Below are 144,179 nucleotides of genomic sequence, written 5' to 3' on the forward strand. Positions count from 1 at the left end.
CACCATGTACAGTGGGGTCCATCAGTATTATGCTACATTTTATTCGACGAAATACGAGCTTCAAAATTAAAAGCGGCTTCTAAATCAGCATTATTTCTTACAATATTCATAGTATAGTGCAACGCAATAATAATACCATTACTTTTGTGTGTACACACCGCTCTATTTATTATTCGGACAAGACTCACACATTTTACTCTATTTACAATACATACCAGCAATATTTGTTTTCATTTTAAGAACACCATGTACAGTGGGCTCCATAAGTATTTTGCTGTATTTTCTTCGACGAAATAAGAGCTTCAAAATTCAGAAAACTTACACATTTTAATCAATTTACAATACACACTACCCATATTTGTTCTCATTTTAAGAACACCATGTACAGGACGCTCTATAAGTATTATGCTGTATTTTATTCGACGAAATAAGAGTTTCAAAATTCAGAAAAAACTTACACATTTTACTCAATTTACAATATATACTACCAATATTTGTTTTCATTTTAAGAACACCATGTACAGCGGACTCCGTCAGTATTATGCTACATTTTATTCGACGAAATAAGAACTCCAAAAGCGGCTTCGCGTTTTAATTCTTACATTTCGATTATAGAACAAAAACGGTTTTTTTTTTTCGAAAAATTCGCGTTCAATGCTAATACTCTTTTCAAACTCATTTTCTCCCCAAAGCAAACCAGAGATGATCTTGAAGAAAATGTTGAATTATTATGCTTTTCAGAGACTGAAAAGCGTTTTAATTCTTACATTTTGACTATAGGACGAAAACTGGGTTTTTCGAAACATTCGCGTTCAATGCCAATACTCTTTTGAAACTCATTTTCTCCCCAAAGCAAACCAGAGATGATCTTCAGGAAAATGTTGAATTATTATGCTTTTCAGAGCCTGAAAGGCGTTTTAATTCTTACATTTTGACTACAGGACGAAAACTGGGGAATTTCCCAGAATGACTCATCAACGCCATCTCTCCTCAAACACCGGATACACGTACCCAATTCTGAGAATTTCAGACTCATCAACGCCATCTGTTTTCAAACACCGGAGACTCGTACTCCAATTTATATATGACATCACACGACAAAATAGCGTAACAAAAACAAAATGGCGTCACAGAAATTAAAACATTTCATAATAATAATAATAATAATAATAATAATCCGAGAATTTCAGACTCATCAACGTCATCTGTTTTCAAACACCGGAAACACGTACTCCAATTTATATATGACGTCACACACCAAAATAACATAACAAAAACAAAATGGCGTCACAGAAATTAAAACAATTCATAATATTAATAATAATAATAATAATCCGAGAATTTCAGACTCATGAACGCCATCTGTTTTCAAACACCGGAAACACGTACTCCAATTTATATATGACGTCACACACCGAAATAACATAACAAAACCAAAATGGCGTCACAGAAATTAAAACAATTCATAATAATAATAATAATAATACTATTTAAATTAATAATAATTTAATAATATAATCTGGTCACGTGACTTCCATTTTGTGACGTCACAAACAGTCACGTGACTCCCACAAAAACACATATTCTGACTCATCAACGCCATCTGTTTTCAGACACCGGAAACACGTACTCCAATTACCAGAAAACCAACCGTCACCGCGTCGCCTACTTTTCCTCCTCCCCAACCCAGACTTTCTGACTCATCAACGCCATCTGTTTTCCGACGCCGGAAACTCCCGACGTCACGGGAAAAACCCGAATTCCCTCCTCCAACCAATCAAAACGCTCCTCACAAAATTAAACCCTGCCCATTTATCACGTCACAACCAATCAAATTCATCCTTACAAAATAAGCCCCCGCCCATTTTTTGACGTCAAAAAAAAGAACAATAGCGCTACGTCATCAATTGATCTTTGATCGATCTTTTCCAATCAATTGATTTATCGACTTCAAAAGGGGTGCATTACTACTGTTGTTCTAGTCATAATGTTCCTGCAATATATGAATATAATTTAAAATATGAAGTTTCCACTAATATCACGTTCAATGGATTGTCGGAACTCAAGACACTTTGAGTTGTGGTATTGGACCTATTACTGGAACACAAAAGTATGACCCCCCCCCCAGACTGATTTTGACTACACTTAAAACTATGTCAAGATGCTTATATAAGCTTATTGCCTACAGTGTGCTACTCTGTCGAATCCAAGAATTTAGTAAAAAAGCCCTTGGGGATTTCCCGTGAAGAGTATGACCCCCCTCAGATAGATTTGGCTACACGTACAAAAGCTGCATCTGTCAGAATGTTGTCCATAGGATCGTAACAAATATGGCCCTCTTGGCATTGTTTTGGCTACACTTAAAACTAAGCCAAGATGCTCATATGAGCTTATTGCCTTTAGTGTAATACTCTCTAAAGTGTAATCTTATTAGCTACATACACACACACACACTCACACACACAGAGAGAGAGAGATAATATATATATATACATACATACATAGAAAAGAAAGGGATGCACAATGTCAAGAAAGCATTACACAGATGATCATATTTTTTTTCTAAGTGAAAGATTCACAAATAACTGTTGCATGATTGGTAAATATTCAATTGAGTGTATTTGGAGGTTACTGCAGATGTTTGCGAATAATATCAATGCGAATTTACATACACCAAATTCCCAAAATTCTGTGTGAGCATGTTCTTTATGCTGTTTTTGATAATAATTCATAAAAAAGAAATACGCACAAACAAAATAAATACACACAAACCATAATTTACAATAACAATGGTTAGCTAGATATGTATTTTTTGTAGGACTTAGCCGATACCACTTTGAACCGATTCCCACCGATACTTGAAAATTTCAATAATTAAAATTTGTCCAAAATTTTGATTAATATTGGTGTGTAAATATTCTTGTCCAATTATGTGCATCAATTTACCAAAGAATTTGCTTTAGAATATTCAAGAATTGCATCAGAATATTCAAATAGCTATTATGTAATCACAAAATGCAGTTTTTCGTGAAAGATTGGTACAAAATATTAAGAAAGTTTGAATTTTGCATACTTTCCAGGATACTTAGACTCCGTGAAAGACCAAAATGCGGGGAAGTATCGGCTGGTATCGGTAGATGAATTCCGACCGATACTTTCCGATACCAATACCACTGGTATCGGTATCGGCTCAGCCCTAATTTTTTGAAGCTCGTATCTGAATATGTCTACTTGATCAGGAAGTGAATTTTATCTCTCGTGCTATACGATACCCTTACTGTGCATAAAGTGGACTTAAAACATCAAATCAATCAATCAATCAATCTTACTATACGATTCATTGACATATATTAAGTAACCTTTATTGTTGGAACTGAATGAAGTGCTGAGCAGAGGCTTGCTTCAGGTATCATAATTTGGTACTTGGAATGATAAATTTATCAAAATTTCTGGCGAAACTATTATGCCAAATTATGCAAGGGAAGCTGTCAAGGGAATATGTCACCAAGTCCTCGTCTTTATACAACCTGCAGTAAACATAATTTCACTCATACATCAACATTCATAGAGGGACACCCACAATTGGTTTGTCCTGCCTTTAATCCGCTTTTAAATACATCTAAATCAGGCAAGGGACATCACAGGTGCGAGAGGTGATGTTCAAGTGAATTACCCTCCAATACCCCCACATTTGAAGAACATCTACTAAAAACGACCTATCACCTACAACTTTTATTCAAAACTATTTCCTGTCAAATAATTTGTTCAATAGTCACAAAGGAAAAACTTTAGATAGTACTAGAAAGAAATAACTTTTTAGAGATTATTTTTTAAATTACGGCAAAACTACTTACATTATCGAAATATTAAACAGAACCTTTTTTGTATCTCATCTAATGAGGATTAAGACTAAAAAAAGACTACCTGTCTACATCCATTGGTTACGGAGAAATAGATCATGCAGTGAGAGTCTGCGAAATTGATGTTTGTGGGACGCGGGGGGAGGGAGAACCGTGAGGAGGGGCGGGGACTTTTGGGATTTTGCACTACTGCTACAGTACTTGCTATACAGTTTCAAGTTGGATCCGAACCACTGTGCCTCCATCATGTATCGAACACGGGACCAGATTTTCGCGAAGTGTTATCACTTGGTGGATGTGCCTAGCGTCAAACCCACTCTGTAAAAATTGCGGTTCACTGCAAAGGCCAGTAAAATCCGACCCATGCAAAAATTACACATAAATAATACTTTTAGTTTCAAGACACGGATCCATGTGGTCCTCTTTAAGAATAAGTTGTTATTGGCAAGTTGTTGTTAATCCTAATGTTGAGGGATTTCACCCCTATCGAAATACCAGCAAAAACTACTATTGTTTCCAGTACATTACATTAGATTCAAATTTATATAATTAATCTAAATTTTAATTAATTATTACATTCTAAACAAAGAAATTTTGAAACACTACGCTAATTTCTTATAGAGGAAAATAACCAAACCCGGACCCCACTCCCTAAGCCCCTTCCTGTTTCCGTAAGTAGGTGCTGCCGCGTGGTGGCAATGGGCGAAACACGTCAAGAATAACGAAAGGATTGTGTAGGGAAAGTATCAGCAGTAACGTGCAAGTATCAGGTGCTGTAGTCCGCCATGACTTGTTTTTGTGTGAATGAAAGTTCGTACATCGGTGCACATCAGTGGAAGTTTTGTTAATTAAGAGAGAGGTAAGTAGCAATCTTGTTAGAATTTAGACACTAGTAAGTATTGTACTTTGAAATGATGGTAATTGTTTGTTTGAAGATACGTGTGGTTTCATTATTGTATGAACTAGGGTGATCAGATACTTGTTGACCGAAAAGAGTATAGTATAAAGGTTGAATGTGCGCATGCACAAAACATAAAAGGAAAACGAAAATAAGGGTGGCTATTTGTTATTGCTTCTATTATAGCTCCTATAAAATAGGCCTACACTCTACAGATTCAAATTACTTATGGGTCTAATGTAATTAGCTAATTACAAATACTTACTCACCAATGGGCACCATTATTCATACTTCTGGGATGATTTTGCTTTTTTGGGTATGTTTAAGTCGTCCTTTATTGCCAGTCTAAACTCTTGACATGTGATGTCCACATTGAATTTCATTTTCATTACTTGTTCGAGTGTTGACACCAGTAGTGTACTTTTTCCCTCTCTCCAATAAGTTTTACTAAAACCGAAGAGTCTTTCACAATGAACATTTGTACCAGGGAGAGTAAACAAGAATTTTATAAGAGGCACAATCACTTTTAAATTTGACCCAGCCTGTACTAAATCTTTGTACAATGACCTCCAGTTACACATCATTGTTTCTTTTCTTTCCCCACAATCTTCAAGATGTTTTTCGACGGCTTTTGAAATTGCACAGTAACTGTCAAAAATATCATTATCATTAAATTCCAATGAATTTGAAATATGTTTTGCTTGTTGATGGAAATATGAAAATGACACTTGAAATTGTTCATAGGAAATTCTTGAGTCAAGGAGCAAATACCTCAGTTTGTTGACATCTTCAAGAAAAACGAAGTGACCATGTTTCTAAGTATTTTACCACTTCACAGTAAAACCTATCTGAAACAGAGTATGCACATTCCTCCTTCATACTCCCTTCTTTTACAAGTTTCCTAAGTAAATTTTTTGCTGACAATGGGAAATAGTTGGTTCTATTCTGTTCCTGTATTTTTGTAGGAGTTGAAAATATTGAACAGAAACTCCAATTGCTGTTATATCACCCTTTTCAATTTTTAAAATAGTATCATTAAACAGGAGTAGCTGTGCATGCAGGAAATATAACCACAGTTCACTTGAATCCTCTTGAAAAAATTGACTATAGCAATTGGGGAATTTTCCTCACTCAAAAAATAGGCCTTTATCGTTTCATACTGACGTATAATTTTTTCTGCACAGTGAAGTAAAGAGAGGAATCTTGTCTTTGAGTGGTATAAAATACCCTCATAATGAAACACAATAAATTCACAGGGACTTTTCAAATTTTCTGTTCTCACAGTGAAAATACTAAATGATTGTATATTTTGAAAGCTGAATGATGATGTCGATGCCTTTCGTGTTGATATCATGAGCGCGGGGGTAGTGTAACGGAGGGGGGAGGTTGGGGCAGAGAGCAGCGATGCCAAATCTTCCAGATTTTTTCCCGATTGGCGTCTTACACACAGATTACACAGAGCAACTGCTTCGATTCATGAAACATGCACTTACTGTTTAGCCACTACATCAAATACTAGGTTGACCATACGTCCAGTTTCAGAGGTGTGTTAAAAAGCCAGCCACTATTTGTCCCGTTTTATAAAAGTCAAGGAGTGATCTTGAAAAGCAAGCATTTCCTGATAAAAAAATATGTATTGTATTGTGTGTGTTCCGTTATTTGTACAATAAGTATGCAGTTTCTCTACGGAATTGCCACAGGAATTTAAAGTTGCTGCGTCTTAACACAAAGTCAAAACCCTGCTCCCCTGTGGTTGCGCCACTGGTTATTGACAAAATCAGCGTTATTTTTCTGTTGAGTGTTAATGCCATGAAGTCTGTAACAATGAAATCTGCTCTACACACCTGCAGCAAAAATGTTGTCGTGTGGGTATTCTCGACGTGGCTCTTCCGAGCTGATAGCGTACTACCCGGGGGTACGAGTACCACAGTTTTAGAACCAATGCTCTAGCATGTAACCTGTTGCTCAAGAATCCTGCATGGTCCGGTACATTGTTGTGCAGGAGCTATTCCCATGGCCATACAGCAACCGAAACGCCAACTTGAAACTCATTCGATTCCACGGATGTTCCCGTTAGCTCTCTGCGTATTTCAAACGATGATGTCACGCCACTATGACGTCACCAGCTTGATTTTAATATTAATAAAACGCTGGCGTGTTGCGCGGGAAACGGAAAGGTGCCACTGTTTGTTTTGGCAAGTGTTGCAGGCACAGTGTTTCCAGCTCTGTATGAAGAAAAATGAAAGCTCACTACCATCAACCCTCCAGTACTCGCGCGGGTGACCATTGTCACCCAGCCCCTTTGTTTTCCTTACCGCCAAGCAGTGTGTTGGAGGGGAGTGCTAGGGGCTTCAGTACCTTCCGCCTACATTTCCAGATACCTGACTAGTGTGCGTTTGTACGTTGTAGTGAGGAGTGGCCCGTGTTATTGCTCTTGAAAGTCAGTTGGGTGACACTTGTCCCCCGCGCGATTAACGGCGTTATGAATGCACCAAAGCGTCCACGACTCTGTAATAACTCTCTTATTTTGGACGTATTGCTTGGTGAGAGTTCCGATGAGGACGATGTTGTGGAGAATGATAGTGACGATGGTGGATATGACCATTTAGATGTCCAGGACGATCTCTTTTACACCGAAGAAGCAGATGAGCCACAAAAGGACCAAGTGAAAAATGCCGAAAAATGACCTGCCGCCAAATGCGGAAGAAGAATCCAGTGATGAAGAGGACATCCCATTTGTAAATTTATACATGGTAAGAGACCAGTTTAAAAATGTAATGAAGTGAAAAACTATCCCCTCAGCCCAAAAATGTACGAACCAGAGCTGACAACATTATTTTGCGACTTCCAGGACCAACTGGACAGGGTAGGGAAGCAAGCAGTGTACTTGATTGCTTTGAACTTTTTAACGTTATTGGAACTATAGATACATCAACCAACATTTATATTGACCATATAAAGGAGCATTTTAGCCGAGACAGGGACGCCAAACACACGAATGTTGTTGAAATTCGTGCTTTCATAGGCATTTTGCTACTAACCGACTGTTTTGGCAGCAACAGGAAAAAACTAAGCAGGTGCGGGACAACTCTGCAGGGACTGGTGTGGAAGTCTGTTATCTTGCCATGAGTAAGAATATATTTCATTTTCTCATGCGGTGTCTTCGTTTTGATTACATCAGAGATCGTCAGCAGCGAAGATAAATTGATCGGCTTGGGTCTATCAGAGAAGTCCTAGAACTTGTGGGGCAAAACGTGTGGTCAAGGCCTCAATCATTTACAAGTTCAACAATGCTGCAGCTAAACCACATGCAAGACGAGAATTCCTGAAAAGTTTGGTGTTGGAACTCATAAAACCTCTGATTGAGAGTCTAATCCAGCTTCCTTTCATCCCTGTACATCTGAAGAGAAGAGAAAAGGCCCTTCTTGTAATCGAAGAAACTCTTCAGCCTTAGCGCAGACAACAAGGTAGAGGTCGCTGCTATCTATGTGGGAGGGCGAGAGACAATACAACCAGAAAACATTTTGAAAAATGTGGACGTCATATCTGTAGTGATTATTCATTAATTGTTTGTACTGAATGCTTGGAATGGGGACTAAAGTAATACAACCATTGCAACTGTAAAATATTGCTGACTTCTTACTATTCTTATGTACAAATGTATTTCTGTAGTTTAACATCCATTTCAATCTTGATATCCAAAATGTGAGACAAAATAAGGACATTATAGGCCTAGTTATTACATTGAAATTTTCAACTTACAATATGCGCAAAAAATCATTACGAGTAATAAACATTGTTGTGACTATACTCTTTCTATATGTAAAATGCAGGGTACGCTTTAAAGATTTCTTTTGCCTTGTAATAAAGGCAAAAATATGTTAATATATATTTTTATGGATTCTCAATAAAGCTGTCTTTCAGATGAGCAAGGAGTTTTACAATGTTACCCTGAATTAAAAAAAAGTTATGGTAGCCTAAAGTTTAAGATATTTTTCCCATGCAAAATTTTGTTAAAGAACGAATTGGTATTTTTTTCTTTACAACACCTGTTTGATACAAAAATAATTCAAACAATACTTTAAGTGTCACTAGAATAGATTGTAAAATAACAAAACAAAAACATCCACCATACTATAATTAGTCTTTTCGAAATAAATAAAATACCTTATGCGTGACAACTGTCACCCGCGCGAGTATCCGTGTTACGGGATGCCGCGCGAGTACTCGAGGGTTAATAGATATTTTGCGAAACAAATCTTGGGAAACCCAGTCTACTGTACTGCTTTACGACAGCACGATGGTAATAATTCTTCAGTTATAATTTCTTTAATCGAAATCGATTATGGTAGCAAGAACCACAAATAAGCTGCCTTCGTGGCCGATTGCGTAGAGGGTTGGTTGGACTCACATTCTCGCCATGAAAGTTTCTGAGCTCAAATCCCATCTTGATCACTTATGCTTCTTTGTTAGTGTCCCTTCATCAATTTCATCCTCATCGTCGCGATTAACCAAAAGTAGCAAAAGTGACTTAATATAAGAAAAATAAAACAGTTTACAAACCTGATAACAATATTAAAATGTTTCATTTTATAATAATTATTAACATAAATTTGAGTGCACACAAGAACAGCGGATATATAGGTCACTTATTGTCAGACCAACAAAATTTCCATCCTTTTTGGACATTAGAATTTCAATTTTTAAATGATAATATCGCAAAGAGTAATAAAAAGATGAAGAAAAATATGGAATATATCTCAAGTTTCCACTTTCGAATTTTTAGCACACGTAGAACATACATACTTAAAAAAAATTCAAGGCTTTTTCTAATTGTATTTTTTATTTTTTCAAAAGTAAAACAAAGTGCTCCCTGTGCTATGCTCCACGCCAGGAAGGCGTATAGGGGGTGTGGCGTTAGGGCTCCACACTTTCTTGATCACGGCCGAAGGTGATCACCACAATCCCTTTACCCCCGAGAGTTTCCTCTAGTTTACGTACCAATTTTATACGACTGGGTGGGCGCCGGAGCAGCTTGAACAGATCGAAAAAATCCCTGTTCTGCCCCGCCGGGTACGAACTAGGGTCTCTCGCATGATAGTCAGACGTCCTTATGACATTTTTGTTTTAAAAAGAATATTTTATCAACATGTATAATACAAAAACAGGTATGGTTACTTACATAATTTCTGTTGGAATTATTGTATATATTAAGAGTCCAATTTTCGCTACCTTACACAAGGTTTTTGGCGTAAACATACATTGTACATGTAATATAGATATGCATCTCTTCATATATTAATGACCTCTTCACACTACGACTGAGCTACCGGCGCTGAAAAATGCAAAGTTTATTAACACTATTGTTTTATTGTTACCGATATGAAACAGTAACTTATATCAAGGACTTTAAAATTACACCAGTGTCTGGATGTTCAGCAGGTTCAAATTGAAGGCGTTTTATTTTTCCCACAATACTAGTATGTTAATTTTTCAGTGATTAGAAATGAAACTATTCGCGCTATATAAATTCAGAAACTTACAGTTTATCTTCACTTCATAGGTAATTTCAAATCAGAAATTAACATTAAAATATGAGACCAAAAGGTCCAAAGAAATGGCTGATTTCACATGGTTTACGATTGCTATAGTTTAGATAGGGCTGGTATCGATACAAGACATCTTGTCTCGTTTCGTGCGTGAAATCGCCTGAATCGTTCTCGTCTGGAGTTGCAAATGGAAGTCACCTTCTCGGCCTGGTCTCGATAAACACAAGCCACATTTTCGGTCTTGAGGTCCAAGAGCAAGTGATGTTGAGGTTTAAATTTAGTGATCGTCTCACTTGAGGACTAAAATCAAGAGATCGCCCTCTTCGATGTCTAAAATCATGGGATCACATTACTTGATGTGATGTGTAAAATCAAGTGACGTTCCTGTCTCATGCTTAAAATTATGTGGATCACCATAACGGATATCTAAAATTGACTAAGCACCCCCTTTGAACCTCTAAAGCGAACAAAACTCGTAAATTAGTGAAAAAGGAAACTGTTAGTTGTGTCCACATAAGTAAGAACTAAGAGACAGAAAAACTCAAAAGCCTCATGGCGTCTAAAGTTTGGCGATTCCTAAAATTAAATGATTGCCTCCTTGATGCCTGGAATTAAGTGATAGTGTCCCAGAAAGTTAAAGCTAACATCAAACTAAAGAGTGAAAAGCTATGCATGCCTACAACGTCTAAAATTAAGCGATCACCCTAGACACGACGTCTAAAACAGCAATAAATTTTCAATAAACCTATTGAACTACAGTAAATCCGTATTATTGATTCCGTGTATGCTGTAATAATAGTTCTAAGCGAACTTCATTGTAAAACAACAGCTTGCACGTTACCTGATAAAACAGTTGGAAATTTCCGGGGTCCACTTCCACAGGATGTCAGGACGCAGGCCCAAACCCAGGGGAGGGGACAGGGGGCCATGCCCCCCTCGAACCATGAAATCTTCTAATATGAACATGTAAAAAGCTACGAAAAATAACAATGTGATAAAAAAAATAGAATAGATTGTCACTAGAATAGATTGTAAAATAACAAAACAAAAACATCCACCATACTATAGTTAGTCTTTTCGAAATAAATAAAATACCTTATGCGTGACAACTGTCACCCGCGCGAGTATCCGTGTTACGGGATGCCGCGCGAGTACTCGAGGGTTAATAGATATTTTGCGAAACAAATCTTGGGAAACCCAGTCTACTGTACTGCTTTACGACAGCACGATGGTAATAATTCTTCAGTTATAATTTCTTTAATCGAAATCGATTATGGTAGCAAGAACCACAAATAAGCTGCCTTCGTGGCCGATTGCGTAGAGGGTTGGTTGGACTCACATTCTCGCCATGAAAGTTTCTGAGCTCAAATCCCATCTTGATCACTTATGCTTCTTTGTTAGTGTCCCTTCATCAATTTCATCCTCATCGTCGCGATTAACCAAAAGTAGCAAAAGTGACTTAATATAAGAAAAATAAAACAGTTTACAAACCTGATAACAATATTAAAATGTTTCATTTTATAATAATTATTAACATAAATTTGAGTGCACACAAGAACAGCGGATATATAGGTCACTTATTGTCAGACCAACAAAATTTCCATCCTTTTTGGACATTAGAATTTCAATTTTTAAATGATAATATCGCAAAGAGTAATAAAAAGATGAAGAAAAATATGGAATATATCTCAAGTTTCCACTTTCGAATTTTTAGCACACGTAGAACATACATACTTAAAAAAAATTCAAGGCTTTTTCTAATTGTATTTTTTATTTTTTCAAAAGTAAAACAAAGTGCTCCCTGTGCTATGCTCCACGCCAGGAAGGCGTATAGGGGGTGTGGCGTTAGGGCTCCACACTTTCTTGATCACGGCCGAAGGTGATCACCACAATCCCTTTACCCCCGAGAGTTTCCTCTAGTTTACGTACCAATTTTATACGACTGGGTGGGCGCCGGAGCAGCTTGAACAGATCGAAAAAATCCCTGTTCTGCCCCGCCGGGTACGAACTAGGGTCTCTCGCATGATAGTCAGACGTCCTTATGACATTTTTGTTTTAAAAAGAATATTTTATCAACATGTATAATACAAAAACAGGTATGGTTACTTACATAATTTCTGTTGGAATTATTGTATATATTAAGAGTCCAATTTTCGCTACCTTACACAAGGTTTTTGGCGTAAACATACATTGTACATGTAATATAGATATGCATCTCTTCATATATTAATGACCTCTTCACACTACGACTGAGCTACCGGCGCTGAAAAATGCAAAGTTTATTAACACTATTGTTTTATTGTTACCGATATGAAACAGTAACTTATATCAAGGACTTTAAAATTACACCAGTGTCTGGATGTTCAGCAGGTTCAAATTGAAGGCGTTTTATTTTTCCCACAATACTAGTATGTTAATTTTTCAGTGATTAGAAATGAAACTATTCGCGCTATATAAATTCAGAAACTTACAGTTTATCTTCACTTCATAGGTAATTTCAAATCAGAAATTAACATTAAAATATGAGACCAAAAGGTCCAAAGAAATGGCTGATTTCACATGGTTTACGATTGCTATAGTTTAGATAGGGGTGGTATCGATACAAGACATCTTGTCTCGTTTCGCGAGTGAAATCGCCTGAATCGTTCTCGTCTGGAGTTGCAAATGGAAGTCACCTTCTCGGCCTGGTCTCGATAAACACAAGCCACATTTTGGGTCTTGAGGTCGAAGAGCAAGTGATGTTGAGGTTTAAATTTAGTGATCGTCTCACTTGAGGTCTAAAATCAAGAGATCGCCCTCTTCGATGTCTAAAATCATGGGATCACATTACTTGATGTGTAAAATCAAGTGACCTTCCTTTCTCATGCTTAAAATTATGTGGATCACCATAATGGATATCTAAAATTGACTAAGCACCCCCTTTAAACCTCTAAAGCGAACAAAACTCGTAAATTAGTGAAGAAGGAAACGGTTAGTTGTGTCCACATAAGTAAGAACTAAGAGAAAGAAAAACTCAAAACTCAAAAGCCTCATGGCGTCTAAAGTTTGGCGATTCCTAAAATTAAATGATTGCCTCCTTGATGCCTGGAATTAAGTGATAGTGTCCCAGAAAGTTAAAGCTAACAACAAACTAAAGAGTGAAAAGCTATGCATGCCTCCAACGTCTAAAATTAAGCGATCACCCTAGACACGACGTCTAACACAGCAATAAATTTTCAACAAACCTATTGAACGACAGTAAATCCGTATTATTGATTCCGTGTATGCTGTAATAATAGTTCTAAGCGAACTTCATTGTAAAACAACACCTTGCACGTTACCTGATAAAACAGTTGGAAATTTCTGGGGACCACTTCCACAGGATGCCAGGACGCAGGCCCGAACCCAGGGGAGGGAACAGGGGGCCATGCCCCCCCTCGAACCATGAAATATTTTAATATGAACATGTAAAAAGCTACGAAAAATAACAATTTGATAACAATTGCATAAATGAATGTGCTTGTTGTGTGGAGAGGTAGTCTCCAGAAGTCTGCAGCGTGCAATGTTGGGTAGTTTTAGTTTTATTGCAATTGGTGCAACGCTACCAGCAATAGTGGCGAATCGGGGGCATATGAGGCAGTTTCTCCACTTTCCCCTTTCACTATGGCCTCTTAATGCTAAGCCTTCTGGGTCCGCATCTCAGCCCGGGCATAGGTGCTCTTTGTGAGTGTCTTCCTTCACCAATCCTCAACGTCGCGATTAGACAAACTTCGAAGAAGAGTTACGAAAAATATTCTAATTCAATCGACCTCACAGGAGTTCTGATATTTTCGCTCTTCCACATTTTCGGATCTACCCCCTCTCCTTTAAAAAAATCCTGGGCAGTGGCCTTAGCAACGTATACAAAATAAAGATCAAATACGAATGTAAGACACACATAAATATGAAATCTTAATGATCATTATTAATAGAAAGCAAGAATTAATTAAAATGTAAGACTTAATAAAAATATTACAACTATTTTGTATTCTCTTTACATTATATATATACACACACACACACACATATTTATATATATGAATGGCTTATTGCAGAAAGGGACCTGAGTCACTTTTGCACAATTCTGAGGAAAACAAGAAAAATCGTATAATATTGAGAGTGTAAGAAAGAAATCTGCTGTTGTTGGCTCAAATTTTCACCATAATGAATAGTTAATTTTGCAACCCTCAATGCGCCCCCCTGCAGTATGCTGCTAGAGACAGTGGAGATGAAAAAGTACCATTAACTCGGATACCTCAAAAATGTGACTCAGGTCCCTTTCTGCAATAAGCCATTCATATATATTTATATCAGTGGCGAAGCGTGACATTTTTACGTAGTCATCGCAAGATTTGCCAAACGTAAGGCTCGATCTTTCAACGGAGGGGCACAATATTTCTCTGCGATAAATGCCAAAGTCATTGGCAATTAAATTTAAAAGCTCATACAACAGACCTTACGACTACAAAAGACACATAATTCTATCCCATACGACGAGAATTATTAAATATGATGGAAACTGAAATGCAAAAACCTCAATTGTCGCGTTTAAAGGTAAGAAGAATCAGCTTTTTAAGCCATTTTTTCGTTTTCTTTCATACCGAACGCGACAGGAGCGCGACGACGCTTACTTCAGCTTGAAGCTATTGTTGTATTGATAATGAAAAGCAGATTTCATATCCTTCAATGTGTGCCCAGGATTTTCGAAGGGGAAGGGGTTACGTGTACTTTTTACTAGTCATTCCTGAATTTGCCGCCTTTTCCTGCCTTTTCTTCTTCTTCCTCTTTTTAAAGGATATTGAGCCTAAGCAGGCATTATGACCCTCACCAATCCCTCCTTGAGCACGCCACTGGACACTCGGAAGAATCTTGATGACTCCAGACAAACCCTGCCGTGGCTGTAAATATGGGGACGGAGGCTGAAAAAAAGGGACTGTTATGACCTAGACCTTCAACAGTAGGGGAAAGTACATGTCATTGGACCTTGTAGGGGTGTCTGCCTGTTCGGAAGCTTTCGGCTTTTCTCGGCTCCGGCAGAGACCAGAGAGATTCGCAACATTTCTGCGATGAGCTGAGCCGTCTAACACCATTGCCTCCAATAGGAAACTTAACTAGAGGGTTCGGCGCGAGTAGTAGCTAGTACTGGGCCCTCATTTCGATGCTCTAGGATTAGCGAATATTTTGCGTATTTCGAGCTGTTTCATGCTGTCGCTTGGCTTATTTCGCACAAATATGCGAGTATCTGACTTATTTGTTTCACTGTTTCTCTAAAATATATAAAGTACAATATTTTTATTATTTTGCTTGGTCATCGCCGCATCTCCCGATGACCGGGATATATATATATATATATATATATATATATTGGTTGGATATAGTATACACATTTATGGATCTAGACCCTCCCTCAAAAAAATCCTGAGTACGGGATTTCCTCTTTTGCTTGTTCGTCGACAGTTTTGCCTTAGTGCCCCTATTGCGAACAGTCCTAATTGGGAACAATGTCTAAGTTTTCCTAATTGCGAACACACAAAAGTGAAAAAAAATCCATGTCCTAATTGAGAACACATGGAACTGAGAAACCTAGTTTCAAAAACAAATAAGGGGTGATCCTTGCATGTAGGACACCCAATTGTCAACCCAACCTCACTTCCACGTAGTACACCCTCGAATGCATTTTGCAGACTAACGAGGCTCTGGTGTCTGTGTTTTTCCTTACGTCTGCTGAGTGACCCTTTGCAGCCTCAGCTTTTAACCGAAGTCAGAATGTTTTAATATTTTAGTTAATGACATTACAGTTATTTTAGGGCTGGACCCCGTATAACGTGACGGGTGCCAAATAGCCTTTAAGTGCTAACGCACCCAAAAATTCAATTTCAAAATCATATCAAATCAAAAACATATAAGGGTAGAGATCCAGAGAGGAAGCCGGTTTGACTTACCCTATCCCTGCATCTCTGGAGCAGGGTCGCGCATAGAAACAGAGAAGAGGGGGAATCGAGTGCGCAGTGCGAAGCAGTACACGCTTCGAAGTAGAAGGCTGGTAACTGCAATCTCTCCCCCTCCACGCAATCCAATTCCCTCTCACGTGTTCATTGGTGGAACTGTCTCACGTTACTACTTGCTCAGATACTTGTATCTGTATATAGATACTGAAAACAAATTGATTGATAATACCTTCGTTCGTTTTAAGCGTCATTCGATCTCAATTAACTCTTGCGTTCTTAATACTTTGCCCAAGGACATACCCACTTTAGATGAATTCACTTCCTCTTCATTGTTTTTTTGGAAATTTAACAATGAAAACATCATTAACATCTTCTGGACATTGACCTTGGCTAACAATGTCTTTTGGAGACAAAAATTAGAAGAGAAGATATTTGGGATTTTCCAATAACCTACACGATAAAGCAAATACTTAACATTATCAATGACGAATCTTGTTATGTCATTAAAATTTTATATAAATATTCCTTGTGATGAACACTGACAGTAGATCTTGAAGTGTTATTCGAAAATGAAGAGCTTAATATTGATTGCTTTGTTGTTTGGAGCGGCTCAGGTAAGGAATGTTAGACAGCTTTATTGGTAGTTGGAGGACTACAGGCTCCTCTAGAAAAAACTGTATATTTCGTACAGTTGAATTTGATTAAATGAATAGGGTAGGGGAGTAATAATTACAAGCAAATTGGTTCAGTCCTTCAGCTTTAGTGGGAGAGGGGTGGGTGGCAGTATCATTAAAAAAATCCTTACAATGCGTTACCATTGGGAAACGCCCTGTGTAAATCATGACTAACGTAATATTATAAGAATAATTCCAGACATTAGACGGACGTTCATGAATGAATTAACACAGCAGGCCTTTAGCTAGAACTGATCTTCAGGGGAGGGGGCTCACAAGTTATCTGGGGGCTTTGTAAACCAAGTCTATTTTTCAAAAGTTTAACAGTATTAAATGAAGGTAAGTTGTGTGTGTGGGGAGAGGGGCAGTAACTTAATATAAAACTTAGTTAGAAATATCATTCAAATACTACAGTTTTTTTCTATGTCTTCTAAAGTGAAGTGTTAATTGATTCCTACTGACATAATTTCTTAGTACACACTTAATACTACTTTTGATGATACAGATATTTATACCACACACAAAAAAGGCACAATATTCATTCACAGTGACTATCGTACATTCCACCCCCGGCCGAAGCAATAAAGTTTGCAAAGCTTGGGAGCTGTTGGCCTTTGATGCAGATGTGGAAGGAATGTGGATTATAACGTCAGTCACAGATTTCTGTTTAAAGGGGAGGCCACAACAGGGACAGAGAAGGTACAGATAAAGAAGCTCACCTATGGAAGAACCTTCTAAAGTCTAGAGAATCTTTGAAATACTTGCAGCTACTTAGACTACGGCTCGTAAACAAGATGAACGAATGTAATAGCTGCTGTTCATGTTCTGTGAATTTATCTTTCAATCTGCTGTCTACATTTTCACTGCAAATAAACTATACAAAATAATTTTACCTTGGGTTGACGGCAGTGCCAGGGAGGGGGAGGCTCAGTTCCCTCTGGCCCTTGCCTGGCTACGGGCCAGTAACACAAGATGGTAAGATGAAGCATGGCAACCTATTCTGTAATAAACCTTTTGAGTATATTGGTGTGTAATTGTTTTATATGCATGTTAAATGGTGAACACACTGATTTATAATATTTATTTTCCATAGGCAGTACCTCGCAGGGATAGCTTGGCATCCTTAACCATCGGTAAGTATTTTCAGAGTTTTCGCACTCTTCTTTATAAATTGAATTGATATAATAGAAAAACTTAATGTGATTGCACTGTATTAAGGAGAAAAATTGGCAATCAAGGAAGGAAAAAGTGATGTAGCTTAGTTTCATTCAATAATTTGAGTCTGCAACAATTTGAAGAATCTTTACCATCAAATTGATGGTAAAAACAAATATAAATAAAAGGAATAATTAATTCAATGTTATTTGAGATTGTTGAGGTAATTTCTAGAAAGTGTTTTACTTCTATTTCCAGTAAATTTTCATGAGCCATATGTTGCATGAAATATATTTTACAAAACTGGACATGAATTTTACTTAATTTTAATATTGCACATGGACACCCGCAGGGATAATCAAAGCAAAGAGAACACTGCCTGTTCATGGAATAAAAGGAAAATGACTGTTATTCATCTCTTCTTATTTCTTCCATATTCTTTTCGACTTTCGATCATCTTATCTAAGTTTTTATCCCCTTGTTCATGTCTACTTCCTTTCTACCAGGTCACCCCTTTCACCATCTTTCGTCCCGTTTTCTGTCTCGTTTTTTTCTCGCTTTCTCACTGTGTGCAATTCCATATTTATTTACCTTCCTTTCTCTCACTCTTTCTAATTCGGCTCGTTATTCTTCTTTCCGTTTATTTCGCATCTTTATTACTCTTTCTTCTCTTTCTTCTCTCTCTTCCTCTCTCCCTAACTCTGTTCGTTTTTCTTCTCTCCGTCTATCTCATTTCTTTATTTCTCTTTCATTTACTTATCTCTCTCTCTCTCTATCTCTAATCCGGCACGTTTCTTTCCTTTTATCTCGTTTCATTATTTCTTTTTCCTTTCTTTCTCTCTGTCGATTCATTCTTTAATTTTTCTTTCTGTTACTGCTTTATTCATTTTCTCATTCCTTCTTTCAATTTACTATTTCTATTAGTCCTTTCTATTTATTTTTTCTCTCATTTATCTCTCTATTTAACAGCATTGGTTTATGTCTGGTTTCTCACGTTTTCTGTCATTCTCTTACGCTCTATTGCCGGATCCCGTGGCGGAGTGGCTAGCGCATGGCGTTACGACGCCAAGGGTCCCAAGTTCGAATCCCGGCCTATGCGTGGATGTTTGTGAGTGTATAATCATCAATTTCAACATGTTTCAAGTCCACTTTATGCACAGTAAGGCTAATCGGGACTGGACCTACAGTTTTAAGTGGGATCCGAACCACTATGTGCCTACCACGCTACCACTGCGCCATCGGAGAGGCCAATCAATTTCACCATGTCATCACTCCTCTCTATCTTCGCAAATTAGCCAAAAGGGCACAAAAAGCGAAGTAAAATAAACCAAGTCATTAAGTCCTACGCTCTATTTCTTCTTTCAGGTTTCGTTTTTTTTATCTCTATTCACTATATACTTTGTTCTTCGTTCAATATATTCTACTTTTCGATGTTAATCTCTATCCGCTCGGAAAATTATGTTAGACTATACACGTAGGCAATTTCGGCACTCCCTGCACTATGGCTTCTTAATGCTGTTATGTCTACCAAGAGAAAACAAACTTTCCTTGCTCGCCTCAGTTTTGGCATCCAATCGCCGCCTTTGCATGTAAACAACAGTGAAGATCCACAATAGTATGGCGCTCTTACAAAACAACACGAAAATTAGGATAAGTCTCTGTTGAAGTGTTAATGATATTTTTATTTGGTTAAGCAAAATTACGCACATTCTCACCTGAGCTGTAGCCCAATTCAGTATTTGTGACCCGGCAGTGGTGTATTCCGAAAATTTGACCTTGTTTACAGCAACAAGCCTTACTTATTGCATGCATTTATTATCCGCGCACTAATTGATTGATTTGAAGTTCTAAGTCCACTTTATGCACAGTAAGGCTAATCGGGACTGGACCTACAGTTTAAAGTGGGATCCGAACCACTATGTGCCTCCACCCGGTATCGAACCCGGGATCCCTTGATTACATATCCGCCCACTGAGATTGACTGGATATAATAGAAATAAAACACAGTAATTTTAAGACCACTGTTTGTCATATACGCTAATCGGCTGGACCTACGAGTTAAAGAGAGTTTTGAACCACTGTGCAATATGCTTCCACTGGGGATCGAAACCGGGACACCTTGATTTCGTGTATTATTATAAATTGCACAACGTTAGTCTATGATATGTAAAACCTACCTTATTTATCTTATTTTTCCACTGTATTCTTGATGTGTAGGAGAGGAATCACTATTATACGAAAAGGTTTTTTTTATAACAAAGATTAAATGAGGTTTTCCAGTTATATGTCGATCCGATCTGATCAATGCATCTCGATAAGCTTGTGTGCTCGATGTTGCTGCGCTAGCTGCTTTAATTATGTATGGCCCGGGACTTTATGTCCTATAGAACTGTCAGTTATGTATGTAATTATGTCATAAAAAGTTTAAAAAAATATGTGATAAAAATTAAAAATATATAAGAAAAATGCAGAAATATTCCTAGTAAAGCCAAAAATATTCACAAGAGTACTTTCGAATTTCTCATTATATGAGAAGTGAATATATTCCAGGGAAGAACGACTAGGGTGATAGAGGTAAGTAAAGTGCTCCCCTGTGCTTAGCACGACGCCATGAAGGTGTATAGGGGGTGTGGGTATAACGCCTCACACGTTCTTGATCCGGTAGTGAGTGGTGTGATCAGCATCACGTCCCTGACCGCCTTCACCTTCCAGGGTTTCCCCCAAGAACCCATGTCCTTCGACGCTGGGTGGGCGCCGGGGCCGCTTCCATCCTTAGAAAAGTTCCTGGATTTGAACCGGCCGGGGATCGAACTCGGAACCTTGAGAATGGTAGTCAGACGCGTTACCGACTGAGCCACCGCGGATACTTTTGGCTAGTCGGCTAGGCTTACTACCGATTTCCTTTAATGAAATGTTCCTCCCTTGTTAAACCGGGGAGGATAAAGAAAAGATGAAAACAAGAGGATGGATCAGGATCTGTAAAAGCTTGTCCCTTGCTCGGCATACTTCCTTTTGTTTGAAACAAGTCCGCTAGAGAAGTACAAACATGATCTGGAGATTTTCTTAAAAATATATATTTCCTCAAAATATCTTCATTACAATTCAATTTCTCTGTTTCCCAGGGACGCCCGTTTTTGAGATGATGCTGGATTTTCCCTTTATGCCAAACACAGAGTGCTAGGTGCCAACGAAGTTCAAATTTTGCTAGGTTTAGAACCATTATGCTAGAGTTTGCATCGTCGTCGAGGAACCCACGGATCCTTCTTCGCGGACCGTATAACTGGGCAACGCCCCGCGCACCCCAGCGTACCTCCGCCCTCCCTTGCACTGTCCCTCACCCATCTGCCTTGACGATAAAGGTTCCTCAGCAGCAGGCAAAGACGGTCGGTCGTCTTTGGGCAACAGATCTGGAACAGGGTTTCGGAGCGGAGTGCGGAGCGTACTAAAGGAGCGCTCCAGAGCGACTTCAAAGCGTCAGTTCTACTACGCTCCTCGCTCCGAGCGGAGCGTGGTACGACAGCACTCCGATCCGGAGCGGAGTGGTTCCACTTCTTGAGAGACACGCTCCGTTCCGGAGCGGAGTGCTTCGACTTTCTCAGTCGTACGCTCCGATCCGGAGCGGAGCGTGATATAACAGCACTCCGCTCCGGAGCGGAGTGGTTCAGCTTTTTGAGACGTATGCTCCGATCCGGAGCGGAGCGTGATACAACAGCACTCCGCTCCGGAGCGGAGTGGTTCGGCTTTCTGAGACACACGCTCCGATCCGGAGCGGAGCGTGATACAGCAGTACTCCGCTCCGGAGCGGAGTGGTTCAGATTTTTTAGACGCACGTTCCGATCCGGAGCGGAGCGTGAGACAACAGCACTCCGCTCCGGAGCGTGGTGCTTTTGACAGCATGCACCGATCCGGTTAGGAGTTTGTTTTACAATAATGCTGTAATGCAACTATGAATAATGGGAACGTGCACATTAAAGCCGACTTCCGTGACGGAATGGTTATAGTAGAACCACATGAAAAAGAGCCTGCAGTCCTGTTTCCACGTACTCTAGTTGTTTGTCTGTATGATCGCCCCCGCTTGGAGGGAAGGGACAGAGTGGATCATGCTTCCTTATGGCCCTAGTCGAACGGGTGAAGGGGGAAGTGCGCGGGGACTTTTGGCCGAAGCTTTTATGTTTGTGGTCGCTCTACAGCACAGCACCGTATGACATCAGGGATCCGTGGGGTGGTTCAAATCCCGGCATGGGCTTGTACAGGGTCAACGAAGTTAGTAATAAGTTTGTTTTATACACTTGTATGTTGAATTTTATCTTGTGCAAATATGCTGTATAAAGAAACAAACTGCCGGACTACGAAGTGAGGCGACTGTACAATCTTTGTGTGTATCGTTCATCAATTTAATCATAACATCGATCATTCCTATCTTCGCGATTAGCCAAAAGCGACAAAAAAAGAAGTAAAATGAACTAAATAAATCAATCAATCATGCACATTAAACATTGGTAAAACAATACAAGAATGTTGTTTTGGCTCAATAGCGAGAGAGAGAGAGAGAGAGAGAGACAGAGAGAGAGAGAGAGAAAGGGAGAGTTATAGTACGTAAATTGTTCATTTGATCTAAGTTGAAATATGAATTAAGTTACGTAAATAGTATTTCTGTATTGAGATGTACTATTTTGTATTGTGACTCTTAGATATAAGAGTTTGAATGTTATGTGTTGAACAGGTTACGAAAAATTTCAAGCAATTAGTTTTCCTGCTTTGCGGATTTGTCCGACCACCTCCCCCATACAACAGACAGCTTCGTTTTGTGCCGTGTTCCTTGCAGGTGACTCAGTGCAATCGGCTAGCGCATTGGTCTTGTGCCCGTTTCAAGAGGGGAGGAGGGTGAAACTGCTACATAGCTTGTTTGTGTGTGCTTTCGGGGTTGAGAACTTCGTTCGCTTCGCTGTACGTTGCGTTCGACTTATCCGTACATGGTAGATACATCGCCTTTGCCAGACAGATCCAGTGTTGCCAGTTGTGTTAGAATTATGCTACACCCATTCTGGCTAGATTGTTCTCCTTTAAAAGTATTACTTGCGCGTGCTGTTCTTCTCTTCGCTGTCATAAAATGAAACCTTTAAAAGCTGTGTTCTCTTGTATCATTACATGCTTATTATGTGTGCTTGTCAACGGTGGTGTATGGACATTTAATGAAATTTTTAACGCTGCTGATACATGGACGTCTTCAGGATTTTTTCCAGGAACGGACAAGCAAGGTATTTTTCCAAGGGAGGAGGGCAGAATGAGGCAGAATTTCCCAAAGGTATTACTCCCTTTAAAAGAAATTCGACAGTTTGAAGTTATCATGTTCGTGCAACGCCCTTGCAATAATTAACATATATTCCTGTGACTGAAATAAAATTATATGCGTGAAATATGTACTTCTTGATTGAATTTCATTTCCGGGCGGCGTGCCCCCCCCCCCTTCCGGACGTCCATGCGAATGGAGAAATCATTCCAACCAGTCTCGGTTAATGGAATTATAAGCTGACTAGATTTGTTAAATCAATATATAAGAACAACAAAGAGAAATCCGTAATTGTTAATTCTATGCATCATAAGCCACGAGAATCATGGAAGATCTATACTGTAATAATGAATTGAAGGAAACCATGCCGAGTTTTTATTTATGGCTTACCTGTTCAAGTAGGAATGGAAAGGTGCACAAAAAGAATTACAAAAAAATGTATGTAGAAGAAAACCAAGTATTTTGATCAAGTTATTGCTATAATTGTAATCAACAATGACCAATTGTCCTTTCAACTAAGTATAAGTTTCAATTTGTCTTTTCCGGACTATTACCTTTGCCTTGCCTTTAATCGTATATCTCTCATGATCCATAATTTTAAACAAATTCTAGATAAGTTGGCAAAAAAATAGGACACCGAAACTATTGGAAAATAAATATACTGTGATAGAGAAACAAACACAAAGGAAACACCAATGACATTAACACGGGTCAAACCAACACCATTTGTCGTTGAGAGCTGAACTCATATCCACGAACTCGCAGAAATATTCCCATGGAATTTGTTATTCGTCTGATATTGAATACCCAATGATGCTTTCTGTTATGTAATAGGCACTTATGAAGTGAATACATTATTAGGACTTTGCCAGATTTCAGAAAACACACACACATACCCATACGTAAAAGATATGAATAAGAGGTTGTTCGTTTGGAAATTAATTTCCAAGTTGTATTTTTATGCTCTTGTGAATAGATGTAAAGGAAAGTGAAGTCTCTTATTGTTAAACAGAATTACAAATGAATATTTGCTTAAGGATTAATTTATCACAATATACATTGCAAGTATACATTCAACATACGTTGAAACAATGCCTTATGTTATGGACTTTTGGTGGATTTAAGGGAGAATTCACACCGAAGAAACACGCAACAAGCAACATGCAACATGCAACATGCAACATGCGACATGCGCCATGCAACACGCGACACGAGTGTTTCACACCGAAGAGACAAAATGCCCGCGGCAAGTGACACTTGGTTTCTTTGCCCAGTTTGAATGATGGTACCGACATAATTGCATTAATCAGTTTATTAGTCACTCGAATATAACGTAACAAGAGACATTGTTACATGGAAACTGCGTTGTAAAATTTGTGCAAATTATGGAGAGAGGCATGTTGTGCACGAGAAAACTGAGAAATAATATGCACTGAAATCAAACTGTATGCGCTAGACTTTTCAGCCTGAATAAAGCGAATACCTAACCACTAGAGAAATGGTTCTCAACCTTCTTGAAACCATGTCACGGTATTCTTTTTAAGTCAATGCCCTTAGCCGAAGAATTTTCGTCGTAAATCTTTACAGTATTGAAGATTTTATGCATGAATTAACATGTACCTATGAAATTAAATATTGATAAATAAATTCTAGCATAATCATAAGAGTAATAATAGTCTGATTACGTGTGTATATTTGTTGACAAATATAAAAATATGGAAGACAAAGTGGTAACGTCGTCTCCTTGTAATTAAGTGATCCCGGGTTCGATAACCGGGGAGGCACCGGGCAGATCCAGTTCCGATTAGTCTATTTGTGCATAAAATGGACTTAAAAAACAAAAACTCGCAACTCAAATATGATATTGGGATGATGATAAGTAGTATAAAATATGATATTATAAACTCGATAAATGAAGAGCCCCCCCTCTGGCAGATTTGGCTACACTTAAAACTAGCTCAACATGCCCATATGAGCTTATTGCTCAAGTGTGGAACCCTGTCTAATCCAAGATTTTTGTAAAAATGCCCTCGGGAATTTCCTGTGAAATGAAGAGCCCCCTCAGATTGATTTGCCCACACTTACAAAAGTTGCATCAGCCAGATTGTTGTCCATAAGCTTGTTAAAAATATGCCCCTTTTGATATTGTTTTTGATACGCTTCAAATTAAGCCAAAATCCTCATAAAACCCACACCCACCCACACCCACACATACACACACACACACACACACACACACACACACACACACACACACACATGTTTACTTCTTGTTTATTTCTATTGCATCATGCTGTGCAACAAATTATAAGGCAAGAGCTCTTGCATCATGCTGTGCAACAAATTATTATGCAATAAATTATTAGGCATGTGTTGTTTTCTGTTTGGTTAATTATGACATAATGTGATGATGTGTTATATTCTGATTGCTTATTGTTTCAGATGTTTTAATCTATGCTTAGGGTATATAAAGAGATTTTGCATTACATATCAGCCAGTATTGTGAGAGTGGCTGAGGAGTACAGATGTGTTGTTACAATGCTTCTCATACTACAGGCCTGTTTGGTTTAATATATAACATTTCTTATTATTCAATTTCTGCTATATTGAACAAAAGGGCTTATATTTTGCATAAAAAATCTGATATTTGTTACATCCAGCTTGTTTGTTGTAATCCACTCATATTTAGAGTCAGGCTTATATCTGTCCCAGCCTGTTATACAAAAATCAATACATAACACAGTGTAAGGTTATTGCTTTTCTAGGACATGCATGTCTGTGCAGGCATTTGTGGAAGGTCAGTGTAGATCAATATTTATTCTCTTTTTTCCACTTGTAGGCCATTAGCTTTACAACATGTCATAGTAAGCATAGAGTTTTGATTAAAACCCAAGAAATTTTATATAATAAACCGAGGATAAAAATTAATAATAATATTAATAATAATTAATAATATTAACATTAAGTATATACACTAAATATATAAAGCACATTGCTGAACCCAACTTATATTTTTTATTCAGTATAAAGTTTTGAATTGAACCCCAGGAAATCTTATATAATAAACAACAACAAAAATGCCAAATCAAAAAGATTGTAATCAATGCAATAAAAATATATTTAGCTCTAATTGGGCTAGACACCAAAAAAATTGTGATCCGGGCAAATATAGAACTCCTACTAAAATTTGCCCAAAATGTTATAAAAGATATAGTCTGGAAGATTTCTTATATAAACATAAAAATAATTGCTCTGCACAGTCATCAACATTGCCTCCACAACCATCTACATCTGGTCTGAAAAGAAAGCATGAAGCACCTGTTAATGCTAGAACAGCAAAGCAGCCACGCTATGCACCACCTATCCATAGCAGTTTTAATGGCCAACTTAGGGATCACCGGTTGGTATCAGAGCCAAGATGTGACATTAAGAATTTTTTGAACAGTGTAAATCCTGATGTGCAGGCAATTCTAAATGCACAAAATGGCTCTTATAAGCTGTCCCTCAAATTGTTTACACAATATAAGAAACCAAATGGCACAAAATTTACACAGCCCCACATAACAGAAACTGTACCGGTATATTCAAATATAAATTTAGACAAAATAATAAGCAGTTTGATAGATCAATTGAATATTAAAGATTCTGAATTTGCTGGAAAAGAGTCAGGATGGAGCCTATGCGGATCTCCACACAAGCTCTATGTTAATATTTCTGAATTCAGCCCATTACAAGGATCTACATATTTGCCATTACCTGCCAATATTAAAAACAAAAGAGCCGTGGTTAAAATAGAAAATAATGATGAGAAATGCTTTTTGTGGTGTATTTTATCTGCTTTGTTTCCAGTTTCAAGGAATCCTCAGAGAATAAGTTATTATAAACAATATGAACACAATTTTGATGAAGCAATGGAGGGTTTAGAATATCCAATGTCTGTTCAGAATATTGATAAATTTGAAAAAAAGGCCCGGGATATCAATGGTAAACAATTATCTATTAATGTATTTATTTGTTCTACTGGCCGTGACAATTGCTTGATAGCACCTCTCAGAATCAGTACATTTGATGATGATTCTGCTGTTCCGATTGATCTGCTCTTAATTGAAGGGGATGGCACACACCATTACACTCTGATACATAATCTTGAAGCTTTAGTCAGAACACAACTAGACAAATCTAATAGAATATTTAGGTTGTGCAGAAGATGTTTAACTGTATTTGATGGTCAAAAAATAATAAATGGTGTTTGTGAATGTAACACAGAAATTGCTAAAAACAAGTTAATTGAACATTTAAAATACTGTGGCAACCCTCTGAAGTGACTTCATCTAATGAGCAAAAATTGATCAGGACTGTTTATTATCCTAGATACCAGCCAATAACAAGAAAAGCCAAATACAAGGTGGGTGATCAAGTAAGAATCAGCAAATATAAGCACTTATTCAAAAGAGGCTTTACAAGAAACTGGAGCACTGAATTATTTACAGTGGTTCAAGTTAAACCTGGGATCCTTAACACATATATAATAAAAGATCACCGAGGAGAAATTCTCAAAGGCAGGTTCTATGAAGAAGAGCTCAACAAAACTAAACAGCCTGACACATATCTCATAGAAAAAATCATCCGCAGAAAAGGCAACAAGTTACTTGTCAAATGGCTAGGACTCCCAGAACACAGCTGGATCGATGCAGACAAAGTGATAATATGAACACCTGGGATGTTATAAAGAGGCTGCCAGAACCTGAACAGCAGATTAAGAGAAATGGAAAGTTGCTACCTGATAATATTAGATGTCTTATTGTTGGGCCATCGGCTTGTGGTAAAACTACACTAATGATTGATAATTTTTTATTGGCACCCAACTGGTTAGACTGGAAAAATAGGCACTTGTATGTGTTCTCTAAGAGCTTGGAACAATTAAAATATCAACAGCTGATGAAGCTATATGATGGATTGGATATAGCCACTTTTGAACCAGATGTTAAGCCACTCCATGAATGTCTTGATAACTCTGTTGTTGTGTTTGATGACATTATACTGGATAATCAAAACAAGGTTAGAAATTTCTTTACACAGGGCCGACACAAAAACATTGATTGCTTCTACCTGGCACAGACTTTTTCTAAAATACCGAAGCAGCTGATCCGAGACAACAGCAATTTTATATGTGTGTTTCATCAAGACCATACCAACCTCAAACACATACATGATGAATATGTAGGTGGGGACTTGAGCTACAATGATTTTTCCAAGTTTTGCAGTGGGTGCTGGAACCAGGACAGTTATGGGTTTGTCACAATTGATATGACAAGAAAACCCAATAGTGGCAAATACAGAAATAAAATCAACAATTTTCTAGACATTGAAACATATATAAATAAACATGAAAAGGCCAATTATTGATGATCTTAAATTAAAAGATTACCTTGTAAAAAGATTTAAGGGATGGAAATCAGAGAACCGAGGTTTTTATGAGCAACACAAGCGCACAGAACAGCCTATTATTGATGCTATTAGTGAATTAGGTAAAAATATTAAAATTGTTACAGAGCAAAATCAAAATTTGATCACAGAGCTTGTACCTGTAGCTGCTAGGAACATATTAGATTATCCATTCACCCCACTTTCTAGTATTCATACACCTAGTCCTGTTGGTCCTCGAAGAATTGAAGCTACTCAGGATCCTATTGAATTGGGTCTTCTTGCTCAAAAATATTTAAGCACACCTAAAGACAACAAAGATGAGGTCTTTGGCTTATATGCTGACACAGAGCGTGATGGTAGCATCATACATAGAATTGGCAATTTCAGAGTAACATTTATGGGAGATGATATAATTGTATATTCAGAATCTCATCTTGGAGAAAAAGGTGCTTTTGTTAAGTATCCTGGAACACCTGGATTGTGGGAACTGATGACTAGGAAGAGACCTGGCAGCTATACTGATCAAGATTATGAGCATTACAAAGAAATATTAATAAAATCAGATGCTCTATACCAGAACAATGATCCCACATAAAAAAGAGTCAAGTCTAGCAGTGGAGCAAAATACAACAATTTAATCAAGCCCATATGGTCACAGATCAAGACTGGCAGTGGAATCAAACAATACAACACCCTGCCTACAGAATTTGTGTGGGTTGATGATGTCAGGAAACTTGTAGATAGGTTGCTGGTGATAGCTGGGGAGGAAAATGCTGGCAACCACAATTTTTACAATGAAAAGGTTGGAATTATGGACATGATAAGCACCAAATTGTCTAATTTTATAGTGAATGACACTAAGGGGATTGGATATCTTATAAAAATTATTAATACTCTACCACCCAAATTTTGGAATATTTCTGAGGGTCGGGGGTTGGTTAATGACATTATAAACAAGCTGCCATTTGAACTACACATTCCAGGCTATCAATATTGTCGTCCCGGTACAAAATTGGACCATAGATTAAACAGAGGTGATCCTGGTGTTAATCCCCTAGATGCTGCTTGTAGAGACCATGACGTAGCATACAACACAGATTCTGATCTTGACAAGAGACATGTTGCAGACAAGAAATTAGAAGAGGCTGCATTTGGTAGTGTAACGCTATTGCATGGGGTTTCTAATAACTAAGAACTTACTACTAACTCTTCAACTAAAAAGGCATTGTTTCGTGTCATGACATATGTTTATTATCTTAGACCTACACTATAGAACCAAATTACTATTTGCTAGCTTCATGGCCATATCCTGATTATAGCTAATAGGCAAGTTCTAAGTGGAAAGACCACTTAGTAAAAATGGGTCTTACCCTCTAAGATAGCAGCGGCGTCAGGCAGGGCGGCCTCTCGTCGTCACCCAAGTTGGCAGGACACAGACCCCGAACCTCGTTTTGCAAGAAGTATATATTCACCATACGACCTTGTCTTCGTCTTCAACCCAGCTCTTAGTGCTCCCAACCTTGTGGTTATTTTCGTAATCTGTCCATTTGGCCTTGCTGGCCCTGACGGAGGTTTTCTTGTGGTTAGGATGCCTTGAGGCCTGTCGTCAGGGCCAAGGTCTTGGCCTTGTTTATTTTTACTAAACCACCTCAACTTCCTGTTGGTCGCCTTTACGGTAACCTTGCCCTTGACTAAGAAGAAGGGGGGGAGGAAGGGCCTTGTCTTTATCACACGCGTCAAGGATGAGAAAAGTGTATGTGACGTAAGTCCTTACTTCCTGCTTGAGTTCTGTTTTTTTTTGTTTTTTACACTTCCTTAGAGGCAACGCCCTTTTATGCAGCACAATGAGCTGTACGTTACATAACGCCCCTCCTTATCTTAGATGGCCCCCATCTAAGCTAAGTATTGACATGCCCTGTATATAATGTATGTGGCGGTCAAAGCTAAAATTAAAATTGAAAATATATATATATATATGGATATCATGGACATGGCCTTTGAAGTACTAGCTATATTTGATATAATTACAATAATATATTGGCCTTTTGTCTGGCTAGTAATGTGTCCTTTAGATAGGTATCACTTTTCACTTCACTTATGGTAGTTCTTGCGCGAAGATCTCTTGGATGCAGTGCTCAGGTCATTGTTGATGTTCTCAGCCGAAGGGAAGAATGTGGTGCTCCGTAGTTGAGTCCATCAAGTTGAAGATTCTTATAGAGTCAGGGAAGTCCTCTCAGGGATGACTTGTCCCGGGCCCTGGTCATCTTGGAGAATAAAGATGTCCATACTCTGAAACTTATGTGTCATTAGAAAAGTGAAATTTATTCTAGAATACTTTCATAAATGGGACATTTCGGTGCTTCATAAGATGGAGCTCTCATGGTATTTGTTTTCATGCCCATCGGAACGGAGGTAGGTTTCAATGGCTTTGATTTTCTGCAATGGACCTTGTATAGGATCCATGCTATGATAAGGAAGACTATACCAGTTATAGTGCTCAACCAGGCATGAGTAGGGACTAGTGATATTGGGTCTCCATTCAAGTGTTGTATCTGATGACTGACCATGGTGCATGCGGGTTTGTCAATTAATTCGGTTGTACATTCATAGTTAGTGATGTTTGTGGATTGATAATTTATCCAGTGGATAGGAATAAAATTAGAGATTTGGGCTTTTGACTGATTGGGTAAAATGCAAGGAAATTGTGCTTGATAACACCTAGAAAAGACACAGAGTGTACATTGACAACCCAGTTGTACAACTAATGTGCCATAGGGAGAGTTCCTCTTGAAGCTAAATAAGATGCTTTCACATTTCACGCTGATCTCTTCATCCATTGGTGATAGTACTAAATAAGTGGAAACATTTAGTAATACAGGTAGATTAACCATCGAGTCAGTGTGACAGTGTAGGGGACAGTTTCGTACGACAGAAGGTACATTCTCGCTAATAATTGATCTAACACATTGGTGTTCTGTAGTAACTACATTCCTAATCGGAGAGATGAAGCATAACGTGTCTGTGGTTAAAATACATAAATGATCGTAATAGGTTTGATCGATTTCATTGAAAATAGCTGTATCCTTTACTATTTGCACTTGACATATTTGATCGTTATGCTGGAAGGGCAGGGGTTTTAGATCAAATATCCTAATTCTGGAACGTCGTTGGATTAGCTGTATTTTCAATGCAATGAGGGCATATGTGGGCCCAATAGTGCATTCGAGTATAGGTGTGTTGTAATACTGTCCGAGGTTATCAGAAGGTATGGCTAGAGTATAGTTATAATTCCGTAATTTACTGGTGAGAGCTTGAATATGTTGTAACAGAATGTGAAATGGTAACAGAGCAGGATGAATCTTCCTATTCTGACAAGCGGAAATTAACATAGTTAGCATTTGGGGATGAATGTTTAGTGCAAGTTCCTTAATATCTATCCAGTCACCGGCAGGGAATTGCCGTATTCTGCTTTGGATTCTGTTGATATCTGGATCTTTCAGGAAAAGTGAGCGAATGTGAGTTTTGGAAGCTAAGAAATAACTCCATCCTTGTAATGCGGGATCAGTAGCAATCGTGGTATTTCCTAAAGAAAAGGGTAAGTTTTCCCAATCAACAATTTCAGTAAAGGCTGCATTGTACTGTAAACGGTACAGCAGAGGAACAGAAGTTGTATATAAGATAGGGGGATCTATTTCTGTCATATAAATTCCCGGGGTGACAAAGGTTTTCATTGATAAGCCATTAATTGGTATAAATGAATGTACTAAGATTGTCAGCACGGCTAGTCATGCTGTCATGCTCTTGTGTATCGGGTTATGCGCTGGTGTGAACGTACGTGGTAGAGGTCGTGGTGTTTTGGGGGGTTTGGGTGTCAGTTGCACCTTGTCATTATGAAATAGTACACTTGTAGAAGCAGTTGGGGCTTTCTGATTAGGTTTGTGTTGGCAACAACTTTCCTTATATCTCTTGATTATCCAAATAAAAAACACAAAAACTAATATTAAAATCATTATAACTATTGAGTAATCAATGATTGTATGGAATACTTCCTGTGAGGGTTCCAGTGCTTCTGAGGGTTGGACTTGTTTAAGAGCAATTAACTGTGCGCCCAATAAGCGATATTTGTATATCAACCATGCTGTGATTAGAGTGAGTGCTACATTCCAAATTAGACTGAACGAAATTTTGGAAAGGTTTCCCTTATAGATGTCGGTGTCTAAATCGTCTAAATCGTCAATTAATTCATTATTTTCCTCAGGCGGTTCTGTTTGAGTTGTTATCTTCAGGAATGGTATTTTTGTGGGCCACTTTGCGTCTAGGCAGTCGTTGAAATGGTTAAACTCGGCTGCCTTACTACCAGAAAATAATACATCTATTTTCATCGTCGGTATTTTGCCCCACGAGGCTGGCAGAATATGATAACTATGCAGTTCGTCGCTCGTTTCACTAGAGCAGGGAAAAGTTCTAGGAATATGAGTTTCGTCTGTAATTGACAATGAGCAATTACATGGCAGAGTGACTTCCAAAGCTCCGGGTTCAGTTTTGTAAGTGTCGATTATGATGTCATTGCCGTTGCATTCTCCTTTAATCTTGGGCGGTGGGTTGGTGATTACGTAATGATCCTGCGATACTTCCGTCACGATTACGTTACTTCCTTCGTAACATTGATACATGCAATGGCCAGCTAACTCACTAATAGTCGCTCCTTGGCGGATCTTTTGTGCACAAGAAGAACCTAAAGTGGCATCGTGACCGAATCGAGGTAAGTAACACATTGGCGAATTGTGTGGGTCGCAGGTGGCCAAAAAGGTCCCTGACAGGAGTCGAACCGAAGTTGGACTCGTTGCCGAGTATAATGGCGGATGGATAACGTTGCAAGTGCTATTTAGCCAACGAAATGGAACCGTAAGAAACTCTTCTAGGATAGGGTTTTCACCTATTTTCGTGATCGGAATTTTTAATGTGACTACTACTTGTTTAGGTGAAAACAAGCAATGAGCTAATGGCACTGTATAGTATTTCATTAGATTAGTAGTAGGTATAGCTAACTGATATCCCTTTACTGCTAAGGTGAATTTTAGTTGTTTCAGGTCTCGTTTTAATGTTTGAGGTCTGATTAGATATAACGGAATTTTGTTTGCGAAACATGACGTTCTTAGTTCTCGTATCTCGGAATTAATCATAGAGCTTAACAAGAGCTGATGCAATAATAGAGATCTTAAAGCCATTATATTCAAGTTTTGAGACGTCCTATTGGTGATTTTGGCCAATTCTGTTAATTTATTTCCAAAACTAGTTTTTAGTAAATTTACTTGAGTTTCAACAGTAATCAGCGTGTCGTTTGTCTGTTGAATTAACTCACGAATTTGCGTTTTTAATAAGTGTACTTTCTGATGTTCATTTTTGAGACTAGACGTGACCTTATGTATTTCAGCGTTAAGAGTGTGTTCATTCACCAAAAGTTCATGGAATTGGTTCTCACTCAAAATACCGCAGCACCAGTTAGCAAAGTTTCCAATGAAATTTAGTCCAAGTCCACGTTTAGCTCTGGAATACTCCTCCGGAGGTGGAGGAAATTCAACATATGTATTATTCAAATGAACACTAAATAAGTGTTGAAATTCACTTACCATTTTGTCCAAGGAATGAAATATTTCTACCTCGTGGTTCGTTTCCACGTAATTTACCTTATCCTTTTTAGCGAAGTTCATCATAGAATAGTCAACAATATCTTGGTCGGGTAGAGACTCCATGTAGGTAAGGGGGACGCTTCCTTCATAGAGGATGACCTTGGGTAGTTGGCGCCAGTAAGCTCCAGGCATGAGCCTAATGGTTGGGATGGTCCAAACATCGTCCAAAAATAAAATTAGGTATACCAAAAGCATCTTGAATATCTGAAACTAGAGAAAGCATAAGTGCCCATACTATACACTTATATATCTCCCCTGGGAATTATTGCTTCGACCCGAAGCAATTAAAACACGTAACATAAGTTGTGACCTAGACAATAGCCAGACATTGTAGGGTTGAAGGAAAGCATGTTAAAATTGCTATGGGTTGTAAATGAACGCGAAACGACACTCGGTTGCAAAACTAAACAACAATAACTAATAGTATTATTAATAATAATAAAAATAATAATAATAATAATACTCAGAAGAATATATGATAATATTGGTGCGAGACATTATAACAGTGGCAAAGGTTGAACACCTACAGTAATAACTTTGCCAATAATAATAACAATATATTAAAAAATAATAATAATAAAATTAATAAAAAATATATACAGGTAGATATAATATGATACTTCAGCCAGGTCGAATAAGACCGCAAACATAACTAGTTGTACAAATACTCATATGTATATACACAATAAATGAACTACGGTTCGTATAAGCCTACCCTAGCTTCAAGGTAGACAGGCCAGTAATGCAATGACCCATTTGTAGTATCGAGGCAGGTATGAAGAGTCCATAGATCTCCTGCTACCTGAACAACGGACCTAATGTAATTCCGTAGCTCGATAGCTCTCTCTTCGAGCCAGGTTGTCCGTGACTCGGAAGTCACCAGTCTACGTAGACCCTCACGTAGGAATGTAATAATGTCATGGATAACATAAAGAAAAGCCGCAGAGTCCCGTGGTAGGACTGCGGGCAGGATATCAATGCCCTCATCTATGTGCACATTTTCCACTGTTACAAAGGCCTGTACGAAATCGATATGCATAAAGGTAAAAATTAATAATTCGATTTCCTCATCATGGCCTATTGGCATAAAAGCGTCTTGAATATCCATCATGGTTGGTGAATACAAATGTAAAGGTAAATTGGGAACTTCTGGAAGTATGCCCCGGGCAAATTCATCGTCATTCTCAAGAATTGATATATTATCCATGGAGTCATCCGAGATGGACATGTCATCAGGAAAAGCATGAACAAGGACAGTCGAAAGGCTAGAAATAGAATCTTGACTGCTCTCGTCAATGTGATTGGGAACGGTATCAGAACTCATGTTAGTAAGCATATAAATCCAAAGTTTGGAAGGAAACGTTGAACTCACAATCAAAATGGAATTCCAAGTGATAGAGCTGGTAACATCTAAAAATGAACGTTTGAATACATAATAGGGAATCCTCAATAAAGGCGTTCTTTCTCTCAACTGTAACTGCGCAAGCGTTGACAAACTTTACAAATAACAATAGCTCCGAAAAAACTACTTGCTCACACACGGAGTCTCTAATATTTCCAACACTTGGAATTTCGAAAATTTCTGTGCCCAATCGAAATAACCAATGGTCAACATTAATTGCCATACTGCATCATTAAGACCAAGTTAAATTAAAACGTGATAAAACTTGTGTACCCCCTAAAAGAAATGTTGTTTATCTACAGGTAAGAATATAATATAGAGATAGGCCTACTAACAATACAACTGGACGTAGACAACGTTTTCTTTGTTGACGCAATAAAACTATTACATATCTATAATCTGTGTTAAGATTGCCTTTCACATTTTTACTTCATGAATGCTTAGGTAAGTTCCGAGAGCAGAAGTTACTCCAAGGGGGAACGTTTTTTTGGCGCCTCTGTAGCTAAGAGGGTATCCAACTGTTGCAAAAGTTGCAATACTTCCGTGTTACTTTTATCGCCGATGCTAATCGGAAAATTCCTATAAATACCAGCTTTCATATGAATGCGTATAAAATTACGGACAATTTCAGTGCAATCCGTAAAGAATTTGTCGGCCGACTGAGTTTTAAATAACACTGAAAGATATTTGTTAATTGTTTCTACTTTAACTGGTTCAAGAACTCTCGATGGAGAAACGTTTAGCTGCGAAGCTATTCCTTGAGTGATGGATTGAAATTGGGGCCCAGCAGGAGTAATTACTAATTCCAATCCTTCTATTACAATTTTTCCCAGGTAACCGTTAGACATAGATAAATATATATTAAAAGAGTTAAAATAATAGTAACAATAATGGGTAGATAGAAAGAGAAAAAAAAATTGCGAAAACAGCGTAAGCGCGATGATTAGCCAAATGGCGTGCTTTCGTGTCTTATGAAGGCGAAGCGTATACGCGTAGCGTAAGGCACAAAAATAGAACTGTTTTCCTACCTTCCTAAGAAAGTCTTTTAATTATGGCAACTGAAAAAAAAAAAAAATTTGTGACTATAATGCATATGGCATTTTATAGTAGATATGTATATCTGTAATTTGGGCTACTATAACCGAATAAAACAAGTTTAAGAAACAATCGTGTGCTATTTTATTCTGGAAGTTTAATAAGAGAATTAGATAGGGAAGTCGACTTGTTTAGGTCTTTCTTGTAGAGATAAGATAAGAAACAGACCGCAACTCTGTTGATAGATAACACGCGGAGCCTCGGATAAGAGCCTATCGCCACGGCACGAGGAAGTTTTCAGGAAGCGAGTTGCATGCATATGTTGTTTGTCTAGACAGTTGAGATCGCTCATTCCTTCTTTCTTCCCTGTGTGGTGATAGCCATAGAAATATCCACTATAAACAGAGGAGGAAAAATAATTGAAAACCAGATACTGCTGTTGTTTCTACTAAGCGAAATAGCAAATATATATGTATTGCCCTTTGAAATGAATTTCTCCTGAATGCGATGAAAAGTAGCAACTACTTGCCTGGTAATCAAAAGATCCATGTTCGAAACTAACCCTTTTTATATAATAGATACGTCTACTATATTTAAATACGTTTTTAATCGGCGTCCCGATTAACCTTGGTGCATAAAATAACTTGCTTTACTGTGAAAGACCTGATCGTGGCCAGTATTGCTTTAAGCGAGAAATGTTCACACGTAGTGTTTTCTTTCCCTTCACTCGTTCCACATCATAAACATTCTTTCCTCTGACATTTGTAATTGAAAATGGACCATCATATTTACGTCGTAACTTGTCGGAAAGTCCTTTTTGTTTTGCAGGCATGTAAACCATAACAAGGTCACCTACAACAAATGATGGTTCTTGACGGTTATTGTCGTACCGATGTTTTGAGTTCTGGTGCCGTTTACTGTGAAGTTCTTTAGCTATATCACGAATGGTTCGTGCATGTTTCCGAAAATTTTCAGAGAATGAGTCTACAGGATTTGAATTCAATCCTATTTCTAATGGAAAATTTGGTTTACGACCATACATGATTTCGTAGAGAGATAAACCTGATAATCCTTCCAAGGGACTACAGTTGTAAGCATATACTGCAAGATTCAGATAAGACGCCCAGTCTTTCTGATGTTTAGCGGTATATTTACTGAGCATATTAGCAATGCTCCTATTTACGCGTTCTGCTTTTCCATTACACTGAGGGTGATAGCCGCTGGTATTCAGATGTTTTATTTTAAATTCGTTCAAGATATTTTCTACCAAGGCAGCTTGGTAAACAGAACCGCGGTCTGTAAGAATAGTGGACACTGGACCATATACTGTAAAAATTTTCTGGACAAAGAAGGTAGTGATTTTCTTTGCAGATAAGCTTCTGAGAGGTTGAGCAACCACCCAAGATGAGAGTGAATCTACAGCAAACAAAATATACTTGTAACCATTGGATGGCGTTATTGGTCCGAATACATCTGAACTCCAAGATTCACAAATATTTCCCATCGGAAGAGGGTGAAGATAACCCTGTTTCATTCCTGATGGTGCGTTTTTCTCTTGACATATCTGGCACGAGCGTACGTAATGTATTACGTCATTTCGCGATGTTCTCCAGTAATATCTTTCATTTACCTTCTGAAAACATTTAGTTTGACCTAAGTGTCCTCCGGTGTACGGTGAGTCATGCACCTCTGTTAGCACATCATGTATCATGTTATCGGGAATTACCAGAAGCTTTTTGCCTGTATTGCGCCTATATAGCACTCCGTTATCTAGTTCGTAATAACGAACAGAAAGATGGGATGGGTCGCGTTCTTTTAATTCTATTAGTGCCTTGACTTCTGGATCCTGCATCTGGCGATTTCGTATCATGGTAGCGCGGTCAGTTGACCCAAGATCAACCTGTTGATCGATAGTCTCGACTATATCCCCATGATCAATGAAATCACGTTCCTCGTCTGTTAAAAGAGCTGATGCAGTGCGAGATAGACAGTCCGGCACGCAATTAAGACGTCCTGGACGGTGTCTAATTGAGAACTTAAATTCAGAAAGCCGTATGCTCCAGCGAGCCAAGCGATTGGTGAGATCCTTAGCTGTTCGTAACCAACAAGCTCCTGCACTATCTACTACTGCTGTGAAGAAAGTGTCTGTCAAGTGTCTGTCTTGACGAAAGTGAAGCACAGAGAATACAAGACAGTATACTTCTTTTTCGCAATTACTATAATTAACCTGTGGTCCCGTAAATAATCGTGAACAAAATGAAACTGGCTGGGTTATAGTTTTCTTTTCATTATTTGGATCTCGTGTCACGTGACAGAGCATTGAACCGAAGCCCATTGTTGAAGAATCACAATGTAATTCGATTGGCAATTTGGGATCAAAATGTCGTAGCACAGGGGCGGACGACAAACGTTCTTTCAGTTTGTTAAAAGCTTCGATTTGATGTTCACCCATAAGAAATGGTACACCTTTCTTTGTAAGATCGGTAAGAGGTTTGGCAATTAATGAAAAGTCCTCTATAAACCGACGAAAAAATTTGCACAACCAAGAAACGATCTAACCTGTTTTAGGTTCGTTGGAACTGGAATTTTCTTAATAGCTGCTACCTTTTTCGGGTCGGTTGCGACTCCGTTTCTTCCTATTACATGTCCTAATATTTCTGTTTCCGCGTAGGCAAAGTGACATTTACTAGGCTTAGCTTTTAAGTTAGCTCGGTCCAGAGCGAGAAACATTTTTTCCAGTCTCTCCAAATGTTGTTCCCAAGTTTCGTTAAATACTATTATGTCATCCAGGAAGACACATAAACTGTTCCATTTAAGACCTGCAAAAACTTTATCTACACACCTTTGAAATGCTGCTGGGGCGTTCGCCAACCCAAAAGGAAGCCGAGTATACTCATATGTTCCAAGAGGGGTCACTAGGGCTGTTTTATGCCTATCTTTCTCTGCAATTTTTAACTGATGGTACGCTGAAAAGAGGTCTAACGTAGATATGTGTTTTACTCCACTTAGATAGTGAATGATATCTGATATAACTGGTAAACAATAGTTTGGAACCTTCATTTTCGAGTTAATCACGCGAAAATCTACTACCATGCGACAAGAACCGTCTTTTTTCGCTACAAGGATAATAGGTGCTCCATATTCAGACTCAGATTCCTGGATAATACCTAAGGAAAGCATTTTCTTCAATTCCGACTCGATAAAATCACGTTGTTTAGGAGAAACCCTGTATGGAGTGCGTCTAACTGGAATATCATCAGTGAGTGGAATTGTAACTTCATAGGCGTTTGTGACACCAAGTTGTTCCGGCGAGGATGCAAAACAGTGCTTATATTTCTCCAAAATAGTCAGTAATTCGCGTTTTTGTTCGTCCGTGATATCAGATGAAATATCTAAGTCGGTCTCAACGTTGAATTCTTTGTCTTCAAATTTGAAAGAACTTTTCAGGTTTTCATCCTTTATTACATTCACGTGATGATGTATTTCATCCTGACGAGGGGAAGAAGGGGTCGGAAAGATTAATTCTGGCTTGCATAAAATACCAATTACATAATTCTGTGGAAAAGTGACCGGAAAATGATTCATGTTAATGATAGGGATATGAGTCGTTGTGTACGAATTTATTAACAAGCGAGGGACTAAGCAACGATACTGGTCATAGAGACCATTATTCGTTTCAAGGATAAAATCCTCATTGTTGGGAACAGCTGTAGCAAAAGTTATAGTTAATTCCGAATATTCGTATGGCTCCAATACCACCGAATGCGAAGATAAGACTTTTAGCTTGGTTGTGGCGGACGAACATTTCCTGTTTTCCTCCTTGTTCATGTGCGGAAGTTCCTCAAATAGAGTCTTATCTGCTACGTCACTGGAATATGTCATAGCAGTGCTCTTCCTACCCGAAGGGAGGTTATCGTTAATCGCGCTCGGCGCTTCTTCCGTTGTCTTTTCCTTTTGTGTTCTGGAAACGACAGTATGCAAGTTTCGGTCGTGATTAGTCTCGGAAACAAATGCGACGAATTTCTTAGGAGGCATGAAAGTGCTTGGAACCTTTATTGATGCCGTGTTTATACGTTTAGAGTCTTTTTCGGGTGACGATCGTCTAATCGTGCTTCTGCTTTGGTCGTCTTTCCGTACTAGGGTTCGGATCTCGTTATTCACCATAGGTGTGTACCTTTCCCGAATATAAGGTAAAAAGGAAGGTTGTGGTTTGCGTAACACTACTCCGGACGAGTTCAAATATCTAACAAAGCAATTAAAGAAGTCTGCGCCTAAAATGATGCGGTCTCGCAACGAAGGATTAGCACAAACCGCTAATGGCATATAAAACTTATGTGGTCCAACCCAAAAATAAAAGTTATATACTGGAGTGTTCCGTGATGCAACTCCTGATAACGTAGACAATGTCACTGAACCTGTTTTCCTAGCAGAAATTTTAAGATGGCGCGGTAACATACCGAAGTGTAATAGGCTACAAGTACTACCAGTGTCTATAAGTACTGGAATCTTTTTCCTAAAAATATTGACATGTATCATCGGTCTTTTGTTGTAATTCTCGTCACCTAATGAGAAAGAAGAACAATTTTCTGCACGACACGATCGCCCTCTAAGGGGTTTTTGCTTATTTGGGCGAAGGCGACCCCTGTGGCGCATTCCCGTTATGCGTTTGGGTTTCCCGAGTTTCTTGGAAAAGGGGAAGGGGTTCGGGGCCCTCTGTTAGGATTTCGTTCGAAATTCCTATGATTATTTCCTCTAGAATCACGGCCTTGCATTGAAAAGGATCCACGTCCTCTATTGGTGGAATATCTTTCATTTGAAGGATATGAACCCCTATTTGGACAAAAACGCGCATAGTGAAATTTTGATCCACATGAGTAGCAAGCTCGATCATTGTTCCTACTGTTATTGCCGTTATTAGCTCTACCTCGGAAGGAATTAGAAAAACCTCTACCTCTATTGGAACCTCTGTGTGTGTTTGAAACTGGGGGGTTGTTTCGTCTCTCACGGTCAGCGTTTCGAGATTCTTCCATCGTGTGTACATATCTCGTTTCACTTCCCGATCTTCCGTTAAATTCTTTCTGCATGTAATTTATACCTTTGACAACCTGTGCGTAAGATCGCGAAGCGATGTCTGCTTGCCGTTTTGCGCGTTCCAAAAGTCGCAAATTAGCCAACAATTCCTCTAGTGTTTGTGCTTTCATTGTTACTAACCTTTCTGCGTATTGTGCTGGCAAGCCATTACAAACAAAATTTATTGTCCCGTCATCATTCATATTGGGATCTGCTCGCTTGCACATTTTTAGCACATCGTAAAAATAATTCTCTATCGACTCGTTTGTTTGTTTCTTCCTTGCAGCTAAATCTAGATAAGCTTGTCCGACCGGTAAAAGTGGTTGAAAAGCCTTAGTCAATGCTTCTTCGACCTGTGGAAACCCTTCTAGACCTTCTAACGTGGCGCGATTCAAATCCCAGTAAGCCAACGCGCTTTTCTTTAAATACGCAGGCAGAAATGTGACCTTTTGCGCATCGGTCCAACCTAAAATGGAAGAAACTCTCTTATATGTGTTGAAAAAGTCTGTTATACTTTCTCCAGGGTCAGCGTTAAAAATATCCGGTTGGATCGACGGAACCCTAGCGTAAGAACACATAGCGGAGTTTGACGTAGGATCTGGCATTTCGAATATATCACTTTCGGTAGGTAGCGGTGTATGTATTGCTTCCTCCGAACAAGCAGGGAGAGGACACGTAACGGTGGCAGTAAGCAGGGGTTTGCGTTCACCAGTCGTCTGTTGTCGTGTGAGAACCATTAAACCTACATAATTCTGGACAATGAGCAAAGCGGACACCTCAAGACAAACCAAATGGAACCAATACGACAGAAAGCGACAAAAAGAGGAATAACACTTTTGAACCAAAGACCGCCAACAAACCACAAGAGACAACACGGAACCTAGAATCAAAGTATCTAGACAACCAATTTTGGGGTTGGGGGGGTAAAATTTTTGTTAACTGGGATCGGCCCTCCGCTGGATAAAGCAGAGATCGCACCTCCACCAAATGTAACGCTATTGCATGGGGTTTCTAATAACTAAGAACTTACTACTAACTCTTCAACTAAAAAGGCATTGTTTCGTGTCATGACATATGTTTATTATCTTAGACCTACACTATAGAACCTAATTACTATTTGCTAGCTTCATGGCCATATCCTGATTATAGCTAATAGGCAAGTTCTAAGTGGAAAGACCACTTAGTAAAAATGGGTCTTACCCTCTAAGATAGCAGCGGCGTCAGGCAGGGCGGCCTCTCGTCGTCACCCAAGTTGGCAGGACACAGACCCCGAACCTCGTTTTGCAAGAAGTATATATTCACCATACGACCTTGTCTTCGTCTTCAACCCAGCTCTTAGTGCTCCCAACCTTATGGTTATTTTCGTAATCTGTCCATTTGGCCTTGCTGGCCCTGACGGAGGTTTTCTTGTGGTTAGGATGCCTTGAGGCCTGTCGTCAGGGCCAAGGTCTTGGCCTTGTTTATTTTTACTAAACCACCTCAACTTCCTGTTGGTCTCCTTTACGGTAACCTTGCCCTTGACTAAGAAGAAGGGGGAGGAAGGGCCTTGTCTTTATCACACGCGTCAAGGATGAGACAAGTGTATGTGACGTAAGTCCTTACTCCCTGCTTGAGTTCTGTTTTTTTTTGTTTTTTACACTTCCTTAGAGGCAACGCCCTTTTATGCAGCACAATGAGCTGTACGTTACAGTAGATTTGTAAGCAAAGATGCTTCTTTAAGTGAAAGAATAGCAGCATTGGGGACCACCATAGCTATGAACACCAAACAAAAACTGGGGTGGGGGTTGTGAATATGTATATAATAAACCTAGGATGAAGGCCAAGGGTGTTATGTATCAGATACCTTATGCAGGTCTCAAATCTCTTAAAACTATTGATAGTCTTTTAACCAAAAAGCAGCGCAAGAAAAAAAGCTCTTGTCTTGCCAAGGGCCATGGTATGAAATTGTTACTTAGTACCCCCCAATTAAAAAAATTACAGCAATCAAGAAAAAAATCACATGTGGGGGGATTTATATTTACTATCCCGGCCATCTTAGCTGCTCTCGGGGCTGTTGGGAGCTTGGCCGGGGGATCAGCTGCCATAGCAAAAACAGTAATAGATGCCAAAAAGAATAAGGCAGAATTAGATGAGCAGAGGCGCCATAACCTGGATAAGTACAAAAATCAGTGCACTCACTGGATCTGTTATCTTAAATATTTAAAAGATGAGGCATTTGTGTTTGATTCATTTGGAGGTGTTCCACCTGAAAATTTAGTAAAATATCTAAAATCAGCTAATCTTTATTACAATAATGCCCGTGTTCAAAATTTCAAAGATGTTAATTGTGGACATTTGTGTTTATCTGTTCTTAGATATAAGCTCAAATAAATAAACCATCAATTGAAAATTTTCAAAAAGCCCTGTGGTATTTAAAACATCATGGGGGTATTCCATCTCACCAGTCAAAATTCAATATTGAAACTCAAATTACATGATGACATAGTGTATCCCAAAACAATAGCTCTCAGAGCATTTTATGGCATGTACTTGATCCCTAATATTACACACCACAACAACAAAATTGCAGTTGGGGATCAAAAAATTTTCATCACTCCAGGGCAATATAATCTGTCCACTTTAAATGCTCAATTACCCAGAGGTATAGTATTAACTCAAAATTCTGTCACTCACACAGTAGAGATTGTATCTGCTACAGAGACAGTGGATCTGGGTACTTTAGGAGAGCTGTTAGCCTTTGAGAACAACACAAAACTTGAACCAGCCATCAAACACACTGCTGTTAATATACCTAAATTCTTAGCCATAGAGACTCTGAATATTCACTGTAATGTGGCCGAGGGTATGATCACCAAATCAAATGGTATAGGCACTCACAAACAAACTGGCACCATTGCAACATTCAAACCTAATTCTGAATTTATGGAGCCAATCATCTACACTCCATCACCAACATTATATTTTCCTGTGTGCCATAACAGAATAGATTATATTGAATTGATGGTCACTATTGAAAAAGAAGAATTAGTTGATTTTGCTGGAGCCACAACAACTGCAATCATAGAGATTAATATTTAAATAAAAATACCTACAAAAAAAATGGAAAATATTGAGAGTTATGAGCTACAATCATTCCCCCCAAACAGGAGGACCTTTGCAAATTTAAATCAACCCAACACAGAGATTGAGGTTGATCTTGATGTAGGGGATGGCTTTATACACCCCCACAGAGCAGATCTATACATCAAATTTGATGTTGTAAAGCTCGATGGTACAGATTATCCGGCAAATTCAAATATAAGATTGGTAGACAATTTTGTGCCACATCTGTTCTCTGAAATTGAGATCAGAAAACATGGTGTTGTTATAAACAGAGTGGATTACCCCGGCATTACCTCCACAGCTTTGGCCACACTAAAATTATCCAAAACCGAGGCTTCTTACTACAAAATAGGTGGATTTGAAGCTGGTTATAAAATATTATCCAAAAGCCACACAGTGCTGTTCCCCATGCGCCTGTTGCCAGGATTCTTTTCAGATTACAAAGATATTATGTGGAAGGGTGGTTTAAGAATCACATTTAGAAGAGCTGCCAATGATAATAATGCTTTGATGAGGTACAGTACATTAAACTCTACCGGGGAAGCTCTGCCTAATAGCCTACCTGATGAGGGCAAATGCATTATTCAAACTATGGAGCTAAGAATGCCAGTTGTTGAATATGAAGCCAGTTATGCTCTTAAATACAAAGCTGATATTCTAAAAAATCCACAGATTCCTTTACAATTTTATACATATCAATGTGTACAGAAGCCTGCCACTGGTACCTATTATGAGTTTGATGCTACAAATTCATTCTCCAGTATACAATATGACATGCCAGATTTTGTGGTGGTACTGTTTCAGACTGGAAGACACAATAATCAGGAAAAAAATTCAAGTAAATTTGATAGCTGCAACATCAAGAACATATATCTTAAAAATGGCAGAAATGAGGTGTTCCCCAGAGAAAATTATAATTTAGACATGTCCAAGGATGATTTCCTTAAATTATATGAGGCATTTACAGCATACAAAAGGGTCACTACTGGCAATACTGACATGTATTACACACCAGATGAATTCAAAGCACAGAGACCCATGTTTGTCATCAATACTTCAAAAAGGAAACAAGTTGTGGTTAATGACAGGACAAACATTAAAATTATCTGTGAATTCCACGATACACTCCCTGATGACACCATATGTAGTGTTATTCTCATAGGTGAAAAATCATATGTTTATGATGTAAGAAATGAGAGAGTCACAGAGCAATTCTAGAAGATTTCTGCATATTACATTGTTTTAATATTAGATAAACAAATTGAACCTGGTATCCAATTGAACTTAAACCGGAAGTAAATATGTGTGTGTGTGTGTGTGTATGTGTGGGTGTGGGTGGGTGTGGGTTTTATGAGGATTTTGGCTTAATTTGAAGCGTATCAAAAACAATATCAAAAGGGGCATATTTTTAACAAGCTTATGGACAACAATCTGGCTGATGCATCTTTTGTAAGTGTGTGCAAATCAATCTGAGGGTGCTCTTCATTTCACAGGAAATTCCCGAGGGCATTTTTACAAAAATCTTGGATTAGACAGGGTTCCACACTTGAGCAATAAGCTCATATGGGCATGTTGAGCTAGTTTTAAGTGTAGCCAAATCTGCCAGAGGGGGGCTCTTCATTTATCGAGTTTATAATATCATATTTTATACTACTATGATAGTTGTCAACCAGTTTCAGCAGAACATTTCACAGCTCAGTATAGTTGATACGAGGGCACGGTATAGGGTCGTGGCCCGTGGTTGAAAAACAATGCACTATGTTGACTAATATAGTTTGGACTAAAGTGCCTCCATAAGCTGACTTTTTCAAATAAAAGCAGTCAGGTAAATGGCCAAAACACGGCCTCTTTTCACGGTGTTGAAGGCAAATTACAGCCGATAGATAACTGCATCAAAAAACTTGATAAAGCGAAATGAACGGTGTGTTTAAATCTTAAAACATTGTACATATCAATACTTTATTATATCAACAAATTAGAGGATCAAACATAATGCCGGGTGGGCTCTCTTCTAGAGTCTAAATACAGCTCGTTGGAATGAAGCATTCGCTGCGCATGCGCGAACAACAAACTGAAGCAACACGATGCACGGTATTGAGGAAACGGCACAGTCCGAGAAGCACGTAAGTGAGACGCGATACGTGCATCTTGTCGTGTCTCTTCGGTTCGAGAGTTTGCATTGATTACTGAGTGTTGGCTTCCAAGCGACACGTGTTTCGTGTTGCATGTTGTGTGCCGCGTGTTTCTTCGGTGTGAATTCTCCCTAAGACTCAACAATACGCTATCGAGAATAGACCTACAGTTTAAATCCTACCTAAAGTGGGATTCGAGCCACTATGTCCCTCCACCGGGTATCGATCCCAGTGCCCCTTCATTACAAGGCGACGTTGTCACCACTATGTTATCGGGGTACAGCGCGCAACTTTTTTTTTTCAGTACACATTTATCAATTCTCTCATTATCATCGTCGCGATTAACCAAAAATTCAAAGCTAAGTAACAAAAATCAAATCAAATGCCATCAGTGAGGAAGGCACGTATTGCTCGCAGCCCTGTTTTCCAAAGTGAAACCATAAAATTTAGGACATGCCCCTATCCAAGTGGATAATATTACATTTTGTGTTTATCACGGTTATTAAGGTTTATACATCTTGTTTCGACTTATCTGCTGACTACACATTGTTCATTACTGACAACTTCCTTTCGGTTTGCTGTGTACAACGTACTTAATACAAAAAATATTAATTTTATACGTATACGTTTTCTGGCTTTCTAGACTCAGAAAGCGCCCGACCCTGTGGCCGAGTGGTTAGCACACCGCGCTGCGACGCCAAGGGTGTTTGTGAATGTCCATTCATCAATTTCATCATTTCATCACTCATCCCCATCTTCGCAAATTAGCCAAGAGGCACAAAACGCGAAGTAAAATAAACTAACTCAAATCAAATCAAGTAGACTCAGAAAGTAAAATATAGCAACATTCCATTCGTCGTTCTTCCAAATTTTTGCAATTTTCTTATAACCACCATGCCTATTTCCAGGTTACTGCTTGCAAACTTGAAATGTTACATATGGCAACCAGACATTTGGTAATTTTTGCAGTAGTATACGTATGTAACCATTAAATACCTATTTCAACTTCCTGCCTTTAAAATTGGGAAAAATAATCTATACTATTTAAATTCCCCTGTTCGGCTGTATACAAACAGCATTCCGATTTTCGACTTTATACCTTCATAAAATTAAACCAAATGTGGCAACTTACATTTTTGGTTAAGCCGGTTTTCAACTTTCTAGTGTCAGGGTAAAAAGTCAGATATGAAAACTCAGTATTTCAAATTAAAACGTTTCCTGATTGGCCGTGTTTACGGTAACATTAATAAGCATGATTCCGATTTTCAACTTCATACATTCAAAAATCGAAAAATTAATATTAGCAACCTGAATTTCCAATTACTTTAAACTTTTCCCTTTCGCTACGTTCAAAGTATCATACATAACCAGCGTAAAAGAAAGTTAGATATGGCAATCGTGCACCAGCCAGTGTTTTGCATGAACACCTGTCTGCCTTTTATCTTCCTCCGTACACTTTGCATTGCCTTCCTCTGAGCGCTCTTGGCCTTTAGAACAGAAGGTCGAATGGATTCTCTCCAGTAGTTTCGCTAGTATTACTCGAACCAATAATCCGGAATAACTCACTTCTCCCGCGGCGTGGACTGTAATGCCTGATATGGACTGATATGCCGAAGTGCTTAGCCCGAACCAGAAGTTGAACCGAAATGGGTTTCAGTCGCAATCCCTGGTGGCAGGAAATGAGAGAGTGGTTCCAATCTCTCAACTTATGAAATCACAGGTGGCACACCTCCTATTGAAATATATTGTCCCCAGAAGTAGTAGTAGAGTAGTAAAAGTGATACTGAAAATAGTAATAATAATAATAATATCGCTCTCTTCACGAAAACAGTCCAGTGAAGATCGAAGCTTCCCCTTGCCTCCTCCACACCCCCTGGCCCTCCAGGTTTGCCACACTTCTTGTACGCTCCACAGTTGACACATTGCGCGTTGTACGTATGCGGTTGATTGTGCCTTCCCTGGTGTATTGTGTAAGGATTATTCCTTACTTATTGGCAACACTGTAGGTGAGTGACGTAATCTTGTCTGGACTGTTTCCGTGGCGTTAGCTTTAGTAATAATCAATTTTATAACAACAATAACGGGCGATGTTCAAATGCCGTACAAATTCCACAAACAAAATTACTAATGTACTCGGAACCTTTGATCGTTAGTTTTCTGTATACACTCGTATTATCCAACCTCGGAGCGCTCCGGAGCGGAGTGGGCAAATTCTTTGAATATCGCTCCTCGCTCCGGAGCGGAGTGTCACAAGGTATCGCTCCGCTCCGGAGCGGAGTGAACCGTTCCCTAGAATTTCGCTCCTCGCTCCGGAGCGGAGCGAGAAATTTTTCAACTTCCTCTGCTCCGATTCGGAGCGGAGCGTATCAAGTTAGCGCTCCGCTCCGGAGCGGAGTGAATCATTTTCTAAAATTTCGCTCCTCGTTCCAGAGCGGAGCGAGAAATTCTCCGATTCCCGCTGCTCCGCTCCGGAGCGGAGCGGGCTAAGACATCGCTCCGCTTCGGAGCGGAGTGAACCATTTCTTAGAATCTCGCTCCTCGCTGCTCCGGAGCGTGGGCAACAGCCGGAGCGTTGATCCGCTCCGCTCCAAAACCCTGATCTGGAACGACCACGTGATAGCGAGCACATTGACTCTTGACAGTCGAGTAGCGAACCTTGATTGCGCTCAAAATCTTATAACGCTCATTAAACTCTTAAAAAGGTAGAAAACTGGAAATATGTGTAAATGAAACTGTAGGAAGTTCCTCACTTCCTAGGAAGTTCCTCACTTCCTACATGGAGGAATCGCCAATGTCTCACCCAGTATTCGATCCATTGCCAAATAAAAAATATATATATTAAAACGTAATATCCCGGGTCCCAGTGATAATAATCCATTAAGCGAAACGGGTAGTAATATAAGGGAATTGCTATTTGCATTGAAACAATCTCAAAAGTGAAATATTTGGTTTGAATCTGTTGTAGTTTTGTTGTGGTAGCCGTGATGATTTCAAGTAACACAGAACACTACTCTTTACAGTGAAAGGACCTCCAAAGCCGAATGTCTGGATCGGAGATAGGATAGCAGGAGGGCAGCTTGCCTCCCGTGGCCAGTTCCCCTTCATGGGTCGCCTGTGGCACAACCTAGGCACCGGCTACTGGGCTCTTTGCGGAGGGAGCCTTCTCAACGAAGAGTGGTTCCTTACAGCTGGTCACTGCGTGGACGGGTAAGCGGTATTTATTTATTTATTCTTTGCACTTCTACAGGGAAATACACCTCCAATTACGGAGGCGTAGACTGCGTTTAGTTAATAGGGCACAAATTACGTGGGAATACACAAACACATATTCAAACACGCACAGCACATCTACATACATTTAGGCAAGAAGTTTATAAGAAATTCATAAGTATTGCGCAATGTAAATGGTAACATTTATATTAAATTATAAAATTCCATCAGAGTTTCGTTTTCTCTAGTACTAGTACTGAGTTTATTATTCTTTTATATCTGTCAAATGGAAGTGAAAAATCTACACATGGGTGGTTTGCAACAAGGATATTGTAACTGACACCTTCTATTCATTGGTGAGATTTTATACGTATTAATGAATTTTTGAAATCTTGGAAGTCAGAATTTTTCTATTGCACAGATTATTTTTCTTGCATTAAATTGTATTTGGCCGAGAAAGGAGCTGTCGTCTAAGACACCATTAATTGTTTTATACAAGCACACATGTTCTAATATTTTCCTCCTATTACTAAGACCCTTAAACCCAAATATGTCAAGCAGATTATTATAATTCACGTTACTTTGTCGTGGGGATCTTTTGTAAAACACATACCTTAGAAACCTTTTCTGAATTCTTTCCGTGATTCACAGACACACATCTCTCTCTTTGTGTGTGTGTGTGTGTGTGTGTGTGTGTGTGTGTGTGAGAGAGAGAGAGAGAGAGAGAGAGAGAGAGAGAGAGAGAGAGAGAGAGAGAGAGAGAGAGAGAGAGAGAGTGTGAGTGAGTGAGTGAGTGAGTGAGTGAGTGAGTGAGCGAATGAGAGAGAGAGAAACATACACAAAATACAGAAAAACTGATTTCCTATCTCGCAAGACACACAATTCCTCTGAAACGTAAGTGAAAAAGTTCTCGTGGACATGACCCCGACGTGATTTGAACACGCAACCTTCTGATCTGGAGTCAGACGCGCTACCGTTGCGCCACGAGGTCTGTGCCTATCTTTCCTCTCACAGTTACTTTTGTGCTGCAGATAGAAACTTGCTTTATCTCGTGTTGCTGATTACATTGTTGAAACGATAACTAACTTTCTTCATTCCTCAGGAACTGATATTGGTGATATATAAGAGAGTAAGTAAGAATGAAAAATTGCTATCAAAACTCTCTATCACCACAGGATTACAAGATGTATCAGAAGTTTTTAAATAAAGGTTCTTTCCACTTTTATACATATGTTTACAGTGCGAACTCGTGTACAAAAAAACTTTGCCATTTCCATGAAGAATTCTAACTTATAAAATATAAAGTAATGATCAATTCGTTTGACAAGGGCCTAGCGAATAGTGATTTACGTCACTGTAGGAAGTTTTATAGGGACGGGCCAGGTTCTACAAACTTCAATACTAGAAATAATAGAATTTACAAATAAATAAATAAATAATAATAAGACGAATAAAAATAAACCAATTTTATTCCATTTTTTTTTATATCCTCTGGGAGACTTTTCTACTCAATCTAACAGATGAGTGAATATTTAGCACAACTATTATTTTAGTGTTTGTCATTTCATGCAGTTGGTGGACTGAGATTGACAGTTATTCAATTTTATTATTAACGTGTACACACATGGTTCAACAAAGAGCCTTAAAAGTTAGACGGAAGATTTACTCTTATAATTTATGTTCTGTGACCTCTCAAATAAAACACTAATTTTTGGAATTTTGAAAAACTGTGGAACCATATATTTTTTGGATTAAATGGTAGAATATGAAAACATAATCTTGTTCAGATATTTTAGACTGAATTTTTTGACACACGCAGTTGTTACCTGTGTTATTCTGTTCGACTCGTAAGTAACTGAACTTTATTTCTGTTATTAAACTTGAAATGAACGATGCAAATTTTCGGGATGGGAGGGACCGATTTGACCTCTTCTCTCGACGCTTATGGGCTGCAACTACCAAAATGCATGAGAAAGAATGACATTTTAAGGGAAAATATAAATATCTGCGACACCACCAAACTTGTTAAAATCAATTTTATATTGTTATGAACAAAAAACGGCATAAAAGCTGTTAGGCTCCAAATATAGGAATGAATGAATAAAATCAATTTTCAACTGATACGTAGCTGTGACAAACCCATAATGTTTACTAATTAACCCACATCAGGCTAAGTGTTCTGCAATAACCGCATGTGTAACGTTGTTAATCTTACACTGCCACACTATGCAGACGAGACGTGACACTGAAAGGGTTCCTTATTCTGAACATTATATTACAATACCAGAGAGCACAAGGTACGGTCGCGTAAGTACAGCCCCTCTCCCACCACCCATCATCAGACGGAAAAGTTTGGTAATTAAACATGCTTTTGTCTCCAAATATCTGTAAATTCTAAGAATATAAAATGTGGCTCCTCTGCCAAATTAAAATGAAGAAAGATGAGTTTCCGTCATGTAGAAAGGAAGTAAGCCTTGCATCGTGTTGAGAAACCCCACTAAATTTGATGACCAAAACAGTATTTATTGCAAATACGTAGACACTATAATCGCAACGTTTCCACCCTCTAACATGGTCTTCTTCAGACAAAGATTCAAACTAAAATCTTTGTCTGAAGAAGACTCTGTTAGAGGGTGGAAACCTTATATTTTATATTGTGTTATTTTACAATAAACACTGCCTTGGTCAGCATTTCTATTGTTTTCTTACGTAGAAAGGTGGGTCTTCTGCACGCACTAAATTAAATGCATCAGCTGAAACAAAAGATTGCTCAGACTAAATGTTTAAGTACATTACTGAGAAAGATTCAGGTAAATGCATCAATAAAGCATCATTTAATGGATTGAAGTGCAGTCAGAGAAATAAATACTCACTTGTATTATTTGAAACACTTTAGCTTTACCTTTAGAAACGATATCCAAAGAATTGGATCAAACTGTCTTAAGAAAGTGTCACCTCTTACACCTAGACACTTTTCGTGACAGTTTGATGACAGGGCGTTCGTTATCCAATCGCATAGCAGAATACTCAACCATCTTCCTAGTAAGCTTTCAGTTTAGATAGGGTTCTGAAATTAAAGTATTATTAGTTTATTATGATACATTATGTATCACATTATTTATGATACATCATTATATACCTTTATAATCATAGTGCATGTATGTACATGTATGTACATATAATCATGTAATCAGAGAGTCATGTATCAGTTGAAGTGCTCGGATGTAAAACATGGTGATATTTTGGTCATTTTTGAGTTACAAAGTAACAATTTTCGAATGAAATTGTCATGTCATACAATTTGCATTGACTCAGTGAAGCCTTCAGAAATTGGTAAACACAACACGAAAACAATTTATCTACGGTAGTATAGCTTCTAATTTCTTAATTAACTCGGAAATGAGCAAAATGTAACTTACCATGTTATACAACCGAGCCCTACAATTATATGTTTATGTGTCAATTATCATAACATGTACAACACTATAAATGGGCTTTTGCCTGTAATGTGAAGTTTTCATAAATAAATAGTTTTCTCAGTAGCTAAAAAAATATCTGATCAGATTATTTTTCCACTTTACATCTGCCATAATCTTAAGATAAGGCCTCCCCGATGGCGCAGTGGTAGCGTCGTTGCCTTGTAATCAAGGAGTTCCGGGTTCGATACCCGGTGGAGGCACACAGTGATTCGGATCACACTTTAAATTGTAGGTCCAGTCCCGATTAGCCTTACTGTGCATAAAGTGGACTTAAAACACCAACTCAACTTAACATAATCTTACGATATATTAAACCTTAGCGTTACAGACTATTTAATATATGAAACACTCGTATCATTTTTCTCAAAGAGGTGTTCAAGAATTCATCATTTACTTCGGTGCCCTGAATCCCGACGACGATGGGGATCCCGAAAGAGTGGACGCCCATTCCAGCCAAGGAATCGTCCATCCTGACTTCGACGGCACCTACTTCTTCAATGACATCGCCGTGGTGAAGCTCGAGTCGCCAGTGCAGTTCTCAGGTACCTAAAGGTGGCCTCGGTCACATATGATCTTCGAGTGATGTATTATCTGTCCGCTCTAAGAACGAAGTCAGTGTAAACAATAACACGTGGCTTGTCAGAGATCCTATTGGTTATTGCAATGACCGTTGTGCATGATTCTTCCGCGTATGAATATAATGATAAGGCCAAACCACTCAATGTAGCTGCTGCATTGAAGTTGTGGAGAATTTTACTCTGCTACCAATATATTCATGGGCAAAATAACGCAAGAACTAACACCTAGGAGAGGAACTATTTATCAGAAGTCGTCTGGTATTGGTGAGATCAATTTCATTCTTACAGTAGATGGAGAATAGTTGAGATTTATCAATTGTCTAGATTATGTAAGACATGTAAGGTTGTTCCTATTACAATCAAACACAGGCAAGTAGAATTAGCTCATTCTACAGCCCACCGAAATTGCCTACATCGGAAATCATTTAGAATGTAAAAAAACAAAGGAAAGAGATAAAGTACAAAGAATATATGCACACAAAATGATTACAACATATGCTGTCCCCTCAGAAAAAAATAAACCTGGATCAACCAATGGTCCCACGTTCGGGCCTTGGTGGGGGCATTCTACTGTGCTTGTTTCTTCATAAATTTCATCCGCACATCAACTCATCATTAATTCTTATCGTCGCGATTAGCCTAAAAGGGCAGAAAAGCTACGCAAAATAAGAAACATATAGATACAATATTTTTCTCTTGTTTTGGTATTGCTTTCTACATAAAGGCATGCAGGTAACGCCATACCTGCATATTACAACATACCATGAAGACACTTACGGGTAAGGGCTTCACTATGAAAGTGATGTGATTAACACAACGCTTCGGTCGCTCTTACCCTCAGGATTGCTCCCAGGTATCCAATTATAGAGACTGGATGTACCCCAGAGCTGTTTCATTATGAAGGGCAATGGTGTGAAAAGTTTCCACCTGAGATCACCTACCCCGGGATCATCCCTCGTGGCAAAATACATCCATGTCCAGATCGGGATTCGAAACCGGAAACTTACGTGGAGAGAACGCACTCGTTCACCGAGTCAGCTGTCGACTGGACCTCACTGGACCACTGGATCACTGTCCGATTTTAAATTGATTGATTGATTTGGTGTTTTAAGTCCACTTTATGTAAAGTAAGGCTATTCGGGACTGGACCTACAGTTTAAAGTGGGATCCGAACCACTATGTGCCTCCACCGGGTGTCGAACCCGGGACCCCTTGATTACAAGGCGACGACGCTACCACTGCGCTATCCGGGAGGTCTGCCTGATTTTAAAGTATAATAAAATATAAAAATTATAACTTTTAAGCAAGTTGGATAAAAATCATGATTTTTATTCAAAAAAATCATTTTTGATGGTTTTTGATTTAAATCAGATTTTTTTTTATTTAACCTATTTCTTTTATTAAAAAGCACGCTAAAAATTCCTTGTATGGTTTTTGACATCATACATATAGATACGTTTTTTTATAGAAAGGCTTTTTGTTGTAAACAGCCCTGTAAAATGTTTGAATAGTTTGATTAAAGCAAATAAAAGCAAATAAAATTGCATATAAATATAGATTTTTCTGTTTCTGATACTGTATATATGAACCTACTATGGAAATGTTTGTTGGATGTGATAATGAAACTATAATAATTTCAGTAACTTTTCTTCCAGAGAAAATAAGACATTCTGGATGTACTATATAATTGTAATTTAAAATATTTTTTGCAGTTTTTTTTAGCTGAATTTAGGTGATTTTTTAATGATAGTTTGCAAAATATCAGCTGCCTTGTTTATTTACAGTTTAACATGATTAGTATTCTGTATATTATTCTACACAAAATGATTATTATTTTTGTCCACAATAATTATTGAATTTTAAATCAAGAGAAATTTAAGTGTGTTTACAGTAAACATATTACATTTCCTTTCGTATGAGCTTCTCCCCATCAGTAACTACATATACGTATTTTGTTTCCTAAATTTTGCTTGCTTAGAGCATAATAAATATCATTAAATGATTACGAGATTAATGTACTTTCACCGAAAGTGATTCTGATGTTTACAAAATCCTTATGCACAGTATTCTATAAATTATATCTTTAAAGAGATTTAAATCTTGATGTAAACCGCGATTTAAATCAACCTGATTTGAATCAATCTATCTTGCTTTTAAGTTTATTAAGATGTTTCCGTACAGTTTTCTTCTATCTAGTGAAAAACTCAAAAGTTGTTTTACATACGTAATACAACTCGGTATGTGCATCAGGAGCGTATATTCTAAGCTAGCTAGGCTATGTGCGAAGCCTGAAGCGTCGATAATAAAATACAGGAAAAATTGACCATAAATTATAAGTAAAATTATTCATATCAGTGAAATGAGGATGGTGATTCTGGAGTTCGTAATCTGATTTCTTATGAGTTGGCAACCTGATTTCTTATGAGTTGGCAACTCTGATTTCTTATGAGTTGGCAATCTGATTTCTTCTGAGTTGGCAACCTGATTTCTTCTGAGTTGGCAACCTGATTCCTTATGAGTTGCCAACCTGATTTCTTACGAGTTGGCAATCTGATTTCTTACGAGTTGGCAATCTGATTTCTTACGAGTTGGCAACCTGATTTCTTCTGAGTTGGCCACCTGATTTCTTATGAGATGGTAACCAGATTTCCTATGAGTTGGAAACCTGATTTCTTAGTAGTTAGTTAACTTATTTCTATTCATAGCCTAGGAGTACGTGACATAGTGAGATATCCCAGAGCATACGCCACTGATGTGCACCATTAGTAGCACGACAGATGTCAAACCCATATTCAAGCCATATTTACTTAAAAGTTATTAATTTTTCTTTTATTATACTTTTAAGCTGTACACACTGTATACGTACGCTTGTTGGGTGTAGATAGGGTGTCGAAGTATATCAATGATAAACTGCACAGTGTGTAAAGGACATTAAGGCGAACAACTTTTTTATTTTGCTGCGAGACCTCAAAAAAATATCACTTTGCATGACACAGATTCACAGTTGCCGCTCTCACATCTATTATTTCTGTCGGAAGGACAAGACTTGTAGTATTCACTTGGAGTGTGAATATCTCTACAAATATTACGAATTATTTCTTTAATGGAAACGCACAACACATGTGTGTGTATTGTGACAATTATAATTTGAAGCATATGTTTTTCATAACGTACCATGGCTTTTATAATATTATCCGACGCAAAAGTAATAGGCAGTGTAAACCATGAACCTGCTCCAAGGGGTTGCATTCATACAGGATAGAAAATGTAACGGCTCCTAGAGTGCAATCGAAGCACCAACAAGTAAAGTGTTGCTTAGAAAAGTTGTTCCTCTTGACAACCTCTACATGATGTGTATTAATGCTCAAGACGATTACAAGCAGCATGAGGTTGCATTGTAATAAATCCTGATCGGCAGAATCTACTTATTCCCGCATGTTCCTATTACCAGTGTAATTTTTAATTCAGTAAGTTCAAAGTAATCCAGGTTCAATCTTCAAAATTCTTGACTTTGTATTTGTTTTAAGTCCGCTTCCTATTCAGACAGTCTAATCGGTACTAGAGACACAATTTAAAGTGCGATCAGAATTCAGAACCACTACGTGTCTCCACTGGGGGTTGTTTTCTTCTCGAATTAAGGCCGTACTAAAGGCAATTTTGTGGTAATTTTTCGCTAACAGATGGCAGCACAGTTTGCCATGGCAACCGAGGGCCATGTTGCCAAGGTAACTTAATATACTATAAGGTAGCGCCATCCGAAAATTGCCGATCATGCACGAGCGCGTGACGTCTTATGGGAGGATCGGTTATGCTCGGTGCCCCTTCGGTTATGTTCGTTCGGGGCTTGGCCGAAGCAAACGGCCGCTATAATTTCTATGCAAGGTTCAGAGAAGGAAAGTGTTTTATTACTTTGAGGAGGGGGAATTATTAATTATCGAAACTTCGGGATGGTATTGAGGCATTCCTTTAATGATTAGTAACATGACTGATTGATTGAGTTGGTGTTTCAACAAGTCCACTTTATGCACAGAATGGCTGATCGGGACTGGATCTACAGTTTAAAGTGGGATCCGAACTACTATGTCCCTCCACCGGGTATTGAACCCGGGATTCCTTGATTACAAGGCAACGACGCTACCATTGCGCCATCGGGGAGGCACTAGTAGTAACATAATTGAAAACTCGCAAACGTATTGTGAAAATCCATACTTTTCAAACTTTCTGATCGATGTGTTACAAAGATAGTTGCGCATGTTCTCATTTACCATGTCTTCATTCTATAATCATAGTATACTATAATGTTAACATGCTAAAGAAGAATTGCATGAATGAAAGAGTTAAAAACGAAATGATCGTTTCATAGATTTATTTTGTTTATTTGTTTCACTCCGCTTGTCTGCCACTTTGGGCTAATCGCGAAGACAAGATAGTAAAATGTCACGTAATTGCCTTATAACGACAGTAAAGGAAATTATACATCTTCAATAAAATGTATGTTCCGGTTTTATAACATTATGTACACGATATTGAGCATTGTATGAAATAAATATAATGCCCATTAATGAAGTTTTACTACTTCGTTCAATTTAATATTTCACAAATATAATGTGGATGATTTTGTACCTTTCTACTCAGTGTAAACAATGGATGTCATACTCTCCTTTCGTGGAAAATTTTCTTTAAAACAGTAAGCTCTTTGTGGTGTAGTTTACGAACTATATACTTGTGCCACGAGCTCGGCATATAGAATAGTTTTTCCTGGTTATAGACGACTAAAATGTATTTGGAAATGTAATAGGAAAATCCAAGACAAAGTCCAAAAATGAAATTTTACTATTTAACGATTCATACCCTTGTACAGTCCTTCATTGTGATTTCTTGTAACTTATTTGCTATATTTTCATTTATGCTTCAGATATATAATGTTATCTTAACCTGTTCTAGATGTCACATGTACAAGGGAGAAATATAATTATCAACATTATTACCCTAATGTCAGTGAACATCAAGTTAAATCTAATTAATGATTATCAATTAAATGGACAGAGTTAATAGAAAAACTATTCTCTGAAGAATTAATTATGTCCTTTGAATTGGTAATTTGGCCCAAGTTTAGATTGCAAGGTGATAATCTCTTCATTACACACTTTCCCCAAGATATTCGTGAGTTTTCTTGTTACATTTTCGGTTAGGTTATGTTGAAGATTTTGAACTTGTTTAGTTTTTTTGGTTAAAGCAAGTTGCAAGAGCTTGTTCGTAATCTTTAACTTATTAATTTCTTTATGTAAACGTGTGTTGTTCTTCTGTAAGCGATGAATAGTGTTTTCCAACAACGAAACATTGCTAGCAGTTTCTGTACCTACGTCTATTTTTATTTTTTTCGGCGACATAGTATTTAGCTTATTTAAGGAACGTTTCCTTATTTCACACCTTTCGTAGCGTACATCTCCACAGTCTTTATCAGCACATCCTAAAAATGATTCATGTTTTGAAGAGGAAGGTTCAGGAGAATTTGCTGCACCACATTCTCTATTATTTTGCACTGAAGTAACATGGTGTAATTTTAGTGATGGCACTGCAGTTGGCTTCAGTACTTTTTTTGTTGGCAAACACAGAAGTTCTGCTCTTAGATCTCGCACATAGTCTTCTTTACAAAAATGGGCACTGCATACTCTCGTATTTTTAATATTAATATTATGTTCTCGATCACAAGCACGAATCCACTGTTTACTTACACGATTATCAGCCGGAGATCTATGATATTTTATATCACTTCCTTTAGTTTTTTGGTTATAATTCTCACAGCTTGTTACTGCACAATTAGGCATGATTACAGGTGGAATGAACAAAACAATCTCATTTCAAGAGAAATAATACAATAAAAATATATCGAATGCGACAAAATCAATAACCTGCTTGTTCCGATTTTTGCGACGTGTTAGTAGCTAAATGCAAGGTTATTAGAATGTACCCCGCACCAAACTTACTGCACATAGCAACGAGCACCGTCAAACCCGATCCTCCCAGATGACGTAATGCATACGTACTTCACATAGCAACGAGCACCCCCTGCCATGTTGCCAGATCTCCGCGTAATCAAGGTAGATACATACAGGTTGGTCGATTAGGGTACTCCTTGATGGGATATGACGTCACGTTGGTTAGCAGATTTTATTGAAAAATCTAAGTAGATGTGGAGCAACGTAATTGTTTATCATGAGATTTTAGTTGTATGCTCTTATTGAAAAAAAAATACAACAATTTATCAGCAATGCAAGATAGTAGCCCTAATAGTCGTAATAGTAATATAAAATCCCTTGTATTGTATTATGTATTTCTTTTAATATTTCGAAAGCAGAAGAGAACATACAAAGATAGCTAGTTAATTCAAACACGAAATGCATAAAATAAGAAGAGTAATTTAAATAATTGAAAACATTTTGCAATTACGTTTGAAGCGAATGCTGCATTGACTGTAAAATTCACTTTATATGACAGTACTTGAACATATTTATATCTTTTATCGGTGACGTTAGCAGATTTTCATCATAAATTTGCAGAATTTCAGTGAACATCTTGTAAATATTTATAAATATTAGCGCTCTCTAACGATCCTCAATCTTTTATCCTTCAAGTGAATAAACATGTAATTCTGCACCCTTATTTTTACTGAGTTTTAATATCGCGATTTTGAAAGAAAAATGTCAGAAGAATCATGGATACACACTAGAAGACATATTTATTATTTTTATAATAGTTCAATATTAAATACAGTTTTGTAGCGCATCTAATTTATTTGCATGACATGTCACCACACAATGTCCTGTTTCATAGTTCTTTACGGATTTGGTCTATTCTGGTTTTCAGTTCTGCAGCTGATGTAGAATCTTTGGAAGTATCAGTAACATTTTCAAGTAACAGTAACTGTAAACTACTTACGTTATGAAATTAGTAACTGTAACTCAGTTATTTTTCCACCTAACTAGTAAGTAATTACTTTACTGCATGTAAAGAAACATTAAATTGAACCAAATGTTCTCCTCAAAGAATGGGTAAATTGACGATTATTAAAGCCGGCCCCCGTGCCGGAGTGGTTAGCACATCGCGCAACGACTCCAGGGGTTCCGGTTTCGAATCCTGGCCTGGGCATGGATGTTCGTGAGTGTCCATTCATCGATTTCATCATATCCACTCATCTCTATCATCGTAAACTAGCCAAAAGTGACACAAATGGGAAGTAAAATAAAGCAAATCAATCAATCCATCAATTGATGATTATTAAAATCTCGAGACCATGAGGACAATTTTGTATTTTTTTCGTCAAGAGCCAGGATGTATCCCAAGTTTATTTTTATTAGAACACATACCATATAAGACTACATACATAATCTCCAACAATCCTCATGGACAGTAATTGTATACGTAGTTCAACAAAAATTCTAAAAAAATATTTGGTTTGTTCAACAAAATGAAATGAAATGTTAATCGTCATTGCTTTGTAACAGAAGTTTACTGTGAATTTTATTGCTTCAATGTTTGTACATGAAATGTAAGAAATAAGTTATAATTTCATGAAACTTAATGCTTAGCATTTAGTGGTTATCGGTGGTGAAAAGGACATCGCGCTTGCAACTCATGATCCGAACAACGTCTTACGAGATGAAACAAATTTAGAGTAAACTAACTGTAATAATAACTATGTCAAGTACTTTCTAAAGACCAGTAATAACAGTAATTATATGCGAATTACTTTCCCAAGTGATTAACTCGGAGTTACTTTTAAAGAGTAACTATTCAAACACTGCTGATATATCATCGAGTTCAGTAACATATTGGTATGAATTGCGAGGGAAGTTGAGCTTCCCCCTTGGCAAAGTGGTAACGTAATCACCTTGTAATACAGGAGTCCCAGGTTCGATAGACGGTGAGTGTACAGTGATCGTCAAATAAAAATGGGACAACTAGATCCTGAAAGTCTCCCTTCTCTGCAATGCGTCTTGTGTGTTGTCTAAATCTACGGCGATGAGTGATGTAATGGCAAGTTCTGTCACTGCCGTTGAGTTAGGCAACACACATAACGCATTGCAGGGATGCAGGTATTTCAGAATATAGGTGCCCCATTTTTATTGCCGGTGACTGTATATAGTGGTTTGGATCCCACTTTAAACTGTAGGTCCAGTCCCAATTAGCCTTTCTGTGTATAAAAAAGATTTAAAAAACGTATTTCGAGGGAAGATACAATACAGTAATAAATACAATTAGAATAAAAGGTCAATAGCTTACAAAATAATTGTTTACAGGGACTACTAAAACTAGATTTTCGGGATATATAAAATCATATTTACGTTGTTGTTTCAATGCATATTTATTATTTTTCTTTATCGTACCCTGCAAAACATTATTGCGTTCTCTGAGAGCAGTGTTGGCGATTGGGTTCCAAAACTGGGAGAGGGCAGGGACACTTTAATTTCGATTGGTAGATCAGGTTTTGTATAGTATTGGGGTAAAAGTGGGGGCCATCTGCCCCTCCCCCTAATTGCCGCCACTGTCTGAGAGATATGCTTTTTGCAAATCATCATCGTATTCAGGAAGAAATTTATTTCCTTAGGATTTTTGAAAATATCTCTAAAAATTTAAACTTGCAAGAATATCAATGAATGCGTACCAATGCTTGACAGACAAGACAAGTAAGTCACACCCCTGGCACTGTTTTTTATTCTCCTGTTTCCCCTAATATACAATTTACAATTGATGACCTCTTGCTATCAGATATTATTAAGGCTTGAAACATAATTTCTTGTGCATATTTTGGACTCTTGATTTCTAGTAAATCATCACCATTCAATCAAGTGTCTACGCTAGCAAGCAAAAATGTATGTACTCTTCCATGTAAAGTTCAAACAGTCCACTTTGTTGATTTACAGTATATTCCGTAGAAGCTTATACACCAACTGCCATGGTACGCAACTGCCATTGTCGGTCAAACCTATTGTCCTTTTGTACAAATTTCAATAGTGCTCTTTACTATTGGTAGAAGACACTTCGATTAGTTTCTCAAGTGCTCATCTGCAAAAGGAACAAATAAAAATAGTTTTAACATCGTATATGAGACTATGAACTTACAAAACATGTTTAAAAAATATTGATATTACATTGTTACAACCTTAGACAAGTTGAGTTAATAATGGAACTTACAGAGATGTTGAGTAAATGGATTTGAAAATAATGGATCCAATTTGCACTATAATGCTTAACGATATTGTCCTGTTATTAAAGGGCAGTTTGGTTCACGATATGAGCTCACTTCAATGATCTAACTTTATAATGAATGTTAAATATGATGAGCCTAAAACAGAAATTGGCAAAATAATTGTTAGAAATATTTTCATAGTAGAGTGATGATTGCAACGCTATATGGAGTGAGGTTCCTCCAGGTTCGAATCATGGTTTCATGTATGTATTTAATCATTATCTTTGTTCCAATCATCCATTTTATCAAATCATTATTCATCATCATTGTTCCAAGGAGCAGAAGTTGGAGGTAAAATAACAGAAATACATTATGAAATGCAAATTCAGTTCCTACTATATTTTTATTGAATTATTATATTAGACCAGCCAAGAAGCAAAAAAGCTTCAATAAACTTTTATCTGCATGGAATGTTAATAATAGGCATCCATGCAAAATCAATCAGTCATAGGTCTGAGAGAAAAACTAATCAAGCTTCAAACTCACTGGTATTTGAAGTAAACTATTTAGTACAAACGGCTACTGAAATCCAATCTGATATTGAACCAAATATACGTAGCATAATCAGGACATATTATGATTTCTATGAAGCTCTGTGTCATCCACAATTAAATTATTGCCCTTGTACTTGCAAGTATGGGAACATTTATCTATACCGGTACTCATTTTGAAATTCTCAGTAAACATACAGACTTGTATTCGATAGACGGTAAGATTTTAGTCTCATAACTGTTAGGGTGTACTTTTACACTTTAAATATATACAGCATCAAGTTATTGGACGAAATGCACTCTCATTATGAGCCGTCCTAAATTATAAAAGGACAAGAAAACAGAAGAGCTTCATACAGTATACAAAACCGGTTTTCTGACGTGTTTCTGTAAAGGAAGATAACAGAACTGTGTCCGAAACTTGCAACAGTCAGGGATCTCACATTACATCTATTCGAATCAAACCTAACTTAGCCTGACCTACTTAATACACATGAATATTTGCGAGCTGCTTCAAAAATAAAAAGAGACAAACAAAAAAGGTAAAGGTAAAGTGCTCCCCTGTGCATAGCAACACGCCATGAAGGCGTATAGTGGGTGTGGGGGTAACGCCCCACACTTTCTTGATCCGGTCCTGAGTGGGGGTGAAGTGATCAGCATCACGCCCCTGACCGCCTTTACCCCCCAGGGTTTCCCCCAGGTACCCATGTTATTCGACGCTGGGTGGGCGCCGGGGCCGCTTCCATCGTTAGAAAAGTTCCCAGATTTGAACCAGCCGGGCATCGAACCCGGGAGCTTTAGCATGGTAGTCAGAGTCAGTAGTCAGAGGCGTTACCGACTGAGCCACCGCGGCCACAAACTCTTGTAGAAAATAGGTCAGCAAGTACTCGTTTCAACCATGTACAAGGACAAAGTAAAAAACATTTAAACAAACTACTGATTTGTAATAAACATTCCGATGTTGTACATGTGAATAGCACGAGTTTCGTAGGTTTGGAAATTAACTTACAGGAATGAAAATAGAGCATTTTATTCAATATTGATTTAATGACATCAGATATAATCCATATTAAGCTACGTATATTTTATGCTATAGTAATGATCTCAAAACGGTAGTTATTAGGATTATGACTAACGTAAAATATAACATTCTATTCTGATTTTACATTTACAAAGAATTATCAACTTCGTTTGAAAGTTAAAAAAATCATGCAGTGTCAAGCGATATTCTCACCGATATTACATCAGAAGATATTTCTTCAACATGTAAATAAATTATACATTTTGCCTAAATTTCAAACATTTTGCCTTTGATGGATAATATTGGTAACAGTAGTATAAGCCGGAGACACATTAAACTCGTTTGTTTTCAAATAAAAATCATTGCTACTTACCTCATATGCATAGCGGAAGATTTTTCAAGCTGGGGATCACTTTTTTTCCCATGAAAAAAGCGTTATTTTTAACATTATAATAATTTATTGGTCGTTGCTAATTCGGCGGGCAAATTTTGACTCACGTTGTCTATCGTCAGCTGATATGCAGTATCGTCAGCTGATGTGCAGTGTTTCCAAACTTGTGAACCGATAAATGCCGCACAAACTATTCACAAAAGGTTTTTAAGCGAAAATTGAGGCTAGACTCTACTTTACGTCCTTATCTGCATGGTGATTGCTTCTTTGCGTTCGCGGTGCGCGATCGTGGTGCGGCACCCGGCATCTCTTCGGGTAAGTACCTTTTTCTTTTAACACTTTCTGTTCACGATAGCCCCACTATCCATTCACGGGGTCGAGGTATGCCTACGAGGTTAGGTTAGGCCTGTTAGGTTAGGTTCCATTAGCAGTCATTTCACCCCTAAATATGTGCTTCACCATCTAAAAAATTCCTCAGTACGTTCACTTGCGCATATCCGGACAACATCGGTTTTTCTCAATTTACTCCTTGAGGAAATTTTTGCTCGCTTTGGGATTTACGTTGTTGAATTCCTTATAAAATAAGCTTTCCAACGATATATGACACGTATTCCTTAGGAAAAGGACGTAAACTAGAGTCTTACCTTACATTGGAAAAAAAAACGCTCACACGTCATCTTGTCAAACTTCCGCGTGGTTGCTACACTGTGAGGGGGTTACATAACCGAACGCACGGAACATTTGATTCACGTAGTCGACGGTAATGGCGGCACGAGCTATCGTACAACGGAGATGCATGATTGACGAAAAATACCTTATTCACAGGCAAAATACGTTGCACGATTCTAAAAAAACAATTTCCCCGGCTTCAGAAAGTCCTCAAGAACGCAATTCCGTAAGTACTTTCTCGTCTTTTCTCCTGTAAATTTTAAGAAATCCGTCTCCGGCTTATACTACTGTTACCATAATATTAAGCAACAAGCAATTAAATATTAAGACTTACCTTCGAGCTTGTTCAGCTTTTTAACATCCTCCGTGGAATATTTGTTCCCTTGTTCTCGTATCTGTACGGGATTCGATATCCTCTGGTAGCTTGGTTTGATTTTCACTCTTTCAAGAACTTGTATTGATCATATCGTTAGACAACACGGAATGAAATATTGGCAACAGTGTATGCTAAATCTGCACCACGGAGTATATTGCGACGAAACGCCACTTCAAAAGTTTTAATGATAGGCACTACTCTCTGAAGGTACGAAATGTTTTCATTTTTTCACATAGTATTTAAGATGCTTGCGGGAAGAACATGTGATCTTTGTTTCACCACGAAATCTTCCATACTAGTCATAAAAGAAAGAAAATGCACCGGTATTAACAAAACTACCACTTGAGCGCCATCTGTACGCAGCAGTTTGAACATGACGGAGACCTTATATTTTCTGTTATTTACTTAAATCCCTTTAATCGTAACAAAATTATAAGGTTCACATGTTCTAGTGAATAAAACAATCTTTTATATCGGAAAATTTCTTCCTTACCGAATCTATATTAGTTGTACGGTTACCCTTAGAAATTTGGGTCTATGCTTTAGCATGGCTTTAGAACCCCCTTAAGCGCTTGGATATTTTATTTACATTCACGTAAATGAATATATATCTCATTCTCCTGTATTATACGAGTATGTACTAACATAATTTTTGTATTCAGGGAAACCGGTTTAATATTCAACATAGTATCAGGTGTTTCAGAAATGTTTGAGGGGTTATAAAAATTTATTGTAAGTAAACCTAAACTATTGGACTTACGTTAATGAAACCGGTCCGGAACGAACAAGGAACGCATACAGTTTGTGCGTGTATGTTTCGTTAAGACGAGAGTTCCTGCCGTTTGGCGACACACGTCACTAACAGTGTTTCGTTCAGCTGCTGTGGCCGCCAAGATCACCGGACCTTACACTATGCGACTACTTTTTGTGGGGTTTCATCAAAGAGGGTATTCGTCCCAGAGATATCGCAGACCTAAGGAAGCGTATCATAGCAGCGATCGGCACTATCGACAGACCCATATTGACGCGAGTGTGGCAAGAATTACACTATCATGTCGACTATCATGTATCACCCGTGGTACACACATTTGTAGGTGGGGCAAGAAAACCTGTGTTTGCGTTCCTCGTTCGTTTTGGACCGGTTTCATTAACGCAATTTCAATAGCTTACCTGTAATAAATTTGTGAAACCCCTCAATTATTTCTGAAACACCCGGTATATTATTACAAGTTGAAGTACCGTTACTTATTTAATTTGGAGTATGTCCGATACTATTAACAAAGTGTGATTTAAGCCACTACTTACGATGAACTATTTCATTTTACAGATGTTATCCAGCCCGTTACACTGCCTACTCATTCTCAAGCAGGCGATGACTTTGCTGGCCGTGACGTCACAGCTGTGGGATGGGGAGTGGATGGAGATGGTAAGCTGTAATCATAAATATATCAGAAGTAATTTGGATCGTGATTTCCTTTTACAGGAGCTAGCGTTTTTATGTTTGAGTTGCTTGTCACCTTCATGTTAGATTGTGTTATTTAGTTAATTGTAGATCTCAGATGAAGTGGTCCCATCTAAACTCCGTCCCAGCTAACTGTGGAGCAGGCAAACGAAAACAAATATCTGCGCAAGTAGTGACGCGAGACGACCCCACCAATGAACACGCGAGAGGAACGGAATTGCGTGGAGAGGGGGAAAGTGACTGCCTTCCCATCAGCGTCTACTGCTTCTCTCTGGCCAATAGATTTCCCTCGCTTCTCTGACGCTGTGCGCGGCCTTGCTCCACAGTTAGCTGGGACAGGGTATAGTTCGCTACACTTTCTGACACTAGGTGCAGTGCAGATGTATCCCGGTGTCAGGCTGATGCAAGGAAATGATGTTCAACCAAGTAGACGAATGCGAGTAGCGTTGTTCAAGTTCAGAAGATTCAACAAATACCTGTCTGCTGCGGTAGCTCAGTCATATAATAATAATAATAATAATAAATAAGTAAATAAAAAGTCATTAGGGTGGGGGAGAACCGGAATTTTTTCACTTGTTCAAACAGCTCCGGCGCCCACCCAGCGTCATATAAAGTTGGTATCTGGACGAAACTCTGGGGGGTAAAGGCAGCCAGAGGCGTGGTGCTGATCACATTTCCCCCAGCTGAGATCAAGAAAGTCTAGGGCCCTACCTCCACTCCCCCCTACGTCCTCATGGCGGGGTGCAAAGCACAGGGGAACACTTTACTTTTTCTTTTACTCTATTTTCTGCTGCCTTAAACGTTCATTTGTGATCATACACCACATATTACACCGCTCCAGAACTTCGTGCAAACAGTGCAGACACCAAATACACTCCTTCACACCAAACCAACGAACTAGACGAGTTGGTGTTGCACCAAATAGACGCGCCAGTGCAGAGAGAGTCAAAAAGTGCATCGAATTAGACGGACCTATTATGTTTAACAATGTGTCTCATCTCTTCAAATCAGTAAAGACAATTTAATTTCATTTACCAGATGACTCATCCAACAACCCTTTCTTGAAGTGGGTGAACCTTGTGGTGGCAACACACGACAGGTGCTACATCGATTGGTCTTTCATAATTGACGCACAGCTCTGCACACTCCCAGACGATGGAAAGAGCCCTTGCAGCGTAAGTAGAGACTATTCAAATGCATTTTAACTTTCAAGAAGTAATATAGTTGTACTTTGCCAAGTTTCGGAGAACAGGACTGTGTTATTAGCAGAGTCGAAAATAGAAATTTCATTGCCCGGGCGACAACAGATTTGGTGCATCCTTTATGCTTGCGGCATAGTTGTTATGCTCCTAATTTATACTCCTTCCTAATAATGCGTGTAAACAGCAAGACCATGACCTAGTGAGGTGTTCATACACAGTACAGTGGCGAAGTATCAGCAGCAGGAGGGGGAGAGGTGAAGGGATTGTGGTCAGTGGCCCTGATTGGCCATGGTACAGGGTAATTTAAAATGAATGGTGCAACTTTACAAAGTTATTATGACGTTACTATTTATCAAAGAAACTCAGAAAAGGCACCTACATGAAGAAAATCTGTGGAAATTTTACTCACGTGACTTACATTACAAATATTCAACATGGGAACCACGTGTAATGCGGTAAACATCCAAACGATAATCAAGTACATGCTATGCACGAGACAGCTAGTCATTGCTCTAGGTTTCGAAGACACTAACAATTCACAGTTATGCCTCCCCGATGGCGCAGTGGTAGCGTCGTTGCCGGTTTCGATACCCGGTGGAGGCACATAGTGGTTCGGATCCAACTCTAAACTGTAGGTCCGGTCTCGATTAGTCTTACTGTACACAAAGTGGACTTAAAACACCAAATCAATTCACAGTTGTAACTTTGGCAAAACTTTCGGAAGGCTGAAACATGTGCATTACTACCAAAACGCATGTGGAAATGTGAGTGAATCAGTTCTTGATAGCTCCAACACACAATGCATCTTCTACTACTCACTAGCCATTTTGCAACACTGGCGATCCTGGTGGAACAACGGCAAAGCATCATAAGCCCAGTTAGTGAGAAGTAAATCTCCAGAGTTTTTCTTTATATTGAGGCCTTGTCTGATTTTCTATCATAGTAACGGCATAATAACTGTGTAAAGTTGCACCATTTATTTTGAATTACCCTGTATTTCTTGGCTAAAGCAATTTAACTACTAAGTCAAAATTCTGAGGCTTAGGTATTAATGTTATTGTTTCTGTTATTATTATTAAAATATTAATATTCACGCGGAGTATTATTAACCTGGAAATTATGCAAAATTCGAAATTTATTTTATTTCGTATCAGTTTTGTGCGAAACAATAATCTTTTGATGTAACGTAACATGTAAATTAATATTCTGAGGTAATTCTTGAATACTTTAAAATAGGACTGTTGATAAATTAATGCTTTTAATTAAAGTGGAATAGTAATAGTAATCAATACGTCGAGCAAATTTTAATTAATTCATTGTTCAAGTATCGGCATTGGTATCGATTCAAAGCGGTATCGGCTCAGCCCTAATTATTGCTATTACTATTGCACTCAGAGCCATTTCTCTAATTATAATATCTCGTGATTAATAAATTAATTGAGGTAGTTTAAAGTAAGGTAATTTGGTGACATAAGTTATTTGGTGATATTCATTTAACGCATGCCACAGCATAACCTATGGCAGGCGGTGCCCATCATGATGATGCATTTCAGAACATCATCCAATGCATAAGTTTTGCTGTGGCATACCTTAGAAGAATTATCACCAAATAACCTATGCCACAAGATTACCTTACTTTACCCTACATTCAAAAAAGGAGAGCTGCTGTGGTTCAATCGGCAGGGTGTCTGACTGTCATTTGTGATACTCGAGTTCGTGTTCCCGAGATGGGTCATTTCAGTTGGGAATTTTTCCAGCAATGATCTGCGTGGAGAAGCCCTGGTGTTCACCCAGTCTTCAATGAAAGGGGACTTGGGGTAAAGGCGGACGGAGAGTGGTGCTGATCGCATCATATCTACATGAAGCCGAGATCGTGAATGCGCGAGGGCCTACCTCTACATCTCCCTGTAGACTTTCACGGCATGTTTTAATATGCAGGGGGTTATTTCACCTTTACATTTATATTCCAAACAGGATTAACGTGTAGTTCTTATTGTATTTACATTTGATTATATTGCAAAGTTGCAAAGGAAATAAAGAGTTTGTGCATGTCTGAACAAGAAGTGACGAAACGTAATGTTGCAGGTTTAGACTTTTGCCGTGTGTGTTCACATGTAATTATAAGGTCAAAGCGGCAAGCAATGAAAGAGAAGGAACCCGCAGCCCGCGACCAGCAACTTTCAATTGCCAAGTCTGAATTTTGTTCCATGCAGTGGATTGGCTTCGAAGTATGATTCACACGCAACTATCATCGAAGAACTTGCTCTTGTTATCGTTCAAACCTGTTATTTTACGTCACTTTTCTGTCACCTTTGGCTAATTGGGACGATGAAGATGATTGATGATTAGGTGAAATAAACGAGGAGACACTCACATGGAACACTCGTCCTCGAAAACGTGACTCGAACTCGAGTGACGAGATCAAAAGTCAACTTAGAGTGCTCGGTCACTAAGTTGGCCCTCATCATTGTGCCACATAATGCCACATAATTCGAAATCAAACCCTGTAAGTGGCTAAAAGCCGTTAGCATTTATCGTTTGATGCCCAAGCGCTCTTATGAAGTGTGAAATATTAGTAGATCAGCCATTTTCGGCGACCACAGAATTTCGAACGTTTTGCATAATATTCATGGCATGGATGGATCAGATAAAATGAATTGCTTTCGGCTAGACACTATATTCATTACTGATTTTATTTCCAACCTCATGAATTCTTAATCCTCCTTTGTCATTCCCAATTATATATTTGACTTTGTTGTGAGCTAGCTATGTACGGGTATGGTTGACAAATCAAAACAGGTCTAAGGTCATCCAAGTTCCAAATAGGTGGATTACTGGAGGGAAATGTTATCTTCGACGTTGATCACACCACATCCATCTGATCTAGAACTTTCACACTCTCTCTCTTGGCAGAACAGAAAGTATTTACATTATTTACAAACTAAAGGAATGCTTTCAGTAACTGAGAGGTAGTGACAATTTATAATCTCCTCAGAAGGAAGAAAAAGTACGTTGAAACCATACTGTGTAAACATTATAAACATTATAGTTATAACGTTTGTTCCTAATAGAACGGCCATAAAAAAGAAAGGCTCATTTACAAAATAACTATAGCCAAGAGAAGCATACCTTACATATAGTAGGTATGTAAAGGATGGACCTATGAAACGTAGCTGCAAGTAAGCAAGAAATAAGTGTAAATGGAATAATAAAATTAAGGAGATCATGAAATGGGTGAAGATGCGAACAAATAAATTGATAAGGATTGTCGGAAATGCTGTTTGATATTGCCCAGCCGACCCTCGTGGCGGAGTGGTTATCACAGTGTGGTACCGGGCTCGAATCCTGGTATGGTGTTCTTTGTGAGTGTCCCTTCATCATCCTCATCTTCGCGATTAGCCAAAAATGGCAGAAAAGCGACGCTAAATAAAAAAAATCAAACAAATCAATGAATCGATCCTGCTCGGGAAAGGGGCAGATGGAATTATTATGTTGCTGCTGCAGTATCTTCGTATTTAGAAATGCCAGGGAGTTAGTTATTTTTTTCCTTACAGTGGAGTAGTCAAAGTTTAAAATTCATCTATTATCTCCAACATATCGTGCCATTTAAATCTGCAGATTTAACCATTAATTCTTTTTGAACTCTTGTAGGGAGACAGTGGAAGCCCCTTAGTCCTTACTGACGGCCTGGTCCAGATTGCAATCACATCTTTCGGTACTGGATTGTGTCCGGTTACAAGCACAAATGGCTACACTGGAACAGCACCGTACCTAGACTGGATCACAGAAACAACAGGCATCGAAATCCCTTGAACAATACCTTCGTGACAGTTATAAGGACCATCTAATAACTGACAAACTAAACAGAAGTTACAAATAAAACTTCTAATTTACTGACTTATGTATCTGATAATCGAAAAGAAAGAATAAAGAACTGAAAGATAATATCATTGTTGATGTGCTTTGCCTTAACTCTACTTGTATTTTTTTACAATGTAAATTGTGTCGTGGTGTTTGTAAATTGGTATATTAGAATAACACGACACAAGTCAAGAAGGTTTGATTATACATATAATACTCACGAAAGTTACTAATAGATGAATGGGGCCTCCCCGATGGCGCAGTGGTAGCGTCGTCGCCTTGTAATCAAGGAGTCCTGGGTTCGATACCCGGTGGAGGAACAAGTGGTTCGGATCCCACTATAAACTGTAGGTCCAGTCCCGATTAGCCTCACTGTGCATAAAGTGGACTTAAAACAACAAATCAACAATCAACAATAGATGAACGGAGATTAGGCAGACTAGCTCTATAACGATATCATCATACAAAGTAACCAAAAAAGTTCTTGCCGTTCTAGAGCAGTGATAAAAAAAGAGCAATACAGTGGACGGTACGTACCTTTAGGTTTCGAAGTAATCTTCATCAGCATCCAACACCTTTTGCCAACGTTCCTGCAGCTGCACAATACCCTGGTGATAAAACTCGGCGGGCTTGGATGCAAAGAAGTCCGGGAGTGTGTTCCGAAGGTCTCCCTCATTTGCGAAGGATCTCCCACGGAGGTGGTTGTCGAGGGAATGAAACAGGTGGTAATCTGTTGGTGCAAGGTCCGGTGAATATGGTGGATGGCACAGTGTCTCCCAGCCAAGTTGCTGAAGGGTCTCCCGGGTTCTCTTTGCCACATATGGCTTGACATTGTCGTGCAGAAACAGCACACCCTTGCGATTCACCAATGCCGGCTCCTTCTGCCGCAATGCACGGTGCACCCTTTGCAACTGCTGAGAGTAGAGGTCAGCAGTGATGGTCTGACAAGGGGCCTTAGTCTTGAACTGTCCACACGTTAAGGTCTAACGATTTGGTGACGTTTTTGTCAAGAAAGGCTAACGAATGCCATTTAGCGTAGTCTCCGCTCTTCGTTAACGAGTGCGGTCACGGATGCGCCAACGGAAAACGACTGGAATCCACTCACAAGGCAGGCATCTACCGAGTTCGTTCACGGCTGCATATTTTCAAGATGGACACAATCAGCTGTTGCGGAGGAAGGTTTTGAAGAAAGATGAATTGAAAGCCCACTTCGTTTCAGTCGTATTTCGAGTAAGTACGTCATGTTAGTATGTTATTAATATTATTGTGTATGAACATTAAGGGCAATTGGAACTAATCGGGGGGAGAGTGAAATACGTATGTTTTGTGAATTGTTGCTACGATGTACCTAAAGAATTGAATATTTCGTGCGATTTTCCTTTTTATTGTTGATTAGATTGTTCCATGTACTTCGTAGGAATTAGAGCTGATATGTTTGCAACGTTCCTTAAGCTTGGCAATCGCGAAATAAAATACTACTGCAAAATATGTTTTGATACACCTGGGAAATGTGTGCCAACATTCCACCCACGTCACATCCAAATGTAAAATAACAATGCCGCACAAAATAGGAACAATTAATTTTCTGCAACATATTGTCCTATTGCAACCAGTGAATGAAATTACGGTACTATAAAGTACATCAATTAGGCACCACTACCATATGTTATATATAGGGGGGGGGAAATGGTACGCATGATTTATACAGTACGTGAACTGATGATAGAAAGATTTTAAAGGAAATTCCGAAACTATGTTTTAAGTTGTATTAATTGCAGGTCGAGTGTACTAAATTACGTACTCCCTCAAATTTCCAGGAACATTTCCCCATGAAAAGATTAACTGTTGTTAAGCCAATACCAGAATTTTGAAGGGATAGAAACGTATATTTACAGAGTTACGGAAATTAGAATGTATTCCAAAACTATTTTCTTTATAACTACGGGAATGTAAAATTATCTCTTTTTTTTTTTTGTAATCACAAAATCTAACCTAACTGCCTAAGCACCAGTAAAAATGAAAGCACTCCATTCCGTTACCCAGACACTGGTGAGAGAAAAACTTTTTTTGACAAAAATGTAGTTAGTAATGTATGTGTGTGTGGGGTGTGTGTGTGTGTGTGTGTGTGCTTGGGAGGGGGTATTTGGTATACTGTATTCATAACCATCAATTGAAAGGGGAAATATTTTTCTTTATATGCAACTATGAACATAATGCACTCAGTTTAACTACCTTATGTTATGTGATGATACAGTGGGTAGCATGAATTCATTTTAAGCATGAAAAGCTTTGAGTCAGTGGAAACTGTTTGATAGAAGTTTCCTTGTAAGGGAATTTATATTTATTTTTCCTGAAATAATTTTATATGTGCTAGAAGCTCTCATTTTCACAACATGGAGGTACCAGCCAGATGGTTATAGGTCATCAGCCAGTGTATACAGCAAGTGTGCAGTGCTATGGTGGTTATTGCTTGTGACAATGGATGAAGTTCCCAATGATACAAGCAGAGCAGCTGGATGTTAAAAGGAGGTACGATAGTGTGTTATTTTTGTTTCATTATAGACTATCAAACCATCCATCATGTGGTGGGTTTGACTTTTTTCCATTCTCATGTGAAAGTTTTGCACAAAAATTGAATTTCTCTGGAACATTACATTTATAAATATTTTTTCCAGTAAGTAACTAGCTTAAGTATGTATAAATATTGTTAAGCCTATTCTTACACGAACAGTGCAGTTTAGACAGCTTCTACAATAAAATGTAATAAAACATAAATACTGAAATGGGTGGCTGACTGGGTATGTAGGTAGGTATATTGCACGAGTGAACATGTTGGTTAATTTTCAATACTATCCATATAGTTCTGGATTAGCAAACAAAATTGTATCACTTTTTATCTCGTATTCCTATTTGCATGGACAAAACAATAGAATTATAATTGTTAAGACAAACCAAATCAAAGGTGCTCATGGCAATAACAGTTCCAGATATTCTGTTATTATTTTTTATTGGAACACAGTAAAAGGTGAATTTGTGTGGTTTTCAAAACAGTTGCTATTTTCAAATAAATCAGACGTAAACAACTGAGTAATGTGTAACATCAGATGGTATTTCTCATTCAGAATAACATGAATATATACCTATATATATATATATATATATATATATATATATTTTCATTAAGTTTGTGCAGTATCTCATTATCATTACCTCAATACCTCAACTTGTTAACCCAAATTATTTGTGCAAAAGTTACAGTACTTTTCCTCTTTTACAGATAGCCGATTAAAATTTTGTGACTACTCTCGGTATCCAGGGTTGACACCTGAGGAATTCCAACATCAGATACTTTTGTCAATAATAAAATAAGGCAGGTACAAGGAACACTTGGCTGTTAGGTATGTAGATGTTCTAAGTCTGGAATAATTATTGTTAATATTTTTTCCCATGAAGTATTTAAATTGCACTCCTCATATATGCACTGCATTATTAAAGATGTGAAGTACTATGTTTATTACCATTACTGTAATTGAATACATGTGCAGTGTTGTTTCATAATTATGTATATTCTACAATAAGTCTAGTATTCTGTTTTCCTACCTTTATATTATTACAAAATGTGCATTATCAGTAAATTTTAAACTTAAACATTTCTGAGTTCTTCAAATGTTATCAAAACGTTTTATTCTTAGATACAAGTAGTAATACTAATAATAATAATAATCAGAAGAAGAAAAAACCCTACCAGTATACAAGAAGACCATGCTAGGGACAATTTTATGTGGAAGCATTTTTATTAATAGAAATGTTACATGAATGTTTCATAAAATCATATAACTATTTTTATTCCAGACAATACTTTACATGGAAGCCTTCACATAACATTCACAGTTAGCATAATGTATAATGTTTGCCACATAATGAGCATGTGATTAAATGTTTAATTTGAATATGAATATCAAGATTGTAATAGAATTTGTAGAATGTAAAGCGAGGATGATAAATTTATCTAACCTCATTTGTTGTAGGCAAGTTTAAAAAACACCTAGGAGTCATAACACATTACTTGTTCATTTGCTATGGAAATAGAACTTTTGTGAAACACTTGAGTATTTTTAGAAGTCAAACATTGACATTGCGATTTGAACTAAAGTACTCCAAATTTCTATCACTGTGTCACTTCGGAGGATTGCCAAATTTAACATATAGTTTCTTCATAAGGACTGGGGGAACCGCTACCGGATATGTGCCCTTTAGATGTTTTGAAGTAAAGGCATAGATTATAGAAGTGCTCGTAAGTTAATACTTGAATTCCTGCTGATCCTTTGAAATCTTTTAAGTGTAGTTACTTTGAATTGATATTGGGATATTTATTATCTACAGTGGAAACTCAGTACAGACCTTTTTCTTATCTTTGCAGGTAACAGTGGGTATCCAGAGGACCATGAGTCGTTACACCAATAGATGGTGCTGGTGGAAACACTCCTGACGTGCATAGCTGTGCAGTGTAATGGACCATTGGCATCCTAAAACAAAGATGGAGGTGTCTTTTAAAGGACATGGTGCTTCACTATCGCCCTCTTACGGCAACAAAAATCATAGATGTGTGCTGCACTGCAAGATACTAAATTGAGCCTTTGCAATAAAAAAAATGATGCCAACATTAAAACACTTGAAGGGATGGAAGAAAACTCAGTTTTCCCATCCACTGTCAACACTGCATGTGTGCGTGTGTGTGTGTGTGAATATTCAGATGTGCTTTAATGTCATTAAGTTTGTGTGTTAAATTGCAGTGTGAAATAGGTTTTCTGTGACATTCTTTTTGAAATATAACATTGTAACGATACACCAGAACTTTATTTCAATATTGTTAGCAGTGGCAAATTCCTTACTTCTTTAATTTAATTATGGAGTGCTTTAAATGGTTCACTTATTTATTTTTACTACCTGCTGGAAAGTTTTTTTTGAAGATTGGGTCTCAACCAACAGAAAACTAAATATCTGCTTGAGCCAGAATTTTCAGATAATTTTTCAGTAAAATGCACATCAGCCATTTCATATGGCTTGAATGGCTGTTACCTTAAAATATATTTCTTTAAAGAAAGGAGATTTATATTTTCATATGCAAGATGAAACATGAAAAGGTTTATTTTATTCTGTTTAAATCTTCCCCTTTGCAACAGTTTTTAAGCCTTGTTTGTCGTTATGAAATATCAATGTACTTCATTGCCTTAGTTACTCTTGCCATAAAGTAGTGTGTTGTTGTAGAAGAATGTTATTGCAAGAGCTGTAACAGAACACACAAAAGGGTTTCCCTAAAGTTTTAAAAAGCTGATATTACATGCAAAGTTCCCATGTAGTCAGTTTTTTTTTTAACTATGCCTTTTCTGCGTACAAAAGGTCTACATCAGTGTGTATCTGATTTCATGAATACATTTTTCATAATGTACACAATCACCTCCCACTTGATTTAGAAAAGTTTCATTGCGAATATATTTTTCAGTGCTGTTCTATCTGAAATTGGTTTACTTTACTCATTTGCTCACTGACAGCTCAAACCTCTTTATTGGTGTATTGGAAATGTTGCCATCTTGTAATCAAGGGTTCCAGGTTCAATACTCACCAGAGGCACTTGATGGTTCAGATCCCACTTTAAATTGTAGCTTCTCTGTGCATAAAGACGACATCATGTCATATGTTGTCGTGTGAGAACCAGAGGAACGTAACTCTAAAAGAGCCGTGTTTGGAGTAAGATTCACCCATGTCCAGCTTTTCTCATAAAGAGGATTTAAGTATCTTCAAATTACTGACTTTTTTATATTCAGACATAATCACTCTTAAAAATTACATAAATTTAAGTTAGGTCCATCTGGTTCTTGTACAATAATATTGCAATAGTCATTAATGGGAGACTTCTTTGAACAATCTCCCCATTAATAGATTAGTCAAATCTTAATTACCGCAACATCAAGGGGACTCCGGATTTCATTTTCAGTCTTGAGAGACTTTTTTTATTATTATTATTTTTTACCTTTTGATGCTATATTGCCATTTGCATACGGCATCCACAATAATTTTTGTTACATCATCTACTTCAAATGGTAGGGGTGCTTCCCCGATGGTATAGTTGTAACATATTTGCTTTGCAATCAAGGGGCTCCAAGTTTGAGAACCGGTGAGGCATAGTGGTTCGTATCCTACTTTAAATTGTAGGTCCAGTCCCAATTAGCCTATCTGCACAAAAGTGGACTTAAAACTCCACTCCACTCAAAGAGTAAGGGAAATCCTACACTAAGATTGTCATTATAATTCATAAATCTTTTCACATCACTGTCTCGGTACTATAAGGACTGAAAATTACACTTCACTGAATAAATAGTTTTCAGGAATTAAAGTTGTTGTACAAATCATTAAATAGCATCTAGGAATGCAAAATTTACATGTTAGAGACATTATAATTGACTGAAAATTTATGAAATGGAAAAACATGTCTTTGGTATTATGTGCCAATGCTCACAGAATTTCCAAAAAAAAACAAAAAAACTCTGTATTGCACTCCCATAATTTCCACAACTTGGATCTCTGTGTAAATTTATAATGCCAGTTCTGTAACTTCTTGGTGCTGTTAGGCATTAATAAGTTACAGCATACAATTTGTCATGCAATTACTGTGTTCTTCCTGCAATGGAGGTGCCATCTAGTTAAGCATATTCACAACTTGCCATAAGCTATTGCATATAACTATTCACACCTCCAGAAATGTTCACTTGAATTGTAAGTAGATAGGTTGAGGTACACAATGAAGATTGTGTGGCTGTCATAAACTTCCAGAAGTAACAATTTTAATTTTTGACAAACCACCTTTATGAAATCAGTAAGTAATATTTTCAGATTATTTCCCCTTACAGGCCTCAGATTCTTGTCATGTTTTTATCCTAGATTATTTCTCCACACCAAATTAAATTTCCTATCTTCTGTGAACGCTATGATGATGCTGTCATTTGTCATGTAAATGCATAAAAAACCTAAGGCATATTTTTTAGCAAATTCATTGTATGACAGCATATTTTTGTCATTTTTGAGGTATGTTTTCTGTACATTTCACTGAGGAAAATCACACTTGTATTGGTAATGCAAAGAAATTCTGTATACTTCCATCTCCATTCAATAAATTATGAATTAGTGAGGGGAGGAACCTGGATTTACCAGGAATGTGCCATAAAAGAATTACATCAAAAGGTTGCTTTTGCACTTTAATGTTATGTCAACAATGGATAACTCCTGTATTTCCTAATGTTTGATGTGTTCGTTCGATTTTTCAATATTTGTTTTTTGTAAATAAAATTTGGAAAATTTAGGGTAAAATGCATACATATTCCTACAACGCTCATAGAAAATCAGCCCTCATTCACCAACCCCCACAATTACCCACCGAAAATCAATATTCTGCCATTAATAGAGAAGTTGGCAACGGTTCCGAATATTGAATGATATTCTTCTCTTTCTTTTTTCTTTAATTTTTGCAAATTTTATTTAATTATTTAGGAATGTTTTATTAATTCTAAGAGCCTTACATCTAACCTGCTTAACCTAACAACGTAAGGTACCAATCAGCTATTTGTATCAAAGACAAGCAAACATTCATTTTAGGAATATGTATGTATTTTTGCCCTTAAAATTTCGTAAAATATTATGAAAAACTAAATATGCTGACCAAGGCAGTAATTTATTTTATTAAAAACATAAACTAAACGTAACGTTTCAACCTTCTAGCAAGGTCTTCTTCAGAGAAACAGGACATGACATAGAGTGGGATGAGGCTAAGCAGATAGGAAGGGAGAAGAGAATGCTAGTGAGAAAATGGAAGGAAGCCAAGGAAATAGAGAAGAAAGGTGAAGAAGACACAATGAACTGGAATGGGGGACTGAAGTTAAACAAAGAATGGAAGAAGATGTTAGAAAGAGTGGAAAGGACAAGAGAGAGAGAGGAGAGGAGAAGGAAGGAAAATGAAGGGAAAAGAGCGTGAGATTAAAAGTCCAACCACATTCTATATGGAAGTAATTATGTTTAGCCTTTTAGGTGAAAGTAAAGTTGGCAAGTGAAAGTTACCTGCTAGAAACAACTTTCTAAATAGTCTGGAGGGAGTAATGTTTGTGTATATATAATGCCCTGTTTTTGTATCTTGTTACTTTTGTACTTGATACAGTGTCTGAAGAAGACCTTGCTAGAAGGTTGAAACGATACGTTTAGTTTATGTTTTTAATAAAATAAATTACTGCCTTGGTCAGCATATTTAGTTTTTCATAATCATGGAAACAAGGCTTAATGGTGTTGTAAAATATTATTTACCAAGAAAAACCTAGGTAAGACTGCAGAATATGGGCTGCTTAGGAGGAACGCGGTTCATAATTTTTTGGTAACGTTTTGTAGTTAGTAATCGGGAAAAGTAAGTTTTAAGGTGCGGAAATTTTTTTTCATTAAAAAAGAAAAAAACGTGTCCAGTTGGGCGGTATTGAAATCGTAGCAACGAAGGAAAAGGCACATTCCTGCACAAATCTAGTGAAAGCAAAAAATGCCTACGTTGTTAGGTAGGTAGGTTTAGTTCTCTTAGCCTAAATAATAATTAGTCATTGTATTTATGCTAATGAAACCTAACCTAACCCTGTAGGCATTCCTCGAAGAAATAATGAAAGAAACTGTGCGTAAACAATATGGACACGAACGAATGGAGAAATGCATTGCTTTTAGTAGCAGGAAAAACATTTTTCATTGTATTTATGCTATTGGAACCCAACCTAACAAGCCTAACCTAACCTTGTAAGCATTCCTCGTCTTAAATAATGAAAGAAACTGTGCGTCTGTGGGTGGAATCCGGAGCGACAAATCAACTAGAATGCTGCGAAACGAAGGGTCTCACTTATCACACAACACTTAAGCGCGTAAACAATATGGACGCGAACAAATGGAGAAATGCATTGCTTTTAGTAGCAGGAAAAACATTTTTACGCGCAATAATATAATAGTAATTGGAAAAGTAACACCTGACTATGGAAGTAGAAGGTACGTACTTTCAGGGGATATAAATTTTGTTCGTCTATTTAGAGGAAAAAAGCAGCCCATGTTCTGCACTGAGACTAAAACCTAACCTTCAATATGTTGCAATATATTTATACTCCGAAAAAATCATGTAGGTATGTGTGGAAGGGAAAAATCGTTGTTCACATGAGATGCAGCAAGAAATCACTAAAACTATAAAGCATGTGTTAATACAGATAAAAAATTGAGCCGTGTAAAAAATACCTTTGCACCATTAATTTTGAATTAAACAATCGGAACTTGGACCGAGAAGTTACCACATATTTGAAACACCTCTTTTCATAATGAATTTGAAGAAACAACCCTCCCTCTCCATGCCTTCTATGCAGTTAAGAAAACTACTATTACATCTGAAAAAAATATCGGGCTGGACATTCATAACATTGTACAACTTTTTATATTTTTTTTAAGTCTTGACGTTATTAGCCAATTTGGTAAGTGCATGGGTTTGTCTTATTTTTTCTTCCGAAAAATCCTCATGGAGTGCCACGCACATACATGAATATTATCTTTTCGAATAAACTCACTATTTATTTTTCCGTGCAGTTTTGCATTTAAGATCAATTTCGGCATTTGGGCAACTTCATAAGACAGTAAACAAACCACAATCGATTTTTAGGAAGATCGATTGATTCTTCGCGACTCTCGATTTTAATACTCGCAATCTGATTGGTACTTTGGCTGTAGCCTCTACGACAAACTTGTTTTGAGTGCATCACAGACTATATTCTCAGTCGTTAGCGAGAACTCGTAAGCCATCGAAGTCGGCACTTGTTAACGACCAGTCAGGACTACGATTTTCTCTCCGATCACGAGTTGGGGTGATAACGAAATGGTCGTTTCCGTGCTCACGTATTGAGAATCGGGACTAAGCACCCAGGTGGAAGGAGCTCGTAATGCACAACTTGCCGACAATTCCACCATACAGAGAGCATAACCTTTTGTGGGTGCAGAGGTGGTCTTGAGGTGTGAGGAACAGGGTCACGTGGCGACAACCAATGTCTGGTATGCTTGGGAGTGTCACCAGTGAGCAAGCGATCAAATATGGCTGTGTTCAGCTGCCGAGTGAGCAAGGACAAACAGGCTGTCACTCGTTGTTCCTTGATGGCGGCCGACAATGTGTGGGGTACCCACTTGCTTAACTTGTATGACTTCCCTATCCCATGCAGGTGCAGTCTGACTGTTTCAGCGGAAACATGAAATCTTTCTGCAAGTTCATCACAATTAAACCACTGACCTCCTCGATGGCTGCTTCCAGGGCCTCCTCATCCGACACATGTAGTCGTCCACTGCGAGGTTCATCCGAACGGAATTTCTGGAACCAATGCCTGGCAGTGCGTTCGTTCACGGCATTCTACCCAAATGCCTGGCAAATGCGGCGACTTGATGCGGCAGCTGACAGGCCCACTTTAAAGTCATACAACAAACACACGCGAAGAAGCTGCTTCGATACCTCCATTTCTCTTCGACACTGGACGAGCTATGACTGCTGTGTGTGCGCAACGTGCCTCTATTACTGACAGTCGATGGTCAGACTAACTCCCGATAGCTTGGCAAGCACGTGCGTCATTTCGTTTCCTTTCTGTGAGCGCATGATTAATGGGACGTCAAAAACGGCAAGAACCTTTCTGGTTACCTTGTACTGTCATACAGCCCCGTACCCAGGATTTCATTGAGGAGGGGGGGCCAGATACGGGGTTCCTTGAATTAGGTTATTTTATGTATCTTTTCTACCAAGTATGTCTAATCGCCACGATGAGGATGAGAGGATGAAATTGATGACGCAACACACTCATATAGAACACCCACACCCAAACCGGGTTTCTAACCCAGGACTCCTGGCGTCGTAGCGCGCTGTGTTAATCACTCCCCCACTGTGGTCAGTGATATGTTGTTGGAGTATTAGATAATCAATGCTATGGTAATATTACAGCTAGAGCTATAAAGTACAATTGTAGAGTTGCAGGTCCAAACTAACAAAGTAACGGAAAAAAATTCAACTCGCCAATAGCCTCCCCACCACACAACAATCACCAAGACAGTCACTTACATACAAAGGCTGTGTTTAGAAAATAATATATGCACACATTAAATTATACATATTAGCAATTATTATAATAAAAGCATCTCTAGATGTGAGTTAACCGAAAGAAAAATGATATTTTTGGATCACGACTGCTTCGAAGAAACTCGGGACAGGAATGGACTGTCCCGACTAAATCGGGACATCTGGTAGTCTTACATCAATAGTTATAAAACAAAAACTATCCAATACTGCAGACTTCTGGATCCTGTCTCTCTACACATAAACCCACTCATTTATGAAAGGACAAAAATATAAATTTTTACAAGTTTTAAAAATCTTAGATTACTTTTGTAGCTTTTTATAGGTTCACATATAAATATTTCATAGTTCGAGGGAAGGGCCATGGCCCCCTTGGCCCGTCCCCTGGGTACGGGCCTGCTATTATAATAAGATAAGCTGCGATTTAATACGGAAATGTCTGGGAACAATGGTAAATGTTATCCTATTATTCTACATTAGAATACAATTATAGTCATTTTGTAACCACGGGTGCGCAAGACCTGGGGTGTTGGTCAACCAACTTCACTTTTCTTATTTACATTTATTGGATATAGTTTGAACATGAATTAATTGCCTGTAGCATTAAGTTGAATAGGGTTTTCCATAAAATAAGTGTAGAAATGGAGAAATACGTTTCAAAAATATAATTTGGCAACAAAAATATCGATATTCTTATTCGAAGGTATATCCAATTAAATTGTCTTACTTTCAAACCAGAGCTCCAACGTGAGAAACAAACAGTTTTAAAAGCTTTTTACAGCGTTAGAGGTCCAGTAAGAGAATTTATTGAATAATTTGAAATGAGATGAAATATAAATATGTTGCTCTTACCATGTATTCTATACCTTACAAATATTATCTTTGTAATTTTGTTCTTTTTTTATTTGACTTGGTGCTACTATTATTATTAACAACACTAACGAAACAAAACACTAAAATATTTGAGAAGTATTGAAATATTGAGAAATATTCGCTTCTTCACACAAACACTTTTTTCTCTAGTGTTTAATGTTCCTAGTTGTTCTCTACAGCAATTTTTCAAAAGAAAATATCGAAAATAAATCAACATTTATTGTATGAAGAGCTTACCAACTCCGCACTCTTGTGCAACGATTTGATGTGAGACTCGTGTGCACTTTCCCGTTTTGTAAATTCCTTTTATTTGTTAATACACTCTTAGCCAACATGAGTATATACTTAAAATATTGTTCAGAATTTCTGATTCGTGAGCTGAGTACATACCGTCAAGGTGTTTTTAGGTGCTAGGGTGCTATGTCGAATGTTTAACTCATGGGGAAGCCTGTAAGTCATATTTTTCGAGAGTACTGATATTGGTTCTACAATACTTGGGTCTGTGGGGTTGGGGAAATTCCTCGCGTATTTTTCTCTAAATCGCATCGTCGTTCAGACATATATTTTCAGGTCTCAGCTACCATAATAATAATATAGTAACATCTGGAAGTCTGACACAATTTATGACAAAACGTTTTTAGTAATATTAAAATTGATTAATTTTGAGTCATTACTTCACTTTCATTCTTTTTAACACAACTGGCTGTTGTGTGGTGACATGTCAACTGGCCATGATTGGGATTGTCATGTATCGTGTTTTCACAGGACGTCCTGTATTTTACAATATGTTTTTATGTCCTGTGAAAGTTCATGTAAATATTATTTTAATTTAATAAATAATATTATGAACATTAAAATATTAAAATGTATCACTGTTGCGTGGGAGTGTACAAAATCTTGTTACAATGCCATTCAGTGCGTGTCCTGTATTGGCAAAATGGAAATGTGCCGTGATGTAGCCTCTACAGCAGTGGTTCTAAACTATTTTCAGTCTGGGACGCATCTTGAAGGATATTACACTTCATGGGACCCATAAGCATTAGCAATGGCAGAAATACCTGTACTCAATTTATAATCATGTTTTTGCTAACATCGAGTACTTTAAGAAGCCCTATTTTAGGCTTGATTAAAAAAATACACATACTTCAGTATAGAAAAGTAAATATGTAATTTAAAAACTAATTTACTCTAGTCTAAAATCTAACTAAACACCGGTTACGTTTACCGGGATGCCGGTAAAAAGCAATGGCAGAGCGCGAATAACAGAAATGTAGAGTTTAGACTATGCACAACACAGTATGTCTTAGTAATTTTAATGTAATACATTTTTAAAACACAGTAAATAAACTTTGGTCGACTTCGCGACCCACCAAACGTCCCCTCGGGAACCAGCAATGGGTCGCGCCCCATAGGTTGAGAAACAATGCTCTACATTGTAAGACAAAAAACTGGCAGCACAGTCACTGATAGAAATGTATACTTAGCTGAGATACAATGTTTATAAAATATGAAATTTTAATTAGTTGAACAATCTGCAATACCATCATTATAAACATACACTCATGCAAAATGAACCATAGCAGGAAGTAAATTGAAATTTACTTAATACCGTTAAAAGGGGCAAGAATTCCAAAGAGTGGGGGGCAACTGCCTCCCTCACACCCTCCCTAATCGCGGACACTAGTTATCACTACAGCACAGGTTTTCTTATCGTTGTGACGATATTACTTAACTTCGGTGGCATACTGTAATATAAATCGTCAAAACAAATCATTGTCCATCTTTGAACAAAAACAACTTCTCGTAATTACTATTTGCCGTTTAATAATAACCCCTTTTTACATTGCACAGAGCTCTTCCATAAATCGGTTTGCATTTTTTTGTAGGTGTGGATTCAATACTCCAATCTTCTTATTATGTATATTTGTAAGTCAACAAATAAGCCTTGTGAGTTTAAGAAGCGTTTATTAGCAATCGAGGCTGTGCTCGGGAGTGGAATAAGCGCGGCCGATTTGTGGATGAGCTCTGTGCGATTTACGAAGTGTAAAACATCTTTTTTATTTACAACGTGATTACTGATTGTTTCAGTTAAAAAAATACATTTTTTTGGAGAGAGAGAGAGAGAGAGAGAGAGAGAGAGGGGGGAGGGAGGGGGAGAGAGACACAATAACTTGAACGAGACTGAAATCTTGAACAGTTGTGGTCTCGCCCACCTTCGCAGACTTCTCGTCTCAATTTCTCAACATGGTCTCCTTGCCACTAATATTTACGAAGAATCAAATGAACATAGGAAACCAGATGCCGGTAATTGCAAGCAATTCCCTGCCAAAACTCTGCACAATACACTCTCTTTTCAATTAGTTATCAAAGTTTCTAATACACGAGTATAGTTTAGAATGACTGAATATCAAATATCACTATTTGTAACAAGGTCTAACAATATCGTAAAACTCTCACACTATTTTGAAAATCTAACTGACTAACTAACCATTTTGTAAAAAATGTTGAATTTACTCAATGCACTATAGTTCCTCAGACAAGTGGCAAAATGTTCTATACCCGGTGGTGGTACAGTGGTTCGAAATCGGATCCCACATTAAACTGAGGTCCAGTTGCGATTAGCCTTTCTGTACTTAAAGTGGACTTCAACAAGTGGCAATGGAAGATTTATAAAAGGAAAGAAAAAGCAATGGAAAGTTGGGGAAGTGAAACGAAATATTTTGGGAACCTCTGCAATAATGAAATCATGAAGTGAAAATATTTTTTTGTATAAAACAATGTAGCGTCAAAATGAAATGAAAAGTAAACAAAAGAGGATTGTGATCAGGGGCGGAGCTAGGGGAGTGTGAAGGGGTTCTCGCGCACGCTTTAACTTTCTTCCGCACCGCTTTTCCAAAACGTATTTGCAACCGAAAACACTATTAACTAGGGCTGAGTCGATAACGATACCGATGTATCGGTATCGGCATCGGTGAGTATCGATTGATTTTCTCTTACCGATACCATCCGATACCAAAGATTTTCAGTGGCTAGAAGAGCGGGCAAAGGCAACAGCTCGTCTCAACAAAAGTTCGACCACCCTTCCTTGTGACAGATTGGGAGACCAGCACAGGAAGTCCCATAGATTTTCCTAGAAACACTGGATCATAAACCCTCGCCCTCCTGAGAAGCAGAAGGCAAGATGAAAGACATGGGTAAGTGAAAGCTGAACCCAAACGTGACCATCAAGGCATGTATCTGCTTAGTTAACGCTCTGGGAAATGCATTGCCAATACTTGCTTGAAGCTCGTGGCTCGGATTCTCTGGAGTAAGAGAACGCGAACGCGTTCTGTGCGCATGTTGAAGGGTATGCGCCTCGTCCAATGAGGGGAGGGGCATCCACGGGAGGGGGCGACTCGACTGCTCATTCGCGGTCCAGTAGTTCAGTAGTAAACATGTCAGCTCGCAAGTCTAGGGGAACTCTGCATTCAGGAGAGTGCCTCATAGTGTTGAATGTGTTCGAGAACAACTTGTTTGAAAAGTTTAAAACACATGGCTTTGTTTATTTTACAAATGTTTAAAACGTTTAAAACAATGTGTTTTAACATGTTTTTCAGACTAGTTTAAAACACATTTTTATACATGATATTTCATAGTTTGTGGTTATTTGCATGTTTTTTGAAAATGTATGTTTAAATTTCTTTTAATTTTTTTTTCTGTTCTTCGTAGCATCAAAAGACAAATAAACGTGCAATATTATTTGTTATTTGTGTAAAACAATACACTGGCCATTGTTAAGAATAAAAGAAGAAATTGGCAGCAGAAAGCGTGTTGCTTTACGGCCGTTACACCGCGCAGCACTTCGTTGCTTTCATCCCGCACCCTTCCCCACCTACTCTGGCCCCGCCCACAAGCTTTCCCCTCAGCGCGTCGCTACTCCAGAGAATCCGGAAAAGCAGTTTTTTTTTAGGTGGATGATTTTAACCCCCCGCCACACTAAAGTCGGGTCAGGTAGTTGTGGAGTTCTTGGAAAAGAGGATGAATGGTCACTGTGAAATTAGCTTTGTTTTATTTACGTTCAAGCGCGAAGGGAAATCAGCAATTTATACTTATCCTCTTCACTTCTGTCTTTCGTGTGACTGCCATTATCGTCCAATGATGGCTATTTATCGCGCTACGACGGCAGGGTTTGAATCCCGGCCTGGGCATGGATGTTTGGGAGTGTCCATTCATCAATTTCATCACATCATCACTCATCCCCATCTTCGCAAAATTAGCCAAAAGTGGCACAAAAAAACGAATTAAAATGAAGCAAATCAATCAGTCAATCAATAATTTCCGCCTAGATTAGATTGGGAACATACGGCTTTGAATGACAGTACTAATAAATATAAGCTAATCGGGACTGGACCTACATTTTAAAGTGGGACCCGAAGCACTATGGACCTTCACTGAGTATCGAACCCGCGATATATTGATTACAAGGAGACGGCGACACCATCAGAGAGGCCCTTCTAAATATTTATGTACACCACTACTTACAATAATGTACATAAAATATTTATCACGAACTTTACTATTCATCAAATGGACGTACCATCATTATTTTTGTTATTCAATAAATATTCAAGTTTTTACTTCTTTGACATAAATTTCGATGCCATGACTGTTGTTTTTACAAATGAGTCATTCCATATGAAATCAACACAGCCCACAACCTGACCATCTCCGATTTTCATGAAATTTGGGGAGTTGAAGCTATGAATGGATCTTAGTAACTATGACAATTATAAGTCTCGTGCGTCTTGTAATTGTTAAATTATTCAAGGTCAAAGTTCTCATAAATTGCCCTTTTTGAGCCCGTTCAGGTAGGTATACCAAACGTGCTGTAACTCCGCCCCTATTTCGCCTAGGCAGCTCGAATAAACCTTATTGTACAGGGAATTGAACATGCTTTCTAGTGATATGTAACAAGCCTACCTTTGGATAAAAATATAATTTTGTCACGTGACCTTGACCTATGACCTTGAATATCTCAAAACATGTCATCACCAAAAATCGTGAAAAAAATGGTCCCTCATGCCATACTCTAAAACATATCAAAAAATCATTTTGGGACTGCAATGGGATCAGAAGATACAAAATAATATGTGTAACTATGTGACTGATAAAAGTCTCATTACATGAACTATGACGAGTCAAAAGTCCGTAAACACTCCCTGCAAAATGTAAAGGAGTTATCCTGGTCATGAAAGAAATAGGTTAGGCACAGGGAGATCCCTAGCTGTGTGTCAAGCGCATATATATATATTTAGCCAGCAAAAAGTTATTACTGCATGCTTTGCTTGTAACCATTTTCTCCTTTTTGAGGTGTTAAAAACAAAGCATTAGAATGGTCCTAACGTGTTAGGAACTCATCGAGATCACGCTGCCATCTCTGGAGAGAAAGAAGTATACGCACCATTGCATATGATTTTAATCAACGACTTTCACCAAATAGTTGAAAAGTGAAGAATATTTTGAAAAGTGTCTCAAACAATTACGTGGCACTTCCTCTGGAATGAAAAATTCTTCAGTTACGAGGCTAATTTTTATGTTCACTGTGAAGGTAATACAGATAATATGCAATACCTGTGATTTGATAACCTACGGTAGACAGATTCCAGCCGATGATGTGGTATAGTGTATGGAGAACGGGAATGGTTGGTCCATATTCAACAACGGAACCTTAAATGGTGAGGGCTTCTTGGATTTGTTAACTGAACAGGTTTTTCATCCTTGCTTACGGGATATAGCACTTTTTCAGAGTTTTGAAACAGGACAGTGTGTGACCACACTATGTAAACATTTTGGCAATTTCCTCATGGTAAAGTTCTAGGTAGATTGATGGGCAGACGGGGATCTATTAAGAGGCCTGCACATTCCCCAGATCTAACATCTTAGGAGGACTTTTACCTTCAGAAACATTTGAAGAGAATGGTGCATGCACTAAATGTCCGTGATATCGACCATCTGAGAGAAGTCATAGTTGCGGCTTGCGATGATGTTGCACCTGCTACATTGCCAAATGTTCTATGTGAGTGTGAGAGACGTCAACGAGTGTGCTCACATGAACATTGACAACATTATAATGTGCTATATCGTAAGTGAAACATATGCGTGTAACTTTTTGCTGGCTAAAGAAACGTTGGAAAAACCTTCGCAGCTTCATTTCTCGTGAAATTCTAGCCTGATTTGATATATCACATCACACCCTTTCCTTTGAAATTTTTGCGTTGAATTCAATATGGCGGTCAACAATATGCCGGACTTGCGCTTGACACACACAGCTAGGGATATCCCTGTGCTTAACCTATTTCTTTCATGACCGGGATAACTCCTTTACATTTTGTAGGGGGTGTTTAAGGACTTTTGACTCGTCATAGTTCATGTAATGAGACTTTTATCAGTCACATAGTTAAACATATTATTTTGTATCTTCTGATCCCATTGCAGTCCCAGCATGATTTTTTTATATGTTTTGGACGGCATGAGAAATCAAATATATTTTTTCACGGTTTTTGGTGATACAATAAGCTTTATTTAAGCTTCCTAGGCAAATAGGGGCGGAGTTACAGCACATTTGGTATAGCTAAGCGGGCTCATAAAGGGCAATTTAAGCGAACTTTGACCTTGAATAATTTAACAATTACAAGACAAACGAAACTTAAAATTTTCATAGTTACTAAGTTCCATGCATAGTTTCAACTCCCCAAATTTCATGAAAATCGGAGATGGTCAGGTTGGGAATTGCACATATCTGTGTTTATTTGGAATGGAATGACTCTCATGTGATGTCATATTTTCTAATCAATGAGATGCATAGTGCTTTCGGTCACCTAAATTTCACTGCCAAGTCGAAAGAGAGGCTGAAGACAAAGAAAAAAATTGCGGGAACAGTTATTTTTCGAAAGATGGTGGAGTTTCTTCTCATCTCCCGTTTCTGGTTACATATTTTCATTTCGCTTTTAGATTTAGGCAAATCATCGGTGGACAAGATAGTTACTTTACGTATGTTCCGTTGTACAAAAAGTACAAAAGTAGCTATGTACAGAGTGTCCGAAAAGTCACGGAACCCGGTGTTTACGACCGTATAACGGAATAGCGAAACGGAATGAGAAGAAACGCTTTCTGCCAAGAGAATGCCCTGTATATTGGGAAAATTTAGAGAGACAAACATATGTAAGAACATGCATGTTTTAATAACAAATAATCAAAGTGTTGCCAAAGGCGGAAAAAAATATTTGCAAATCGTGTATATTGATGCACAGAACTCACTGAGGTGAATTATTGCAACATTTCACAATACCAACGAACAATTTGGATGGCCATCTAATGAATTTGACAGAAAAAGAAGTTTGACGAAGTTTCAAAAACATTGCAGAAGGGAATAAATGTGGTTCCAAAAATCGATGTTTTCACAATATTACGAGGGACACTGGCAACACTGTTGCTGTCACGTGTCACTAACAGACGTGTTTCACCTCAGGCTATCACACTAAGGCACTTTTAACGACAAAGGAGAAAGTTGGTTATTCTCGAAAATATGCAATAAATTACATACACCTTGCAACCCTGAAATGTGGGTACAGAAGAACGTGTATCAATTGTTATGTTTTCTGTGCCTTAGGTGGTTGCTGTTTGCCGCGAACGGCATTCCAGATTGTGTCTACTTATGCTGACGTCTTGTGTGTGTTTTTAAAATGCCATATTCTACACAGGAAAGAGTGTTTATTGTTGAAGAATAAATCCGAACATCGTCATATTCTTGCGTAAGAGAAGCATTTAGCGATACCCACATTTCAGGGTTGCAAGGTGTATGTAATTTATTGCATATGTTCGAGAATAACCAAGTTTCTTCTTTGTCGTTAAAAGTGCCTTAGTGTGATAGCCTGAGGTGAAACACGTCTGTTAGTGACACGTGACAGCAACAGTGTTGCCAGTGTCCCTCGTAATATTGTGAAAACATCGATTTTTGGAACAGCACATTTATTCCCTTCTGCAATGTTTTTGAAACTTCGTCAAACTTCTTTTTCTGTCAAATTCAATAGATGGCCATCCAAATTGTTCGTTGGTATTGTGAAATGTTGCAATAATTTACCTCAGTGAGTTCTGTGCATCAATATACACGATTTGCAAATATTTTTTTTCCGCCTTTGGCAACACTTTGCTTATTTGTTATTAAAACATGCATGTTCTTACATATGTTTGTCTCTCTAAATTTTCCCAGTATACAGGGCATTCTCTTGGCAGAAAGCGTTTCTTCTCATTCCGTTTCGCTATTCCGTTATACGGTCGTAAACACTGGGTTGCGTGACTTTTCGGACGCTCTGTATTTTCATTCGAATGGTTTTCTGTAGACGCTTTTCTTTTACAATTTATTTCGAAATATACAAAGAGTTCTCTTACATATTTACATATTATACAATAATTTTCGATGTGAAAAGTAATTAATGTTTGACAAAATTGGTTTATTAAATATGTATTAGTTTATAAATTTGATACAAATTTTAATTTGAACAACGTATGTCCTTAAATTTATGTTGACTTGAATGTGTTCAAAGAAATAAGTATCGAGTAGAATTCTTGAAATTGCTTGGATACTCGATTATTATTAATATTACATATTCTTTGATACTACACATTTAGCTACATATCATTTTTGATAATACATATTTAGGGACATATTTTATTAATTATAACATTAGTAATTTTTGTAGTTATTAGTTGCATCAATGATTACAGGATGGAATAAGCTTGAGAATTCATTCCGTTTTGTGTCCATAGTTTAGCGTATTGCCTTGTAACCATCAATTTAATGCTGTACTATAGAATGTAGGATATTGTACGAAAAGAAATAAAAAAGTCTGAGAGTTAAAAGCAACAACTCTAACTGCTTAAATTTCCAGGTGAAGGATTTGTATGCAGGGGAATCTATAAGAACTTGTTCTTCAGTACAAAAAGTGTTTCGAAAAGAATGGTGAGCGTTTTTTATAAGGGTGCCAGCTGAAAGAACCCGCCTCCATACAGGGTATGCGCTTGATGCCCTGGTGCCTATAAATACATACCAGGGCGTCAGTTTCCTCCGAATTTTGGATACTTCGTTTTTGTTTTTGTTTTTTGTGCTCAATTTATTTAAATATTAGTTACAATGCAATACAATGATACAATGTAATACAATGATATAATATGAAAACATAATATAATCTATGTAGTATGAAATATTAAAATTGCATAATGATTATGATTTGTTCCGGTATCAGAGCAGACAGTGAGAGGAAAATTTAAACGTTCGACATGTTCTGGTATCCAGAACAGGCCTTTATTTTGAAATTGCGAAGTTAAATTAGTTACTATTTTATATTATTATTTTAATGTGGGTGTTTCGCTTATTAGTATTTGTGAGTTGGTTAAAGCTTTGGTTAGTGTATGTTAATTATTGTTTATGACTTTGTTGCCCTAAATAGTTTATTTCTCAGGAAATAGTGTTTTGTGTAATTAGTGAGTGTATTTGTCTAAAACTGAATTATTATCATAATATTTCTAAATTGTGTTTTTTTTATATTATAACACCATGTAACAAAAAAAAGTTTTTTTTGTTTAATTGTTTAAGTGAATTTTTGTTTTGTTTATGATAAATTAGGTCAAAACTAATATGTATGTGGTATTGCTACCTTCATGTAATTATTTTTCTGGTAATGGTGGTCAATTATATGAAATGTATTGGTTAACATGAATTAAGCATAGGAAAATTCATGATAAGATAAAACTGTGCAACCTAGTATTCTAAAATCTGTTTTGTTTTTGTTTTGGATGGTCGCAGTATGTAAGGATGGCATCTTCCCATTCGTTGTAAGCATGATACAGACAGTTTTTGCTATGTGTGTGGCGTCTTCCTTAGTTCAAAGGCACTAAAACATAGGATAAAGGAGGGCAACAACTTCTGATTAGCGTTCAAATCTTATTTCGGTATGTCTGTGGGAGACCAAGACAAAAAATGGGCACCACATGTTGTGTGCGGGTGCTGTAGATCCACTCTCAAAGCCTGGTATAGAGGAGAAAACAGGAAAATGAAATTTGGCGTACCTAGAATTTGGCGAGAACCTACGGATCACATATCCAACTACTATTTCTGTGTTGTAGACTTGTCCCATCACAAGAAGGGTAAGAAAGCCTGTGTTTTTGAATATCCTAACCTGCCATCATCTCTCCGTCCCATTCCACACATTGAGGAACTTCCTGTTCCTCCTCGTCCCCCAGTATGGGATGAACGTGTAGATACCAGTATTGAATCGGATACCGACATCTACCACGAAGAAGGCCTCTCAGGGGATGCAAATGATACACCTCACTTCCCCAGGCAAACTGAGTTAAATGACTTAATCAGAGATCTAGGACTAACAAAATCCAATGCAGAAATTTTAACATCGCGATTAAGGCAGTGGAACCTATTGGATAAAACCTGCAAGATATCCCTCCAGAGGAAGCGTCATGAAGTAATCGGTGAGTTTAAAATGATTGCATTTTTGATAGGCTTACAAGGGGTAAACACAAAGTATCCTTGTTTTCTCTGTCTTTGGGATAGCAGGGATACAGGTAGACATTTTGAGACTGTTGAGTGGCCATTAAGGACGGATTTAGAGATTGGACAGAAAACCATGAAGTGGGAACGCCTTCTCTAGCAGGAAAAGATCCTAATGCCTCCCCTGCATATTACGCTTGGTCTCATCAAACAATTTGTGAAAAGAATATTACATACAAATGTGGAAGCTTTCAAGTACCTCCAGACTGTTTTCCCCAAACTATTCGAGGCTAAGATAAAGGGTGGAATTTTTGTGAGCCCTCCAGTGAAGAAACTTCTTAAAGCTGATGACTTCATCAGAAAGCTTCGACCTGTTGAAAGAAATGCCTGAAATAGGGACATAGTGAATAGTTTCGTGGGTAATCACAGGGTGAGAAATTACAGAGATGTAGTACAGGGTCTTCTGAATAACTACAAAGCAATGGGATGCAGAATGTCTCTAAAGGTGCATGTTCTCCACTCACATCTAGATGTCTTCAAATCCCATATGGGTGCATACTCAGAGGAACAGGGCAAAAGGTTTCATCAGGACTTACAATTGTTTGAAAGAAGGTACCAGGGACAGTATAATGAGCGGATGCTAGGCGAATACATCTCGGGACTGATCAGAGAAGCTGATGGACATCTCAATAGGAAAAGTAGGAGAACATTTTTAGAGACCTTATTATCTTTACATGGAATGTACAGGTCTCAATGAACTGTAGCCCTTTCTTTATATTTCCTCACTCCATTTTGACATGTGTTCAAACTTGTTAATCAATGTAAACCAGCTCTCATTGTCCCAAATACATGCATTCACTAAAAAAATCAGAAAATCGTTGTCATTTCAGTAAAAACAATTTCCCACATGTAAAATTGTGTTTTTCTAGTGTTTTGTAGTAAACTGCATCGGAAACAGGAAACAAATGTTTGTTACATGGTGTAATGTTCTGTGTGTTTTTACACTTGTTGTGTTTATATATTACACGAATGTCTATATTTATTGTGTGTGTGCCATTGAATGGTGAGTATGTAGAGAGGAGTTGCAAGTGCAATATGTGTTCAGTTAAAAGATAATAATTTTGAACAAATCAACCTTTACTTTTGAAATGTCCCTCGTATGTGGCTTGGCAAAAAGAAGCTGAATCCACTCGAATAAGTTCGAGGAGAGTGAACTTGCATTTTATACATATTTAATCAAGGACTGACTACCTGACTACTGAGCACCAAAATAACATACAGGAGAAATGTTCAAACCCATTTAATCATCTAAATACGGCAATGAAAAACAGAAGAATAAAGAATGGTAGAACAGATAGAATGAGACACACAGGTAAAAGAAAAGTGGTAAATATTAAGAAACAAGAATAATTAAATTTAAGAAGAAATAGAGAACAGACGTAGAAAGGAACAGGATGAAATAAACAGAAAGAGAGATAAGAGAAGGAAAGAGAGAAATAGAACAAAGTGAGAGAAAGAGAAACAGGAAGATAGAAGACCATAAAACAGGAGATGAAGAAAGATAGAGAAAATACAGAACAGAAGCAGATATATAAACAGGGCAAGAGAGCGAGAATGTAATGGAAAAGAGAGGTTAAAAGAGCATCGTGTTAGCTTTAACCACCAAAGAAGAGCCACCTGGAAATATTTCTTCCTCCTGTATCCCACTCGAGCGAGGAATATCTCCAATAGAAGAGCCGAGATATTTTTTGATATTATTCTCCACAATTAAATATAAGGTGGTTAGTAGCTACTAATCACGCCAAGTGAGCAATCAAACGAACATGCCCTATGAATTTGCATTATGAAGGCCATTGTTTCTCTTGGTAGTTTAATCTAATGGAACCATGGGTGTTTTTGACTTGGCTGGACGTGCCATTTATAGGTTATAGCAGTGGTTCCCAAACCTTTTTCGTTTCACGTCGCACTTAATAGTAGAGGAAATATACGGTTTCACCCGGAAATAATTGCAACACAAATGTTTTTTGTGCCAGATTGTGCGGAATGGTATAGTGAATAATATATTAAAAATCCGCCATCCAAATGTTTGGGGAAAATCCGCCATCTTGGAAAATGGCTGCAAAAATTCAACTTAAAAATTTTAAAAAAATAATATCTCGATACCGGCGCATTGTACACACAAATTGAAAGAAAAGAAAAGTTGCTAAATTATGGTTTTTGTTTGATACAGCTACCACAAATATTAATTGAATTAAAAATATTGAAATAATATCCTTCATTTTTAGAATTAGCGTAAAAGTTGATTTTTGACAAAAAAAAAAGCAAATATGTAAGAAACTATGTAATTTACGTCCTAAAGTCACTGCACCAGATTCATAGCTTATGATTTCCTCTAGAGATTGGTTTTTGTTTCGTGACTTTAGAGTCAGGGGTTGAGGAGATATGGTGTTTAATGCAGAGTCACGTGTTTCCCTCAATTTACGAGTTCCATTTCCAATGATATTAGTTGATTGATTTATTGATTTGCTTCATTTTACTTCAATTTCGTGCCACTTTTGGCTAATTTGCGAAGATGGGAATGACTGATGATATAATGAAATTGATGAATTGCCACTCGCAAACATCCATGCCCAGGTCGGGATTCGAATCAGAGACACCTGGCATTGTAGCGCGATGATGATATTGGTGAGAAGTAATACATTGTTTTATGCATTGTTTCGTTCACGAGGATTTGTTACTTACATGTTGTTTTTGTTGTTTAAGAATGTATGCACACAGTGGCGGCGATTAGGTGTGTTAAGTGAGCAGGGAGGGAGGGGAACAAGGATAGTTTACTTTTTACTGACTGCAAATAGAGAGAAGCGTATTGAAAATGGAATTCGGGCAGATTATTTTGGGTTAAATCCACTGGTAGACAAGGATTAGCATTAAGAGACCATAGTGTAGGAACAGAAAATGTATATAGGAGAGACTGCTCCCCATGCCCCCACCCCTAATCACCACCACTGTCAATACATTAAACTAATATGATATGGTAAAATACGGATCTAAACCGGTTACTTTGCCTTAGAGTCCATTGCAGAATTTTTCGTAGATACCTCGTTCCAACATGTTAAATTTCATCATTTCCTCTACATGTGACGTGCACTTGTAGCACAGGTGTTGGCCCTGATGCAGCAAAAGGGGAACATCTGATTGAAGATGTAAACCCCACTTCCCAATACGCTTGGCTTTAATGAAATTCCGACAAATATCGAGCATACTAATGTATAGTAGCCACAGAGCAGCAGTGTCCTGTTATCTTTCAGAGTTAAACCAAATGTAGATAAATATTTTTCAGCACCTCAGAGCTTGAACTTATATTACCTTCTACTTCTGAATTGAGCAGCCCAACGATTTATTGAACGCATATCAGATAAGTAGTATAATAGATACGTTCTAGGCCATTTATTTTGTATTTATTCATTTTACCCCGATTTCAGCTAATCTTCCAAGGAGAAAATATCCAAAAAATCAAAATTTTACTATTTTTATAGCATAAAAAATAGTTATGTTTTTCTTATCAAAGCTCAACTCATAGGGGAAAATATCCAAAAAATCTAAATTTTACCATTTTTATATCATAAAAAATAACTATGAGTTTTTTTAATCAAATTTAACTACTGATTTTTATAGGGTAAAATTCACTTTTTGAGGCTAAATCAGTATATTTACAATTAATTATAAGAGAAATACATTTTAAGAGAAATAGATGTGTTGATAGTGATTTTTGAGTTATTTTACAGTACAGTGCTGTGTAGTGCATATAATTATTTCTCAAAATGTGTATATTCTGTTTAATTTTTACGTCTGAAATGTAGGTACTGTTTTAAGTTATTAGCACTGCAGTGCTGTGCTGTCTAGTGCAATGTAAATGTGTGTATTCTGATTAATTTTACGTCTGAAATGTATATACTGTTTTTAAGTTATTAGTACTTCACTGCACTGCTGTATAGTGCAGTGTGTATATAATTATTTCCCAAATATAAATATATATATATTCTGATTAATTGTTACGTCTGAAAATGTACATGTGTGTATTTTTTAGAAAGAAAAAGTTATAGATAAATATATATATATATATATATATATATATATCTTGGATGTAAAGCGTTTAGAAATTGTGTGTAGTGATAAATTTAATTTTTATAAATATATACACTATATGTATTGAATAATAAGCAAATTGCGAATCAATTAGTGTTAGTGCATGAAAATTGTTTTCTCTTTAAAAATATCAAATGTAAGTGTCAGTATGTATCAAAATTACCTTGAAGAGGGTTTTAAACATTGAAAGATTACGAAAATCTTGTAGAATCGTGAAATTATTACAAGTTAAAGTTAGTAATATAATATTTTCGAACACATAAACAAACTACTATTAAAAAGATAAAATTTTACAAGTCAAAAATGTTTAACTTTCAGCTTCATGCAATGCTGACAAAAGCTCTGATGCAAACTCATTTGCCTCTAAAGGAGACTTAATAGATACTTTAACTTGCCCTGACCGAGCAAGTGCTTAAAGCCCCGAACTGCGTGTATCATATATATATTTTTAACATGCATTCTTAGTTATAGCAAGCTTATCTGTTCACTACTGTGTACTAAACGAAATAACCTGAGTGGTCGCATGTGATCACTTTTTTATTTTACGGATGGGTAAAAAGCTTACCCATTGGTTAGTGATGACATCATGAAGAAAGGTCGAAAACATTATACGTCTTTGTTGCACAATGTTGAGCAAGTTTCTGACGCGAGCATTTGTGCAAATCAATACTTAACGGGGTGAACACTCCTTTAACAAGGAAAATGAACTCTGTGGTGAGAGCATTGTCTGTGTGAAGTGCAAAGAGATCAATATATAACTCGGAACATGGTAATGTGTGACGTGCAAAGAAATCAAAAGATAACTTCGAACATTGGGGAATATGTAAACATGAAAATATTATTATCTCTTCTTCTCATGCTACGAAGAAAGAGCATTATGCGTTGGATATTTCCACTATTGATTCTTTCTCTCCGTATGTTTCCAAATCATTAAATTATTAAAAATGCTTTTATCTCGAGAGCCAAGCAACGTAGAAAGGTGCGGATTTATGCATTCGTTTTGTTTTGACGTTCTCTTTAATGTGAAACCTAACTTAATAATAAAATTACCAAAAATAAATAATGCCCATGAATGTGTTCGGTTTCAAGAAACATAATCCTCAAATAGAAAGAATTCCAGTAAACATGGATAATATTAGGGATTTTCATCGTAAATTAAGAGGTCTGGTTATCATTCCTCTAAATAGTATCTGGTATCAAGTTGATGAGGATACAGGTAAACAATTATATGTATTTAACAATAACCAACCATCATATAAAATTCCCGTTACAGGGAATATTCAAATTTCGACCTCTCCATCCAATGCAGCAGTTGTACACATAGGTCGAAATTTGTACAGGATTAAACACAATAATATGATTCCCAACACAACATACGAGGTTGAAGCAGGCGACTTCCTCTATGCTGAAATAATTGGATAGTATGATAAGTTAATTCCTCTCCATCGAAATAAGAATAATTTATCCTCTCATGAATATATAAAAAATACCAAAAACAAAAATAAAACAAATTAAAAATAAAAATAAATAAATAAAAATAATGGATATATTTGGAAATAGAAGACGACAACAGATACCAGATAATTTCAGCGACATGGCTAGATTAGGCGAGCGTCTTAACAAACTTAAATCAGATTTATTAATTTTACAAAATTCACTAAATTTAAATATACATGCTGAGATTACAAATCTCCAAAGTGAATTAATTAATCCCATAGTGAAAATTGATGGCGAATTTAAATCCCTACTCCAAAAATATACTAACTTAGCTTCAATAGACAATGTTCAAAACTTAGAAGAAAGTATAGCCAAGTTGAAAAATGAACTTAATAAATTCCGACAAATTCAAACAACCACTTCGGAGCAATTGAGACAAGAATTACACAAGCAAGCCGATACTATTCGTACCGAACTGCTTTCTATTATTCAAAATATCAAAACCCAAGAGCAGTACGAACAGCTTAATGCCAGTATTCTCGAATTACGAGAGCAATTTCTATCTTTCGAAATTCCTACACTAGAAAATATTAAAACTGAACTGCAAACAGATCAGTTACACAGGGCCATAACAGAAGTTCAAGCCAAACTGCAAACGTTGGAAGATTTTATCGATAATTTAGTTTCATCTTGCGAATTAAATGCCATCACACGCAGTGTTGCCACTATCAAATTACAGTTGGAGACTTATGAAGATTTTGGGAAGATACAGGGTACCATAGTTCATATTGAAGACACTTTGACAACCATGAGAAATGAATTGACAAATGTACAGGAAGCTCTGGAATTCAAGTTGCCAAGCATAACCGGATCTTTAAACATAATTCAAGAACAAATTACCAAGCTGGAAAACCTTAATACCGAATCTGAACTATCCCATTTTCATCATCTCATAAATGATATTCAGAACATATTACAAATATTACAACAATCTACGCCTACACAAGATGACATACAACAACTTAAAGATGCTTTGAGCAATGTTGCAGATGCTACAGAGTTGGATGCTGTCAAACAAGCTTTGACTACACTTCAAAATACTGTAGCTAATTTATCCACTACCCAGGAGTTAAGATCTGTAAAAAGAGCAGTAAATCGAATACTCAAGTCGGAGGACATCAAGAACATTCAAGCGGAAATTGCTGTAATTCAAGACACCATCACTACTTTGCCTACCAACCCGATAGTCAACGAACGATAGACAAAACGAACGAACATTGTTTGAAGAAATCAGAAGTCAAGTACACGATCTTGCAAGCCAGAGTACTAAATTGAAACTTGTATAAAGTTTACAAGAGATTATTTCTAACATTAACCTACAAATCAGTACCCTCGAAACAAGTCAAGAATCTGCTTTATCAGGTTTTACCTCGCAACTTCATGATCTCAAAGAACAATTTAAACAATTGTATGTCGATGTGAAAATCAAAGCCAGCTATGAAGAAGTGGTATGCACCATAAACGAATATCAAGAATCAGTATTAAGCAGATTAGACGATCTTGAATTACGTGAATTTTTCACTGTTGAGATAGTTAGACTTGAGAGTGGAGCAAATGTACGAGGGCACTGGACTTATGTTAATGCAGGGAATGTTTACAAATTGTATACCTTCAGTCAGTCTCATGAATTTCTCCTTGATGGTAATATTATGTTTTTAAAATTCATCTATGTAAAGAAGGGAAAACATGTGGAAGTACCAAATTTCACCATACAAAGAAAAGATGGTGTTTACAGAACGCTGCAGATACCTATTGCATATTGGGATGAATCTGCAAGGAAATATAAAATACATGAGGATGAACAATTATCTAGTTTTCATGTGGAAGCTGGTGACCAATTATTATTTGAAGTAAAATACTTATACCCTGAAAATAATCCATTTTATGTCATATTTTCTTATAGCACCCGATGTCAAGACAAGATATAGTTAATGAATTACACAGACCAGCTCGTCGCAACTACAAACGATTGAGTGTGGTAACAAAAGGGGTAGACGATTTGTTTCAAGCTGGTCTGATAGAAATGAGCACAGGAACTTTAAAAAATTTACATAAGATAAATCATGGTTACAAATATATTCTCACAGTTATTGATACGTTCAGTAAATATGGGTGGGCAATTCCTCTAAAATCCAAGACAGGTACTTGTGTTACCGAGGCTTTAAGTCGATATTTAGTGAGGGTAGGACACCAAAATATTTACAGACAGATAGAGGAAAATAATTTTACAATTCCACATTTATCAAATTAATGCAAGAATATAACATTAAACATTATTCTACATACAGTGATTTGAAAGCCAGTGTAGTGGAACGATTCAACAGAACATTAAAAAATCACATGTGGAGGCAATTTACTCTACAGGGTAACTATAAATGGGTACAAATTTTACCCGAGCTAGTTCATAATTATAATAATTCAGTACACAGAACTATTCACATGAAACCTGCTGAGGTAACCAAGTCTGATGAGTCTATGTTGATTTCTACTGTTTATTGTCAAAAATATAAATACACTACCAAGAAACCAAAATACAAAACAGGAGATCAAGTTAGAGTCAGTAAATTTAAACATTTATTTGAAAAGGGATTCACCAAAAATTGGAGTACAGAGTTATTCACTGTAGTTCAAGTTTTACCAGGGAATAGAAATACATATATCAAGAAAGATAATTATAATAAAATATTGAAGGCGAGATTCTATGAAGAGGAACTCAGTAAAACGAAATATCGAGATACATATTTAATTGAGAAAATATTACGTAAGAAAAATAATAAATTGTATGTTAAATGGCTAGGACTGCCAGAAAGAAGTTGGATAGGAGCAAACCATGTGATTCTTTGAAACCAACATGGAATGTGGTGCAGTGTATACCAGATTTAGTAGAAACTAGTAAAAAAAATGGGTAGTTGTTACCTGATAATATAAGGTGCCTCATAGTAGGTTCCTCTGGTAGTGGATAAACCACTCTGCTGGTAGATAATTTCCTGCTCGCCCCTACTTGGTTAGATTGGGAAAATAGACACCTGTATGTATTCTCTAAAAGTTTAGAACAACCAAAATATCAGCAACTCATGAAGCTGTACTAGGGACTTAAGATAGCTACATTTGCATGAAAAATAAAACCTCTCAATGATTTTTTTGAAAAATTCTGTTGTAGTTTTTGATGATGTCATTCTAGAAAATCAAAACCAAATCCGAAATTTCTTTACACAGGGTCTTCACAAAAAAATATACTGCTTTTATTTAGCTCAAACTTATTCCAAGATTCCTAAAAAATATCTACGAGATAATACAAACCTAACTTGTTTGTTTCGTCAAGATCACACTAATTTGAAACATATATGTGGCGATTATGATGGGGGTGCCTTAAATTATAACCAATTTTCAAAATTCTGTTCATCGTGTTGGAACAATGGCGATTTTGTATTTGTTACCATCGACATGACTAGAAAACCTAACAATGCAAAATTTAGAAATAAAATCAACGACTTTTTGAACGTTGAAACCATATAAAATAACCTCTAATGAAAAAAAATATATGTCAAAATATAAAACTAAAGTTAATTAGAAATTACGTGATTACCTGTCCAAACGTTTCAAAGGTTGGAAATCAGAGAATAGTGGATTCTATGAACAACACAAACGTCAAGACCAACCAATTTTCGATGCAATCAGTGGTCTCGGGAAAGAGATTAAGGGTCTCACAGAACAAAATAAAAATCTCATAAATGAATTGGTACCTCTTACTGCTAAAAATTATGCAGATTTTCCTACTACACCGTTATCCGGTATTCACACACCTCTGACCCTTCAACAACAACCTAAAGCAGCTATAGAAGAACCAGAAAAAAATCGAGTTGGGTCCCTTGGCAAGAGATTACCTGAGTACAGGCAAATTTGAAAAAGATGAAGTGTTTGGATTGCATCCGACCATGGAGCCAAATGAGGGTGTGGTATGGAAAATTGGGAAATCTAGAGTAACATTCGAAGGGGATAATACAAAAATTAATTTGGGTGATGAAAACAGCTGGTCCAGATATCCTGGCACTCCTGGATTATCGGTACTCATCATCAAGAAACAACCAAAGAATTTTACAGAAGAAGATTATCAGAGTTACTCAGATATTTTTATACTATCTGATGCCTTATATGAAAATAACGATGTTAGTCAGAATCAAGTTAAATCGAGCAGTGGTGACAAATACAAGAATGTTGTTAAACCTATCTGGAACCAATTCAAAACCGGTAGTGGTATCAAACAATACAATACTTTACCTAAAGAATTTGTTTGGGCAGATGATGTGAGAAAACTCATAGATAGATTGCTGGTTATAGAATGGGAGGAAAATGCTGGGAACAACAAATTTGTACAACGAGAAAATGGGTATTGTAGACATGATTAGCAATAAACTAGCTCATTTTATTGTAAATGATCCCAAAGGTATAGGATACTTAATTAAAATTATTAATACTCTACCTCCTAAATTCTGGAATGTATCAGAGGGTCGAGGTTTGGTAAATGATATTATTAATAAGCTCCCATTCGAGTTACACGTACCTGGTTACCAATACTGTGGTCCTGTGACAAAACTTGAGAAACAATTAAAAAGAGGGGACAGGGGGATCAATTCTTTCGATGCAGCTTGTAAAGAACATGACATTGCATACAACACACATGCAGATCTCGTCATGTGGGTGGTCAAAAATTGGAAGAGACTGCATTTGGAAGATTAACCAGCAAAGATGCATCGTTAGGTGAACGAATAACAGCATTGGGTACAACCATTGCTATGAATACAAAACAAAAATTAGGATATATATATATAAATATATCCTGAAATAATAATAATAAACATGAAACCTAAAGGAGTTGTTTACTAAATTCCATATCATGATCTTAAAAATTTCAAAATTAATCCAATTGTAACTAAAAAAGGACAGGAAACGAAGAGACAATGTATAGCCAAAGGATATGGAATGAAATTATTACTTAGTACACCACAATTAAAACGTTTGCAAAATACAAGAAAAAAGCACATAGTGGTGGGTTCATATTCAATATTCCAGCCGTCCCGGCGGCTCTGGGTGCATTGGGGAGCTTAGCTGGGAGAGTGCGGCTATTGACAAAACTGTAATTGATTCAAAAAAGAATTAGGCAGGACTAGAAGAGCAGAAGCGTCATAATCTTCCCATGGAAAGAAAATTAGACAGTGGTGTGAAGTCCAGAGCACTCAGAAAAAAAAGAAGCGCTCACGAACCAAAACATTGAATCTTTATTTAAAATATTTAAAATTCGAAATTTCAGGGGGTTTTCATGTCTGATTCTCTCCCTAAAGATAGTCCCCCTTTCTCACGAGAATATGGCGTGGTGAATTTGGACATGTCGAAAAATATCGGTACCCACTGGATCTGTTATTATAAACAAAATAACAATGCTTTGTTTTCGATTCTTTCGGAGGGATACCACCTAGAGAATTAATTCATTATTTGAAACATGTTAAGATTTATTACAACGACAAACGTATTCAAGATTTCGATCAAATTATATGTGGTCATGTTTGCTTTACGATGCTTAGAATATTAAATAAAATACATAACATCAAATTACAAGATTTTCAAAAAGCAGTGTGGAATATTAAATATGGAAATTTTTCATCTTTCCAGCGATACTACATCTCCACGATGATATTTTCTATCCAACATCCATAGCTCTGAGAGCCTTCTACAGCATGTATCTGATTCCAAATGTAACTACCTACAACAATTCTAAATTTGTATGTAATGAAAAAATTATTATTCCTCCTGGACAATATAATTTATCTACTATACAATCTGAACTTCCTAACGCTGTATTGCGATCTCAAAACTCTGTAACACACAGAGTGGAGATCGTATCTACCAAAGAAACAGTATCTACCATGGGCGAACTTCTAGGTTTCCCTAACAATAGCAAATTAGAAGCAGGTATTAGGCACATAGGTACATTTATACAAAAATTCTTAGCTATAGAAACATTGAATATTCACTGCAACATTGCTAAAGGAATTATTATAAAAGCTGAAGAAAATCCAGTTGGTAGCCACAAGGAGACAGGCATCATTGCTACATTTAAACCAAATTCAGAATTAATGGAACCTATCATCTATTCCCCAATCCAACCAGTCTAATTCACTGTTTCTCTTGATAAAGTTAATTACATAGAGATAACAATTACAAATGAGAAAATGAGATCATCGATTTTGCCGGTGCTAATACCACGGCGATAATAGAAATTAATATTTAAATATACCACTGCAATAATAAAAAAATAATATATAAATAAATAGCAAATGGAAAATATCGAGAGTTATGATTTGCAGTCATTTCCTCCAAACAGGAGGACATTTGTTAACCTCAATGAACCGAATAAAGATATTCAATTTGACATTACAATAGGCGATGGTTTTGTTCATCCACATAGATCAGATTTGTATATAAAATTTGACATCGTCAAGAAAAGTAATAGTGAAAAATATCCAGCTACTGCTAATGTAAAACTTATAGATAATTTTGTTCCGTTCTTATTCTCACAAATTAAAATCAGAAAGCATGGTACAGTCATAGACAGAATTGATTATCCTGGGAATACATCCACTATAGTGGGAACATTGTAACTATCCAAATCAGAGAGTGTATATTACAAAGTTGGTGGGTTCGAAGTTGGAACAAAAATTCAAGCAAAAAGTCACACATTACTGTTTCCCATGAGATTGCTATTTGGCCTTTTCTCTGATTATGATTATGTGGAAAGGTGGTTTAAGTATCATATTTCACAGATCACCCAATGATCATAATTCGATAATGAGATACAAAACTTTGAATTCAGATGGAACAGCCAATGATGTTAGTTTACCCGAAGCTGCAAAATGTGTGATTCAGTCTATGGAGTTACGCATGCCTATAGTTGAATATGAATCGAATTATGCTCTCAAATACAAAGCCGATAAAATGTTATACATATCAATGCGTACAGAAGTCAGTGGAGGGTAAATTTTTTGAATTCAATATTACTAATCAGTTTCAATCTCTATAATCAGGAAAAAGATAGCAGCCAATTTGATAATTGTAAAATTAAAAACATATATCTGAAGAATGGTCGGAATGATGTATTTCCACGTGAAAAATACAATTTAAACATAGAAGATCAAGATTATTTGAAGTTATATGAAGCCTATAATGCATTTAAGAGGGTAACTGGAGGAAATATCGATATGTATTATAACCCAGACGAGCTTATAATTCACAGACCAATGTTTTTAATAAATGCATCGTTATTAATGATCGAACCAATATTAAGTTAATATGTGAGTTTCATGAAACTTTACCTGAAAATACCATATGCAATGCAATTTTAATTGTAGAGAAGTCATATATGTAGGATGTAAAGAATGAAAGAGTGATAGAACAATTTTAATAGAATAGAATAGAATAGAATAGAATAATTTTAATACTTTTTACTATTTATTACTATTTAATCCAATATACAGGGTGTTGCAAAATACCTGTTACAACGCTTGGGAGGTGATTCGACAAGTAAAAACAAGGAAAAAATGCCATGTGAAAAAATGTCGAAATCGGCACCGTTTTCGAGTGACAGGCGTGCGAAAATCGCCTCACACCATGTTTATGGCACAATAACTCAAGAAGGAAGAAAGATATCAATGTCGGAATAAAATAATACAAACAAAATCGTACCTGGCGAATACAATGGTGCATCAATTGAGGCCCAGTGTAAATTGCGCAAGGGGACTCTCAAAGAAAGTGGGGAATCCTCTGATGGAAAATACAAGAAATTTACTACTATCTTCTACATAATGTTGAGATCGGAATGTAGCCAGTAAAAAAATTGCGACGTATGTCCACATATCCAACTACTGCTGGGACACCGTCCCACACTCGGGAAATTGGAAAATAACTGCAAATCTCCTGTTGTACACAGTTCACATTGAGGTACGAAGAAGAAAAGAAACCAATTTGTTGCATGTCTCACTACTGCTGGGACACCATCCCAAATGGAAAAAAAATACGGGAAAATCATAAATAAACGTTTTCAATCCCTTAATGTTGACACACTACTTTGCAGTATGAAAAACAAAAGTTAAACAATGGCCACATGTCGTCAGTCTGTACATACTACAAGAGAGCTCCCCAAAGAAAGTGGGTAATCCTCGAAGGATATGAAGACAGAGAATGGCGAGAAAATGCACACAATGGCATGTAACATTTCCAGGCACAGCACATCTGGAAGGGATTCCACTGAGAAGCGCACAACCTCCGCACATGCAGATCGACGGTATGAAGTACAGCAATATCCAGCATCTTCACTCGCACCTTTCACTAAAGGACACTATGCGGTGCTGATAGGGGCTCACAAACACCGGTATACTCAGAGAGGTTGTTGAAAATGTCCGCCATTGACTTCAAGACAAAGATGGCATCGGCGAAGCACTGATTGTCTGGTACGCACTGGACTTGTCTGGCATGTCACCAATTGTCCCAGCAGCGGCACTAACACGAGCAACGAGGTCCTCAGCACTTTCCACATGGGTTTCATACACGAGCCTTTTCATTTCTCCCCACACAAAGAAATCCAGTGGTGTGAGATCGGGGGAACGAGGTGGCCACGGTAAAGGTCCATCCCTGCCAAGCCAACGATCGCCGAAAATATCGTTGAGTAAGGCTCTGACTCCCCGGTCGAAATGTGCGGGGGCGCCGTCGTGTTGAAACCAGATACGTTGTCTACCTGCCAGTGGCACGTTTTCCAAAAGTTCAGCTAACACGTCATGTAGAAACACCCGATAATTCCCACCACACAAAGTACCACACAAAAATTTGTATGGGTGCAATCCCTCCTCCTGAAGAACGCGGAATACATTGCTATGGTAATTTTGTTGAGTACGAGCAATGACACGTGTGCTGGTGTCAGGACGGTCTCGTATCGCGTCCAACGCGTCCTCTTCAAATTGCACAGTGCGCACAGTGCGGGGTCTTCCACAATCCCACCTACGGGGTAGTAGAGATCCAGTTTCACGCAGTCGAGCATCAAGTCTTTGAAAGAGTGCATGTGCTGGTAACCGCCTATTGGGAAATCGTTCGTGATACGAACGCCGTGCTTCACGGCTGTTTCGGTTTGCCTCTCCATAAACGAGATGCATATCAGCAAGCTCGTCGGTAGAGTACTCCACCATTGTCCTGTTCGAGAACTGCCCAGCAACAGGGGCACTTTCCCTCCGAGTGACGGATCACAACTACCGTGATTAGCACCCACGTAATGTCACACAGGTGTCCACGCAGTTGTTGCAAACCGAGAAAGAACACGGGAATACGTACTCTACGTACAATATTCCTTGGCGCAATTCATCCATACACACACGCCAGACTAAACTCCACGCTGCGAGACGCAGAACAAGACAGGAAAAACAACGGCCGACTACACTCTCTACGTAGTATCCACCAACACTAATACGTAACAGGTGACCTACACTCACAGCGCCTCTAGTGGGGCTTTCTGTATCAATTAGCTGAAATCAATCTGAGCGTAATTTGACGGCATAGCGTCATTTTCGAGTGAATTTCCTATTTCCCGAGTGTGGGACGGTGTCCCAGCAGTAGTGGGACATGTGGACATACGTCGTCATTTTTTACTGGCTACATTCCGATCTCAACATAATGTAGAAAATAGTAGTAAATTTCCTATATTTTCCATCAAGGGATTCCCCACTTTCTTTGAGAGTCCCCTTGCGCAATTTACACTGGGCCTCAATTGATGCACCATTGTATTCCTCAGGCACGACTTTCTTTGTATGTTTTTAATCCGACATTGATATCTTTATTCCTTCTTGAGTTATTGTGCCATAAACATGGTGTGAGGCGATTTTCGCGCGCCTGTCACTCGAAAACGGTGCCGATTTCGACATTTTTTCACATGGCATTTTTTCCTTGTTTTTACTTGTCGAATCACCTCCCAAGCGTTGTAACAGGTATTTTGCAACACCCTGTATATACGTATATATAGCCCCAATCCCACCACTCACTGACATAAATGTTCTCCATGTAGGAAGCCCCGGAGGCAAAAAATGCCCGATTACGACCCCCCATGAAATCGTCCCAAAAGGCAGAGAAAATTAAAAAATCGTTCAATTGGCCCTTTCTTAAGGGTGAAAATGCCCTTTTTTCACGTCCTTAGCAACCGTTCCCATGGCTTTTCTTTTTGCTCACATTGTTTCCTTCAATTCTTAATTGTCGAGATACATTATATTTCTCACAGATCAATAGCACACAGATGAATGAACTCAAGGTTTTCAAAAGGTGCCTGAAACAAGGGTGACATCTACATAATAAGGAGTTTCAGCCCAGATACAATTACGTATATATTGTTATACTCAGCCCAGATACAATTACGTATATATTGTTATACTCAATGCGTAAATATCTACATCGTGCTTGTTTTAATTTAATATTTAGGGGGTATAATGACATGCAATTCCTTAGAGCTTGCGGTGCCTGTTGTTGTCCATGGAAACGGACGTTGCTAGGGAACTTAAAGAAAGTTTATTTTCACCCTGAAAACTACTGTAAGGGAATTATTCTAGACTTTTCGAATTTCAAAATACGAGCATCAGAATTTATTAGAGAGGCAAGGTAGGAATTTGAGGGGAATGACGGAAAACAGTTATTATCCAATTACGTTCAAAAATGTGAAAATAAAAATACGTAAATATTGCATTTTCAATTTAGTCGCTATTCAATTCGTTTATGCAAAACATCCAACTACTTATCTTGAAACGGTTATTACTTACTCAGTTCATTATTAAAAAAATAGACAACAATAGTTTAATAGTGGACCTTATTAGAGTCCATACACACATAAAGTTACTTTCTAAACTTTTCAAATTAGCGAACTTGTACACATGTTCCCCATCATCCAATACAACATGCAGACATTTTCAAAGTCATTAAGATCATTGAGGAACCCCATCTAAAACATGATTGCGATCACAAGTGGCCGAAGGTCACGCATGCGAGCGTACAAGACGTGGCCAAAGGTCACGTCGACAGTACGCGAGTATAATATAATAAAAATACAACAATTTTAATTTTTATACTATTAGATGAACTATATATATATATATATATATATATATATATATATATATATATATATATATATACTTATATATTTTTAATAGATAATAGAAAAATTGTTAATACCATTTTAATATTAAATATTTAATACTAATGTATTATTTCTTACATTTATTACAATGTTTTCTTGTGTTATAATGTCCATATTCTCTAGTATGTACATCGCAATCTAATATTTGCAATTTATTATCATTGCCATCAAGAGCTTTTTCATTTTTTCTGTAGTATAGACACCATTCAATTTGCTAGTCAGATGATATGAAGACGTATTTATTGTTTTCTTTTCAAATAAACATTCTTTAAAATCTTCCATTGTAAGTTCTCTTGTACATTCTCGACTTACACCCTTGGCTCTTTTAATTTCTTCTTTGCTCTGAATATTTAGGCAATACATTTTGGTCTTAGACCAGCAAATTCTGTTATTATAAACCCTGCTGCCTCATCTTTCATTTTCCCAGGGATCATCTGGTTTTCGAGATTGTATAATGGATTTATTTTTGGAGAATTGCTAAAGTCAAAATATTCTTTCATAGAAAGCAAGTCACTGTACAAATCGGCTGTTCTATCACATATATAAAACTATCAGTATCCATGTATGATATTTCAATTTTATCTTTGTATCTAGCTTTCATAATATCATGAAATTTATACATTTCTAATTTAGCTAATTCTAGGACGGTAACACCCACAGCTATTGGTGCATCACACATTACTATCTTATTGGATCTTTCAATAAGAGTCAGATCATTAGTAATTTTTGTAAAACCTTTGTATGTGGAATCGGCAATGAGTTTCTGAAGTTTTTTGTCGATCGCACCCTAAATTACACCTTACTCGATTTCTTTTGTTCTCTGTACATTTTCCATATATTGCATTACTCATTAATTTATAAAGATTTTTTCAACTTTAGAATTTATTTGTATTACATTGTTTGTATTTTTCTCAATATATTGCGCTAACCATTTTTCTTGGTCAAATTTTAACCCTTGATGGATTTTTATTAATTTCATACCTTGCTTCAAGTAATATTGCAACAGTCGATAATCAAGTACATAATTATATTTGTTTCTCAAATGATAACACCAATTTTGTTTCCTCTGTACCTGGGACCTTCTGAGAATCTGGTGCCATAATTAATCCGTGGTGTTTGTCATGGAGATGTGATGGACATTCCTTATCAACTTTCAAGAAACAACCCTCTGGATGATCTTCAGGCCATTTTAAGAAATCCATGTTTTCAAGTTCTTCTTCACTCATCCATTTGTAATTACGTTTTGGTAGTGATTGAGTCATCTCATAAAAATATAAATTGTTCATATCAACATAAAATATGTATTTAGATGGTTGTAGAGGATCGTAGTTAGGTAAATATTTATTGTTTGCTCTTGCATATCTTAAAGGACACTGAACTATACCACCACGTTTAGCAGATTCAACAAACATAAACTGGTCGATATCATTAATAAGACCAATTTCAACTTTTGTATTTAAAAGCATAGCCTGCCAGGAAAACCGGGTGTTGTGTACATAAATACAGGATCTAGTTCATATAATTTAAAACAACGTTCTCGAAAAGTTTCGAACACATCAGTCAATTGGAGAGTATCTAAAAGCAAGCACTTTTCATGGTAATCCCCCATTTATTTGCAACCTAGTGTTTTCCAGATTCTCTGTGCATATTGATAATCTTCCTCACTCCATTCTTCATCCTGAAGTTTGTTATAAAATTTATCTCTCGATGGTCACTGCGTCTCATTGAATTTATTAAAACTATCCATGTGATCATATGGGAAGATCCCTTTTCTTTTCAGCAATTCTATCTTATCCTCACTAAAATATTTTTTTGTATGAACAAATTCATCATTGGTTAATTGACTCACCAGAGTAGCCAAACTGCTAGATAAAAATTGATATGATTCCATGAAACTAAGAACAACTTTTTTTCCATTTTTTTATTTGATAGTTTTTTTCTATAGCAATATATTTATCTTTACTGCGTGGTATAATATAATACTCTGTATCATATCCTATTTCTTTGATAAATCGTAAATGTGCATCAAAATTTTGCAAATTGTGAATGAATATTTTAATGAAATTAGGTTTTTGTATTTGCTAGTTACATGAATTACGAATTGTATGAATATATTCTCTATTAAAATGGTTGTGGTGCATCCTTTTTTCACTAGAAATAAAATTATGTTTACAGTATTTGCAACTTAAAGTATTATTATGTTCCTGTTGTTGTTCCGGTGTAAGAGGGTTTATTGGTATTTCTTTATGTAAGATTGGACCATATTTTGTACCCCACTCTCGAAGTTTTTGAATACATTTTTTGGCTGCATCTTCACCTCGATAAAAATATTCTTCTTCTGGAGTATTTTGTTCATATATTTTTACTAATTTTAATGCAAAACCAAATGCTTTATGTTTAGCTGTATGTGTTGTACTTTATACATTCGAATCTGGAAAACGTGTTCCTATTGGTTTTTGTATTGTTTCAAAATCTGACTAAATTACAAATGGATGTTTTACCAATGATTTATAATTACTAAATTTTATATTTTTGGATGAAAAATTATAAGTCCCAGGAAGGTAGAGAGAACAATATTTAATGTTGCTTTAGTTTCTCTTCACGTGTTTTCCCATATCTTCCATCAAATTTTGAGAAGCATCGATCACATGTTACTATTTTACCATGATATGATGTTTTTTGACTATGTATCAATCTTCCAAAATCCTGTATGAGGCAATAATGATTTTTGTTCCTCACTGTAACATATAATAAATGTATAACACGTGTACCATATGCTGCTGGATAGTGACGCAGTGGATAAATTTCATCTTCTTTATCAATACGATAAACTTGCACAGCTATTGGTTGAATGTAGTTTTCTTCATATTGTTTTTCAAATTGACTAATATCTGAGATATCTACTGGATATTTTATGCCTGACACAGGTCTTTTATACTCTGTTATATATTTAGAATAATTATAATTAGATACACGATATTTATGATCAGATGCTGGATGAAAATGGGCTATGAGACACCATAAAAAACATTTATAGTCATTATTTTCAATATTTATTACAGCTTTTTTGTTTTTGATCTGATCGGGTAATTTAATATAACTAGATCCCCCAAGAGGGTTATATCTTTCTCTTTTTAATTCGAGTTTATGGTTTCTATCACAAAGTGACAACCCGAACCTCTCCCTTGGTACTGTTCATGTTTTAAGATAAGTTCTTTACATGTTTTATCGTAAATATCATACAAACAATTAATATCATTACGGTGTAAAGTTAACACACGAGTATGATGAAAGTATTGTTGTTTTTCACTATGAGAATTTATATATATACAGAATAGATTAAAATATATTTTGAGAGAACTCATTTCAAGTTTATTTTGAATTGCTTTTATAATTTTTTCTTTCAGTTTAGCAAGAAAATTTGGAAGATCTGAGCCTTCATCATTTATATCTGATGTGGTATAGTGTTTGTATACAAAATTTCTTGTTTGTGGTATAATTTAATTCTTTTGTTATTCATTTTTCTTATTCTTTTATATAATTTGTATATATATATATATATATATAATTATATATTTTTTTAAAAAATGTTAGGTTTTATATATTAAAAATTTTAGAAATAAAATTTCTTAAGTTTTATATATTTAATTTTTTATTTTTAAAAAATGTTAGGTTTTATATATTCCATTTTTTTAAAAAAAATGTTAGCACAATTTATACTTAATAAAAAATTAATTATAAATTTAATTTACGTATATGTTATTAGTATTCTACACACCAAGGTACATATATATCTTTATATATAGCTTTTTCTTCTGAAATACGCATCTACATTTTTCATACATAAAAATTAATCAGAATATGCACATTTAAGAAATAATTATATACACTGCACTGTACAGCACTATACTGCACTGCTAATAACGTAAAATTAGTATCTACATTTCAGACATAAAAATTAATCAGAATATAGACATTTGAGAAATAATTATATACACTGCACTACACAGCACTGCACTGCTAATAACTTAAAAACAGTATATACATTTCAGACGTAAAATTTATCAGAATACACACATTTACATTGCACTACACAGCACAGCACTGCAGTGCTAATAACTTAAAACAGTATCTACATTTCAGACGTAAAAATTAAACAGAATATACACATTTTGAGAAATAATTATATGCACTACACAGCACTGTACTGTAAAATAACTCAAAAATCACTATCAACACATATATTTCTTTTAAAATGTAGATAATTGTAAATATACTGATTTAGCCTCAAAAAGTGAATTTTGCCCTATAAAAATGAGTAGTTAAATTTGATAAGAAAACTCATAATTATTTTTTATGCTATAAAAATAGTAAAATTTGGATTTTTTGGGATATTTTCCCCTATGAGTTGAGCTTTGATAAGAAAAACATAATTATTTTTTATGCTATAAAAATAGTAAAATTTTGATTTTTTGGATATTTTCCCCTTGGAAAATTAGCTGAAATCAGGGTAAAATGAATAAATACAAAATAAATGGCCTAGAACATATCTATTATACTACTCAGAAATATGCTCATTTGCAATGTACTATGCTACTTGAAGATTAAATAGCGTGAAGAGTGCTTCATAAACTATGAAATGACCCCTTGTGCCTCTATCTATGGATTTTTCGGATTGACTTGATTTGTTTTAGTTTATATTAGGTCGTTTTCCTGCCACTTTTGGCTAATCACGAAGATAATTGATCGATTGAGTTGGTGTTGTAAGTCCACTTTATGCACAGTAAGGCTAATCGGGGCTGGACCTACAGTTTAAAGTGGGAGCCGAACCATTGTGCAATGTGCCTCCACCAGGTATAGAACCCAGGACCCCATGATTATAAGGCCACGACACTACCACTGCGCCAAACACGAAGATAAGGATGAATGAATGGACAATCACAAACATATGTGGGCGACACACTAGTCCTTCTGTGGCAGGTCCTGCGGTAAATAAACGAAAAAGGTGATGAACCAGGGAAACCAGCGATTTCTTTACTTCCAGATATGCGTTCAATCAATCGACATTGCACTGTATTTGTGGCCAATCAAAGAGGTAAATCACACAAACATCATTACATTTGATCAATCAATATTTCTGAAAGCACTCTGTATCAAGCCAATGAGAACTTGGATAGTCCTCTGAAGTAGTCCATACTAAGGCTGGATGGTCTTCACGTCAAAATGAATTTCCTGAAATGTGGTGTTTATTCAGGTCTTCAACAAATCCTTCAGATCATTTACGGAAGTAATACTGTTAATCCTATGATTACAAGAAAAGCGCCTCACTTCCACGCAGTACACCTTAGACTGCATTTTGAAGACTAGCGAGGCTCTGGGGTCTGATTCACAGTCAGTATAATCCTCTGTGGGGCTCGTGGTGTCGTCCATACAACCCTTGATCCATATCACCATATTATCATCAGTCCTCGTCTTCACAATTAGCCAAAAGTGGCAGAAAAAAGACGTAATATAAACCAAAACGAATCAAATTAATCCGAAAAATCCATAGACAGAGGCACAAGGGGTCATTTCATATTTTGTGCAGCACTCTTCACGCTACTTGATCTTGAAGTAGCATAGTGCACTGCAAATAAGCATATTTCCGAGATACGTTCAATAAATCGTTAGCCAGCTCAATTCAGAAGTAGACGCTAATGAAAGTTCAAGCTCTGAGGTGCTGAAAAATATTTATCTGCATTTGGTTCAACTCTGAAATATAACAGGACACTGCTGTTCTGTGGCTGCAATACATTAGTATGCTCGATCAGGGCCGGATTAAGACGAAATTGGCCTGAAGCTGAAACAATGAAATACCGTCGATTTTTTCTGTACAACTAACTTTCAAGGTGAAAAATTTACTACGTCGCACGTACCGAACAATAATAAAGTGCCAACAATCGCCAAGATATTGCAAAAACGCAGCTAAATTACTAAGTAAACTGTTTAACGTAAAATTGATAGCATTAACTTGAAATATTCTGTGAACAATAAACAACGACGTTATAGTTACGTCACAGCGCAAATAATAATAGTAACTGTATAATAAGGAACGCTGTGTCTAGGCGTCCGAAATTGGGGCTCCAAATTTCATTCTAAGATTTATTTTCAGGTTAATATAGCAAAAGAAAACTGTTCAGCTTTCGGAAAATTCTCGTCTGTTTTCATCTGGGTCTATTTCAGGAATGGGCCTAATGTTGCAACATCAATAGCACCCACCTTAATCCGTCAGTGTGTTCGATAATTGTCAAAACTTCATTAAAGCCGAGCGTATTGGGAAGTATGGTTTACATCTTCAATCAGTTACGCAAATATTCTCCTTTTGCTGCATCAGGGGCAACACCTGTGCTACAAGTGCACGTCACATGTAGAGGAAATGATTAAATTTAACATGTTGGCACCAGGTATCTACGAAAAATTCTGCAATGGACTCTAAGGCAAAGTGACCGGTTTAGATCCGTATTTTACCATATCATATTAGTTCAATGTATTGACAGTGGTGGTGATTAGAGGTGGGGGGCATGGGGAGCAGTCTCTCCTATACACAGTTTTTGTTCCGACACTATGGTCTCTTAATGCTAATCCTTGTCTACCAGTGGATTTAATCCAAAATCATCTGCCCGAATTCCATTTTCAGTACGTTTCTCTCTATTTGCAGACAGTAAAAAGTAAACTATCCTTGCTCCCCTCCCTCCCTGCTCACTTAACACACCTAATCGCCGCCACTGTGTGCATACATTCTTAAACAACAAAAACAACATTTAAGTAACAAATCCTCGTGAACGAAACAATGAATAAAACAATGTATTTCTTCCAGTGGTGTGTGGTGTATTTCTTCCAGTTCTCTGTGGCCCCTCTGCAAGTATAATATTAGGGCCCCTTAGTGAAAAATAAATATCGAGACGGACAATAGTTAGCCAGTTAAATTAAATTAACTTTTACCGCAAATACCCTGCCTTCCCATTTTTTGTCATCGACATAGGCTATATATCAAAGTAGTAGTTTCTCGGAACTAAATCAGAATGGTCTGAATCTCTGATCAATAACTGGAAGAAGAAATTAAAAATATATTACTCTTGCTTCATCGCAGTGGCATAGCCAGGATTATTTTTTGGAGGAGGGGGAGGCTTCACACAGTCAAGTATTTTGTTCGTGATCATTTATATATTCTGCTCAAAACATTTTTTAAAAAAATAGGTTACATATAATACACATGTATAAATACTGTTTGGGGAAATTTATTGAAGGGTAGTAAGCACTTCTCTTTTTTACTTTGGGGTAGATGCGCCTTCAGCTCCCCAAAGCGTGGCTGAGCCAGGCTAAGATTCTACGTAAGAGCCGCTCACATTACGCTTCTTATACTAATAGTGAGTTATAAACTCAAGTAAACTTATCATTTAAGTTTTGGGGGTTGAACCGGACCTTTAGCTTGTCGATAGTGACCTAACATCATAAGGTAAATTGCAATCTGCTACGAAGAAACTGAAACGGAATCCAGTCTTGAGAGATAGATAATAAAGCGGCGATGGGACTTCATTCACTGAAAATTTGTCACTCAATGAAATGCCGATTGGAAGGACTGGACCCTCCCCCCCCCGAAAAAGGTTGTTGCCGCACGTACACGGTGTTTAATTTTGATGTTAATGGACTTCAATATTATTATTCATAGTTTTAACGGTGCCATTTCATTTCGATAAACCACTCATATTTCTTTGATGCTTTGTCATGAAACAAGAAACATTTGGTTAATATATCATCAGTGCTCGAAGAGTGTGTGTAAGGGGGGAAGTGTAAAGGGCGCAGTGGGGTGCTATTCCCAAGCTCAGAAAAAATCAAAGCATCCCCCCCAGCTAGGATAATTTGCACAAGCATCCTCCTCCACCTTCTGCAACTGGGCCTAAGGGCAAAAGGGATAATTGACCCTGGGCTCTACCTCCTGAGTTTTTGGACCCCTTTCAAGGAAAACATAAGAGGTTTGGACAATGTGGGATATTTATCTCTGATCTTATTTCAATTTCATATTGAGGCTACGTTAACGATAAACTTTGTAGCTATAAAGGTACGAGAAGAGAGAATATTCCTAGGGATTGCCATCTGTGAGTAAGTTAATTCTGTACTTCGGAGGAGACCCATAATGTCAAGTTGCCCCGGCCCCTCTGGCTGAGACAATACGCCACTGCTTATTATCGCAGACGTCGTCATATGAAATGTTACGGAGAACCAGATTTCTTCAGATCCATTTTTTAAATAAGCGACACTATCTGTTGAATTTCTGGGATTACATAAAATTTCAGAAGTACAGAGAAAGAACACAGCGGGGCCCCTACACCTCGGAGCCTCCCCGCATTGCGGGTGTTGCGGTTGCGGCCGCTACGCCACTGATTACTTCTCGCCAATATCATAATATAATACGCTACGACGCCAGGTGTCTCTGATTCGAATCCCGGCCAGCGCATGGATGTTTGTGAGTGTCCATTCATCAATTTCATCACATCATCACTCATTCCCCTCTTCGCAAATTAGCCAAAAGTGGCACAAAAGTTAAGTAAAATGAAGCAAATCAATAAATCAATAAATCAATCAACTAATATCATTGGAAATGGAACTCGTAAATTTAGGGAAACACATGACTCTGCATTAAACTACATATCTCCTCAACCCCTGACTCTAAAGTCACGAAACAAAAACCAGTCTCTAGAGGAAGTCATAAGCTATGAATTTGGTTCAGTGACTTTAGGACGTAAATTACATAGTTTCTTACATATTTGCTTTTTTGTGTGTCAAAAATCAACTTTTACGCTAATTCTAAAAATGAAGGAAATTATTTCAATCTTTCTAATTCAATTAATGTTTATGGTAGCTGTATCAAACAAAAACCATAATTTAGCAACTTTTCTTTTCTTTCATTTTGGTTATCTTCAATTTTTGTGTAGAATGCACCGGTTTCGAATTTTTGCCGCCATTTTCCAAGATGGCGGATTTTCCCTAAACATTTGGATGGCGGATTCTTAATATATTATTCACTATACCATTTTGCACAATTTCGCACAAGAAACATTTGTGTTGCAATTATTGCCAGGTTATGCCATTTTTCCCGTTCGTTTCCTCTACAATAATGTTTCAAGATATTTCCGCGGCGCCCTAGTCAAAATGTAAGCCTATCTATAGCACTTGTAATGCTAAGTTAGTGTGGTCAGGTTGCTTGTCTTAAGTATAAAAATAACACTAATTTCAAATTCAGAAACCTTTTGTGTGTAAAACGTAGAAGACTAACAAGTAGGTGTCATTTCAGTGTAAATATTTTAACATTTCGCTGCACACACGTTGGGAACCACTGGGATATAGTATTAATTAATTTCTTGTGCACAATTCCGGTAATCAAAAATGCAACATTGCTTCCACGTTATTTGTGCTCCAGAATATTTACATTGATGGCTTACGACAATACAACAGTACAAAAATTCCCACGTGATATTCGTATCCGTAGAGCTTATACGTATTACAAAAATTGGAAAGAAAACAGTTGATGTGTTTGAATATTTGCAGAATTCTTAGGCTTTTTACAATTCTCAAAGCCAAAATTTAATCAACAAGAAAACGAAAGTGAGTATGGCTTGTATTATAATTAAATGAATAATGTGTACTCATGCAAACCAAGAATTAATGTTGAGTAAACACAAGAAGTACCACAATTCGCGCATTGTAGGCTATCATTTGAAATGCAAATATGTGTTCGTGGACAAATAACACTAGCCAACAAATTCTATTTTTTCTGTAGATGTTACAGTGATAGCTTTACGCTGGTACGAGCCTCAATGAGAACGGAAATTCAGGGTTTCTCTCCAATTGACGTCATTCCCCAAGTCTCAGAATAGCTTAGGATTAATTAATATAATTATGAAACAATCTGACACAATCTCATTTTCATGAAAAGTTCCACGCAACTTCACTAAAGTTTTCCGACAGAGCAACGTGATGTGTAAATCAGCTGACAACAGAAACAGCCGCGTTTGTGTAAATGGATCATAACGTAGACCTAGGATCATATGGATCATAATGGATCATAACATAGATTTTAGGATTTTAACCTATTTTTTCCTTTACAGATATGTGAGAAATAATAAGTTATGCAACAACTGATGAAGTTTTACAGTGCCTAAAAAAACATATTTTGAATGTTAGAACCTATTTTAGATTTATGCACCTAAATGAAGCTTTTTTTAGGTATTTATATATTTTTAAAGGTTTTACAGGTTTTATGTCACACAGAGGCATTTGATTTTTTTCATCACGAAAAAATCAATGACGAACGTGTTTGAAACATACTCTCCGTCGATTTTCCTTCCTCCATGTCCATGGCGGTTTTTTAAAGCTCTGTCTAAACAAAGCAAAATGTCTGGTGCCACTGTTACCTGTTCAATCCAAAGTGGTCTGACCTGTGTGGTCTTGCTCACTTTCGCGTCACTTCGGTGCTGTGTGGCATTCACGCCTTGCAAACTATCATTTCACCATTGACGTTTGCACCACTGACTATGTTCTTGTTGAAAGATTATTTTCAGCATATAAGATGATCCTCACAGACAAAATTGCGGAGTTTGACTGTGGATAACATGGAAAAAGATTGTTGCCTAACTATACGGCGAAGAGTGGATTTTAATAACAAATTTCCAATGGTAAGTTATGCCATCGCCGTAGGGTTAGGCAACACACATAACGTTATGCAAGATAGTGCGTATTTCAGGATATAGGTGTCCCATTTTCATTGCCGGTGACTATAACTAATCAGCATTTTTCAAGACGTTTGAACCATTTTAAGTTTTTTTGAACCTACTTCAAGATTTCTCGAGTCTAACAAGATTTTTAAGACCTATTTTAGGATTTTTAGAACCTATTTCAGGGTTTTTCGGACTTATTACAGGATTTTTATAGCCTATTTTAGGAACCTAATGGCACACTTTTTAGAACCTAAGAATCCGAGGTCTAATCATAAGCCACCATCAGGGCCGGATTAAAGTGGGTGCTGTTGATGCTGCAGCATAAGGCCCATTCCTTAACTAGGCCCAGATGAAAACAGACGAGAATTTTCCGAAAGCTGAACAGTTCTCTCTTGCTATATTGACCTGAAAATAAATCTTAGAATGAAATTTGGAGCCCCAATTAAGGACACCTAGACACAGCGTTCCTTATTATACCGTAAAGAACTGATGCTCGTTGGGATCTTACCAGAATCCTAACCATTATGCTTGGGTGATGTAATTTTGTGATTCATTCATCCTCAGTGGTGACCACTCGCCCTATGGCAGATAACTTGATGGTAATAGGCGAGAGGTTACTTTTCGCACTTGAAATGGCACAACACTAAGAATTTGGGTTTATATCTTCTAGTTTAGATCAACATGGTTAGAGAAGGATATTACCTGTCTATTCGATGATGAAGAGTTCCTCGGAGAAGACTATTAGAGTTGCGCTACGCAGGCTCGCTCAAACTCCCCGATGTTTCTCGTTCCTCGATCCAAAGCAAAAGACCCCACGTCGCCCGTTACACTCTAACTTATTCTTTCTTCCACCACCTGGTTATTGCTCCCTAATACCCGTTGATCAGCAACTTACTTATAATAAACCAGGAAGATTGATTTGATACTGACTTAGCATTCTTTGAATGCTTGAGAGAGTAACGGCCGACGAAGGAGGTTATTGCTTTAGGCTTGCTACTTTTCTCTAATCAGGGGAACCTGTTACGATACCTCCCTTGGGAATAAATTTCCCAAATTGAAATTTATATTCGAAATACCCATGTTGATCTATCCTTAGAAGTTGGAGTTTTTTTATTAAAACGTAGAAAAGGAAATAAAATAAAATAAAATAAACCATATTTTCCCTGCCAAAACCTAAAATTTAACAGAATTAAAATTGTATGAACACATCAAGTGCAGATGCGGTAACAGGCCATAAGTAATGTGTTAAGTCTTAACTGTTTATGTAACTGGCCGTAAAAACAATGTAAGCAAAACAAACACACGTGTTTTCCGAAGAGAGAAGAAACAATGTTTTGGTTAGCGTAAGCAATGTTTTCCGCACGTAATCAGTCTGTCGGTGTAATAATCACTGGAGGGCGGAGCCCAACGTCTATGTTGTAATGGCCGCCGTGGCTATCACTTGATAACACAAAGATGGGCATAGTTCGAGGGCGTGGCTAGGTGTACAAAGATGGCCACTAGTCACGTGACTGTCCCCAAGAAGTTTGATGTCGCATGTGTTTTTGGGGATGGCGCGCCGGAGGCGAGCGGCCTGCTTGCACAATTACGTGTTGTGAAGGAACTGTATTTCATAACATTGACACAATGTTATGAGTGCAATCTACACTGGAGCTCACACAGTAGTTTTATAAAACACACGTGTCCGCAGAAAGTGTTGTGTCATTATAGTTCGTTGATCACAAAGGTTCCTAGGATCGCTGAGGCACTAACTGGAAGTACGAAGTAAGTATGATTTAATTGTATCCAGGAAACACACACGTACTCTTGTGGGTGAAAATTGCCGTTGGTTCACTGTGGGATTTCCCTTTGGAAATTGATATACTTTACTGCGATGTTTTCTTCAAAAACTGGTAAGAAAACGATCAACAAGGGCATGTAAGGTTTTGCACCACATAATTTTGTGTTATTACGGGTGCATGGAGATATATGCCGTGTTAAATGCACTGTTGATTAACATAGTTCGGTGCACTTAATGATGAATAAATAGTCTGATTTTTTTTTTTTTTGCATGGTATACTCCCTTGCAAAAGTTACACAACTGGTTGCACTCAGAATTTCATGCAACTAAAAAACTGTCGAAAAATTTGTAGACACTGACGAAACACGAGTTTTGTCATGCAACATTTTCACTTAAACCATGCAAACTTGCACCGTTGATAAGCATAGTTTGTGCATTTATGGAAAAGTGAATGAAACATGATGCGTTGAAACACATTAAAGACACTCCTTTTGCATGACGGTAAAAAACAGGTTGCACACACTGGAAGGTTCTTCTTTGTGGGTGTAAACTGCTTTACATGAAGTTGTAGAGTTGAATGTGACTCGTTAAGTGTCACATAAAATGCACTTTTGTAAACGCTGCAGCATGACCTTGTGGGAGGTGTCATGCACATTTTGTAATGCAAGTGTACAGAGGTGAGAAGTGGAAACACTAGGATACTTCCTTGATGAGTTTCTGCTTCTTCTTTGGGTAAAATCTACAAAGACTGGCAGATTTTGGGAGAAAGTGTACACATAATGACGACTTGCATTATGTAAGCTGCACTTTTAATGGAAGTAGCGTAATATTTGTGGAAAGTAAAGCACTTCCGGAACAGAAGCATATTGTGTGTAGTTTGTGGGGACAAAACTACGGTGTGCATTCTTCTCCCTGATATTCTGCTCTCTTCCCTGCTCCCTCTTCATGTCTTCTGTTCTTCTTTTCTTCATCTCTTCTGCTCTTCTTTTGTGGGAGCATTGATGGGGAAAGGGACTGAAGAATTTTGTCCGGTGTGGGAGTTTCTTCTTATAGAAAGGGTGGAAATTGTTTGTTCCATGTACTAAAATACTGGCTGGCTGGCTGGCTCGCATGGCTGTTACATGCTGTTGTCCTGGGAAGCTAAACCGTGGGGATGCGTGCAGATTCGGGTTCGAATCCCGTTCTCCTCGCTGGTGACTGGCCAAACTGCTGCATGTTGATTCCCAAATAGATACGCTGGGAAAATCCTTCTCCTGTTGATAGCTTGTAACCGGTGTGATGAATAGACAGACTTAGGTAAAGGATAAAGTATAATTTCGTAGACGGGAAATGAGGAAAGGGGTGTTGATCTAAACTTATTAACACAAATAACAAAATTCCAATGCTGTGCCATACCTTGTGTGAACATTTATAAATTACCATGAAAATGCAAATTAAAAAAGGACTAATAACTATTAGAATAATAAAATATGCAGATACGCTTATGATAAATCAGTTTTGTCACATTTATGTGAGAATTCATAAAGAAACCAATGACATATTTGTTAAATTTATCGAAACTGTTAATTCTATTTTCCCTTGTGCTATGAAAAATGTCTTGTTGTCAATAGAGAAAAGAGTAAACCTTAAATGTGATTGTATTTAGTGACCTGCCTAAAGGTGCTAATTTGTGAACTTTAAAACATCGTAACAATTAGTCACGGTACCCATGTGTGACGGTTCACTGCTGGTCCAAATACCTGTGATAATACGTATCGATTACACCGTATGCATGGAAGTGATGCTGTTGTGTCCTGAATTTGACTTGCTTGTTTATTTTAAAACCTTGAAATTTCCGTCATACCGAAAATTATTAAAATTGTAGAACATTAGATGAAAATTATTTTGATTGTTCTTAAAGTGCACGCCCATGGACATAAAAGATATAAACTGACCATAATTTTACTTGAAAATAAAGGAAAGTGGGGTTGCCGACTCTGCGTACCCCCTTAAAAAAATAGTCTCGAGTGATTTGTCAACTAGTGTTAATTAATTATAATCAACATTGTCACAAAATAATTACTGAAATTTCCGTAGATTGTGATTAAATCGTTCTAAAATTCCTAATTATTATTGATTTCTAATAGCATTAAATTGATCTAAAACTCGCTCAAGTTATGAAAAATAACTAAGAAATAACCCTTGGTGTTATATATATAGATACAGTGATTCTAATTGTGTTGCAGTTTATAAACATTCTTTCGTGCATGTATTAATGCTCCCTTTGCGTGGACGCAAGATCTTGTCATAAATACAGTTTTCGGAATTTGAACATTACAATTAGCTACACTTTTAAAATCTGGCACCACCGTGCCACATAGAAAATTTGCTGAATTGTGTCTTCGTCCTGTGTCTTGCTGTTGAGAAAGTACATGTCTCCCGACACTGAAAATTTTATCCGCTTGTAGCTAAGTAATCCGATGCGCGGAGAGCGCGGGTTGTAAAGCTGGCATAGCAAATTCCGGGTCCGGCCGCTTCGAGATGAAGATAATTCTGCCTTTCGGCCAGTCCGGGCGGAAAGTTGGCTAGGAGGAGAGAAGAAAAGAAAAAAAAAATCTCGCGGAGGGCAAGGGGGAAAGGAGGCAAAAGGGGAAATTCGCTTCGTGGCCGCCGTGCTGAGGTTTGATTGTCGGTTGCAGATTGCTGCTTTCTGCTACGCACGCAGAAATTTTAAACCTGTTTATACTCAATGCCTGTCTTTTAAATTGAAACGTTTTAAACTTTTGGTTCGGGCGAAGTTGCGTGTCTCGAGGCGAGCGATAAAACTTCAACCAGGAGCAATGTTTTTTTAAGAATTACCAGGCAGGGAGTCTATATAGGACGAAGATGTTTTTTAAAACGGGAGATTTTCTATCAGTCTGAGAGGTCGTCATAAGTGTCGTGATTGATGAAACTAATTTTTATTGTTACTGGGGAAGGATTATTATTGCTATTCTCTCTGTTACAAGGATTACTTGGCATTTCATCGTCTGAAACGGGTGATTGCTGGCTTGGGATAGGTATACTTGGGAACTTGCTATCTTGCTTGCATGGGTGGGGGGATGGGAAGTGAAGTGGTTTGCGTGTATTGTTCACAGGTGCTGGGGTTGGATTCCCTTACTAAAACTTCTTCGTTACACTGTACAAGGGGTGACAAACTGGGTTCGCTACTATTTTCGCATGTGAAGTAATCTAAATTTGTTCTAATAATCGCCGTTATTTCCGGCAAGTTTTCTTTTTGTCCTGACTGTACAAAATAAGGGGGAGGGGGTACATTGACATACAGATGGGCTGAATGTTCGAGAGTTGTATCTACGTTGTCGTACAAATGTTCTACTAAAGAAAAGTCAATATTTAGGTTGGTTAAATATATGTCTTCGTTACTTTCTTTCTTTGTTAAAACAGGTCTGGTGCTTTTGCAATGAAAATAGCATGTTATCATAAATGAAATGAGGCGAAAGATGAAACTGCTAAAATTAATCCCGGCAAGATATTATGGGGATATTTAGAAGATTCTTTTAACAATTCTAGGAAGGATAAGGCTTTAACATCTAAGAGAAAACAATTTATGATTCATAAAATTCCTAACATCTGCATTGTTACTTGGTAACTTAGCTGTTTCCCTATTAATTACATGTTAATATTACAGTATCCTTGGTCTGTACTTAAACTTTACAGTTTGATGTTTACGACGTATTGGTACGGGTTTATGGGGAGGTGAAAAACTTATTTGAGCTCGGCCATCTGGAAAGTAAAAGAAAAATTGTTCTATAATTATGCGATGATTACTAATGTCACTAGAAATGGAGAATTTGTTCTCTCTTATATCTTTAGCATACTATGTTGGTTGTAAAATCGTATCAATCCCTAAGATTGTATGTTTATTTTATTAAGTCTCTCTGAACGCTTCATGTTGACCAGGGCATTCACTTGTTTTTCTCAGCTGTCTCAAGCCTCTTAGGCATGTTTACAATGCATTGTGTTGTGCCATGCAAACCTCCTGAGCATTCAGGAAACAGGTAATACTTCTGGTTATGGTGTCAGCGGTTTGCATGGTAGCAATTATAATAAACACGATTCGGCGATTCGGCATCGAGGAAGAGCTCGATGGCCAGGGAATATAGAGGTGAGACAAGCTGGGAGGTGACGGACTTCGGAGATTGAGTGGGGAGAGAGAAGGTGGTCAGCAAGTCAGTAGGTGAGGAGTAGAACAACGCTCTGGTCGACAAATAGGAGAGAAGCTTACAGAGGACTTCGCTATTTTCATTCAGCTAAAGACTTCAGATAGACAGGTAATTATCCTACACCCAGCCATGATACAGGTTCAACGGTTCACAAAACCCAACGAGTGACCATTGTCTTTTCAGTAGTTTAATTCCTTTGTGTAATTTGTACCTTTCGCATGCCAAGCGATAACTCGTCATGCTAATGACGAGTGGTCTCATCAAGAGGATGAATGATGAGTAGTCTACATCACCCCATCGATTAACTGGTTCAGATCCCTTCATTCTATAGAATGACACGTGGTGGAGATACGTGGGCCTTTTCATTTCTTACAGGAATGAAAAGAGTTTGTTAACCAGTTTAGAATTATTTCCCACCCCTAATTTTGACACGTGGTCGAGGTGCTGGGATTTTCATTTATTTCTTCATGAACTAAATGAAAATTGAAAGATTAATTTTTGTTAACCAGTTTAGAATTATTTCCCACCCCTAATTTTGACACGTGGTGGAGATACGTGGGCCTTTTCATTTCTTACAGGAATGAAAAGAGTTTGTTAATCAGTTCTAAATCAACCCCACCCCAAATATTGACACATGGTCAAATCCCACCCCAAAATTTTGCTCATTTGTTTAGTTTTTTTTGGTATGTCCTTGCCAAAATTAATTTTGAAAATACATAGGGCTTAAAGTTTTTTTGCATTAATGGGGGGAGAAGAATTTATATATGCCATGATAGATGTTTAGTCTAACATGAGGATGAATTCGATTAAATTTATCGACTTCGAGTCTGGGTCGGTAATCAGCGAAATGTAAGAATGCGGAGGAACTGCGCCCTAGCTCCGTCGCGGTTACCCTCGTCGGGCTGGCGCTATGGTATAAGGAGCGTCCGGCATTCCGCGTGGCGGAAGGTTCGATGTCGGATTTTAGGGAGGTCCATTTCATCAAAAATGTGGCCGGCCCAGGGACGTCCGTGGACGATTCCCTATCAATCTGCTCCTGGTAGCTCTGTGGTTCACTCACGAACCCGGTAACATGGCTACGACAAATTCCCACCTGGGAAATGTTTACCATCCAGAATTTTAATTAAGGAATCAGGAAAAGGCATTTAGATTTGATGATTTCTTGCATTGACAGTGATTTTAGAATTTTTTTTTTACATCGTCTTGAATACGAAAATTATTACAACGTTGGTTATGAGGATGCAGTAAGCTACAGTGAACAGTAAACGATTTTACCCTTAATATTTTAATTAATTAACAACGTGGATTAAAAGTGGATTTTAAAGTTATTTATGAATGAGGAAAATAAATTGGTGCCACCGAGTCAGAGTCAATCCGCACTATGTGCATTTTAACGAGTCATAGCAGAGAGTATGCTTTTCTGAGTCAATTTTTTTTTGTTATTGTTATTATTAATAATTGAGATTCATTAAAAGATTAATTTAAATTTGGTTTAAAACTGACCGTAACTTGTAAATGATTTAGAATGCTTGAACTATAACTGCTAAGATTATTGCAACGAGGATATCACATTTTTATACATATATAGTTTTGGGAACGAATAAGAGTAGTTGTATTGACTGTACAACCAGCGCCGGAAAGTATGAACCCCCCTCAAGCAGATTTGGCTACACTTAAAACAAGCTCAACATGCCCATATGAGCTTTTTGCTCAAGTGTGGAACCCTGTCTAATCCAAGATTTTTGTAAAAAATGCCCTCGGGAATTTCTCGGAAAGTATGAACCCCCTCAGATTGATTTGCCTATACTTATAAAAGGCACTTCTGTGAGATTGTTGTCCATAAATTTGTTAAAAATATGCCCCTCTTGGGGCCACACTTAAAACTAGGCCACCCACACCCATACACACCCACCCACACCCATACACACCCACCTATATACACCTACACCCACCCACACCCACCCACACCCACACATATTTACTTCCGGTCCACTTCCGGTCCACTTCCGGTCCACTTGTGGCCAAGTTGTGGCCTATTTCTGCTTTTTTTATCCAGCATAGAGTTTTGATTTGAATCCCAAGAAATTGTATATAAATACCAAAGCCAAAAATATTAAGTGTATACACACATACACACATACACACACACACAAAGCACAGTGCTGAACCCAGCTGATATTTTTATCCAGCATAGAGTTTTGATTTGAATCCCAAGAAATTGTATATAAATACCAAAGCCAAAAATATTAAGTGTATACACACATACACACATACACACACACACAAAGCACAGTGCTGAACCCAGCTGATATTTTTATCCAGCATAGAGTTTTGATTTGAATCCCAAGAAATTGTATATAATAAACAACAACAAAAATGCCGAATCAAAAACATTGTAATCAATGCAATAAGAATATATCCAGCCCCAATTGGGCTAAGCACCAAAAGATTTGTGACCCAGACAAATACAGAACTCCCACAAAAATTTGCCCCAAATGCAATAGAAAATACAGCATGCAATACTTCACATATACACATAAAGATACTTGCTCTGCACAGTCATCAACATTGCCCTCACAACCATCTACATCTGGTCTGAAAAGAAAGCATGAAGCACCTGTTAATGCTGGACCTGCAAAGCAGCCACGCCATGCACCCATCCATAGCAGTTTTAATGCCCAACTTAGGGATTACCGGTTTGTATCAGAGCCAAGATGTGATATTAAGAATTTTTTGAACAGTATAAATTCTGATCTGCAGGCAATTCTTAATGCACAAAATGGCTCTTATAAACTGTCCCTTAAATTGTTTGCACAATATAAGAAACCAAATAGCACAAAATTTACACAGCCCCACATAACAGAAACTGTACCGGTATATTCAAACGCAAATTCAGACACAATAATAAGCAGCTTGATAAATCAATTGAATATTAAACACTCTGAATTTGCAGCAAAAGAATCAGGATGGAGCCTATGCGGCTCTCCACACAAGTTATATGTTAATATTTCTGAATTCAGCCCATTACAAGGTTCTACATATCTGCCATTACCTGCCAATATTAAAAACAAACAAGCCGTGGTTAATGTAAAAAATAATGACCAGAAATGCTTTTTGTGGTGTATTTTAGCTGCTTTGTATCCAGTTTCAAAGGATCCTCAGCGAATAACTTATTATAAACAACATGAAAATGATTTTAACGATGCAATGGAGGGTTTAGAATATCCAATGTCTGTTCAGAATATTGATAAATTTGAAAAAAAGGCCAGGCATATCTATGGCAAACAATTATCTATTAATGTATTTATTTGTTCCACTGGCCATTGCTCCATAGAACCTCTCAGAATCAGTACAATTGATGATGAATCTGCTATTCCGATTGATTTGCTCTTAATTGAAGGGGATGGCAAATATCATTACACTCTGATACATAATCTTGAAGCTTTAGTGAGAACACAACTAGACAAAACTCATACAATATTCAAGTTGTGCAGAAGATGTTTATCTGTATTTTATGGTCAAAAAATGGTGAAGGGGGTTCGGGAAGAGAGTGCAGAAATTGCTAAAAACAAGTTAATTGAGCATCTGAAATACTGTGGCAGCCATAAACCTGTTCATATGGTGATGCCTAATCCAAGTGAAAATTGCAAATTCAAAAAGTTTGAAGCCTTGTTGGAACACCCAGCATATATTGTCTGTGATTTTGAATCAAATCTCAAACCTCTTGCATTCTGCAATCCAGATCCTGAAGAATCTTCAATTACACCATACCAGCTACATGAACCTTCCAGTTTTTGTTATATAGTTATACGGGATGGTGTAGCTAGTGAGCCGTGCTTATACATGGGACCAAATGCCATCAAAATATTTGCACATAGAATAGAAAATGAGTGCCATGACATAGCATCTAACATCTTATTAAAATCAAAACCTATGTTGCCTTTAACAGAGAAACAGATTGAGGATTTCAACAATGCAGAAAAATGTCCGGTATGTGATTCTGAATTTTCAGATACAAATATCAAGGTACATCACCATTCTCATACAGATGGTAAATTCTTAATGGCCCTGTGTAATAGCTGTAATATTAAGATCAAGAGACCAAGATTTGTCCCCATATTTTGCCATGGAGCATCCAATTATGATTTCCATCATCTGATCAGATATGAGGGGTTTGAGAAGCAGAATTTAAATATTTTAGCTGAAAATGATGAGAAATATATATCTATTAGCAAGATAATTAAAGTTAATGGTGTTTCTATTCACATAAGATTTCTTGATTCTTACAGAATTTTATCTGCTAGCCTGGCTACACTGGCCACTCAATTATCTGATGATCAATTCAAAATCACACGTGCCTTGTTTCCAAATCAAGACCTGAAATTAATTAGGCGGAAGGGTGTATATCCATATGATTATGTTACAGATTTTTCTAAATTTGATGAGTGTTCCCTGCCACCACAAGAAGAGTTTTATAGCAAAATCAGAGGATCTGGAATCACTGATGAAGATTATCACCATGCCCAATTGATGTGGAACAATTTAAAATGCCAGACATTTGGTGATTATCACATGGCATATTTGAAACTTGATGTGACCCTCTTAGCTGATATAATACAGGCATTCAGAAAATCTTCTATGCAAAATTATAGACTGGATCCAATATATTTTTTCAGTGCCCCGGGCCTAGCATGGTCTGCAACGTTTTTGAACACTAACACGCATTTGGATCTGATCCACGATCAAGATAAGTATCTGTTTATGGAGAAATGTATAAGAGGAGGGATGGTGCAATGTTCCCAGAGATATGCCAGAGCAAATAACAAATATATGCCTGATTATGATCCAGCACGGCCATCAAATTATATAGTGTATGTAGATGCCAACAGCCTCTATGGTCATGCTATGATGCAAAAACTGCCATATTCAGGGCTTGAATGGGTTGAAGATTTCAATATTGAAGATCTTCAGGACTTTGATGACAGTAACTATGGCCTATTCTTAGAGGTTGATCTGACAATTCCTGATGATTTACACAACAAATTTTCTGATCTGCCCCCAATTCCTGAGGTTAAGTGCTCACCTGGCTCTAAACAGAAGAAGTTCATGATGACCCTGGAGCCAAAACAGGATTATGTCATATATTACAAAAACCTCCAGTTCCTGATGAAACATGGTGTTCAAGTAACCAAACTTGGCAAAGTCTTAAGGTTCAGGCACTCAGAATGGTTGAAACCATACATTGATACAAACACAGAGCTTCGAACATCTGCAAAGAGCCAATTTGATAAGGGCTTGTTTAAATTGATGGTGAATTCAGTGTATGGCAAAACAATTGAAAATGTCAGAAAACATACCGATGTTAAAATAATTACTGACCCCAGCCTGAGCAAAAAATTGGTTGCAAAGCCTAATTTCAATTATAGAAGAATTTATGATGAGCACATGGCACTTTTCAACATGAAGAAAACAAAGATTAAGTTTGATAAACCTATTTATGTAGGGGCTGCGATATTGGAATTGGCCAAATTACATATGTCAATATTGTATTATGATGTGTTGAAACCTTTTTATGGTGATAATGTAAAATTGATGTACATGGATACGGATAGTTTTATTCTTGATATTAAAACAGAAGATGTTTACCAAGATATGTTAATACCTGAATTGTTTAAATATTTTGATACCAGTGAACATTCAAAGATTCAACACCACCACAACAAAAAGGTGCCTGGCAAGTTAAAAGATGAGACACTTGGTGATGTTATTGTGGAATTTGCTGGGTTAAGTGCCAAGATGTACACTTTTGAAACATGTAGTGGTGCTGTTGCCAAAAAAGCCAAGGGCATTGGCAAAGTAACTGTGGAAAAAGATCTTGAATTTGAAGATTATAAAAATTGCATCCAATCCCAGAATTTAATCAAAACATCAGAATCGAGAATTAAGAGTGTGGATCACTTGCTGACTAGCAATATTGTAAGAAAAGTGGCTCTGGACCCACATGATGATAAGGGATGCATTTTATCATGTGGCATACATACTCTGCCATGGGGTCATTGTGATTTGAAAAATGGGAATCAATGCCCAATTACAGAGCATGATTTGAAATAAATAAACATGCCTATGAACTTATATGGATTCAAAAAACAGGCTATTATGGAGCTGCCAACACCACAAGCCTCTTCTGATATGCTGTCTAAACTGAGTGGCTTGTTAATTATTCATCTGAACAGCATATTTACAGATGTTGATGATGAAACAGGCAAAATATTGTACATATTTAACAATAATTTAAATCATTACCAATTACCTGTAGGTGGGCAATTGCAATTTATTACAACTCCTGAGGGTGATGTTAAAATTTCAGTAGGGAGAAATATTTACAGAATTAAGCACTCAAACATGATTTCTGGCACTGTATATACTGTTTCTGCTGGTGACTGCTTATATATTGAGGTCCCGGGATCCTATGACAAGCTTATACCTTTTTTTATAGAATTAAGAATCAGATACTCTATAATAAATAACCACTAAAACAAAAATGCCTAATGATATATTTGGCCACACAAGGCATGAAGATCACAGTGATGAGATTTTGATGCTTGATGTCAGAGTCAATAAATTAAGAAGTGATTTACAAGCTTTACAAACTACACTCAATGCCAGTCTTCAATTAGAAATTACAAATTTGCAATCACAATGCATGGACCCTCTTCTTAAAATTGATTCTGAACTCAAAGTGCTGCTTCAGAAATATACTGACCTGGCCACATTAGATAATTTTCAAAGTTTAGAAGAGGCTGTAGCAGCTCTTCAAGCCAAATTTAAGACCCAGGCTAACAACTCTGAGCAATTGAAACAACAATTAGAAGAGCAGATTAATAATGTCCAGGCACAGCTCCAAACAATTGTCAAAAGCATAAAATCACAAGAAGATTTTGATCTAGTGATTTCCACTCTAAAGGAACAGATTCAGTCACTCCAAATACCTAATCTGGATCCTCTGCACAATGCCATAGCCGAGGTTAAAGAAAAAATTGAGACACTTGAAAATTTTATGAACAACTTGCCATCTTCTGATGCTTTGAGTGCATTAACTCGGAGTGTTGCCAACATTAAGCTGCAACTTGAAACATATGAAGATTTTGGAAAAATTCAAAGTACCATAACCCATCTTGAGGGTACAATAGCAGCAGTGCAAAGTGATTTGGCAAATGTACTAGAATCCCACCTGCCTGGTATTGTAGACACACTTGTCAGTGTCCAGCAACAAATCACAAAGCTTGAAAACCTCAACACTGAATCTGAACTATCTCATTTTCATCACTTGATCGATGATATCCAAACAAAACTTGAAATTTTACAACAATCAACACCCACTCAGGCAGATATAGCGCTGCTCCAAGATGCTATGCAAAATGTGGCTGATGCTTCTGAATTAAACAATGTGAAATTGGCACTTGAATCTTTGCAGAATACTGTATCAAATCTGCCTACATCACAGGAACTTAAAAATATAAAGAGAGCAGTGAATCGCATATTGAAATCAGAAGATATCAAGAATATCCAGACAGAGATCAAACATCTTACTCAGACAGTGGCCACTCTACCAACTAATCAACATATTAATGAACTGCATGCCCTGTTTGAGGATATTAGAAGACAGGTCCATGATCTTACTGCTCAAAATTCAAAATTGGCAATTGTTGAAAATTTGCAACAAATTGTAGCTAATATCAAGCAACAGCTAGGGACCATGGAATCCAATCAAGCAAATGCTCTGTCTGTTTTTGCCACCCAGCTTCAAGAGATTGTGCAACAATACAAGAAACTTATTGTGGACATAAAAATCAAGCCAGGCCATGATGATGTTGTTAGGACCATCAATGAGCACCTTGAATCTGTAACAAGCAGATTGCTTACAGCAGAAAAAGAAATAACAGGCATAATCGAGAATCCAAAACATACAGTAATTCTTGAATTGTACAGCATCCCCAACAAAGAATATGATTCTCCATTTACACCAGGTGGCAAAATATATATGCTGTCCCCTGCACAATTTTATTACCAGTTTTTTGTTGGGGGCACACTGAGACCAATCAAGATCAAATATTGGCTTCAACCACAGGCACACCACTACCCCACCTTATCAATAACAAATGCTGACAACAAAGCAAAAATCACCAGTGTGGAGTTAGAGGATTTTACAGACCCCAATACATTAGAAACAGCCTATGCTGAAGATGATGGCTCTCTGGAATTTAAAATACAAATAGGAGACAAATTATATTTAGAAAATCCTGTAGTATCAGCTGCTGAACACCCCATAGTTGCAATATTCTTGTTTACATATTATGTCTAGACAAATTATTGTTCATGAATTACACAGACAAGCCAGACATAATTATAAGAGACTGCCAGTAGTCACAAAAGGCATAGATGATTTATGGCAGAGCGACTTGATTGAGATGGCAAGTGGACAGCTGAAAAACTTAGACAAAATCAACAAGGGCTACAAGTATCTACTCACTGTCATAGACACATTTTCAAAATTTGCCTGGGCTGTGCCACTCAAATCCAAGACTGGAAAATGTGTTACAGAAGCCATCAGGACAATCATCAATCAGAGTGGAAGATCCCCGCGCTATTTGCAAACAGATAATGGCAAAGAATTTTATAATTCAGTGTTTCAACAATTTATTAAAAGCCAGGCAATAAAACATTATTCGAGTTACAGTGACCTCAAGGCCTCAATTGTAGAGAGATTCAACAGAACCTTAAAAAATCTTATGTATAAACAATTTACACTTCAAGGTAATTATAAATGCATTAATATTCTTCCAGAACTTCTACATAAATATAACAACTCGGTCCATTCCACAATCAACATGAAACCCTCTGAAGTAACTCCATCTGATGAGCAGAAATTGATCAGGACTGTTTATTATCCTAGATACCAGCCAACAACAAGAAAGGCCAAATACAGGGTGGGTGATCAAGTAAGAATCAGCAAATATAAGCACTTATTCAAAAGAGGCTTTACAAGAAACTGGAGCACTGAATTATTTACAGTGGTTCAAGTTAAACCTGGGACCCTTAACACATATATAATAAAAGATCACCGAGGAGAAATTCTCAAAGGCAGATTCTATGAAGAAGAACTAAGCAAAACTAAACAGCCTGACACATATCTCATAGAAAAAATCATCCGCAGAAAAGGCAACAAGTTATTTGTCAAATGGCTAGGTCATCCGGAAAACAGCTGGATCGATGCAGACAAAGTGATAATATGAGCACCTGGGATGTTATAAAAAGGCTGCCAGAACCTGAACAGCAGATTAACAGAAATGGCAAGTTGCTGCCTGAAAATATTAGATGTCTTATTGTTGGGCCATCAGCTTGTGGTAAAACTACACTAATGATTGATAATTTTTTATTGGCACCCAACTGGTTAGACTGGAAAAACAGGCACTTGTATGTCTTCTCTAAGAGCTTGGAACAATTAAAATATCAGCAGCTGATGAAGCTATATGATGGATTGGATATTGCCACTTTTGAACCAGATGTTAAGCCACTTCATGAATGTCTCGATAATTCTGTTGTTGTGTTTGATGACATTATACTGGATAATCAAAACAAGGTTAGAAATTTCTTTACACAGGGCCGACACAAAAACATTGATTGTTTCTACCTGGCACAGACTTTTTCAAAAATACCCAAGCAACTGATCCGAGACAAAAGCAATTTTATATGTGTGTTTCATCAAGATCATACCAACCTCAAACACATACATGATGAATATGTAGGTGGTGACTTGAGCTACAATGATTTTTCCAAATTTTGCAGCAGGTGCTGGAACCAGGACAGCTATGGGTTTGTCACAATTGATATGACAAGGAAAGCCAATAGTGGTAAATACAGAAATAAAATCAACAATTTTCTAGACATTGAAACATATATAAATAACCATGAAAAGGCCAATCATTGATGATCTTAAATTAAGATATTATCTTGTAAAAAGATTTAAGGGATGGAAATCAGAGAACCGAGGAATCTATGAACAACACAAGCAAACAGAACAGCCTATTATTGATGCTATTAGTGAATTAGGTAAAAATATCAAAACTGTTACAGAGCAAAATCAAAATTTGATCACAGAGCTTGTACCTGTAGCTGCTAGGAACATATTAGATTATCCAATCACCCCACTTTCTAGTATTCATACACCTAGTCCTGTTGCTCCTCGAAGAATTGAAGCTACTCAGGATCCTATTGAATTGGGTCTTCTTGCTCAAAAATATTTAACCACACCTAAAGACAATAAAGATGAGGTGTTTGGCTTATATGCTGACACAGAGCTTGATGGTAGCATCATACATAGAATTGGCAATTTCAGAGTAACATTTATGGGAGATGATCTGATTGTATATTCAGAATCTCGTCTCGGAGAAAAAGGTGCTTTTGTTAAGTACCCCGGCACACCTGGATTGTGGGAACTGATGACTAGGAAAAGGCCTGGCAGCTATACAGATCAAGACTATGATTATTACAAAGAAATATTAATAAAATCAGATGCTCTGTACCAGAACAATGATCCCACACAAAAAAGAGTCAAGTCGAGCAGTGGGGCAAAATACAATAATTTAATCAAGCCCATATGGTCACAAATCAAGACTGGCAGTGGAATCAAACAATACAACAACCTGCCTAAAGAATTTGTGTGGGTTGATGATGTCAGGAAACTTGTAGATAGGTTATTGGTGATAGCTGGGGAGGAAAATGCTGGCAACCACAATTTTTACAATGAAAAGGTTGGAATTATGGACATGATAAGCACAAAATTGTCTAATTTTATAGTGAATGACACTAAGGGGATTGGATATCTTATAAAAATTATTAATACTCTACCACCTAAATTTTGGAATATTTCTGAGGGTCGGGGGCTGGTTAATGACATCATAAACAAGCTGCCATTTGAACTACACATTCCAGGCTATCAGTATTGTGGTCCAGGCACAAAATTGGACCATAGATTAAACAGAGGTGATCCTGGTGTTAATCCCCTAGATGCTGCTTGTAGAGACCATGACATAGCATACAACACATATTCTGATCTTGACAAGAGACATGTTGCAGACAAGAAATTAGAAGAGGCTGCATTTGGCAGATTTGTAAGCAAAGATGCTTCTTTAAGTGAAAAAATAGCAGCATTGGGAACCACCATAGCTATGAGCACCAAACAAAAACTGGGGTGGGGGCTGTGAATATGTATATAATAAACCTACAATGAAGGCCAAGGGTGTTATGTATCAAATACCTTATGCAGGTCTCAAATCTGTTGGGCCTATTGACAGCCTTTTAACCAAAAAGCAGCGCAAGAAAAAAAATTCTTGTATTGCAAAGGGCCATGGTATGAAATTATTACTTAGTACCACCCAATTAAAAAAAATTACAGCAATCCAGGAAAAAATCACATGTGGGGGGATTCATATTTACCATCCCTGCCATCTTAGCTGCTCTCGGGGCTGTTGGGAGCTTGGCCGGGGGATCAGCCGCCATAGCAAAAACAGTAATAGATGCCAAGAAAAATAGGGCAGAATTAGATGAGCAGAGGCGCCATAACCTTGCCATGGAGAAAAAAGGCAAAGGTGTTAAGAGAGCCATGAATAAGTTTAAAAAAAACAAGAGCCGCTTACAAACCAAGATATTGAAGCTTTAATCAAGCCACTGGGCATCAAAAATTTTAGAGGTGTGTACATGTCTGATTCTTTACCAGAGCAACCACTCAACAAAGAGTGTGGCATTGTTAATTTGGATAAGTACAAAAATCAGGGCACTCACTGGATTTGTTATCTTAAATATTTAAACAATGAGGCATTTGTGTTTGATTCATTTGGAGGTGTTCCTCCTGAAAATTTAATAAAATATCTAAAATCACCCAATCTTTATTACAATAATGCCCGTGTTCAAAACTTCAAAGATGTTAATTGTGGACATTTGTGTTTATCTGTTCTTAGATATATGTCTCAAATAAATAAACCATCAATTGAAAATTTTCAAAAGGCCTTGTGGTATTTAAAACATCATGGGGGTATTCCATCTCACCAGCCAAAATTCAATATTGAAACTCAAATTACATGATGACATAGTGTATCCCAAAACAATAGCTCTCAGAGCATTTTACGGCATGTACCTAATCCCTAATATTACACACCACAACAACAAAATTGCAGTAGGGGATCAAAAAATTGTCATCACTCCAGGGCAGTATAATCTATCCACTCTAAATGCTCAATTACCCAGAGGTGTAGTGTTAAGTCAAAATTCTGTCACTCACAGAGTAGAAATTGTATCTGCTACAGAAACAGTGAATCTGGGTACTATAGGAGAGCTGTTAGGCTATGAGAACAACACAAAACTTGAAGCAGGCATCAAACACACTGCTATGAATATACCTAAATTCTTGGCCATAGAGACTCTGAATATTCACTGTAATGTGGCCGAGGGTATGATCACCAAATCAAATAGCATAGGCTCTCACAAACAAACCGGCATCATTGCAACATTCAAACCTAATTCTGAATTCATGGAGCCAATCATCTACAATCCATCCCCAACATTATATTTTCCTGTGTGCCATAATAGAATAGATTATATTGAATTGATGGTCACTAATGAAAAAGAAGAATTAGTTGATTTTGCTGGAGCCACAACAACTGCTATCATAGAAATACATACAATGGAAAATATTGAGAGTTATGAGCTACAATCATTCCCCCCAAACAGGAGGACATTTGCAAATTTAAATCAACCCAACACAGAAATTGAGGTTGATCTTGATGTAGGGGATGGCTTTATACACCCCCACAGAGCAGATCTTTACATCAAATTTGATGTTGTAAAGCTCGATGGAACAGATTATCCGGCAAATTCAAATATAAGATTGGTGGACAATTTTGTGCCGCATCTGTTCTCTGAAATTGAGATCAGAAAACATGGTGTTGTTATAAACAGAATAGATTATCCCGGCATTACCTCCACAGCTTTGGCCACACTAAAATTATCCAAAACCGAGGCTTCTTACTACAAAATAGGTGGATTTGAAGCTGGTGATAAAATATTATCTAAAAACCACACAGTGCTGTTCCCGATGCGCCTGTTGCCAGGATTCTTCTCAGATTTCAAAGATATTATGTGGAAGTGTGGGTTAAGAATCACATTTAGAAGAGCTGCAAATGATAACAATGCCTTGATGAGGTACAGCACATTAAACTCTACAGGGGAAGCTCTGCCTAATACCCTACCTGATGAGGGCAAATGCATTATTCAGACTATGGAGCTAAGAATCCCGGTTGTTGAATATGAAGCCAGTTATGCTCTTAAATACAAAGCAGATATAATAAAAAATCCACAAATTTCTCTACAATTTTATACATATCAATGTGTACAGAAGCCCGCAACTGGTACCTATTATGAGTTTGATGCTACAAATTCTTTCTCCAGTATTCAATATGACATGCCTGATTTTGTAGTGGTATTGTTTCAGACTGGAAGACACAATAATCAGGAAAAAAATTCAAGTAAATTTGATAACTGCAAAATCAAGAACATATATCTTAAAAATGGCAGAAATGAGGTCTTTCCTAGAGAAAATTATAATTTAGACATGTCCAAGGATGATTTCCTCAAATTATATGAGGCATTTACATCCTTCAAGAGGGTCACTACTGGAAATACTGACATGTATTACACACCAGATGAATTCAAAGCACAGAGACCCATGTTTGTCATTAACACTTCAAAAAGAAAACAAGTTGTGGTTAATGACAGGACAAACATTAAAATTATCTGTGAATTCCATGAGGCTTTACCTGATGACACCATTTGTAGTGTTATTCTCATAGGGGAAAAATCATATGTTTATGATGTAAGAAATGAGAGAGTCACGGAGCAATTCTAGAGGGTCTCTGCATATTGCATTGTCTTAGTACTAGATATGCAAGATGGGCCTGGTGTCCAATTGAACTTAAACCGGAAGTGGACCGGAAGTGGACCGGAAGTGGACCGGAAGTAAATATGTGTGGGTGTGGGTGGGTGTGGGTGTGTATAGGTATGTGTGTATGGGTGTGGGTGGGTGTGTATGGGTGTGGGTGGCCTAGTTTTAAGTGTGGCCCCAAGAGGGGCATATTTTTAACAAATTTATGGACAACAATCTCACAGAAGTGCCTTTTATAAGTATAGGCAAATCAATCTGAGGGGGTTCAAAATTTCCGAGAAATTCCCGAGGGCATTTTTTACAAAAATCTTGGATTAGACAGGGTTCCACACTTGAGCAAAAAGCTCATATGGGCATGTTGAGCTTGTTTTAAGTGTAGCCAAATCTGCTTGAGGGGGGTTCATACTTTCCGGCGCTGGTTGTACAGTCAATACAACTACTAATAATGCCCCGAGGACCACTCATTTATATTCTTAATGACTGAAGTCTCCTAGCACCTCATGAAGGGAGCTTAGATTAAGGAGATAGTCAACTTTATACGAGATAGTCACTTGCCTTACGTTACCTTAACTTACGCATACATTGCCTAAAAATTTTCAATTCATGTTAATATGTAAAGAAACGAAACGCTAATTATATTCCTCGACACGCTGTACAATTATGTCCGCTATTACGCCAAGCGTATATAGTTAGAGTGGCGTACCGTGATTTAGGGTATAAACCGCCCGATTAATTAAAAGTTCTAGTTGAGAAGTAATAGATGTATAAATAG

At 37.3% G+C, this 144,179-nt stretch overlaps 1 protein-coding gene and 1 non-coding gene across 2 annotated transcripts; one reads left to right on the plus strand and one right to left on the minus strand.

Moving 5' to 3' along the window:
* The first annotated feature begins 16,836 nt into the window (after positions 1–16,836).
* LOC145999513 (chymotrypsin-1-like) lies at positions 16,837–73,229 on the plus strand. Its single transcript, XM_083136475.1, has 7 exons — positions 16,837–16,887; positions 18,041–18,080; positions 50,271–50,457; positions 54,309–54,481; positions 68,043–68,141; positions 69,216–69,352; positions 73,031–73,229. The coding sequence occupies exons 1-7, from the start codon at positions 16,843–16,845 to the stop codon at positions 73,190–73,192; spliced, it is 843 nt and encodes a 280-aa protein (XP_082992601.1). The 5' UTR covers positions 16,837–16,842; the 3' UTR covers positions 73,193–73,229.
* On the minus strand, positions 51,380–51,451 carry TRNAW-CCA (transfer RNA tryptophan (anticodon CCA)). Its single transcript has one exon. It is a non-coding gene; the product is annotated as a tRNA-Trp (tRNA).
* Positions 73,230–144,179: the final 70,950 nt, after the last annotated feature.

The sequence above is a fragment of the Lepisma saccharinum genome, chromosome 15 (genome assembly GCF_977018435.1).
Source record: "Lepisma saccharinum chromosome 15, izLepSacc3.1, whole genome shotgun sequence".
NCBI lineage: Eukaryota > Metazoa > Arthropoda > Insecta > Zygentoma > Lepismatidae > Lepisma > Lepisma saccharinum.

Coding starts and splice junctions, on each gene's coding strand:
- LOC145999513 (XM_083136475.1), top strand. CDS start 16,843: ATGAAGAGCTTAATATTGATTGCTTTGTTGTTTGGAGCGGCTCAG. Junction 16,888..18,040: donor TGTTGTTTGGAGCGGCTCAG/GTAAGGAATGTT, acceptor TATTTTCCATAG/GCAGTACCTCGCAGGGATAG. Junction 18,081..50,270: donor CTTGGCATCCTTAACCATCG/GTAAGTATTTTC, acceptor TACTCTTTACAG/TGAAAGGACCTCCAAAGCCG.